General features: G+C 38.2%; 4 pseudogenes; 3 read left to right on the top strand and 1 right to left on the bottom strand.

Moving 5' to 3' along the window:
• The first annotated feature begins 37,084 nt into the window (after window positions 1–37,084).
• LOC149180469 (uncharacterized) lies at window positions 37,085–38,251 on the top strand (annotated as a pseudogene).
• A 33-nt stretch (window positions 38,252–38,284) lies between these two features.
• LOC149180468 (uncharacterized) lies at window positions 38,285–40,118 on the top strand (annotated as a pseudogene).
• A 2-nt stretch (window positions 40,119–40,120) lies between these two features.
• Window positions 40,121–95,560, top strand: LOC149180467 (uncharacterized; annotated as a pseudogene).
• Window positions 95,561–98,394: 2,834 nt separating this feature from the next.
• Window positions 98,395–99,424, bottom strand: LOC149180466 (putative mannitol dehydrogenase pseudogene; annotated as a pseudogene).
• Window positions 99,425–144,179: the final 44,755 nt, after the last annotated feature.

Here is a 144,179-nt window from a genome sequence, read left to right as displayed (position 1 = left end):
GCCATTGGACTCTTAGTACAACATCATCACCACCCATTGGAATGTAAAGCATTGGGCTATTCAATACATATTCTCCCATGGATTGCTTGATATTTTGGCACTTTCTAGAGAAATTTATGGTTCCTCCACTTGCAACCATAGCTTGACACTCTGGTGCTGGATATAGGAAGCAATTCAATTCTTTTGCTATCTTACAATGATTAAAATTGTGGGTACTTCCTGAATCAATCAACTCTATTACCCTTTTCTTCTTGATATGTCCTTCTATCTTGATAGTTTGAGGAGTGGTAATTCCAGCAAATGCATTACAAGATATGGTCAGATTCATTTGTTCTTTATCTAGGGTTTGTTCCTAGAGTATATCCTATTCTTTTGACATTTCTTGTTCCTTTTCTTCCTCCTCTTCACAATCTATGTAGAATAATCTCTTCACAACACACTTATGACCTTTAAGGTATTTGCTATCACAACTGTAACAAAGCCATTTTTCTCTTTTTTCTTCCAATTGTTGTGGTGTCAACCTTATAGGTTGTGGAAGGCTAGGGGCAGCAACACTTCCATCTTTATAGTTGTGAGTGGTAGGCTTCCTGGTTGCCATAATTTTTCTTTCCATTTTTCTTGCTAACCTGAATGCCTTCTCCAATGAATCAGGTTCCCAAAGGCGAACCTCATGTTGGATATTATCCTTTAAAGTCCCCATGAACACATCAATCCTATGCTCCTCTGGAATATCTTTTACCCTTATGTTCAATTTTTGGAAGTCCTCAATGTGCTCCATCATTGAACCCTTTTGTTTGAGACTTATCAATTGGCTAAAAAAGGTGTTGCTTTTTGTATCCTCATAATGTGTTGTCATTTCTTCTGTAAAAATTGCCCAAGTGACAATTTGTTTACGAGAGAAAAGCCATCGATACCATACAAACTAATTTGGCTCCAAATATAAAGCTGCAATATATACCTTTTGTGTGCTTTGCACATTATGGAGATCGAAAAATTGCTTCATCTGTAGTATCCATGTTGCGGGATCCTTGCTATCAAAATTCCTCATACTGATTTTTGGAATATGGTGGGTCTTCAATCCAACATTAGAGTCTATGAAATCATTATTAGCATATCTTTTGTTCTCATCATGAGTTTCCTTTACTACCCTTTCATCATTAGTGACCATTTCTTGTAGCAACTTATTCAAATTTATCTTCAATTCTTCCATCTTATCGTCCATGCCATTCATATTAGCTTCCATATTAGCATCCATTCCATTCATATTAACTTGCATGCCATTCATATTAGCTTCCACGCCATTCATCTTGGCTTCATTTAACTTTAGTGAGAGTGAAATTTGTTGCACTTGGTCTTGTAATTTTGATATATCATGTTGCATTTCTTCCTCTTCTTCACAAGTCATGCTAGAGCTTTCAGGTTGCTTACTAAGTGTTTCCATTTTCTTTATTCAGGAAATTAATTAATGCTAATAATTCTTCACTATTCCCTTTGAATTCCTTCAAACTAATTTTTCCAACCAATCTTATGCAAAATAAAAAAAAATTACACACCTTTTTTTTCACTTTGTAAGAGCTTGATATTGAATCTAGTGTATCTCTGTAGCCACAGATCTCGAATATCTGAAATATCATCCTTCGGTAGCCTTTTTGTCCTCTTTCTAACCCTACAAGCTTGATCAATATTTGATTCTCCAAGGAAGAGTTATGCCAAATATCCCACGATGACTTGATTATAGACTAGTTCAGTAGAGCGAACTTGTATGATGTGTTGCATCTCACTGTTTCAACCTTAGGTTGTGAAAATGATCCTCACAAAAACTACAGTATGTCCTCTTTCTGTAACTTCTTACGAAAATTCAATTTGATATTCAGAGCAAAAGTTATGACGATTTTCCCAAGGTGACCTGTTTGAAATGTAATTCGGGGGTTTGCAAAAATCCTAACTTCATCAGATCATATCTCCAAGAATATAGCGAGACAAGCTTTGAAAATTGGACCCGAGGTTTAGTGCGATTGTTTCTCAAATGGGGTTTTTTTTCGCTTCTGAAATGTCACAAAAAATAATTTATAGTGAAAATGCCATGATGTCCTGTTTGGAGTAGTGAAACCCTAAAATCCAAAGCTCTGATACCAAATGTTAGGAAACTAGCTCACAAAAAGATAGAAAAGATAAATCAACGCCTTAAAAATAAGCCTCTTCGAGGGGAAACCTCATTTACATTACACAAATGAAAAATTCTTAGATGATTCAAATGACAAAACCTCCTTTCTATATATAGGAGTCTAAGGGGTCACAATATAACCAAGCCAACCTAACAATAATAATATAAAGGCACAAAAATAACAATAGAGGGATTCTATGGAGCACAGTAATAACAATATGGGGACAATAGGGGCACAAAAATATTAATAAGGGATACAAATACAATAGTAATGGGGGAATCACTAGTATTATAGGGACCTAACAGTCTTATAGACCTGATTGGGTGTCGACCTGAACTTTGATGGTTCTTTTACCCAACACTTCATGATGTCTCTAATGTTCACATTGTTGTTCGGATTACAGAAGAGTGCATGCATGTGGTTCACCGATTGTGGTAAGTGATACATATGATGATATTTTTCCATCCTAAAGGTAGAAAGTTGTGTTCCACTGGCACTGCTCAATGTCATCATCTTAGGACCCATATGTGAGGCAATCTAGTGAATAACGTCCACACATGGGAAGGTAGGGTGCCTGCATGCAACCATGTACAAGCTTGACTTGTGGATGTTGACATAGACCTGTCTATATTCTAAATCTTCCTTGAAACTACCTATAAATATGTTCTTAATTTCCTGCCATGTTATCTTCATGTCCTTCACTATGAACAATTGTGTTTTTGCATAGATTGGCAAGTTCATTGACACCTATTCAACTACATCTCCAGTGCTGCGCTCTATAGTATCCTTTGATCCAACTCTCTTGGAAACCATGTTTCCTGTACTGTTGACAAGCTACTCAACAATTGTTGTACCAGGAGACAGAGAGGACACTCATGGCATGCAACAAATTAGGCAACTGTTGGGAAAGATTGTGTAATTCTAACTTTCAGAGGTGAGGGATTATCAACTAGATCTTTGCATTGCACAGTCACAGCTACCAATGAGAGGTGGTGATGACTCGAACTATGAAATGCACCGTCCAGTGTGGCTTGCCGGTGACTGGAACTATGCAATGTGCAATTTAGTCTGGGTTTGATGTTGGCTGGGACTGCACATTACGCAATCCAAGTGGGAAAGACTTTGAGGTTGGTTCCTGGAACTACATAATGCGTAGTTGGAGCTAGTCATTGGAAGCCTCTATGCAATTCCTGGAGCCAAGGTCAAGCCTTGAGATCTAGAAATGCACAGTACATGCTGGGAAGAGCTAGATCCGGGATTAGGCAACCTAGATCTGCCCAAGGGTGACTTGTAAACAAGTAGATTTGGAAGTGTGTACGAATGTTGGTGTAGATATGAGTGAATGGTGATGCATGCAATAAAACAAAATGCAGGAATCAATCAAACAGAAGAACAACGAAGCTTATGGAGAGAGTCACAACAATGACAATCATTATTGCAAAAACTTGGTTACACGTGTGACACTTAGAAAGGGAAATGAAAAACTTAAAACAATACTTCTACAAGCTAAAACAAATCAAAACGCCAGTTGTAGTTCAACAAAATGGGTAAAACAACACTCTCACAATCCAAGGAAACAAAAGTGACAAAAAAAGTTGCAAAAGACAAGAAAATCAGGACTTACCCAAAAAAGTTGTGTTGAAGGTTCCTAGATGCCTCGAAAATGCAAGAGCTCGAAGATCGAGTGTGAAAATGAGCTCTGGTGGTACCCATTAAATAGATTTGATTGTTTTAGGGTTTATGATGCGAAGGCCAAAAATCTAGGAAAAAGTGACACATGGTGACATTTTCTAAATATAATTCAAGTGTAACTCCAACTGCTAAAAATAGATCCTTATTTTTTAGGGATGTTTTTTTTTCTTTTTCTTGTTTCCTTTTCGGGAAATGCTGCCATGCATGCATGGAGAAATTGTGCAGTTTTAGGGGGAACTGGACAACACACCATCACATGCATCATCCAAATTCTTAGGGAATGCTTCTGCATAATTCTTAGGTTGAGTGGCTCTGGCTGCCTCTCATGCTCTACACAGTTTCCCAACTAAAGACAAGCTTCCAACTGGGTCTGTGCAATTTTGGAGCCGAAGCTCATTGTTGGGTTGAACTGCAAATTTCCTGAGAGAAAGGCTAGTTGCCCTCTAGGATTGCGCAGATCATCAAGGCAGTGCTAGAACCAGATGAAACTAAGTCACAAGGTCAGCTTGTGGTTAGACAACAATTCAAGTAAACAAACACAAGTTTTAAAGCGAAAGATAAAACTCAAATAAAAGCACATGTACCTGGGCAGTGCAAGACAAGCTGCTGATATTTTAGTAGGGAGGCTCCAAAATGAAGCAAAGGAAAAAATTTTGAGGGTGGTTGTAGCCACTACAACATAACATTATTTTAGTTTATGGATGCTTATTATTTCAGTTTATAAATGTTCATGTGATATTAGTGATTTTTGTATATTTTCATATGGATAGTTTATTTATACATGTTTTCACTATTTCAATTTATGGATTTGTATTAATCTTGTTTATGGATGCTCATTATTTTTTGAAGTTTATGGATCTGTTAAAATTATTTTGCTAATTTAAAATTTTTTCTATATACTATAACTTTTATTAGTAAAATGTAACCATTTTCATTTCCAGTTTCATAGACTAAGAAAATAAGTACAATTTTAAGTTATTATGCAAATATTTAAAATGAACTAAAATATATCATGTATCAATTTAATATTAAACATGGAAAGAATTACAATCATGCTTCATATTGGCTTGTAGAAAGTGTCTTTTGGTGCAATCAACATGTATGCTATTACAATTCAATTTTAAACATAAATTATTTAAATTATAAAGTCATCCATATTATAATAAAATATATACATTTGAAAATTTTTGTGACCCATCCATATACCATTGCATAGACAACTTTTTTAAGTATTTCAATCAATTTATTATCTCAAGGTTCAAATAAAAAACACAAATAACATTGAAATAAATTTTATTCAATTTTAAAATATGTCACGTAAACAACAAATATGTTTTATTCAATATTATCTACAAAAGCTTTGTCATAACATGATATAAGTCAATCGTATTGAAATTTAATATATAGGTCAAAAAACAATATATGACAACATTTCTATAATTTTATATAATGTTATCAACTTTCCTAAATTTACAAGTAGTTATCCAAGTATTTCAATCAATTCCTTATGATTGAAATAAGTTTTATTCAATTAAACAAAACTCAAATATGATTGAAATAAGTTATTTTGAATTTTAGAAGATGTGGAGGTGTAAAAGTCACAAATATAAGTTTTATTCGATTTTATTTGTCTGAGGTTATCTACAAAATATTATTCATAATGCACGTGCAATAATTTTTTTGTATGACACTGAAATCAATGCACAATGTTAAACTAATTACCTTGAAATTAATGTACACCATACATCTAGTTACATCAAATTAGAAATCAACATCTTCAATAAAATCAATGCATCTAATGCAAGCAATCAAATAGGATGATAAATCAACATCTACACTGAAATCAATGCATCTAATGAAAATAATCGAATAGGATTAGAAATCAACATCTACACCAAAATCAATGCATCTAATGTTGCAAGAAATCGAATAGGATTAAAATAAACATCTACACTGAAATTAATGCATATAGTGCTAACAATCGAATAGGATTAGGAATCAACATCTTCCCTCTCTCCCACTTCCATCTATATATCTATTTCCCTTTGTTTATTCTTCTTCATATATCTATATCACCTAGCAAACATACACATTGTTTCTCCATATCTATATAGATATCTCCCTCTCTCTCTCTCTCTCTTTATTCCCCTTCTCTCCATTGTCTCACCTTCTATCTCTCTTACCTCCTACTCTCCTCTCTCTCTCTCTCTCTCTCTCTTACTTTATTCCCCTTCTCTCCCCTTCTATCTCTCTTCCCTCCTACTCTCCTCTCTCCCTCTCTCTCTCCACCTTTCTCTCCATTGAAGAATCTGGGGCAATGTGATGTAGTGTGATTCTTCATTACTTGATAAAAATTTGTGGAGTCTTTTTACTTTTCTTGTTAACTTATTCTTCTTCTTCTTATTATTAGTGCATATGCGTGTACTTCATCAAACTGCTACCAAAACATAAAAACAAGAACACAAGATGTTGGCTCTCTACCAGGGCCAAAAATTCTCTACTCTTGAGAGGAAAACCTGTTAGTGAATTTCTCTTATTGAAGCATCTATTGATCAATGCCAAACCCTAGACACCTGAAAAGGATATCTTATAAGCACAAGTCAAGTCTACACTCCTTTCTGCACCATATGCCCCAACACTTCTTTCGGCACTTTGTTTCCCGACACTTCATCCTCCTAATTCCGACACTTCATTCTTCTTTCAACTTGTTAGTAGACCATGTTTCACTTTCTCTATAGTACGATCCTTTCATGATAAATTTTCCATATGATGATTCACCTTATTAACGAAATGAGTTTCTTCTTCAAAGTGTAGGTGCTGACTGGATGTGATTGTCCAAAAACCGTAAATTATCGCACGTGTGACTTTTTTACTTGTTCTTTTAGCCTCTTCCCTTCTTTGCTGGATTGGCCTTCCTCTTCGCTTGATTGGGAGGCCTTATAGGCCTTGTTTACTAACCCAAAAATAGAGAGTTAAGTCACTTGTAGTTTTTTGCTATAGTAACCGCAGGCATACCCTTCCTTTATCGCATGTGTCACTGTGATAACCCTAGAAGACATTCCCTTAACCCTCGATGTTCTTCCTCCTTTCTTCACTGCCCTCACATACCTTCTTTCCATGGCTTCTTCTATTCTTGAATCTTATTTTTCTTGTGGATTTCAGAGCTTTAGTTCTACATTATAATTGGAGTGGACAACCTCTATAAATAGAGGATTTTCCCTCCATTTAAGACGATTAGTAGGCTGGTTGATATTTTGAGTAGATTTCTCATATTTTCCATGGTGGTGTTGCATGCTTGAAGGAGCTTCTTGGAAGGTTTCATAGGAGTAGACTTGACTTTGCTTGGAGGTTTCCCTTTGACTCTAATATATACATAGTGTAACATGCCCTTAAGGCCTTCAATATTTTCTCTTGACTATTTGACTCATCTATAGTACTTTGACACGTGCTAGACCTACTTCAATGAGCAAGAAACTCATTGTCATATATTATAAAAATAATATTTCTTTTCTTGAATAAGTACAAATATCAAAAGTAAATTTTGAATACCGAACCTAGTTACACTTCCTTCAAAACTCCCTCTTAACTAGGGAGGTATTCATACAACATTACAAGGTGTTTGGCTATTATCAATCTTTGAAGAATTAACATAAGGGAAACTAGATTAACAATCCATTTGTTAGAGCATCATATTCATCAATATTGTCATAGTGCAAGGCCTTGACTAATAGCTCCATCTCTTTATGAGACAATGAGCTACAATGCTGGGGAGACCAATGATTTATAGAAACCTTCATCATTGTCTCTCAAGGTACATACCCACCTGGGTGTTCTCTGAGTATGACCTTCTAGGACTCTTCGTATCTTGGGTTCCCAACCCTCAAAAGAATAACGGTCCTCTTGCCTACTCTTGTCTTGGATGCCCTACACATCCTCAAAGAGTATCAAATGTCAGATGATTACCTAATCCTCCCATTCTTTCTTCCCAAGTGAAGACACGAATGTTGTGTCTATATTGTGTCTACATTTCCATTCATGGCCTTCATCTAGACTTATGGTTGTTAGTCCTGGTCTAGTGCATGACCCATGAAATGGAAAACACAAATGTCACTCTTTTGTAATCAAGGGTGATTCAAAGCTCCCTGTTAATCAGGGACTTGTCAGAGCTCCCTCTCAACTGGGGACTCTTTCCTTCATCAACAACTTTTTCTTTGTGGGTCCTTTAGTTGCTTGATCTCCTTCCTTTCTTGATGTCATGAAGTCTTTGTTCGAAGTTCTTCTAGGTAGGGCACATCCATCGATCACTTTCCTTCTTGGTTTGTCATATCATTGCTTCGTGGAAAGTGACTGTTAGGTTTTCTTGTCATCTTGGCTACTCCTTTTTCATGTTGTCCATGCTTTAGAATACTCTTATCATGGATGCTTCATAGTACTTTCTAGGTTACATGTTTTGACCTAGTAGCCCATCCTGACTTCATCTTGATATTGTTTCAACATTGCCATTTCTTTTGTTGGATGGCTTCTTCATCATGACATCTTTGTAGAATAGAATCAATTATTTGCACCTTTATATCTCTAAGGCCTTCATAGGTGTCAAGGGTCCTTTCTTCCTTTATCAGAGTTGTCTTGCCTTCTTTTGGGAGATATCTTTAAAGGCATTTTGTTAGATAGTTGTTCTTGGTGATCATGGTGTTCTTCACATGCTTGATCTGTTTCTTCATTTGCTTCTCCTCAGATAGATATGTCAACCATCTAATTCTTCTTGTGAGAGCATTCCTTCATTTCTTTCTTTCTAGACTTGTCAGCATTTCTTCTTGCTTCTTAGTCAACAATCTTATGCTCCTTATGTGAGCACATTCTTTTGTTGACCTTGATTTCATTATGGTACTTGCCTTTGAGTATGTTCTTGGTGAAAGAGATTCTTTCATGCTTGATCATGTTATAGAACTATACTCATGACTCAATAATATACAAATGATAACATGACTTAAACTTTGATGCATACATACCTCATCTTTATTCTCCTTTGATCATCCTTTGGTGTAGCCCTTCTTACTTCATCTTAGCTTGCTTGCATATCATTCTTTTCTTGAAACACATGAATGGTATTCCCAATGAGACATCTTCTTTGGTTCATGAAACTTATTTTGAAGATTCCATCATAGGATATTAAAGATCCTTTCCTTGCAAATATTTCCTTTCTTTTGATGATGTAGGTCTTCTAAGATTCTTATCATGATCAATTTTCTTTCATCATGTATGAGGTCTATAATTGGTATTCTTCTTCTACATGAATATTTTGATCTATATTTGTCATGATCCTATATTCTAGAAGATATTTCTACTTATGCATTTTTGTTCTTATCATAAATGCTACATCTACATGAGTATCTAGAACTCTATGTACATCATGTTGCTAGATTCTAGAGAATGCTTCTAGCCATGCAATTTTAATTTATTCCTACATGCTCCTATCCTACTCAAAACTTTGAAAGAAGTCTATAAATAAAGAGTTTGACCTAGTCATAGTAGAGATCTGGAGGATCTTCCTTCTTTTTCTTATTTCCTTCTTCTTTCATCTCTTGGTCAAGTGAGATTCTTCCCTCTTTATTTTTTTGTTGTTGTCCTTCTTAAGATTAGGGAAATTCCTTTTGTAATGTCCATATTATTGGCATCGAAAACATTGAATCTTGGACATGTCTTTGTTGTTTGTTCTTCATGGACGAAACTTGCCAAATTTACCCTTTCTTTTGGCCATGGTAGAAAATGCTTTCTCCTTTGATCCCACATATTCTTTTGCCTTAAGTTTGGTTTCCTCTGTTTTGCATAGAGACCACATTTCACTGAGAGTAGTTGCTTCCTTCTTGGCATATATGCTAGATGTGAAGTTTTCACACTCCTTAGGTAGAGCATTGAGTACTATAGGTATCATCTCTCTGTCAGACATGACTTCCCAAGCCCTTGAAATTGATCTCTCATTTCAGAGATTTTCATGAAGTAGGGAGCTATTCCTTCCTTTATTATCTTCATCTTGTATAATTCATTCCTCAGAGATATTACTTCTCTAGTTGTGGATACCGAGAATAAATTTACTAGCTTATCATAAATTTATTTCGATGTCTCAAAATTGGAGACATAAGGAATGAGAGATTCTTTGATTGATTCTATCAGAATCCTTTGAGCTCTTATCCAATCCTTACTGTACTTGGCTAAGTCTTGAGTCTATTCCTTAGTAGGGATAATGATATTCCCTTTCACATTCTCTAGGAGTTCATTCTCCTTGAGTAGTAGATCAACCCTCTTCTTACATGCAAGAAATTTATTGGTACCTATCAATTTATTGCTTTCCTTGCAAAAAGACATTGATATATATTCAGAAGGGGACATGTACTTACTTGATAGATTTTGAGATGTAATGGATTTGCTTACTCCTTGAAGGATTGTTGGCTTGTCTTCCCTGGTTCTTGATGTTCTTCAAGTTTCCTTCTTCAAGTGGAATTTCTTGGTGATGAGGTTTGCTTGAAGACTTGTAGCTTGATGTAGGTCTTGCTTCAATCTACTCTTCTTTGTGGGTGCCTCTATATAAGGCTCCTCTTCTAGATTTGTAGACCTCCTCAATGAATGATGGATTGTAGACCCTTCTTGACCTTGAAGTGATTGAGACTTCTAGGCTTGATGCTTTAATCTTGTAGATTCTTCTCCTTGATGAGTGTTCCTGATTTTCCCTTTCCTTGATGTGTCACCTTCGCTCTGACACCATGTTGAAGAATCTATGGAATTGTAATGTAGTGTGATTCTTTGTTACTTGATAACAATTTGTGGAGTCTTTTTACTTTTCTTTATAGATTATTATTATTCTTATTCTTATTAGTGCATATGTATGTACTTCATCAAACTGCTACAAAAACATAAAAACAAGAACACAAGATGTTGGCTCTCTGCCAGGGCCAAAACCTCTCTACTCTTTAGAGGAAAACCATTTAGTGAATTTCTCTTATTGAAGCTTCTATTGATCAATGCCAAACCATAGAACCCCTGAAAAAGATATCCTCCAAGCACAAGTCAAGTCTCCACTCCTGCACCATATGCCCCGACACTTCTTCCGACACTTTGTTTCCCGACACTTCGTTCTTTTGTCAACTTGTTAGTAGATCTTGTTGAACTTTTTCTAGTGTAGAAGCCCTTGATGAGAACCTATCCATATGATGATTCACCTTCTTAACCAAATTAGCTTCTTCATATAAGTGTAGGTGCTAACTGGATGTGACTGTCCAACAACCCTAAATTCTTGCACATGTGCCTACTTTACTTGTTGTTGTATCCTCTTCCCTTCTTCGCTTGATTGGCCTTCCTGTTCACTTGATTGGGAGGCTTTATAGGCCTTGTTTACTAACCCAAAAATAGAGAGTTAAGTCACTTCTATTTTTCTGTTGTAGTAACTGCAGGCATACCCTTCCTTTCTTGCACATGTAGCTGTGATAACCCTAGAAGACAGTCCCTTAACTCTCTATGTTTTTCCTCCTTTCTTTTCTGCCTTAACAGACCTTCTTTCCACTACTTCTTTTATTCTTGTCTCCTCTTTTTCTTGCGGATTTCAGAGCTTGAGTTATACATTATAATTGGAGTGGACAACCTCTATAAATAGAGGAATGTCCCTCCATCTAAGCTGACTAGTAGGCCGACTTGACTAGCTCCTTGTAGGCCAAATTTGAGGGATTTTTGTAGATCGTCTTGGAGGGCAGATTGGTGGCTAATTTGTTGCACAGACTTCTCATATTTTCCATGGTGGTGTAGCATGCTTGAAGGAGCTTCTTCGAAGGTTTCATAGGAGTAGACTTGACTTTGCTTGGAGGTTTCTCTTTGACTCTAATATATACATAGTGTAACACACCCTTAAGGCCTTCAATATTTTCTCTTGACTATTTGACTCACCTATAACACTTTGACATGTGCTAGACCTACTTCAATGAGAAAGAAACTCATTGTCATATAATATAAAAATAATATTTCTTTTCTTGAATAAGTACAAATATCAAACATACATTTGTGAAGACCGAACCTAGTTACAGTTGCTTCAACACTCTCTATATTCATTGATTCTTACCTCCATCTTTCCCCCCTCCAACTCCATCTATCTCTCTCCCTTTCTCTACCACCTCGCTCTGCCTCTCCCCCTCGCCTCTCTCTCTGTCTCTCTAGCTTCGTCCTGCAACTTTGTTGACTATCTCCCTCCCTCCTTCATTCTCTCTCTCCCTTCTCTTCATCTCTCCTTCTTTGTCTTTCTATCTCACCCCCAAACATATACACTTTGTCTCCATCTCTCCCATGTCACTCAATCTCTCTCTCGACGTTTCTCTCTCTATATGTCTTAAACTTCTTCCTTCCCTATCTTTTCCTCTAACTCCATCTCTCAAGATCCCTCTCTTTCTCCTCCACTCTCTCTTCCTCTCCGTGTCTCCATATTTATGTCCCCCTCTCTCTCTCTCTTACCCTTCTCTCCCTCTCTCTCTCCCCTCTATATTTCAAAAAATTTAAAATACTTTGACAATTAAAATATTATGTTTACATATTTTTTATTTATTTGTATGCCATACAATAATTTGATTTTTTTTATATAATCCATATTTAAAATGAAATATTTCAAATGTGTGTTGTAAATTCACCTAGAGGGAAAATGATAATTTTCCACGGAAATATTATCTAAAATTTTCCAAAATATTAATGTTCCAACTACCTCCATCAGAGATACATAGAATGCTTTGTATTCCAATTGAAATTGTTTAGGCTTTATTTATTTAGGTATCCTTAGGTTATGATTAATTAAAGATTTTAAAAATATTATATATTTTATTATTTTAGATGTATAAAAAAATAGGTTAAATAAAATTAACATATTGATTCAACTTGTATCACTCTTTTTTTACGCCTACTGCCTATATCAACCACATTTATTAATATGGTTGTGCTAGTATATATTATAATATAACAAATTTTATATTCTATTAAAGTTAATAATAATAATAATAATAACAATAATAATATTTTTTTTAATGTTAATATTAAATTTAATAAGGTTTTACATGACGTGCTAACAAAAATTATAATTAAATTTGGAATTTTAAAATGGTAAAAACTTAAATTTTAGATATTTATTGATTCTAAAATCTAAATTATGGTATTCATAATTTTTTTATAGAGGTTCGAGCAAGCTTAATATCTCGGTTAAGCAATATATCTCGATCAGGCCATATTGATCGATAGAACCCCTATTAACGAGGGTTTACAAAAAACTCTATTGAGATATTTGAATTTGAAATTTAAATGCACTCGATAGAGCCTTTGAAGTCCCAAAATCCACAATTTTAGCACCCTTTTTGCAAAATTTCCCGTAACACAATTTTGCACTCTAGTGGGTTTAGGGAAAAAATTGTCTTTAGCTGGTGGAGTTGATCATGTTGGATTCATGAAGTAATCTGCTTCCAATGGAATATGAGTTTGACATTTTTGAATTCATATGATATTTTTCATCTAATTTCTTTTAAACATAATGCTCGAAATTCTTTTGAAAATTTTTAAAGAAGTTGAATAAAAAAATAATATCTTAAAATATACAAAATGAAAAAATTTCTAAAAATACCACTATATTCATTTACAAGTCCTCTTAAAAAAGGTACAATTGGTTTTTTCAATTCATTTAAATAGTTGAAAAAGAATCTTATTTTGCCAATTTCGAAAAATAATACAAAAATATAATTTTGCATAAAAATAATTTTTCATTATGAAAAACTTATCTCTCTCGTGATATATATATATATATATATATATATATATATATATATATATATATATACGTTTTTAAAATTACACATTTTAGATTAAGATATGCTACGTGAACACACACATACCTCTTAAGATGTGTGGAAATTTGCAAGGGCAATAATTTCATTTAATGGAAAGTGTAACCCATTTTTACGCATTCACCCATATGCATTAAACATATATACATTTTAAGAAATATGTAACAATATTCTTAACCATGGAGATTCACCTTCATTTTACCCTCGAAATTATTATATTATAATAGCCTTGGTTACAATACCACATGCCCACTATAACACATGTTGATATGCCATTTTTTTAATTAGTTAAATTTAGATAAATTAATTAAAATGGAATAACTAACTTGGATATAAATATTAACCCATGATCTATGAATACTATTATGAAAATTCTGGCATATTCCATAGAGGTTAAATCTCTACCATCCACCTAATAACTAATAAGAATTAAATTAAAGTTATGCAAGGTCTATTCAAGAATAGAGATGCCTATTGGCCTAATTAACTTGGTTCTATGTGACACATTTTATTTTATTTTCTTTAATAAATAAATGTGTTATGAACTGTGAAGCCTATATGACCCTCTTAAAAAAATTATTGCACCTAGAGGTGGTCTACAACCTAGTATGGGATAGATCTCAAGCATAAATGTTTAACATTTAACATTTAAAATTTAACATTTAACAAATTTAATCTAATATCAATGTCAGCCCTAATTAAAAATAAATATAATTACTATGTATGACCAAAATATAAATTCAACATTGATTTTATGGAAAGCAAAGTGGAATTGGTTTCATGGGACAATGCAAAGTGGAATTCTGTATATTAGAAATGGTAAAATCATTAAAGTAAAATAGTTAATTTAACATTGGTGGACTCTAGATTTTGAATATTATATTTTAAAATATAATATAATATTTTATTATTATTTTTTTAATAAAATTGCTCATTTTTTATTGGGTTGTTAGGTGCTCTGCCCAGGATGCTAGAGAGGTGTAATTTTAATATAAACATTTTTACTTGGTAAAAATAAAAATAAAATATGGTAGACATGTGTAACTTAAGGTAAAGTAATACAATGTAGACATTTTAACTTGGTAAAAAAAAAAATAAAAATAAATAAAAAAAATCACCCATGGTATTAAGAACACATTTAAGGGGGAAATTAAACTAGCTTGGATCCATCTTAGTTTGATGTTATATTTAGATACATAATTAGTTGTAGAAAATGATGGCATTGAATCCATCTAGTTTGTAAAGGTAAAACACTTTTATGGATATGTTCACACTTGTCATTTGTATGGATAGTGACCCTATGCCTTTGTGTATGTTTTGTTTATATCATTGAATGGATGAATACACAATGTGTATATATGTGTAGGACTTTAGGTAACTCAGGAAGGTGTTTTTAAGAAGTGTAAGGTTAAACAAGATTGCAAAAAGTACATAACAATATTTGCTTCTTCATTCGAATGGCTTCTTTGATAGTCACTTTAATATAATAAATGTAATATAGTCTCTTAATTTATGTCTAATAATGTGTTATAAGAATAGATCTCTAATAGATCTAGGGCGGTAAGTTTAGAATTGAATAAGGTTAACTATGAAAGTGAGTTGGGGTGAGGGGGGATGTGGGAGAAATATTAGGTAAAATGCAATTATTATATTTTTTATAATATTTATGCCAGCATTGATCAACTTTTTACTAGCTTGCCAGTGCGTAAAATATAATACTATAATATTATATTTTGCCCAATATTTCCCCTCAACTTGTCCACTTTTTATTGTGATTTTTCTTTATATTTGAAGTTTAAAAATGAACAACTCAACTATAAGATTAGCATGGTCTAGGGGAAATATTGAGTAAAATTTAATATTTACGTTGGGGGTGTTGGGGAATATTATGTAAAATCTAATAATATTACATTTTAATTAGTAATTCTCCTCACCCCTAGCTATTTTTTACTCGGTGGGTGTAGTTATAAATATTGGGTAAAATATAATACTATAATATTATATTTTATCCAAGATTTTCTCTAACGCGATCCATTTTTTATTAAACAAAAATTGTATTTGAGGTTCATAGGTAAACTTAACTCCCATTTTTTATTAAAAAAAAATATATTTGAGGTTCATAGGTAAACTTAACTCCTATGTAAACATTTGGCCCAAGTATGGTAGAGACGTTGTAATGTTTAACATTTTGACTTAGTCAAAATAAAATAAAATAAAAATAAATAAAATATAAAATATAAAATTAATAATTATATTTATAATTATAATTATAATTAATTATTAAACCAGGCTATATCCATGTTAACTCAGGATTTACCAACAGCTTAGAGGGATCAAATTTCTTGACATGAAAACCTCTTTTAAAGTGAAAAGAGATTTGATCCCTCTCGGCTCTTGATAGATCGGAGTTAAGATGGATCTAGGCTGATATATATAAAAATGAGAGAGGTTTTGCTATATATAGTCTTTAGAGAGTATCATTGGCCTAAAATTGTTGCCATTGTTGGATTATTTTAAATATATATATTTTTTATTTTTATCTTCTTAATTGGTTGTTTTTCCATGAAGCAAGAATGATTGTTAGGGTGAGATGCACCTTATGAAAATTTTCAAAACTCGGATTTTTATAATAAGGTGATCTTATCAATATTTTCACATGGTATTTTGCTTGCTCTAGAAACTTCAACATGACTTGATTGCTTACCTTAAGCACCCCTAGCATCTAGGGATTGTTTTCATATCTTAGATACCCCTAACGTCATGTGATCGATGTCTCGCCCCAACCTTAAGATGAAGTCCCAACATATAAGGCTAAGAAAATTAATTATTTTTTACTACTCAAATCTATCTTGCATAAAAATTTTGTTGGATTATGTACAAGCTAAAGGTTGTATGACAAAAAAAATAGAATATGTTGAAAATAATGAGATATTGCCAAGTATGGAGGGTAACCTTCTGTAGTTTGTTAAGCATAGAGGTTTATGAGTAAGAAATTTTGAATTTGCAATTCTCAATCCTAATGAGATAGGAATTGTAGAAGTATATATGAATGGAGCGTGTATAAATATGATATATAATCATTTGATCTGATGCAATTTTTGAAGGTGTATGTAGCTCAAAATATTTGATTTGATGTGATACTTTTATTCAGATTTTTTTTTGACATGACCAATATAAAAGAATGGTTTGAAAACCTAAGGGTGCAATCTATGTGTTAATCAATTATGTTTAGCCAAGATCATAGTCTTGAGATAAATGATGAGGGGGCGCTCCATTAATAGTAAGTAATATCAACATTAATAGTAAGTAATATCAAAGTATAGGGTACAAGAGGTCTTACATATTCCATGTTTGAAGAACTCTTATTTCCTTTTTGATAAGGATAAATGACCCAACAACTATTACTAAGGGTTCTCTCGAGTATGAGGTCTCAATTAGACCTCACACCATTTCGATAAGAGAGTCATCTAGATTCTTGCCCGATAGTCATTTTTTATTTTAATAATGTTATGAGATCTGGGTGATTGTCATAGCAAGGGGATGCAATTTCTAATCTAAAACTAACTAAATGAAAAAATTTAACTAAAATAAGATTACTAATAATCAAATGAACATAACGATTAAGTAATGATGATTTCATAAGCATATAGATGCACAATCAAGGAAACAATTATATGATATTCAGAACAACAATTGTTAAATTGGAAACTAGGGCCAAACTCCATGTGGGTCAGCTTATTTATGGTATCTGATATTTTTATTGGATCCCTCTCATCGAGAGGTGTAGGATTGATCTAAAGATCATCTGATTCCGATAAGTATTTATGAAGTTATGAATTTATTTATGTTATGGACAAATTGTTAAGTCAGCCAACATCTTACATAGGCTCAGAAGCCCAAAAGACATGTCTATTCATCATCCAAATTTTAGTATAAATTGGTGAGGACTTGAAGTCATTTTACACATGTATTCTTGATGTGATCTCCTCTCCACGTCTTGGGTTTTTGGAGAAGGAGAAGCACTATGCCCTAGCTGTAGATGAAGCCCTAATTACAGTCAACGTGATGCCCTAATTCGTGTCTTTGGAGACACCTATACGCAGACACAAGAGACCTTACACGTAGGCAATGGAAAAATATATACGTTGTTCATTGTTGATCATAGAGGATGTTATAAGCTGGTTATAGTCACTTTAACACAGTCAAGATATGCATATGAGAAGAGTAGATACATTGTCAATGATATATACACGTTGTCAATAATATACACGTTGTAATCGAGAGATATACAACGCAGTTGTAGAGACACTTATACGCTAGCCTAAGGGTGATTCCCTAGCCGCAAGTTGATCTACTCAACACACAGGCCCTAATACATTGTCTAGAATACATAGGCCCTAATCTACGCAGTCAAGTGGGCTCCCATATACGTAGATCTCTATACATGATGCATCTTAGGTCTATACACCTGATATACGCATCATGGTATATGCGTAACATCATGGTAAACGCTGCTCTATACAGGAAAACGCTGTCATAAAGACAATATATGCACAACATCATAGTAAACACTGTCATACACAGATCTCTATACATCATGGCAAATGCAGTCATGAAGACAATATACGCACAATGAATCTATATGCACATCAATGAAGAGATACGCTATCATCTATACACACAGAAATGAATATGCTGTCATGATATAACAGTCTATACACTGTCACCCTTCACACAGTCATGAAGGCATGAAAAACGAAGTCAAGTATTGGAAGAAGCCACAGGTATAAAGAGGAACCATATTCAAGGCATGGAGCCATTGTTCATGAAGCCGCAATCATGCATTGGACTAAGGCATGAAAAATACATTCAAGTATTAGAAGAAGCAGTAGGTATAAAGAGGAACCATAGTCAATGCATGGAGCTGCTGTTCATGAAGCCGCAGTCATGCATTGGACCAAGGCATGAAAAACGTAGTCAAGTATTGGAAGAAGCCGCAGTCATAATTGTTGTAGCTGCAGACCATACATGAAGCTCTACATACCTGTGTATGCTAAGTAAGTATACATGATATGATAAACCCTAGGTATACTTGCAGCTGTCTTGATGTATGATCACAACAGTTGGATGAAGAAGATCTTGGTGTATACACCTTGGACAAAAGTGACGTGAAGTATTAAATATGCAGTCACAATGACAAGGATCATTATTAGTAATGATGGTTACAGTCTCAACATAGTGAGAATGATAAGGATGATCGGTCTCAGATCATGATGGGCATGGGCAACAAAATGATGAATAAGACAACATGATGATGGATGTAGGGCATGTCAGTAAAGGTCTACATGATGATAAGAGTAGATGAGAGCAGCTTAGTCATATGGCTGCATGATGATGGAAGATGCAGAATAATGGGCAACATGATGATGAAAGCAGATGAGATGGTGCTACACAGTAAGGTGTAAATGGATCAAATATATAGGTGAAGCCATCACCTTGGAGAATTAGTTGAAGCAGAATTTCTTCAACTGATCTCATGTATCATCGTTATAGGAGATGGTCTATGCTTAGATCTAGATAAGTCAAAGTGTTGACTTTTGTTGTAAATGTACTATCTCTCTGACTTTCTCTGCTGAAATTTGAAGAACATAAAAGAATAATTGATGAAGGGTTTCCCCACATTGTGGGGTTTGTCCCTAGCTGGCGCCACATCTTGTGTCCTCTTGTATTGGCTTGTCTTCTGCAATTTATATTTATGTTCTATCTGCAGTTTATCTTAATGTTGATGTGATTTCTAACTGTGAAAATTGAAATAAATTTATCTAGCATAGAACATACCTAAAATTAACATGGTATCAGAGCTGAGGTGAAGACAATGCCCAAGAAAGAGTGAAAGAGAAATCACCGAAGACAATTGGGACAGGACAAAAGGATCAATGGGTTCCACATCTCTCTTCTAAGTTCACAAAGGGCGAAGTTAAAGTAGAGCATATTATTAGAATGGTGTAACGGAAGTTTCTGATGGCCCATCTAAAGATCACTTCATTGGAAAGTTCAGATCTAAGGATGGAAGGAAAGGCATATGCCTTGGTTGCAATAAGTTTGGCCATTATGCATAGGAGTGTCTAAATGGTAGAGACACTTCTCTTGATGAAGATAAACAAATCATTCCAGGGTCAAGGGAATGACAGGTAATACAGTTCATCAAGGAGAAATGGTTGGCTCTTCAAAGAAAGCAAGGAACCCTGGGCACCTCATCGGATAAATAATCATGGGATTATACTTGGAGCCGATGCCACCTATCCTGGAAAGGATGTTGGGAATGTTATCCCTCAATTGAATGAGGGTAACTCGATTCATTTACAGAAACACTTTTATGTACCTGATCGCAAGAAGAACCTGGTATCCATTTCAACAATGGAAGTCAAAGGTTCAAGGTGGCACTCATCAATGGAAAGGTACATGTTTGAAAATAGATTTTTTCAAAGATGTTTTTGAGTTCAGGGTTGTATCAAGTTGCAGGAAGTCCACTGGGGACCATGTTCATTGACAAAGCACTGGAGGTCTACGAGTCAGATGTTAATAGGGAAGCCTGAATTCAAAAAGAACATGAAAGTACATGTGTGAAATGTATCGAAGGAAAATCTTACAAGGGAACCATGTAGCAGGTCCACAGGTTTGGAACAACCCATGGAGTTTGAGATTCATGAACGGGAATCTAATGTATACAGGTGGAAGAAATCCCTCTATGGCTTGAAGCAAAACACCTCGGGCATAGTATGAGAGGATTGATAGCTCTTTGATGAAGTTTAGATTCACTAGGAGTGAAACCGATCCAAACCATTACCCGAATTTTGTGGATGATAGACCTCTCATACCGACACCTTATGCAGAAAAACTATTTCTGATAGGTGCAGACCCTCTCATTTGCAGAAGTAAGAGGGAGTTGGATTCCCGACATATGTTTTGCAGTTAGAATGGTGATCTCATATTTGGTTGAGCCTTAGTGGATTGGTGCCAAGAATCTTTTGAGATATCTTTAGGGCACAATCTCTCATGGATTAAGATACACTGCCCGAAATATGAAAAATGCATGATTATTCGAATGCTGAATGGGCAGGCAGTGTGGAGGATCAATAGAGCACTTCTTAGTTCTCGTTCTCTTTGGATTCTGCTTTGATATCATGGATGAGGAGGAGGTAGAAATCGGTTGTTACAAGTACCGCTGAGACCAGATACATAACTACGAGTATGACCTCGTATGAAGTTGCCTGGTTGTGGAAAATCTTCGGTGAGTACACATGATGAATACCACTGTGATTCTCTGTGACAACCAGAGGTGGGATTCGATTATTGAGGAATCCCATATTCAATGATTGCTCCAGCGGATAGACATCAGATATTGCCTTATTTGGGATATGGTAAGTCAATGAGAAAGGAGGCTCCATCGCACTGAGATGATGTATAGGTCGCTACACTTTGTTAGAGCCCTAGGGAAAGATCAAATTGTAATTTTCCCGAACGACTTGGAGTCGACAAGAGACCCTTGTACAAGGGTCCTGCATGTTGCATACATTGAGCTTTGGGAGCTCTGGGGGCTTGCGGTTCTTAATGGAGCAACATACAACCACAGGGTGACTCACCCTCCCCTGGTGGTGTGCACTAGGATAAGATGATTTGCTGTCTTGTGGGAAAGGATGATTTGCTCTCCTATGGACAGGATGATTCGCTCTCCTATGAAACAAGATGATTCGCTCTCTTGTGGGACAAGATGATTTTCTCTCTTGTGGGACAGGATGATTTGCTGTCCTGTGTAGCAGGATGATTAGTTCTCCTGTGAGGTCTGGATGATGTGTTCTCCATGACGATTATGTAGCAGGATGATTAGCTCTCCTGTAAGGTCTAGATGATGTTTTCTCCATGGCGATTGTGTAGCAGGATGATTAGTTCTCCTGTGATTACAAGATTGATTAATTTCTCCAATCGAGGCATCCTACCCATGTGGTCTTGGACTCATGGGAAGTACCTCTCATCTGATTAATGAGAAGGGAAATGAGGATAGGGACCATAGAGGTACCGATGGAAGCATCATTGTATCTACCGTAATCCCTATGCTAGGATGACCTTCATTGATCTGGGATCAATGATACTGGTCTGGGACCAGTTGTAGGAGTTGTACCTACTATGACGCTGACTTTGGGTGGTTGATACTAGTCTGGGACTAGTCGTACATACTCTGAGACTAACTTTGGGTCAGTGGAGGACTGGTCTAGGACCAGTGGTAGGAGTTGTACCTACTATGACACTGACTTCAGGTCGGTTGAGACTGGTCTCTGACTAGTGGTACATACTCTGAGAATGACTTCAGGTTAGTGAAGGACTGGTTTGGGACCAGTGGTAGGAATGGTACCCACTATGACGCTGACTTTGGGTCGGTCGAGACTGGTCTGGGACCAATGGTACATACTCTAAGATTGACTTTAGGTCAGTGGAGAATGGTATGAGACATTCTCGATCAATTCTTCTTCTTCATAGTCCAGCAGAGCTAAGTTGAGTAGAGAAGAGTTGGCAGAGCTAGCAGAGATGAGCAGAGCAGAGTTAGAAGAGCCAATAGATCTAAGCAAAGCTAGCAGAGCAGGCAGAGCCAGCAGAGCTGAGTAAAGCAGAGTAGAGCTAGAAGAGTTGAGAAGAGTAGAGCAGAGCCAGCAGAGCCAACAGAGTTGAGCAGAGTAGAGCAGAGCCAACAGAGCTGAGAAGAGATGGGCAGAGTAGTGTAGGGCACTAATGGCAGAGATAGTACAGTCGGACATATGGATCAGCGAATGGAGTTCTCCCTAGTTGAGAGGGAGTATTAAATTGGAAACTAGGGCCAAACTACATGTGGGTTAGCTTATTTATGGCAACTGATATTTTTATTGGATCCCTCTCATCGAGAGGTGTAGGATTGATCTAAATATCATCCGATTCTGATAAGTATTTATGAAGTTATGAATTTATTTATGTTATGGACAAATTGTTAAGTCAGCCAACATCTTACGTAGGCTCAGAAGCCCAAAAGACGTGTCTATTCATCATCCACGTTTTAGTATAAATTGGTGAGGACTTGAAGTCATTTTACACATGTATTCTTGATGTGATCTCCTCTCCACGTCTTGGGTTTTTGGAGAAGGAGAGACACTATGCCCTAGCTGTAGATGAAGCCCTAATTACAGTCAACGCGATGCCCTAATTCATGTCTCTGGAGACACCTATACGTAGACACAAGAGACCTTACACGCAGGCAATGGAAAGATATATATGTTGTTCATTGCTGATCATAGAGGATGTTATACGCTGGTTATAGACACTTTAACGCAGCCAAGATACACATATGAGAAGAGTAGATACGCTGTCAATGATATATACACGTTGTCAATAATATACACGCTGTAATGGAGAGATATACAACGCAGCTGTAGAGACACTTATACGCTGGCCTAATGGTGATGCCCTAGCCGCAGGTTGATCTACTCAGCACACAGGCCCTAATGCGTTGTCTAGAATACACAAGCCCTAATCTACGTAGTCAAGGGGGCTCCCATATACGCAGATCTCTATACATGATGTATCTGAGATTTATACACCTGATATATGCATCATGGTATATGCATAGCATCATGGTAAATGCTACTCTATAAAGGAAAACGCTATCATAAAGACAATATATGCACAACATCATAGTAAATGCTGTCATACGCAGATCTCTATACATCATGGAAAATGCAGTCATGAAGACAATATACACATAGTGAATCTATATGCACAACAATGAAGAGATACGATGTCATCTATACGCACAGAAATGAATACGTTGTCATGATATAACAGTCTATACGTTGTCACCATTCACGTAGTCATGAAGGCATGAAAAATGCAGTCAAGTATTGGAAGAAGCTGCAGGTATAAAGAGGAACCATAGTCAAGGCATGGAGCCACTGTTCATGAAGCTGCAGTTATGCATTGGACTAAGGCATGAAAAACGCAGTCAATTATTGGAAGAAGCCACAGGTATAAAGAGGAACCATAGTCAAGGCATGGAGCTGCTACTCATGAAGCCGCAGTCATGCATTGGACTAAGGCATGAAAAACGCAGTCAAGTATTGGAAGAAGCCACAGTCATAATTGCTGTAGCCGCAGACCATACATGAAGCTCTACATACCTGTGTATGCTAAGTAAGTCTACATGATATGATAAACCCTAGGTATACTTGCAGTTGTCTTGATGTATGATCATAACAGTTGGATGAAGAAGATCTTGGTGTATACACCTTGGACAACAGTGACGTGAAGTATTAAATATGTAGTCACAATGACAAGGATCATTAGCAGTAATGATGGTTACAGTCTCAACATAATGAGAATGATAAGGATGATCAGTCTTAGATCATGATGGGCATGGGTGGAAAAATGATGAATAAGATAGCATGATGATGAATGTAGGGCATGTCAGTAAAGGTCTACATGATGATAAGAGTAGATGAGAACAACTTAGTCAGATGGCTGCATGATGGTGGAAGATGCAGAATAATGGGCAACATGATGATGAAAGAAGATGATATGGTGCTACATGGTAAGGTGTAAATGGATGAAATAGATAGGTAAAGCCGTCACCTTGGAGAATTAGTTGAAGAAGAATGTCTTCAACTAATCTCATGTATCATCGTTATAAGAGATTATCTATGCTTAGATCTAGATAAGTCAAAGTGTTGACTTCTGTTGTAAATGTACTCTTTCTCACTTTATCTACTGAACTTTGAAGAACATAAAAGAAGAATTGATGAAGGGTTTCCCCACATTGTGGGGTTTGTCCCTAGCTAGCACCACATCTTGTGTCCTCTTGTCTTGGCTTGTCTTATGTGATTTATATTTATGTTCTATCTGCAGTTTATCTTAATGCTGATGTGATTGCTAACTGTGAAAATTTAAATAAATTGCTCTAGCATAGAACATACCTAAAATGAACAACAATGAATGCTTAAATTACAAGAACAAATACAAAATAATAATTCTTTTGATATAATAAGTGCACATTAATAAAATTGAAAAAAAAAAATATTAAACATGTGAGAAGAGACTATCTATCCCATAAATTAGTTTGTGACCTAGCAAGAAAACATCTCAAAAAATACACATGCAAATGAACTCGTTTAATAAGATTCCAAAAAGGAATACATGATGCGTGTGGAAATAAATCTATGACAATGGTCTTCAGGGCTTATTAATATTATAGCAGTTAATTCAGAAATACCATGATGTAAGTTCCATCCTGATCCACAAACTAATCATTGACTAAGGGTGCTACCTATTTGGATCTTTCTAGCGTACATAGGGTGTTATCATCGAATGAAGTATTGTACAAGGTAATCGATCTGAAAATCACTCATGAGTGATCTTAGTTAATTAATTAATGAATGAAGGTATTATAGACACGTGTTGGTGTATGTCTATGTTATCTTAGGCAACGGATCGATCAGATTGCAAAATACACAAACACTTGAAAATGGAAAACAGTAAGAGAAACAAAGTAAGCAAATACAAGAACACAACAAATTAATAAGGAGTTCACCCAATCCTCCTGGGCTATTTCTTCGGTCCAGCTTTCAGTGGTGGCCTTCATTTTATTGTGTCTTTAAAACAAAGTTTTTACAGTGAGGAGCTCAATTTGAGTCTCCTGAAACAGATAGTGCTTAGTAGGGTGGTTCTTGGATTCCCCAATCCACTAGAGTGCACAGAATCTTCCTTACCAAGTCTCGAACTCACTGGTCTTAATGGGATGAGTCCAATTTGGTACTCGGTTCCTCACAGATATCCTCACAAGGATTGCTTGAACCTCTCAAGCCTGGTTCTATCTGCTCAATGTTGCCTTAACTTTGTAGGTCAGCTTGGCTCTCTGTTTTCTTCTTCTTGCTTCACTGTCTCCTTATTCCTTCTTCACTATTTTCTCTCACTCGCTTATTCGCTTGTTCTCTGTCTGTTTGTTCATGGCTTAAAGCCAATCCATCCTCTGATTGCTCGCTTCCTCTTTCGCCCCTTCGGATCATCTGCTACTGTTTTCTTGGAGTTCCCTGCCTCTGCGTCATTACAACTGTGTAACGTCTCATAGGGAAGTGGCCACTTGTCCTCCCACGAACTGCACCAGCTCTTCCTCAATGGTTCGGTATTTCGGTTACGCTGTATAATGATTCATCCGCCAAATTAGCGGTAAAATCAGACTTCAGACTTTTATATGCCGTAGCTTATTTCTCCCTCCAGATTCGGTTTCTCATTGGGCGCAATCTCCACCGTTAGATCTGGAGCCCCCAGATCCTACGGTTTTCACTCTTATCATGCGGTTGACTTGCTCGACCGTTAGCCCGTGATGAGAGGCAGTTTTCTCTCTCATCCGCTGGACACATGTCATGCAATGTGTGGAATCGCTCGTTTTCTACCAAATCCGCTTACCACCCCAAAGTGCCTCTGATATTCCACCAGTTTCGGAGTGCGGAACCTGTCTTTTGCTTTAGCGCTTTCCCTACGGTTTTCCCAACTTCCCATGCGACCGAGCGTTTGGGGCTTTTCCTTCTCGAGGGGTTTTTCCCAGTGATAATTGCGCATTAGAAACGGCCTCTGTTTTCCAATCCGGACTTCCTAACTACCAGTTTGCATCCTGCACGATCTCCATGGGCCTCGGTCAACGTGCTTTGACCGAGGTCCTCGTCATTCCTTGCCGGCTGCAAATTGCCACTATTTAGAGGTCCTTCCTGATAGCTCTTTGTTCACAAGTTTTTGAAGTCTGTCCTAATTTGATACAGTCATAGTATTTTGAAAATTTTTCATGGATCCAATTCGGATCATGGCCTTCCCACTGAAAAATCTTTTGGACCACCAAAAGTTGGTTTTCAAGCATCGACTAAGTGAGGGTACAATTGTCTCACTTGTCCAATCTCTATCCACTTTGCACTGCTTGGATTTGAACCCTTGAGCCCAATTTTGAGGTGCTCAACATCTCCCCTGCGCGTTTTCCTCACCTTCTTGTCCAGAACTGTGTCTCCTGCAATTCATTAAGATATTCAGGTAGCAGGTCATCAATAGAAGGCAATTGAATCTGCTCTTTGGGATCCTCAATTAGTGAAGGTTCAAATAATCTCAAGCAATATGCATTTAAGACTCAATAGATGTGCATGTAAGCTGGTTGATCAAGGTGAAAAGCATTCTCACCAATCTTCTCAAGTATCCTGAAAGGTCCATACCTGATAGGCTTTAGCTTTTTACCTTCACCTTGCATCTTGTCCTTGCTGATATATAGCCAGACTTGGTCACCAACTTGGAAACTATGCTCCATTCGATGCTTGTCATGCCTTGCCTTATATTTGGCATGGCTCTTTTCCAGTTGTTCCTATATTGCCTGGTGGATCTCTTGGATCTGTTCAATGAACCTAGTTGCCCTGTCCACATCATTGTGTCCCTCAACTATGGTGTCTTTACCAAAGACAAAATCCAATGGAGACCTTGGTGTGAAACCGAAACAGGTCTCAAAAGGAGATATTTGTGTAGAAGAATGTTTTTCTCTATTGTAAGCATGTTGTACATACACAAATTTTCATCCCAAAGCTTAGGATGCTTGTTGCAATATCCCTTGAGTAACTGGATCACTGTCTTGGTGTCCATCAGTTCCCACAGACTTGACCAAAACTTCCCCACAAATCGAGTGTCTTGATCAGATATAATGGAAGTGGGTAATCCAAAATGAACCCATACATGTTGAAAGAACAGTTTTGCAGTTTGTTCAGCTGTAATTTGTTTATTACAAAGTATCAAAATACACATTTTGTTGAACCTATCCACAACAACATACAGATAATCATGACCTTTCCTAGATTTAGGTAGTCCTCCAACAAAATCCATGGAAACACTTTCCCAAGGATGAGAAGGTACTGGTAATGGAGTGTACAAGCCTAGTTTTCTGTTGCTGGGCTTGCATTTAGCACACATAGTACACCCTCTTACATGTCTAGAAACTATCTCATTCATTTTTGGCCAGTAACAAAATCTTTGTAGCTATGAAACTGTTTTGCTTACCCCAAAATGACATGATATTAGAGAAGTGTGTGCTTCTCGAATTATATTTACTCTTTCAGTTTGTGGAATGCATAGCTTCCCACAATGATATAGGAGTCAGTCCTTTACATGATAATCCAATTTTTCCACTCGTTTTCCTTGACTTAAAGTTGCATATACATCTTTGAAATCTATATCTTGAGCATATTGTTCAATGTAGCTCTCATGTAACACAGAAGTATGCTTAAGTATAGTAGATGCATTTATAATGGGTCTAGATAACATATCTGCAACTTTATTATGTATGCCCTTTTTATATCTGATGACTAAATGAAACTATTGTAGACAAACCCATCCATCTATAGTGTCTCGATTGCTGAAATTTAGTTTAGGAGTGTAGATATTTAAGTGGTTGATGATCAATATGTATTACTTTCTCTTTGTCCATTAAGTAATGTTTCCACTTTTTCACACTCTGTACTAATGCATACAATTCTTTGTCATATGTAGGGTAGTTAACTAGTGCAGAATTAAATGTCTCAGAATGATAACATATGGGTTTACCGTGCTGTATCAACATTGCTCCCATGGCATAGTCATTGGCATCCTTTTGGATCTCAAATGGTCTTTGAAGATCAGGCAGTGCTAGTACTGGTGCTGTACTAATCTTTTCTTTCAAGATGTCGAAGGATTTCTGTTTTTTTCCTCCCCACTGAAACACCTTGTTCAATCCTGTCAAAACATGTAAGGGAGCTGCAATTAAGGAAAATTTAGAAATTAACTTTCTCCAATATTGTGTTGCTCCTAAGAAGCTTCTAACTTCTGTAGCAGATTTGGGTTTAGGCCAGTTTACAATGACGGCCATCTTAGAGGGATCTATCTTCAATTCACCAACCCCTACTATATGTCCCAAATAATTCAAAGATGTTTTTCCAAATTCACATTTTGAGAGTTTAACATGAAGTTTTTCTCTTTTCAAAACATCTAGTGTCTTCTTAACATGATTTAAATGTTATTCCCATGTTTTACTAAATATCCGAATTTCATCTAGATACACAATAACAAAATCATAAAGAAAAGGTCTGAGTACATCATTCATTATTCTCATGAAAGTAGCAGGAGCATTAGTCAAGCCAAAAGGCATAACCAGCCACTCATACAATCCCTGCTTTGTTTTGAAAGCAATCTTCCATGCATCTTTTTCTGCAACTCTGACCTGATGGTACCCATTATGCAAGTCTAACTTGGAAAAATAAACAACTTCTTTCAATTGATCTAAGAGATCATCTATGCGACGAAGGGGATAACGATTTTTTATTGTTATCTTATTCAGTGCTTGGTAATCAATGGACATTCTCCACGAGCCATCTTTCTTTCTCACCAAAATGATTGGAGATCCACATGATGATGTGCTAGGTCTGATGAACCCCTTCTCGAGCAACTCTTGCACCTGCTTCTTGATTTCAGCATTCTCTAAAGCGGACAACCTATACATTCCAATGTTAGGCAATGGAGCATCTTGCTACAAACTAATATCATGCACTATTTCCCTTTTTGGTGGCAGACCTTTAGGTTCTCGAAATAAGATATCATACTCTAAAACAAACTTTTCTAAATCAGCTTGTTGTTTAGCACTACAGCCCTCAAATACATTGGTTTTATCAAGTTTCTTTTCCTTTACAACCATCAGTAAGAATTGTTTGCATGAAATTATCATTCATTTCATCTGCCCCGAGTTTATGAGAGTATAATCATTCTTGAGCTTATGAGCTCTTACAAAGTATTCGATTCCATCTTTAACAAGTAGATACTTGTTCTCAACTCTATAGAAAATAGCTTTTCTATTATACAAGTAAGGACTTCCTAAAACAATTCCACTTACATCCAAAGTAATTATGTCTAAGTCAACCTCATCTACAAATGTTGATCCAAAAGAAAACTTGAGTTTTCATTGTATAGTCACTTGTAGTTGTGCTTTATCATTAAACCATCCTAATGGGTATGGTTTCTTGTGAGGTGTAGTCACTAATCCCAACTTCTTTACAATTGCTTCAGAAATTAAATTTACTTGTGAGCCAATACCAAACAAAGTATCAATCTTTTGATGTTTGGAAACAACTCAAATATGGAAAAGCTCATGCCTTTTTCTCTCATTTTATTCATCAATAGTAGATTGTGCAGAATTACTAGTAGATGCTTTAGAATTCTTACCTTTTATACCTGTGGCTGCAATAGTTGTTTCATCTCCCGAGTCTGACCCCAAATCTTTTTGAATAGTTGTAGTAGTCTTCTTCTTCTTGCCCTCGAACTTCTTCGGCCTCAACTCCGGATGCAGAATCCAACAGTTCTCATCATCATGCCCATCATTCTTACAGTGAGTGCATGAAGACTTTCTCTTTTGTGCAGTGTTAGCCTTCCTTGCTTTCCATTTTTGTTTTCTTTTCTCCTTATTTTTTCTTGCAGTGGGTTGTGATGATCCCCCAACTTCTGGACTTCCATTCTTTCCTCTAGCTTATAGATGAGTAGCCTGAATAGATACCTCATCTATACTAGTGGGATTAAACATGAGGATAGTGTGCCTCATGTAGTTGTGTAGACCACCGATGTACTTCAACAGAGTCTCAAGTGTGTCTAATGAGATTCCTAGAATCAATGCTCTCTTCCTAAATTCTTAGGTGTATCCTTGTACACTTTGCCCTTTCAACTGTCGAAGAGTTTGCCAGCCCATCATAGCTTGTTGCATGTAGGCCAATGGATAGAATTGATTTTTGATTACAGAAAAAAATTCACTCCAGACAGAGATAGTCTTACCATGTCTCTTCATGTCAACTTGGGTCCTGCCTTCCCACCAAACTAAGGCAGTGCCTCCAAGGCGTAGGCTTGCCAGCTGAATCTTGCTCTTGTCTGAATCGATACTCTGCACTTTGCAATAAACATTAATTTGTCTAATCCAACTGTCCAACTTTTTTTCATTCAACTCTCCATCATATATAGGTAAATCAAATTTAACACCTAGCTTAATCAAAGATGCCTTCTTTTTATGTTCAGGGCTATTAGGAGGTGTGAGAAAGCTTTCTTCTTTCCCTTTGCCTTTTGAGTGGTCATGGAGGAAAGACTCATGTTCTCCTTTGTCTTGTTTGGAGCTTGATGCATCTTCATCCTTGTGTTTTCTAAAATCCTTATACATTTCCTCTCCCATGGACCTTATGGCTAGGAAACTATCTATGAATTGAAGATCTGGCCCCATAGAACTTTCTTATGACATTGTCTTCTGAGGATAGACTCTTCCAATTTCAGGATTAGTTTCGACCAACTCTCCTTCTCCTAATTTGAGCTTTGATCTAGTTAGCATTCAACAACTAAATCCATCACAAGCTTGTCTAACCTTATCAGCCTAAAGATCTGATACCACTTGATCTGAAAATCACTCGTGAGTGATCTTAGTTAATTAATTAATGAATGAATGAAGGTATTACAGACTCATGTTTTGGTGTGTGTCTATGTTATCTTAGGCAATGGATCGATTAGATTTCAAAATACACAGACACTTGAAAATGGAAAACAGTAAGAGAAAAACAGTGAGCAAATACAAGAACACAACAAATTAATAAGGAGTTCACCCAATCCTCTGGACTACGTCTCCGGTCCAGCTTTTAGTGGTGTCCTTCCTTTTATTGTGTCCTTAAAGTGGATTTTTTACATTGAGGAGCTCAATTTGAGTCTCCTAAAATAGATAGTGCTTAGTAGGGTGGTTCTTGGATTCCCCAAGCCACTAGAGTGCATAGACTCTTCCTTACCAAGTCTCGACCTCACTGGTCTTAATGGGATGAGTCCAATTTGGTACTCGGTTCCTGACAGATATCCTCACAGGGATTGCTTGAACCTCTCAAGCCTGGTTCTGTCTACTCGATGTTGCCTTAACTCTACAGATTAGCTTGACTCTCTGTTTTTTGCTTCTTGCTTCACTGTCTCCTTCTTCCTTCTTTGTTGTCTTCTCTCACTCACTTATTCGCTTGTTATATGTCTATTTGTTCATGGCTTAAAGCCAATCCATCCTTTGATTGCTCACTTCCTCTTCCGCTCCTTCGGGTTGCCTGCTGTTGTTTGCTTGGAGTTCCCTGCCTCTGCGTCATCACAACTGTGTAATGTCTCACAGGGAAGTGGCCACTTGTCCTCCCATGAACTGCATCATCTCTTCCTCAATGGTTCAATATTTCTGTTACGCTGTGTAATGATTCATCTGCCAACTCAACAGTCAAATCAAACTTCAGACTTTTATATGCTGCAGCTTATTTCTCCCTCCAGATTTGGTTTCTCATCGGGCGCAATCTCCGCCGTTAGATATGGAGCCCCCAAATCCTACAATGTTCACTCTTATCGCACGGTTGAATTGCTCGACCGTTAGTCCGCGATGAGAGGTATTTTTCTCTCTCATCCGTTGGACACACATCGTGCAATGTGTGGAAACGCTCGTTTTCTGCCAAATCCGCTTACCACCCCAAAGTGCCTCTGATATTCCACTGGTTTCGGAGTGCGGAACCCGTCTTTCACTTTAGCACTTTCCCTATGGTTTTCCCAACTTCCCATGCGACCGAGCGCTCGGGGCCTTTCCTTCTCGAGGGGTTTTTCCCAGCGCTAATCGCGCATCAGAAATGGCCTCTGTTTTCCGATCCGGACTTCCTAACTGCTAGTTTGCGTCCTGTGCGATCTCCATGGGCCTCAGTCAGTGCGCTTTGACCGAGGTCCTCGTCGTTCCTTGCTAGCTGCAAACTGCCACTGTTCAGAGGTCCTTCCTGATAGCTCTTTGTTCACAAGTTTTTGAAGTTTGACATGATTTGATACAGTCATAAAATTTTGATAATTTTTCATGGATCCAATTCAGATCAATAACCATAAAATATTAACAAATATATGCATAAGCTGGTATATAATGATCCTCACATGAGATCTTGTAATAAATATGGACCAAATGCTTGTGAATGGTCCATATCCAGTTCATGGTTGGGAATGATATATTGGCACAAACTATGTCTGTGAAGTAAGAGGCCATGAAAAACTAAGGTTGTTTTCCTTCTTCAATGGTTTGAGCCTATTCAATACTATCCCTCAAAGATCTTGACAAGATGTCTGCCTAGCCGAAAATCCTATATTTGACCGCCATGGTGTACATGAGTGGAAGCAAACCTTCATGGAATGTTGTGGAATTGGGATATACATAAAGTTGACATCCCATAGCAATCACTAATTGAAAAAGGGTCTTAAACATATTCACCTGATACTCTTTGTTTGGAAATTTGATAAAAATAGACTTGTTGATCCACTATGTCTTGAGTAGTTCTCTGGGAAAAATCTTGAAGTATGTTGATAAATATTAATCTAAACAAGCTTCTTCCTTAGGTATCTTATAGTGCATCTTAATGTAATAGGCACTGAAGGAGGAAATAGGGTTATAATTTAGTTAATTATGTCGTAGGGCGTTCCATTTTGTATGAACTCCCCTCTTGTGTTTGTTGTCTTGTTATGAGCCGTCAGATAAAGTGTTACATGATTAAAATGTTTTCATCTATTCATCCCACCACGTAAAATTTAACTGATTGAAACCACCTTTCATTTATTTTTTTGGACACTCTAGGGTTTAAGAATGAGATTTCTATCAATTTTTTCCTTTTATTACTGGATGTATCTCTTGATAAGATTTTTGTATGCGAGAATATGTAAGAATATTCTGCCTTCTTTGAAATATTTGCAGGAATCCCTAGAGAGTTTCCACTAATTTATATTGGTATTAAAACTATGATTTCTTCACTGGTGGAAACCTGGCCCAGTACATTATTAAGATAATCAATGTCATTCTGAATAGAGGGTGAAACTGTGGGTTGAGTTTGGAGGCAAAGCACCCTGTTTCACAATGAATGTTTTGACAGGATTGGGGGGTATGAAACTTTAACTCATTACAAAAGTGCTCAAAATTTCCAAAACTCCAAACCCCCTCTTAGTGGATCTAATGCCCTTAAATATTACAATAACATCAGTTACAAAGTAACTTTCAAAATTTCCATAACTACCTTATTGTCTTTAAAGTAAGGTCTTTTAAACATTACAAAAATAAATAGGTCCATTGACTCATTAAATCTATCAAAGGCCTAATGCCTAATCTCTATGAAGTCAAACATAAATCAAGTATCATGGAAATCAACTTCTCAATCGATTAGGGGAGTATTAGTTGGGAAAGAAGAAAAAACAAGTTTTTATGTGGGTTTCTTCATGATGGGAAATTTTTAAATCTAGGAGAGATCTAGAATTACCTGGAAAATGGAAGGTTGAGTTGATTGGATACTGACAAGGACTAGCATTTTGAAAATTTGATCGACGTAGTAGCTTAGATGCATGGATAAAAAACATAATAATGAAAAAGATTGATTATAACTTGCTTTTAAATTTTAGTGGAAAAGGTGGGAAATAATGAATTAAATGATGTCAGGAGGGTAAAGGAGGATGACATAGAGTACAATAGGTGAGGTGGTGTGATTACGTGGATGCACACTTGATTGGAAAATAATTAACCATAAATAAAAGTTGGTCAAGAATGGCTTCGAAAACCCAATTAACACTTTATGACACACCTTGAAGTTGTTTACAAGTGGAGGGGTATCTCAATTAATAGGAGCCATTGATTTTTCAATCCACTGATATATGAAAACCATTTTGCAATGGGTACCCCTTGTTTAAAACTTGATAAGGTGGGGCTATTGCAATTCATTGCATCAACGCAACCTTATGATCAGACGGTGGGTCTGTTGGGAAGTCATGTTAGCTTTATATTTTAAATTTTAGTTGGTGTGAAAACCACTTCTCCAAATTTTTCACTACGTTCATTTCTTTCCCTACCAGATTAGGCCTCAGCATATAATAAATAAAAACTTTGTAAAATGGATTATTGTTTTTGTATCTTTTTTCTATCCCATACAAAATCTTCATTTCTGCTTTTTGTTTCTCTTTCATTTTTTTTTTTTTGACAAAATAGTAAAAAAGAAAATTATGACTACAATAGGGCAAGTGATCTAGATGATTGAAACAATCATGACTCCTTGCAGTTGGATGCCTTACTCCTTAGCTATTTTCCGTAGTGATAATAACCTACTTAATATTTCCTACATGATATGTAAAAAGGATATATTTGTAGCACTTGATATTTGTAGGACTCTTAGCTAGTTTGGTTCCTAATTTTGTCATGGGTAGGTCACCACATATGATTTCTAGAACTCTTGGTGATACTAGTCCAGTGTCCATTATAGCTAAATTTACTTGATCTTCCAGTTGTAATTCCTTTTGTTGAGTCTAGAGAGCTTCTTCTTTAGCTTTTGATTCTACTTCATCTGGAAACCATTTATATTCTTCCTCTTTCCTTTTCTTTCCTCTTTGGCTCTTCGATTTTCCTTAGCTCTTCTTGTTTTCTCCACTTCTCTCCTAATTTATTCTTCCTCGTTCAAAATTTTAAGCTACTTTGGAAGCTTCTTGTGCTATCTGAGATGTATTTTCATGATTGATGCTTCTATCTTTTCCTGAATTTTTTCCACTTTTGCGTAGGCAAGATTATAGCCTATTCTTGAGATCAATTTTATAAAATTGAATTCATTATTATGTTTATTTTCCTCTACCTAGGTGTCTAACTAATATTCCCATTTATATCACATGATCTATAAAAATCTTTCACTAGGGATCTTGGATCATACCTATTGGACATCATGTCCTAAAAACAAAAAAGTGTCAGAGCCACAATATCTCCCTTATCCCTCTTGATGCCCTCCAATTCATATGCTCTCAGGTGGAAAGGAATATGTGGCCAAGGAGGCTTCTTGTCCTTGAGAGAGCTCCATCGACTCCTTTATAAAACTAATAAACTATTTCTTGGAACACTATCCGTATAGATTACAAATATGGGTAGTATGTGGGGAGCTTTTGTTGCTAAAAAGACTATGATGTAAGTACCACCCTGATCCACAAACTAATCACTGTCTAAGGGTGCTACCTGTTTGGATCTTTCTAACGTACATGGGGTGGTATCATCGAATGGAGTATTGTACAAGGTAACGATAAAATATTAACAAATATATCCATAAGCTGGTATATAATGATCCTCACATGAGATCTTGTAATAAATATGGATCAAATCCTTTTGAATGGTTCATATCCAGTTCAAGGTTGGGAATGTCATATTGACACAAACTATGTCTGTGAGGTAACATGCCATGAAAAAATAAGGTTGTTTTCCTTCTTCAAGGTTTTGATCTTGTTCAATACTATCCCTCAAAGATATTGACAAGATGTTTGGCTAGTTAGAAATCCTATATTTAACTGTCATGGTGTACATGAGTGGAACCCAACCTTCATGGAATATCATGGAATTGTGATAGACATAAATCTGACATCCCATAGAAATCACTAATTGAAAAAGGGTATGCAACATATTCATCAGATACTCTTTGTTTGGAAATTTTATAAAACTAGCCTTATTAATCCACCATGTCTTGAGTAGTTCTCTGGGAAAAATATTAATGTTTGTTAGTCAATATTCATCTAAATAAGCTTCTTCCTTAGGTATCATATATTTAATTTTGATGTAATAGGCATTGAAGGAGAAATAGGGTTATAATTTAGTTAATTATGTTGTAAGGTGTTCCCTTTTGGATGAACTCCCATCTTGTGTTTGTTGTCTTACTATGAACCGTCAGATCAACTGTTAGATGATTAAAATGTTTTCATCGGTTCATCCCACCACATGAAATTTAACTCAATGAAACCACCTTTCATTTATTTATTTGTACACGCTAGGGTTGAACACTGGGATTTTCTATCAGGTTTTTCATTTTATTACATGATGTATCTCCCGCTAGGATTTTTGCATGTGAGAATATGTAAGAATGTTTTGCCTTCTTTGAAATATTTGCAGGAATCCGTGGAGATTTTCCACTAATATATATTGGTATTACAACTATGATTTATTCATTGGTGCAAACTTGGCCTAATACATTATTAAGATAATCAATGTCATTAATAGAGGGTGAAACGGTGGGTTGAGTTTGGAGGCAAAGTGCCCTGTTTCACAATGAATGTTTTGACAGGATTGGGAGATATGAAAATTTAACTGCATGTGTTCACATTTTTAAATCTGGTATAGTTTTCCTCAATTTTTTTTGAAATTGTTTTACTTCTTCTTGGAATTTGAATTGTTAAGACTACTGTTTAATTCATCATTTCCCGTGACAAATATGAACTGTTGGTTAGTGAGTAGTCATGGAATTTTTGGATAACGCAATTTCAGTATGACTTAGAAGCCACCATGACAAATATCTTTGGGCAGATGAGGATGAGGAGATAGTTACTCAGGATAGAGATGGTGCAAAACTAAATGCAAGATGGAAATTTAAATTTATTGAAGGTGATTCTATGATAAGATTTAAAACTTTCTATAATAAATACTTGATAGCAGCAAAGATATCGTTTATTCTAGGGATGAAAGGGAAGGTGGTCTTGTAAACTGTACCACTAAGGTTGGATTCATCTATTGAGTGTGAATCCATCAGGGATGGATTTCATGCTAAACTTAAAACATGATATGGGAATTTTTTGCATGCAAATGGTGACCCTCCCCCATGGAGGAACATAGTAACCCATGACATCCCACATAGAACAACTGCTCAAGATTGGGTACTTTAGGAAGTTGGTGTCATGGAAATATTTGTTCCACCCTCTCCTACTCAACCTACTCCTATTGACCAGGAGTTAATTTCTAACTTGAATTTCGCTTATATTTTTCTACTTTCATGAAGGTATATCATCTCCTCTTCATTTTAATTGTGTGGAAAAAGAAATAGATTACCATTATTACGATATCAAAGCTACAATATGAAGTTGCTTTAGGGTTGTCATGGTTGCAATCTTCTTCGCCTCTGTGAGAATCACTGTGCAAACCTGATGGTTGAATTATCTACAATGCAATTAGTGATAATAATGGTGTTGTTAAGGATGGTTATGAGTAGCCCTCGTTCCTATTTAAGGGAAATAATTTGCAAGAGCTAACCAAAAAATTAGAGGGAGAAATTGGTCTTCCTGAAATCATTGTTTGTGAAAATCATCCTTAGACTGGAAAATTGTACCCATTGCGTTTTCATCTTCCTCCTAACCATTCATTCATCCATATACTTCTGGTTCAAGGAACATCCAAAGGTATGTGCATGCATATCTATCAATGTCCTTGCTTTTTATTTATATGATGATTATATAGTTTTTGAGTAAATAGGAAATATATTGAGTAGCAGCATGAGTTGAATTACCTTATCTAAATTAATTCTACAAAAGTTAATTAGAAACAATTAGGACTTAGATATTTTCCACTAATATATATTGGTATTACAACTTTGATTTCTTCACTGGTGGGAACTTGGCCCAACAGGTTATTAAGATGATCATTTTAATTTTGAAGAGAGGGTGAAAATGTGGGTTGAGTTTGGAGTTAAAATTCCCTATTTCACAATGAATGTTTTGACGAGATTGGAGGGTCTGAAACTCTAACTGCATATGTTCGCATTTTTAAATTTGTTATATTTTTCCTCAATTTTTTTTGAATTTTTTTTACTTCTTTCTAGAATCTGAATTCTTTAGATGTTAGGTTTTTTTTTTTCTATCTATCCATAGTCTCATAAACAAATTTTGTTGTATGCTGATGTTTACACTAGACTAGTAGTGTTAGTTGCCTTCAGACTACTAGTTAATTCATCGTTTCTTGTGACAGAATCTCAACTGTTGGTTGGTGAATAGTCATGGAATTTTTGTGAGGGCAATATCAGTATGACTTAGAAGCCAGCATGACAAATATATTTCGGTGGATGAGGATAAGGAGATAGTTATTGAGGACAGAGATGGTGAAAAACTAAATGCAAGATGGAAAGTTGAGTTTATTGAAGGTGATTTTGTGATAAGATTGAAAAGCTTCTATAACAAATAATTGACAACAACAAAGATACCATTTCTTCTAGGGATGACAAGGAAGAAGGTCTTGCAGACTGTACCACCAAGTTTGGGTTCATCTATTGAGTCGGAACCCATCAAGGATGGCTTTCATGTTAAAATTAAAACCCGATATGGGATTTTTTTTACGTGCAAATGGTGGCCCTCCCCCATGGAGGAAAAAAGTAACCCATGAAATACCACACATAACAATTACTCAAGATTGGGTACTTTGGGAAGTTTATGTGTTGGAAGTATTTCTTCCACCCTCTCCGACTTGACCTACTCCTGTTGACTTGGAGGTAATTTCTAAGTTAAATTTCACACATAGTTTTATAATTTCATGAAGGCACGTCATTTCATCTTAATATTAATAGTGTGGACAAAGAAATAGATTACAACTTTATTATTCTTTAAAAGCTACAATATGAAGTTTCTTTAGGATTGTCGTGGTTGTATGCTTATCCACCTCTACCAAAATCACCGACCAAGTTTGATGGTCGAATTATCTAGTATGCAACCAATGATGATAATGATGATGTTTAGGAGGGTTATGAGTGGTTTTCGTTCATGTTTAAGGGAAATAACTTGCAAGAGACCACAAAAATATTGGAGCATGAAACTGGTCTTCATGACATTATTGTTTATGAAAATCATCCTTTGACTTGAAAATTGTACCCATTATGTTTGCAACTTCATCCTAACCATTCATCCATGCATATAGTTCTGGTATAAGGAATGTCCAAAGGTATGTGCATGAATCTCTATCAATGCGTAATATTTTTATTTAAATGATGATTATATAGTTTTTCAGTAAATAGAAAACATATTGAGTAGCAACATGTGATGAATTACCTTATCTAAATTAATCCTACAAAAGTTAACTATATAACATTAGGCCCTGGATATTTTCCACTAATATGATTGCTTCACCAGTGGAAAATTCGCCCGATACAATATTGAGATAATTAGTGTCATTATGAATAGAGAATGAAATTTTGGGTTGAGTCTGGAGGAAAAGTGCCCCGTTTCACAATGAATGTTTTGACAAGATTCGGGGGTATGAAACTTTAACTGCACGTGTTCACATTTTTAAATTTGGTATAGTTTTCCTCAAATTTTCTTGAAATTGTTTTACTTCTTCCTGTAATTTGAATTGTTCAGGAGTCAGGTTTTTTTGTTTCTATCTATTCATGGTTTCATAAAAAAAATCTTGTTGTGTGTTGATGTTTACACTAGACTGGTGGCATTAGTTGCCTTTAGACTACTATTTAATTCATCATTTCCTGTGACAGAATCTGAATTGTTGGTTAGTGAGTAGTCATGGAATTTTTTGAGAAGGAAATGTCAGTACAACTTAGAATCCACCATGAAAAATATCTTTGAGAGAATGAGGATGAGGAGATAGTTACTTAGGATATAGATGGTGAAAAACTAAATGCAAGCTGGAAAGTTGAATTTATTAAAGGTGATTTTGGCATAAGATTGAAAAGTTGTTGTAAGAAATACTTGAAAGAAACAGAGATACCATTTCTCCCGGGGATGAAAGGGAAGAAGGTCTTGCATACTGTACCACCAAGGTTGGATTCATCTATTGAGTGGGAACCCATAAGGGATGGTTTTCATGTTAAACCTAAAACCTGATATGGGAATCTTTTGCATGCAAATGGTGGCCCTCACCCATGGAGGAATAAACTAACCCATGACATCCCACATAGAACATCTACTCAAGATTGGGTAGTTTGGGAAGTTGATGTGATGGAAATATTTATTCCACACTCTCCTACTCCACCTACTCCTATTGACTTGGAGGTAAATTCTAAGTTGAATTTCACTTATAGTTTTCTACTTTCATTAAGGCATATAATTTCCTCTTCATTTTAATAGTGGAAAAAGAAATCGATTAAAAATTTATTACGATTTCAATGCTATAATTTGAAGTTGCTTCGAGGTTGTCAAGGTTGAAATCTTCTTCACCTCTACGAGAATCACTGCCTAAGCATGATGGTCAAATTATCTACTATGAAATTATTGATGGTAATGGTGATGTTAAGGATGGTTATGTGTGGCCTTCATTCCTATTTAAGGGAAATAACTTTCAAGAGCTAACCAAAAAAATGGAGGAATAAACTGGTCTTCATGACATCATGTAAGTGAAAATCATCCTCTAATTGGAAAATTGTACCCATTGTGTTTTGAGCTTCCTCCTAACCATTCATCCATGCATATAGTTCTGGTCCAAGGAATGTCCAAAGGTATGTGCATGAATCTCTATCAATGTCTTAGATTTTTATTTATATGATGATTATATAGTTTTTGAGTAAATAGGAATGTTATAACATCATTTATCACCCTTGTATACTTGATGCTATAAGTCATGGCCCGTGGTAGCCCTTTCCCTATAGAATTGGTCCTTTTACTAAAAAACATTATTTTAAATTCCATACATGACTGCCTTTCAAAACGCACATGCACACTCAGGTCTAGCTATACACAACCTGCGTATATAATTTTAATTATTAAAAAACATAAAATCCCTATTTTATGGGTGGGGTTTACGGGTTACACCGGAAGCCCACCTACAGGAGCCTGTGGCCTAACTATATCCCAACTAAAACAATTGTTTTGGGGTAATATAAATACACCTCATGGGAAGGCCTAAGGGGGGAGAAGGATAGGATATTGATATTATATCCAATTGGTCCCTCATCAAGTCTGATTTATCCATGTGCCTCCTACACTCCCAGGTATAGGAAAACCTTATTTCCTCATAGAGATGTCCATGTCCTTTATTTGGCATCTATGTGTATGCATTTGAAAGAGGATTGTTGAGTCTTGGGCTGGAAAAATCTGAAGGAGCATTTCGCTTGGAGTCATGGTCGAATCAGGTTGTATTCTTCCATATTTCTTTACAAACATCAATAAATAAGCCTTGTATTGTTCCTATTAGTTATGATCTTTATGATTTAATTCATGTTATGATCTGATTATGTATGATCTCATGTTTTATATTTATATGTTTTTATGATCTAACGTTCATATCTTAAACATGCTTTGAACTAGTACTAGTATATATGCTTTTTTGGAATGAGTTGTAGGTTTTGAAGCATTGGAGGAAGCAGAGGGTTTGGACCCTATGTGAACATCCTCAAACGTAGGACCTACAGTTATTATCTCTTCATACCACTATAGTAGTTTAAGCATTAGGACTGCTTCTTTTCTTGCTACTTGTTGGTGTATGTCCTTCAATCTATTGGGGTTCTAAACCCATACCCTAAGGTTTTTTATTCCGTAACAAGGAAATATATTGAGTAGTATCATGATATGAATTAACTTATCTAAATTAATCCTACGAAACTTAATTAGAAACCATTAAGCCGTGGATATTTTCCACTAATATGTATTGGTATTACAGCTTTGATTTCTTCATTGGTGGGTACTTGACCCAATACATTATTAAGATAATTGATGTAATTATGAATAGAGGGTGAAATTGTGGATTGAGTATGGAGGAAAAGCACAATGTTTCAAAATGAATGTTTTGACAAGATTGGGGTCTTAAACTTTAACTGCATGCATTCACATTTTTAAATCTGGTATAGTTTTCCTCAGATTTTTGTGAAATTATTTTACCTTTTTCTAGAACTTGAATTCTTTAAGAGTTGAGTATATTTGTTTCGATCTATCCATAGTTTCATAAACACATATTGTTGTCTATTGATGTTTACACTAGTTTGGTGGCATTAGTTGCCTTCATACTACTATTTAATTCACTGTTAGCTGTTACCAAATCTGAACTGTTGGTTAGTGAGTACTCATTGAATTTTTTGAGAAGGCAATGTCAATACGAGTTAGAAGCCATCGTGAAAAATATATTTGGAAAGATGAGGATGAGGAGATAGTTACCTAGGATAGAGATGGTGCAAAACTAAATGCAATATGGAAAGTTAAATTTATTGAAGGTGATTATGTAATAAGACTAAAAATATGCTATAAACAATACTTGACAGCAACATAGATACCATTTCTTCTAGGGATGATAATGAAGAAGGTCTTGTAGACTGTACCTCCAAGATTGGATTCATATACTGAGTGGGAACCTGTTGATGGTACTGGACTCGCCAACATTCAGGGGATCACCCTAGTATGAAGTCCCAACTAGACCTCACACCATTTAGTGTGGGAGTCCCATCTGGTATGATGGCTTGATTGCCATTGTCTTAAGGATTTTCCTCAACTCTTTCTTGTCAGCACAAGAGAATAGTTTTCTTTGTCTTCAAGAAGTGAGCTTCGCATGCTTGGTGAGTGTAAGTTTCACTTATGTCAATGTTTCTTTCACTGTCAAGGTAGAGGGTGAGAGTGAGTTCTAGGTCGATTGGCAGTAGTCCCAACACTGTTAGGAACACACAACACAACAGGACATGCACAAATTTTGGCAGAGCAGTCCACACAGATGCGGAAATCACAAAATACAAGGTAAGATAACATGTATAGCACTCATGGATCAGTCCAAACGAGTGCAACGATTGTTACAGAAAGTTTCATGTGAAAGGTCTCTCTGATGTCCGGGAGAGTAGTCTACACGGGCGAGACAACATTAACAACATGTACAACTCATTTCCATTAATAGATTATGCATTACAACAAGTGAAACAGTTTGGATGTATAACACAGGTTAAAGAAACATGCATTACAAGTGTTAAAGATCAGTTTTACAATAGATACAATACATGTGTCAAAACGTGCTGGCCTGTTAGCAGGCTTTTGAATTAAGCGAAAGTTCCAAGACACATCGTTACACCATACATCACTAACCCCAAGTGCATGTCGTTGGAGCCACTACTTACTGCTCAAAGAAAATATTACAGACTGTCTTGGCTATGTGGGAAGAGTTGAGGGGAAAATTATTTTACAGGTATAAATGAGGGGGTATTTATAGCCAAGGGTGAAACTGAGCCTTGTGGCTGTTCAACTACCCTCATGACCGTTTGACTTCCATGACATTTCGACTTACATGACTCTTTATTCAACAAGTGGGTGTCTTGGACTTCCACGTTACATCACATTGATTGAAAACAAGCCCATAGTGGAGATGTGGGTGACATGACTCATGACGTGACTCGACATGACTTAACATGACAATGCTGGTACATTCGTGCTGCTACTGGAGTACATGTCGAGCTATAGTGCTGTTGGGTGATGGATGTCTTCATGGTGTTTTATAGCTTCACCTCCACATGGAAAAGTGCACAGAGTCTTCGATGGTCCTTGGTTCACTTCATGTAGCTTTAGCATGGTGTTCCTTGCTAGATTGTTGGAAGGCTTGACAGGCTCATCTGTTCGCGAAGGTGCAAGTCCATCGTGTTTTTCCACCTCGCATGCTTCGTTCATTCGTCCATTGGTGAACCTGTCATTCTGCATGTGCTACCTTCGTTCATCCCATTCTTTGTATTTCCATGTTTGTTGGTGTACCTGTACTTGTAGTCACTCACGACGAGATGACATTAAATCCAAAACCTTCTCATCTACCATGACAAATGATCATTTAGGATGCAGGTGACCGAGAGAGGCAGCAAGGTTGTGAAGTGGGATGACGACTCTGGGCACTAATGATGAAAACTGCACAAGAGTCATTGAGTGATGGAGATAGGCAATCTGAGATGACAGTGACTACCTGTGAGGTCTGACTCAGTTGGGAGGAAAAATTGTGCAATTTTTGGGAGGGATAGTCTGGGCTGCTGGAAGGCAAGGCAAGAATGCTATATGCATTTTTCAGAACAAATGGGAAGAGGGGCTGGACAGCCAGATTTGTGCAATTCTCTAGAGGAATGGGCCAGGTTGCATGAAGGGTTAGTAGGCAGGGATTGTGCAGGTTTTTTGGGGAACTTCTCGAGAGACTGGCAGCCAAAACTACACAATTCCTAAAGGGAACTATCAGTTGGCTGCTGGGTCAATGGCAGCCAAAACTACGCGATTCCTAGATGAAACTGCCAGTTGGCTGTTGGAGTCACTAGCAGTAGAAATTGCGTAATTCTTGGAGGGAATTGGAAGTCTGCTGCTAGGGGTTGCTGAAAAGGAAAACTTCATTGAGGCCGAGAGGCTGGCCTGCTGATCACCTCTATGCAATTTCTGAGCTGAGCTGACTGATAGGCAATGGGAGGCCTGCTCATGAACATTGCACAATTTCTGAGCTGAGTTGATTGATGGGCAGTGGGAGGCCTGATCATGAACATTGCACAATTTCTGAGATGAACAGTTGGTCGGCTGTCGGGATGAATCACTGGGAATATTGCACAATTTTCTGAGGGAGAAAGGGATGAGCACTTGGTGTCTGTCTAGCTTGTTCTTGCAATTTCCTCAGTCAGTTGAGCAGGTGAGATCAGTGGCCTCTGCGTAATTTTTTAGGGGAGTTAGTCCCGGGGTGACTGTCAGGTCTTATTGTCTGGGTGGCTAGCATGAGAGTTGATTGAATTTCTTGTGGGAAACACAACTTGAAAAGACTAGCTTGGTTATTTTGCATTGTTCTAGTTGATAGTCGATCGAGTCGATGGCAGGGTGATGGTCTGAAATTTAGAGGGGAGTCTGGTCATAAGAAATTTAGAAAAAATGGCTAAGTGTGTGAACAATCGAAATATGCATAGGTGATCATACAAACACACACTTGCATGACTTAACGACGAAACGACCAAACCATCTAGACACACATGTTCAACATGACTGACCAACGGTGTAAGTGACAAGCACGACACTTGTGATTGATTGTTCATTGATCGAGACGACGCTTGCATGATAGTGAATGTGACTCCATGTGTGGGTGCGACGGATGCTTTCATAGCGAACACAACAAGAACATATGAAGCGAAGACTTTTAGCATAACCAGAACATGGTCGCAAGCATGACTTAGACATCAACATGTAGAGACTTGAATGTAATGAAAAAGAAAGACGAATGTAAAGACTCACACGAGCTCACAGAGTGAACCTGATTGTGTATAGTCTTCAAGTGAGACTCTTCAAAGGAGGTGCTAAAATTAGTGTAGGCTAAAATTTTGGAGGGTGGTTGTAGCACTACAACACTTGGTGAGACACTGGTAGAACTCGAGCTTCTTTGTTTTGGTTCATTTTTAGCATAGGACCTTGGTCTTTCGAGGAGTATTGAATCTCTATGTGGGTTACTACTTTGTTTCCCCACTTACCCCATGGACATACATGGTTCACCCTTTGCCACTCAGTCAAACACAATCAAAAGTTCAGCTTAGATCTCAGTGTTTCGAATCCAGGAAGGGTAGTTTAGCTTGCGAGTTGAAGATTTTCAGAGTATAAGTTTTCATCTCTGGTGTTGCTCCGCTACCAACAGGCCTAGACAGTACCCCGACAGAGTCATGTATGAAACATACATTGCTCCACTGCCAGCGAGCCTGGTCTGTACCATGATGGATTTGCACACTTCACCTCTCTACGCGGGAAGCCTTTCTCTTCTTTCGCCTTTGTATTTTTCAAGAGGATTGTGCATAGGAATTTATTTATTTTTGGGGCATAAGAGGGATCCTGACTTTTTGAGAGCAGAAGAGGTCATTCCTTCATAGAAGCATATAATACATTTGACATAGGTGTGATCATTTAGATTTTCCCCTTCTCCATTTCTACTAGTTGGATGAGCTTGAACACACAGAGCAGAAGGCTGAGTACAGGCATGGGGCTTCCAAGTGTGGACACAGGTTCATGGTTGGAATGAAACTTCCCTTGCAGATGGTTTGTATTTTCCATCAGGACTTCATTAGCCAAAAGTTACAACCAAGCATAGAGAAAGCGAACATAAGATTGTCCAAGTGTTGCAGTGTCACAAGTTTCCTCAAATTTAAGCCACATACTCTATTCAAAATCCAGGATGTAGTAGTTGACAACACTTATTTTTGGAAACAAAAACAATGATATATCAAACAAACAAAATGAACGTGAATAAAAATAGTAAGAAAAATCAAACAACGCAAAAGCAAAGATAATAAACAAAACAAACGAAATGAAAGAACAAGCAACAAGCAGACTATGTACATGGCATGGGCATGGTCTGACCTACTAAAAATAATGTTTGAGATCTTGACAATTGGCAGGAAGGTTGTCAATCCTCCTACCTAGTGATTGCAAATGATACGTGTGTGGGCTAAGCCTCCCATAGACCAGTGCAAGTCCACCGAGCTCTGCTACCAGAACCTAGTGGCATTCTAGAAGACCTTCAAGTGAAGACAACACCACTGTTTCAGGTACTATGTGCAACATGGGCTCGGATGATGGCACGGGGTATTTGTTTTTATTCTAGGATGGGTTCAAGTTTTTGAAGTCAATGCGTAAGAGGATTTCCCCAGATTTCTTATGTGAAAGATTTAAGTTAGAAAACCAAGTATGATGAAAAAATTTGCAAGTAATCCAAACACTTAAAATGTTATTCAATCTTTTCGGTGAAAGGAGTGCAAACAACATGTATGTGTTACCTGTTCTTTTCTGCAATGAATTTTCTCCTCCTTTACTCAAAATCTCATGTTGGATTGCTCGTGTGCAATGTGTACTCATGTCATCATCTACTTGTGCAGGCCCATCCCGGTATTGTTCGATCAAGCAGTGAATGATTTGTCGCTTTGTAGTATGTATCTTGTACCAAGATTGGTCGTCTTCAGATCGTGGTAGATTCCTAGGTTGCTTTGTTCGTTCGTAGTGTTGGTATTTTGTATGTTCAACATGAGTGCTTCATACTTAGCGTCGTTGTTTGTGCCTTAGAACTTCAAAAGGCTCGAAATCATGCATTTTTTATTGTTTTGGATAATTGAGATACACTCAGTCCTTGAGCCATCATGTGTTCCCGATCTGTCAAGACTCATGGTCCACAACGTGTCTGTATATGGACGGTTTGGTGTGCTAGTACTACTGCTACTACCGTTGTTGCTACAACTGCTACTATCGGAAAAAAAAAAAATTGTACAAGTATCATTATCATCATTTGGGCAAGGAAGGAGTCCCAACTACTTGTCTGATGAGGTTGGAGCTGGCCATGTAGGATAAAACTCCAATGTCTTTTCCAGGAGGTAGTTGCCAAACATGAGTTTTACGAAGGCCAACGGTTCATTCTTGCTGTTAAGGGGAGTGACATTGTGTTTCATATACCTCTTGGATAAAACCTAGATTTGGTTATGCCTTCCCTTGTATGGAAGCCACATGTGAGACCAGTCTATAGAAAAATATCCATCTAGCTTGCTGGACTAGTCTCTGTTGAGTAGCAAGCCATATGCTTTTGGTATGTCCACAAAAACTATGTTGATGCATTGGTGGAATCGACTGTAATGGGATAGTTGGATGATCACATCTCGAAGTTCACCAATGGCTGGTACTGAGGTTCTATCAAGTTGGATGATTCTCGTAGATGTTTCGCTCCATCATGCATTGATCTTCTTAGCAATGGAGAGCAGCATGGCATTCGCCGTCTTACCAAAATCAACTAAGTAGTTGTGAACATTGTAGTTGAAAAATTCAAATGAAAGCAGAAATGGGGGGCAACCTGAGTTTGCTTCTTCCATCTGGAGTGTATTGAGCACATAGATAGTGATCTGGGAGTTGTGCATGCTCCCTTGTTGGTAGAGGCTACGATGTATGCTGCGATTTTTCCCAACATACGCAGCAGGATATCTCGCTGACTTTGGACTTTGGCTAACTCGAACAAACTGATGTTCGCCCAAGTTTTCTTCATGTCATTGACTATGTTATAGTCTAGAGGTGGTAGACTCACCGAGGTGTCCAGGGTGGAATGGATGTTCGTGCTGTCCAACGGAGTGTTCTGCAACTTGCTTCTCATGGATGTACTCTTATCCACCACTGTCTTCCTAGACTTGCTTTGTGTTTGTTGCTTTGAGATAGCCGGTGGATCGGCCTTCTTTATCAACTAGCTCACTTTATCTTGCATTTCCCCAAGTGTAGGGGGAGCCCATTTACTCCTAAAGATTATAACGATCATTTTTCTTTTGGGGCTGCTTCTTGGTTTTCATCTTCAAGATTACTTGCGAGCACTGATACGAATTCACCACATGCCCAAAACTTGGTGTTTCATTAGGTGCAACCTCTTCATTATCATTAGTGTCTTCCAGCTGCTCCTGCATATCACCTTCCGCATCGAGTGGATGACTGTAGACAAAGGTAACGACTTGCTTCCAATCTGAACAAGATTTCTCGAGGTGGAACTCTTCATGGAAGGAACATAAACTAGGATCAACGCACTGATCGAGTTGGAACATGGGCTTCTACGTAAATTTGGAAGAAAACCGGTTGTTTCTTGATTATCTGGTTGATGAGTTGTTTTCTTGTCTTTGTCTGTGTTATCGGGAAATCTAGTGTCTATGTAGAGCTTCTAGTCCCACTAAGACTGGTAGCTATCTTAGAAACAAACAAACTAAAACTACTTCTGTTTTCCTTTATGAGAAGTAGATAAGAGAGGAACAAAGGAGACCAACCTCTGTCTTGCGCTTGGTTCCTTGCTTGATTCCTCTCCCTTCTGATAGATCTTTTCCACTCGCTTCCTCGTCTACCCAGCTTCAAATAGCACCTGTGGAATCAAAGCAGCATAACACTATCCAAGAACAGAGATCTACTATCATAAACAATATAGGACCAGATATATATTGACCACACAAATGCATATATCATCAATCATACAAGAATGTGGAGGAAAACTTGAATAGCTTTATTAATATCAAGAATAGGAAAGAGGATTACAACCAATTGTTCTGACCCAGCGTCATCCTCTCAGCAAGAAAGCCCTTCTTCACCTCATGAAAAGCTTAGATCACCCAACACTATGATGTTACACCAAGAAACCAACAACACTTCCTTACAAGATACAAAATTCCAGCCTTTGGATCTCTGGGATGAGGGATCCATATATAGATGATTGCAGGGAGGTGAGTCAGCTTTTGAGATTTGATTAGTGTCCTCTCTCTAATAGTTCTTGATTCCACTTGGAGATTGATGATCTCTTACTCATCCCTGGGCGAATTCAGAGAGGCAAGTGTCATAGGAGAAGTTTCTGGAAGATTGCATGTCGAACCACCTTGCAAACTGTCTCTGCCATTTGTCCACTCTCGCTCATCACACCTTGCAAAAGAGCTATCCAATATGCATCGCACCTTTTACTCTGGGTAGGTGGGATGCATTGCACCTTCTGCACTGGGAAGTCTGTATGGTCTAGATTTGACCAGTTCTGAGCAGTTTTCTGTGGAGAACTTCTGGGAGATGATGTAATCAGCTGACCTTATTCCTTTGGGATGTGAAACAACACTTTTAGGGACTTAGGAGCCCTTGGTTTATGGACATATATGATTGGGGTTGTAGTGCCCAAAAATGTCTATAACAATTGCCCCCTAAAGCATGAGGTCATTAATGTTTTGATGTCGGGTGAAATGCTTTATCATGAGGATCCGAAGTTTTTTCAAGCTGGAAGGTGACCTGTAATAAGATACAATACAATACATTATCTTCATAATATTTTCATGATCTAGCTAAGGCGGGCATTCCCATGCTCAGTTTTATAAATTCATTTTCATGTACATAGGATAGACAATCGTCTGTGTGCAGACTGATTATTCTGGTAGAGCCATCATCCCTTAGATTGGATGATTATCTATGCAGCAATGATGTACATTTGATGTCTTTATTTTCTTGAATATATATCATAGCTCGGATGGATGAAACTAGATCTGGGGTCTTCAATCTCGTTCGATCTTCACTCAAAGTACAATTCGATCCATGTGAGATATGTTCTGGAATCGAACATGGAAAGACATCGCCTGATTATCAGCCAGTGATGTAAGCTGTTAACAGGCGCGAGAGGAATCACCGATAATGAGATGAACCTCAAGGTACAACAGTACAATTCACGTGGTGTGAAAAAGGGACTTGGCATCGAACACCACGCAAAATCTTTCGGTCGAAGGCCATTGATGTAAACCTGTTGCCAGAAGTGAGAAACTTGCCATTGAGGCATGCAAGCTTCAAAGTACTAAAAGGGTTGTTCCTAGATCGACTTCCTGGAATATGATCTGATGTCGACAAGAAGCGATATATCATAGGAGGGCCTTAATGAATCCCACATCTATGACATGGAATGGAGCAAATGATTTTAATGGAGGTGAAAAAGATCTAATGATATAAGGTTCAGGGTGGCGGTCATGAAAGAATGGAGCGTAAATGTATTGTAGTGGATGAGACACAGGTGAATTCTCTGAGCGACTTCTCTTGAACATACCGGTGACACTGACATGATGGATTGGTAGCGTTAACCCCAAATGTGGATGGTGTGATGGACCAATGGTGATATGACCAGTGAATGGAACAACCCAACCTGACTCGGATGCGGAGTGAAAGTGTCATGTTCAAGAGCGACTTGCTACCAATAAAGTTTCTTCAAGTTTTCTTCCCAATTTTTCCCCAGTCATTGCTGACCAGTACCTCTTTATTTTTGTCAAGCTTGAGGAGGATAACATATGCTTGTTCTATAATTTTCCCTTCGGGCAAACCCATCACTATGTTTTAACGAGCCTAGCGATAGTGAAACTCGTTCTTGTCTGTATGGACAAGTTTGTCGCTAGTAGGTTTTAACGAGTTTAATGACAAAGATAACTCGGTCCTTTTCCATTTTAGAGAGTCTGAAAGGGACATAAAGAAAACTCCAATAATCCTTTTTCATCATATAATCCCTTAGGTCTAAAAAAGTATAAAATAATACGAAAGGGATGAATTTTCAGTAATTTTAACGAGCCGAACAAAACAAGCGCTCGATCGTTTTGTGTAATAATACCTCAGGTCCAAAAAGATTAAAATCTAGAGGAGGGATAGCACTTCCGGTCACTTTAATGAGCTAGAGAGGCCAATTTCTCGGCCATATTTTCATATTTTACGAGTCAGATGAAAAGAGCTTAAAGGAGACTCGTTTTTCGAGGAACGAGTGATAAATTCGGGTAGCATCTGATTCCAGGTAAGGTTTGGAGTTTTCCAATCACGACAGTGTCACAAATATGGCTAACAGGATCACTCTTCACAGCTGTTCCTAAAAAAGGGTAAACAATCAAATGGAGGTGCATGATCAGCCAAAACAGAGTGGAGGTGATGATGATAACACGACCAAGGCTTCAAAGGCTGATGATAATGCATTCATGATGGTTATTTATCGGAAATTGGTTCATTTTTTAATCAGTGAGCTTAAACTTTGGGGGAAACATTTGCTCATTGCTTTAATATGTTTAATTTTTAACAAGCTTGAACTCTACATAAAAACTACTCGTGGCTAGGTTTATTTTTTAACGAGCTTGAACCCTGCGGTAACACTGCTCATGATAAGTTTGCATGCCCCCATCATAATAACGCAAATTAAGGTGCATGCCCCCCAAGCTTCATTGCATTCAACACGGTGGTTGGAATGAAGGTTTACCTTCGAGATCTTTGAAAGACTCGATTTGGAAAGGGAGTTGTTTCATTTTTTAATGAGGTTGACACAGGAAAAGAACTATCCTCAGAATCCACCATATTTATAGTATTTGATAGAAAATCCAAAACTGAAGGATGATTAAGGTTGCTGGAATAATATTCGTGGTAATCAGGAAGATGGGAACGATGGTGGTAATCTTCCCATGGTGCCCCGTCAATCATCATTGACTGAACAATTCCTTCGTCTGTATAATGTACTTGTGACCAAGGATTTGAAGAGGTGCCATATTCCTTAGACCTATCTATCCAAACACTCGATGAGCGTTGATTTGGGTTTGCCCCCCAGGCCAAGAAAATTGATTGCTACAATATTTCTATTATGGCGATGATCCATGCTGACAAAATGTTCAGGAATCTTCTGAATCTAGAATACATCATGTTGCAGGTTCCCACCGTGGCCACTTCCGCCAGATTGTTTGGAGGCGGTAGGGAAAAATTCCCCATCAATGTAGGGTCTTTTAGTAGGTCTACTTCGATATTTTGAAGCGAATGAGGGCTTCCGTGGATGGAATGCTTCCCGTAACTTGTGAACTATTGGGGAGGAAGGTTTGTTGGTCAACGATTGTAATTCCTCCTTGGAAAGGAAATGAAACCTTTCTGAAGTATGTTGACACAATAGTGGCCATGGCATAAATCCATGGCCTTCCCAGTAGGATGTTGTAATCGAGGTTTCCGTCAATTACTTCAACATCTATTTCTATTATTTTGCCCCCCAGTTTGACTTGAAAGTTACTTAAAATCCCGTATGGGGTGTATGTTCATCCATCAAATGATTTTAATGTTGTCGAAGATCACGACAAGGTTGGAGATCCTAAAGTTTTCCAGCAACTCATCGACATAATACATGTAGATGCCCCCTCATCAATAATTGTTCGATGAACAGTCTTGTTGAGGGCTTTCACTTGAATGAGGAAAGCTAGTTGAGCTAGTAACTGAGGGTCATATCCTTTATGATTAAAGGACACAAGATTGGAATCCGTTGGGTCAATCCCACCTATCGCTGATAATAAAGCCTGCTTTTGGGAGGGGAAATTTAGTAGTACCTCAAGTGTCGACATAGCGAATGGCGATAGGGCCAGATCTTACACTATATTATAATGCTGTGCTGCTCTGGCACGAGGATTAAATGTCGATTTGTGTACTACTCCCTTTGGTGGCTTTATCGTTAGCTCAGGGATGATGGGTGGCACAACTTCTGTCGAAGTTGTTGTCAAACTACTAGGTTGATCATTATCCTTGTTGTTCGACATCTGTGGATTCCCATAATCTTTATTCCTTGTCGATATCAAAGCATCATTTTGTTGCTTTGAAACAGACAACATTAGCACTTGCGATGAGGAAGCGTTATTACTAGCAACCAGATTTGTTCCTGGATTCGGAAACGGATCTGTCAATACCGCCGAGGTTTTTGAACTCTTGGACAATTTCTTAAGCTCGGCTTTATGTGGACAATCGCTCGTCCAATGATCCTCATCACATATAAAGCATGGATGACTCGGTTTCCTATTTCCGGAGGGGTTTGCAGAAGATTTTTCAGGAGACAACTCTTCCCGTTTTTTCTTCTTCCCTTTCTTTTTCTTCTTGCCTCCTAGTTTCTTGGTTTCTTTGCCTTTGTCAGTAGACATGGCATTTAATTCCGAGGCAAGAAGTTCCTCATTTTCATTTTGACTAGAAATCTTATGGGCCTTTTTAGATGTAGCCTTTGTCGATTTTGTGTTTGTCGTACCAATCACGCCATGGCGGCATGAGAGTCATTATTCAATTTAGGAGGAGGAGGAATGGAAAATTCTAGTCTGGGAGCGTCAGGGATTTTATTGTAGAGCGTGCCAGACTGAGTATAAATCAAATCTGAATATTGCGCACGAGCAATAACTTGCTCTTTAGTGATGACCCCTCCCTTTGCCACATGTTCTGTAATGGAAGGTAATAATGACTTAATAAACCATTCAGCTAAAAGCTGATCAGGAACGTACATTTTTACCATTCTACGAAGACGTCGCCACTCATGAATATGATCGGATATGTGAGTGGCCGTTGTTTGCTTGAAATTAGTAAGAAGTTCTGTTCCCATTTCGTACCTTATGGGTAACTGAAAATGGGTTAAAAAGGTTGTGGCTAGGGTACTGAAGTTATCAAACGAAGCTCTAGGTAATTCGATATACCATTTTGCTTCCGGACTAGTTAACGTTCTCTGAAAAAGGTGAAGCCTAATCGAATCATCGTTTAGGGTGTTTGATGAACACCATAGATGAAAGTTCATCACATGATTCGACGGGTCTTCACCTGGATTTCCATTAAATTTAGGAATATCTGACGGAATTTTATGTGGAATCGCTAGCCACCATGGGGTGTAAGCAATTGGATCGTTTGTTAGCCGATTTAGATCTGGTAACTCTAAAGTCACCACGAAGGGCAACTGTTGATTCAGGTTTGGCAAAGCATACCCAGGATAAGATGGTATTGCCTGATCATTTGGTCTTTGCATACCGGCATAATGCATTTGATGTTGGTAACTTTGGTAAGGTTGATGGGCATAACCATTATGGAATGGTTGATATTGACTGTTTTGAATATACAGCTGCCCATTATTTGCAAAGATTTGTTGCTCAGATCATTGGTAAGCTTGCTGGAATTGCGGTTGTTGATATTGCACCAGCCATGGTTGTGAAGCCATGTGTTGTTGTCCAATACTGGCTGTTTGACCAAGATGAGGGGTAATTGTACCTGTTTGGGCCTGTGTCATTCCACTAGTTGGCGATTGTAGTTGAGTCACAGGGATAAGAGGCTATTGCATTACGACCTGAGAAACCTGAGGTTGGCATACAACAGGAAATGCTTGTACTTGTGACACCATCACAATAGCCGGCGTAGTTGGTGTATTTGACATAGGTAAACATTGTTGCATCGAGTATACAACTCTTGGTTGTTGAGGCAGTATTGGCACCCAACCGCTAGCTGTAATTCCAGCATAACCTGAATTCTGTTGTGAACTCTCGTATGGTTGTTCTCCTGGTGGAGACAATGAAAGGGTATATTGCCCCCCATACGGCGGTAATCTGGTACTTAAAGGAATGATTCGCCCTTGAGGACCGGACTGCCCAAATTGACACCGTGAAGGATCAATTTGCTGAGACTCAACATAAGAGCTCCCAGATATTATTCCGGATGAACAAATGGGAATGGACCAGATTGTTGAAATAGCCCCTAAGTGGGCCCCATCTAGCGATTGAGAGCTAGTTGGGGTAGATGGTATGCCACGAACATTGTTGGAGTGACAACAGGAAGTTTTGTCGTCGCTGTGTCAGATGACACAGTCCTAGATGTTGACGGTTATTCAGACATATCTAGTCTATCCAAAATATTTCCTAGCGATTCTACAGGAGCTTCTGATAACGGTAGACTAATTTCTGATGAAGAAGGATATAGGGTGATCCTGACACCAAATTGCGATGGAGTACTAGATGGAGGATCCTCCACAATCTCTTCTATAGCAATCAGATTGGGTGGAAGAGGTAGACCGATAGGTCCGTAAAATATTTCTGGTGTCAAAGAAGGCATAGATTCTGCAGCGCCAGATGTTTGGGGAATAACACCTTCCAAATCAGTTGTAGATACAAGTGTTTACCTTCACACTAGGATCAACTCTACTATCCTTTGGTGGCTGCGAAACTTCTTCTATAAAGGCAGGGATACCAGAAATGTTTGGAGTAACTGGAGTCTCCGATGGTGTCGGAACACTAGTTCCAACTTTACCAGGGGATTTTGAACCAGTTAAACGAGTTCGATTCGTCCGTAACAGTTTTGATTTTGGAGACAAAGATGGTTGACTCGTAAGCCTCCGCGAACGACGGGGTTTCAATTGACTTTCTTCCACGATTGCGGATTACTCGATCAACTAAAAATAAAGGGGAAATATGTTTCCGAATTAAATGAATTTTAGATGCTTTGACACAACTTGTTTTTTCAATTTTTAAGAGTCGAGAAAAAACAAAATATGACTCTAGCCGCCTTCGATTTTTAATGAGCTTGAAGTGACAAGTGCTCAGATGGACCTTTCCTTTAAGGAGTCTGAAAAGGAACAAAAGAGACTACTATGGAAATCTAGACAGAGGGATTACCAAACCAATCACAAAACTGCAAAATACTTTTTACGGTACGGCAGTCAATCTTTCCAAATGCTGTGTTTAGTGCATTACGATCGATAGGGCGGCAGACACAGCTTCCTATGGATAAAGGATATAGCCTATTGTGGTCTCTCAATATATACTTGATGGTACATGGGAGCACAAGTCCGTACTGGCACTTGCCGTCTCAAAGTGGAGGAATCACCCAACCAACAATGAAAACAATAGTTACCAGGCTTTACGATGCCGGAATATGTCTCTAGCCTAGACTTCTAGATGTTGTGCGTTAGGTTCCAAAGAGTTTTTAGATTCATTAAATTTATTTTATATTTGATCTTGCTTAAGAAATTTTCCTTTCAGGTTCACCGCGTGATGTAGATATACAATTCCTAAAATGCAATCTAAGATGATAACAATCATTTAATCTTCTTTTTGCAATGAAAATCCTAGCTACTAAAGAAAGAGAGATGATATTCTTTCAACATAGAGCAGAGAGCACACACTATATGCACTGTCCTAAATCAAACCAACAAACAGTCTAAATGCAAATGCACATGCATGTATTTGTTTTCAGTCTTCTTAATGTGTGAATGATAAAAAGAAAGCTAAGCGCAAATCTGAATTATTTTTCAAAGCGACATTACTAACAAGCTTCTTTTCAAGACAAAATGAAGACAATGGCGACACTTTGCGATTTGGAATTGAAAACTTGCTTTCGACACTTGAAAAACTACTAATTCAAATCAAATACAAGAGTAATAGTGTAATCGACTATCAAGAACAATCGGATTCTATTCTATGACTAAAAACGACACTTGCGACACTTCCAAATCAAGAAACGACAGTTCAATTACGCTACTTCTTTGTAAAAGAGAACTAAAAATGGCTCACAATACATAAAAAAATTATAGTTCTTTGCACAATGGAGGCGGAATAATGGAAAGGAAGGGGGTTTCCACAGAGGTATACTAACTACAGTCAACAAAACTCCTGAATAGAGTTGAAAAGAATGAAGAAAAACCAAAGGCTGGAGGCAAAATTAGCCTTCTTTGACCAACACACCTGTTACACAGGGATTCCAGTATACATCCCACCTACAACACATGGGAAGTGCGATGCATGTTGAAATCCTTGAAGAGAGGGTGCGATGGTACAATGCGAGACTTTTGATCCAGTTCTTGATCATAGTTTGCAGCACAGTTCAGGGATTTAGGCCGAGCAATTGATAATTAGTAAATAAATCATAGGGGTAGATCTAAGGAGGTTACTAGAGCCACCACAAGGAAAATTAGAGAGTTTGTAAATCGATTGTTTAGTTCATAAAAAAAACCCAGAGATAGACTGAAGCAGCATTGATCTACTTTGCACTTGCATAGCAAATGTAGTTCGAAGGCTAGCTGGCTTGACTTCAGGCTCCGTCTGTAAGTTTATAAAGCAAAAAAATATAGACAAACAAACAATCTATTCGCTCCCCAGCGGAGTCGCCATTTTGTTATCTAGAAATCTAGTGTCTATGCAGAGCTTCTAGTCCCACTAACACTGGTAGCTATCTTAGAAACAAACAAACTAAAACTACTTTCATTTTCCTTTATGAGAAGTAGATAAGAGGGGAACAAAGGAGACCAACCTCTATCTTGCGCTTGGTTCCTTGCTTGATTCCTTTCCCTTCTGATAGATCTTTGCCACTCACTTCCTCATCTACCCAGCTTCAAAGAGCGCCTGTGGAATCAAAGCAGCATAACACTATCCAAGAATAGAGATCTACTATCATAAACAATATAGGACCAGATATATATTGACCACACAAATGCATATATCATCAATCATACAAGAATGTGGAGGAAAACTTGAATAGCTTTATTAATATCAAGAATAGAAAAGAGGATTACAACCAATTGTTCTGGCCCAGCATCATCCTCTCAGCAAGAAATCCCTTCTTCACCTCATGAAAAGCTTAGATCACCCAACACTATGATGTTACACCAAGAAACCAACAACACTTCCTTACAAGATACAAAATTCCAACCTTTGGATCTCTGGGATGAGGGATCCATATATAGATGATTGCAGGGAGGTGAGTCAGCTTCTGAGATTTGATTAGTGTCCTCTCTATGGTATTTCTTGATTCCACTTGGAGATTGATGATCTCTTACTCATCTCTGGGCGAATTCAGAGAGGCAAGTGTCATAGAAGAAGTTTCTAGAAGATTCCATGTCGAACCACCTTGCAAAATGTCTCTACCATTTGTCCACTCTTGCTCATCGCACCCTGCAGAAGAGCTATCCAGTATGCATCACACCTTCTGCACTGGGCAGTTTGTATGGTCCAGATTTGACCAATTCTGAGCAGTTTTCTGTGGAGAACTTCTTGGAGATGATGTAATCAGCTAACCTTGTTCCTTTAGGGTAAGAAACAACATTTTTAGGGACTTAGGAGCCCTTGTTTTATGGACATATATGATTGGGGTTGCAGTGCCCAAAAATGTCTATAACAGTCTGGGCGGATGGGTTCTTGCAAATGTGTCCGTTTTTCATTGCTTGAGTTCAGACATTTTGGTGGTTGAGTTCTTGACAAGGCAAGTGAGGGTCTCAATATCAGTTGATTCCTTGTCTCTACCCTTGCTCGCCATTTCTTTGGTCTTTCTGCTTGCATCCTTGTAGTCTTTCGTTGATTCGTCATCCTTGATGACTCCAATTGTGTGCAAGTCCTTTTCAACAACAATAGCCTTTTTGCATCTTTCTAAAAGTGTTGGCTTCATAGCTCACTTGACGAACTACACAATGGTGGTTGGAAGTGCAGACATGTAATAGTTAATAATGATGGAATCATGAGGTTTAGTGTCTGCTGCAAATTTTTTCAAAATACGCATAAACCTCTGATTGAAGTCTTTTACTTTCTCTTTTCCCTCCATCTTGAGGCTTCCCAATTCCTTGAGCAGCATGGCTGGGGTCTTGTCATCAGTAAACTTTTCAAGGAACATACGTTTGAAAGAACCCCAGTTCTATATGAAGTTGGGTGGAAGGTTGTGATACCAAGTAGCTGCATGGTTTTCCAAGGTCCATGGGAACAATATACATGCTACATCATCATAATGTACCTTAAGGGTCTGTAGTTGTAGGTAGACATTTTCCAAGTGGTCTTCTGCCTTCACTGCATTGCCAGGGTTGAACTTGATGTTCATTCTCTCCACTCGCTTCGACATCTTGTGCAGAACAGCTGAGAGAGCCAATGGTCCCTGAGTCATCCATTCAATATTTGGGTCAGCCATCTCTTCATCTTCTTTATCTTCTTCCTCTCCTTTAGAGTCTGATGGTTCTAGATCTGAGTCTGTCGGTTTGTCTCTACCTCCACCTATTCCGCTACCTTCCCCTCCGCCTCCTATACCGGAGTTCGATCCTAATATCACAAGAGTGCCTCGTTCATCTTCAAGGAATATTGGAGGTTCTTATTCGTCTTCAATAGCTTCCTCTAGACCTTCAAGTGTGGCAAGGACTGCTTCTTCCATCGATGATACGAAAACTCCTATGGGAGTGGATTTTGGCTTCTTAGATGTGTTTGGAAGATGTTGTATGACTGGGATTAGTCTGTCTACTTTCACAAACTAGCAAGTGATGGACGGGTGGAGCGAAGGTGTTGATATGAAATCTCTTGTTAAATTATGGGAGGTGAGGAGCAACCAACTGCAGAGTTGCGGGAGAGGGAGTGCGAGTTACTGCCTTGAATAGATGATTGATGAGTGAGTGTGAGGGGAATTTCAGCCATGTACAACTAGCTTCCATCCTTATAGTGCCAGAAATGTTGAGGGTGTTGGACCCACCAACATTCAGGGGATCACCACGGTATGAAGTCCCAACTAGGCCTCACACTGTTTGGTGTGGGAGTCCCATCCATTATGATGGCCCGGGTGCCATTGTCTTAAGGATTTGCCTCAAATCTTGCTTGTCAACACAGGAAAGTGGTTTGCTTTGTCTTTGAGAAGTGAGGTTCACATGCTTGGTGAGTGTAACTATCACTTGTGTCAATGGTTCTTTCACTATCAAGGGAGAGAGTGAGAGTGAGTTCCAGGTCAATTGGAAGCAGTCCCAACACTGTTAGGAACACACAACACAACAGGACATGCACAACTTCTAGCGGAGCAATCCACATGGATGTGGAAGTCACAAAATACAAGGTAAGATAACACGTACAACACTCACAGATCAGTCTGAACAAGTGCAATGGTTGTTACAATAAGCTTCATGTAAAAGTTCTGTCTGATGTCCGGGAGAGCAATCTACATGGGTGAGACAACGTTAACAACATATACAACACATTTCCATTAATAGATTATGCATTAAAACAAATGAAACAATTCAGATGTAGAAAACAAGTTAAAGAAACATGCATTACAAGTGTTCAAGATCAGTCTTACAACAAATACAATACATGTGCGAAAACGTGATGGCTTGTTAGCAGGCTTCTGAATTAAGAAAAATTTCCAAGACACATCATTACAGCATACATAACTAACCACGAGTGTGGGGCTTTGGAGCCACTACTTACTCCTCAAAGAAAATATTACAGAATCTCTTGGCTATGTGGGAGGAGCTGAGGTGAAAAGTCTTTTACATGTACAAACGAGGGGGTATTTATAGCCAAGGGTGAAATCGACCCTTGTGGTTGTTAAACTACCCTCATGACCATTTGACTTCCATGACTTTTCGACTTACATGACTCTTTGTTCAACAAGTGGGTTTCTTGGACTTCCACATTACATCACATTGATTGACAACAAGCCCATAGTGGAGCTGTGGTCGACATGACTCATGACGTGACTCGACATGACTTGACATGAAAATGCTAGTACATTTGTGCTGTTGTTGGAGTGCATGTCGAACTATAGTGTTGCTAGGTGATGGATATCTTCATGGTGTATCATAGCTTCACCTCCACATGGTGAAGTGCACGAAGTCTCCAATGGTCCTTGGTTCGCTTGATGAAGCTTTAGCATGTTGTTCCTTGCTTGCATGTTTGAAGGCTTGACAGGCTCATTTGTTTGCGAAGGTGCATGTTCGTCGTGTTCATCTACTTCACATGCTTCATTCTTTTTTCTGTTGGTGAACCTTTCATTCTGCATGTGTTTCCTTCGTTCATCCCATTCATCATCTTGCCATGTTTGTTGGTGTAGCTGTACCTGCAGTCACTCATGACGAGATGATATCAAATCCAAAACCTCCTTGTCTACAAGGACACATGATCATTTCGAATGCAGGTGATCGAGAGAGGTAGCAAGGTTGCGAAGCAGGATGATGGCTCTAGGCATTGCTAATGAAAACTGCGCAAGAGTCACTGAGTGATTGAAACGGGCAATCTGATACGACAATGACTATCTGCGAGGTCTGGCTCGGCTGGGAGGAAAAATTGTGAAAATTTTGGGAGGGACAGTCCAGGCTGCTGGAAGGCAAGGCGGGCATTCTCTGCATATTTTTCAGAATGAACGGGTAGCGAGGATGGACAGCCAGATTTGTGCAATTTTCTAGAGGAATGGGTCGAGCTGCATGAAGGGTCAACAGACAAGGATTGTGAAGTTTTTTGGGGGAACTTCTTAGGAGACTGGCATCCAAAAATGCACAATTCTGAGAGGGAACTACTAGTTGGCTACTGGGTCACTGGCATCCAAAACTGTGCAATTCCCATAGGGAACTGCTAGTTAGCTGTTGGAGTCACTGGCAGCAGAAACTGCACAATGCTAGGAGGAATTGCTAGTGTGCTGCCAGGGGCTGTTGGTAAGGAAAACTGGACTAAGGCTAGGAGGCCAGTCTGCTAATCATCTTTGTGCAATTTTTGAGCTGAGCTGACTAATGGGTAGTGGAAGGCTTGCTCTTGAACATTGCACAATTTCTGAGATGAATGGTTGGTCGACTGTCGGGATGAATGACTGGGAAAATTTCGCAATTTTCTGAGGGAGATAGGGATGAGCACTTGGTGTCTATCCAGCCTGTCTGCGCAATTTCCTTAGTCAGTTAAGCGGGTGAGGCCAGTGGGATCTGCACAATTTTTGAGGGGAGTCAGTCCTAGGGTGACTTCCAGGTCTAACTGTCTCGGTGGCCAGCGTGAGAGTTGATTGAATTGCTTGCTGGCAAAGTAGCTTGAAAAGAATAGCTCGGTGCTTCTGCACTTTTCTGGTTGATAGTCGATTGAGTCAATAGCAGGGTGATGGTCTAGCTGTCAGAGGGGAGTCTAGTTGTCAGAACTTCAACAAAAATGTCTAAGTGTGTGAATAATCAAAATATGCATATGTGATTATATGAACACACACTCGCATGACTTGATGATGAAACGACCAAACCATCCAGACACACATGTTCAACATGACTGACCAACGGTGTAAGTGACAAGCATGACACTCATGATTGATTGTTCATTGATTGAGATGATGCTTGTGCAATAGTGAATGTGATTTTGTGTGTGAGTGCAGAAGATGCTTTCATATCTTACACAATAAGTACATACGAAGCGAACACTTTGAGCATAACCAAAACATGGTTGCAAGCATGACTTAGACATCAGAATGCAGAGATTTGAATGCAATGAACAAGCAAGGTAGATGTAAAGACTCACATGAGCTCACAGAGTGAACCCGAGTGTGTGGAGTCATCTAGTGGGACTATTCAAGGGAGGCTCCGAAATTGGTGCAGGCCAAAATTTTGGAGGGTGGTTGTAGCCGCTACAATAGAACCCATCAGGGATAACTTTCATGTTAAACTTAGAACCTAATATTGGAATTTTTTGGGTGCAAATGGTGGCCCTACCCCATGGAGGAACATAGTAACCCATGACATCCCACACATAAAAACTACTCAAGATTAGGTACTTTGAGAAGTTGATGTGATGGAAATATTTGTTCCACCTTCTCCTACTCGACCTACTCCTTTTGACTTGAAGGTAATTTCTAAGTTGAATTTCACTTATAGTTACTACTTTCATGAAGGCATATCATTTTCTCTTCATTTTAATAGTGTGGATAAAGAAATATATTACAACTTTATCATGCTTTCAAAGCTACAGTCTGAAGTTTCTTCAGGGTTTTCGTGGTTGGAGTCTTCTCCACCTTTGCTAGAATCACCGCCCAAGCTTGATGGTGGAATTATCTACTATGCAATCAATGATGATAATGGTGATGTTAAGGATGGTTATGAATGTCCTTCATTCTTGTTTAAGTGAAATAAATTACAAGAGCGAACCAAAAAATTGGAGGAAGAAACTGGTCGTCATGACATCACTGTCTATACAAATCATCCTTTGACTGCAAAATTGTACTCATTGCATTTGCAACTTCATCCCAACCATTCATCCATGCATATATTTTTGGTCCAAGGAACATCCAAAGGTAGGTGCATGAATCTATATCAATGTCCTAGCTTTTTATTTATATGATGATTATATAGTTTTTGAGTAAATAGGAAATATATTTAGCAACAACATTAATTATAATTTTTTTTTTTTCGGGCAGTATAAATGCAAGATTTACACCAACATTTAATTTTTCAATCCGGGTAAGTAAACTTAGAGGCGTAGCAAAATATATGCTAGAATACAACCTCAGGGATCTGTTAAATAAAAACCAAGCTCTTGCAAGAAATTCAAAAGGAGAATCATTCAAGAAAAATAAACAAGACTCTTCAAAGCAAAGTAAACACACTCCGGGAATCTACTTCTGGCTCCTCTTCTGGGTTGAGTTAACTCCTGCAGTAAGTCTTCCTCAGTTGTCCAGGGGACAAGGGAACATAGGCCCTGTTCAAAAGAATGTGATTCAAGAAATAAAGAATGTGAAACCTCTTAAAACATTATTTCTATGTTGCAAACATGAAATTAAACTAGAAATCACACAACAACTTCATTCCAACTAATCTAAGGAAATAATTGAATGCTTTAAGAAGAATCAAGATAATAATGCACTGCTTCTCTTAAAGACAATTCAATACTTTAACTGTTAGAGAAATATGCAATAAGAACCAATATATAATTCGTGTTGTTTGGCCTGATCTTATTAAATACTTCCTTATAATATATGCAACATTTAATTATAATGAAGAATTCTGTGAGTGTTTTGTCAACAAGATTCACAATCTTTCCTTATGCTGATCCTGACATCTGCTTGCAAAAGTGCAAGAATAAATGTTTTTCTGCAAAAGTGCAGGAATAAATGTTTTTCTGCAAAAGTACAGGAATCTGTCTCATATAATATTCAAAGGCAATCATGAATACATGTTAAGTTAAGTTAACCAGAATTCTTGATCAACAATTATTTCACCATTACATTATGGAAATAAACTTTGTTATGCAGCAATGAGATCAGGGTAAATCTTTGTAAGAATAAATAAGAGATGCAGTTAAAACATTCACTGTTTACTTTAGTTCAACCTTTATCAAAATACATCCAAAAGCATTGATATTAAACTTGAATAACCAAAGCAGTAAAATAAAGCTTTTGGAATGAAATTGAAAATGAAATGACTGAAAGAAGAGCTATGAAATGAAATTGCGAAATTATCTAAGATCACACTCACACCAAGCAAACTAAAATGTAGCAAAAGAAAGTTAAGAGGTTTGGGGCAACGAACTGGCTGGTCGGCCCAACCATCTAACTCATTGTCCTTTCAATGATTAAGTCACAATATTCAGAACAATATGGAGAAACAAAATTACTTAGAAGTGATTGCCAAATAAACTCATTTCAGAGTAGAAACCAGAATTCAGAATTTAATGCCAAGGAAATTCATTTCAGAAGTCTTGTTACAGATTCATTAAATAATGCAGCGCTGGCTCCAATGGTCCCCTCTAGGGATCATCCCACTGGTGCGCAGCTCCTCCTTCCCTACACAACAAGATCTAATTCCCTGTTCTGCAATTGAAATACAATTTACAAAATACAAACTGCCATCCCCCTCCCACCTACATAGCTCCTCTCTTTTATATTGGTTTTTACATGATAGTTTCTTTAGAAAATAACATGGGGATTGAATCCCAACTAATATTCATCAATAGAATATCATTACAACCATTTACCAAATAAAGGAATGAAGATATGACACGAATTTCCCAAATCTGGCTGTTTTCTACAATTCTAGAAAAATTGGTTTTTTTTTTTAACAAAATGCCTCCAAAGAACTATGTGTATCTCCTTAACCATTATGAATTTCAGAAAAATATTTGGAGGAAATCTAGCTTGTTATATTTTCAACAATAACCTCTCTCAGAATTTTCTAGTTCATATCCATTGCCTCCAAAATCATGCCCAAAAATGACCGTTTGAAATCTAAGATGCTAAAATTATGGAAAAACAACCTATTTTTAGAAAACTACCTCCAAGACCGTTATGTTACTTTTATACCATTACAAATTTTAGAAATCAGTTTCAGGCTTTGTCCATTTTCTATTCTGGGACCAAAACCCATGTTCTAGAATTTCTTCATTCGCCTTCACCTGCACGAAAAAAGACGTAGAAGTTGGCAGTTTGGAAACTGCTGTGAACTTGGGGCTGAGGCATTAATTATTGCCTAAACATAAATTTGTATGACCTGGGTGTATCTTAGCTTATGTGGAAGTGTTCAAACACCATTTTGAACAAAAACCTCTTTCATATTTCCCTAGAGATGTGTCAACGTATGGAAGCCCCAAATTAGTGCGGGCATGTTGGTGGAGGCATGTTGGTGCAGCAGAGCTGGTATAGGAACTGTTAGAGCCTAGATTTACCTCAGGTTGAAAAGGTAATATTCTAGGTCCACATCAAACCACGCTCAGCCTCGTAGCTAGCCCTACGAGGACAGGAGAGGGATCTCTTCGAATCAATCTCAGCAAAAGATAATCAAATGGGGCTTGAGATGACTGAAATACAAACTAATTTTAGGCTAGGTATGAAGTGCAAGGATTTGATTTGATTTTTGGGGGTTTTTGTTGGAATGGAAAGGCAAATTTGGGTCCGGGAATGAGGCCAAATTTTTGCAGAGTTCCGGTTGGGGCAAGGTAGGCAGTAGTTTTGATGCTTTAGATAAAATGTATGGATGGAAAAGACCGTTGAGGAGCTGAAGAGGGAAAGAGGCTACAAGAATCCTCTCCAAACAGATGAAAACATATAAACCTAAACAAATTTTAAGGCAAAGAACAACAAGCCAAATGAATTCTACCTTTGTCACTCGTTTTGTTTAATTTCAGAAGAAAAGAGAAGGGAAATGGCATAGATAAAACATCAATGAACTTACACTTGCATGAATAAAAACACCATCAAAACACAGAGCCACAAGGATCCCAACAAGTGCTGCAAAACCCTGGTCTTTCCTTTGCCAAAAATGCAGAAATCAAATGTACAATAGAGTGCCAAGCAATCCCAAGTGTCCAACCCTGAAAATGACTTAGAAATTACATAATATAGACAAGCCAAACCTATTCCCTTGCCTCTAGGGGTCGAGCTCATCATTCTAGGAGCTATTTCAACCAATTCTAAACAAGGAACTGAAATCTAGGAAATCAAACAACTTGCCCCTATATGCTAGGAAACTGATTCATTCACTCACATTTCACCTTTTGGTGAATGAATCTTTTAGAACAAGTAAATATGTGCCAAAATTACATCATAGTCATCCAATTACATCAAGATAGATCAATAATTACATCAAAAAGTAAAACTAGTCAAAACGGGACGAATTTCTGAGCTGAATAGTGAAAAATAGGCAAAAATCCTCTATGCGCCGTGCCTGATTCTCTATGTGTCGCACCACTTTGGAGCAAAATTTGAGGCACTTCCTGAAGTCCAAATTGTGCCCAAGTGTGCTTGTTGGAAAGTTTTTCCTGTCTAATTTCCAACCCAAGTGGAATTTTTGAATTTGGATGTCATTTTCCCCTCCAAAATTTCAATCTCCCAAGACTGCTTCTTGTGTGTCAAAATAGGGGCAGTGAGGTCATTTTTTGAGTGTTTTTGACCTCCTGAGGACTCAAAACTTGCCCAAATTTCTTGGCCATGCATAAAAAACCATGATTTTTTTTCATGAAAAATCTAGAAATTTAAAATTTTTGTGATTTGGAGCTCCCTAGCAAAAGAGCACGCCACGTGATGCGGCGCATAGGGAGAAAACCCCTATTTTTTGTGCCAAAATTTGTCAAAATGCCAAAAATGCCCCAAATTTCTTGAAATTTGGGCTGGAGCTTCTCCATCAAGTGTCATGCTGGGCTGAAGAGGCTTTGGCCAATATTCGAAGATGATCATGCTCCTTTTTCCTCTTTTGCTTCCTTATTGCCTTCTTTAATTTGCCTTTAGATTCCTTATTCGTGCCTTGCAAACATTATTCCGCGCCATGTAGTGGAAAGCCATGTGTCTTAGCAATGCCTTGTCTCTGTTAGCCTTGTCCAGTAGTCCCTCTAAGTGGATGTTGACTCTCTTGATCGAAATCTCTCGATCAACCTCTATCTCCTGCTAAATGGGTGTCATCTCATTTAGGCTTCTTTGGGCAGCTTGCTGGTCTTCACGGATGTTTTGCCACCTCTATGAGGCCTTCGGGGTGCATGTTCCTCCATGGGTGAGTCATTTTGGGTCTCTACTCCATAATCAGATGAATGACCGGATGGCATAACTGTTGCTATACAAATTTCCTTAGAGAAATAGATGCTGGTGTATGAAACTGTGTTGGACTACTCTTTAATGATGTGCTTGACCTCCGTCACCAAGGGGAAAACAGTGAAACAAGGGAATTCAAAGGGAGGGGAAAAAAATGATGGATAAGGGACTGTTGGGATAAAATTAGTTAGGGAAATATAGGAGAGTTTGGGAATTTATGTATAGGGTTGGGAATTTTTGCATAGGGATAGGGTTTGAGGACATTAGGAAATTTGGGAAAGGGAAATTGGGATAGGGGATGAATGAATTTAAAGGGTAGTGGAACTTAGGGAATAATGAAAAAGGGGAAAAATGAGATGAGGGAGTGAACTTGGTGACAAAACAGTGATTTGAAACCCTAGCAACAAGTTTCCTTGAGATATTTTAAAATATAGGGTTTGATGTTTTTGTTTTAACTATTACCATCCATCAACCACCATACCCTAGCACAAACTTGGATGAAACACAAAAATGGAGGCTCTACCTACTCGTGGAATGAATAATTTGAAATTTGGAGGAATATTTCAATGAATTTTAGGCTTTTTAGCCCAATGCACTGCGCCTTCCCTATGCACCGCGCCACTGTATTTTTGCACTGAGAAATGCATCCTAATGCGCCACACCTTCCCTATGCGTAGCACTTTTTCCAATAGACTTTTGGAGGCCTTCCTGGTGTCAAAATTGGGCTCAGAATAGCGCGTTGGAAAGGTATTTGAGTCTACTTTCCAACCCAATTATAATGTTTCAATTTGGAGTTCATTGTCCCTATCAAAAATCAAATCTCCCAAGACTGTTCAAAATGTGCCAAATGAGGTTGCCTAAAGGTAGAGTGTTGTTGCAGTCAACTTTTGAATGCCTTCCTCAACTCCAAATTGAGCTCATGTTAGCTCGTTGGAAATATCTTTATGTCTAGTTATCATTTGACTCATCAAGAAAGTCATTTGGCCAATAAGGCTAGGATAAAAATTGATTTTCCCAAGGTCACTTCAGAGGTATATCAGTTCTCCCGAGGCAACTGTATTTTTGACATTTCTCTAAAACCATGACACCTGTGTAAAAAATGAAAGAGGTTTTTCTTCCTTGGCATGATTTGGACAAAAAATTCTCTTAGTGTTCCCAAATTCATCTTTTCTTTCTCAGAAACATCATTTTAGTGAAACCTATCCCGATGTGTGGAACAAGAGATTTGTCAAAATGAATCGAAATGAAGGGGATAAGGGGCTTCTAAATTCTTGAGAAAATTTTTGGAAGTGGGGAGGGATGTTAGGAAGTAGGGGAAAGTGGAATCTCAGAAATTGAGTGAGGGGAAGGGGTCCAAAAGGGCTAAAAACAGGCCCAACCTAGGAAATTGCCAAGTTGTAGTAAGAAACTAGGGTTTGTGTGAAAATGAGGAATTTGGGGGATCTCAGTGATGAGAAGTGTTTAATAAGGTACATTAAGGATATGGGAAGGTGTATTAACATCAAGATACAAGTTGCTGATGATTTTACCATCCAAGAGAAATTACCTTCAAAACCCTAGGAGAGGGAAATGAACTTTACCTAGGCGAAACTGAAGCATGAACAAGGTGTAAAATGACCCAGTGGAACTTGACATGATGATGGCAATCCTCTGAATGATGGTACACTCAGCTGAATGGTGACATGGACCATCATTTGGACAACTTTGAAAGGAGTAAAAGCAAACCCTAGACCTAGTACCTAGTGACCAAATTTTACTTGAAGACTCACTGAAATTACAAAATTTGACCTTGACACCTTAAAATCACTTCGTAAGAGCATGTTTGATTGCTGGAGGAAGGCTGCAAATACTGACACTAACATTGGCTCCAATGGGGATGGTAGCTCCTTGGAGGTGCCAAGAACGACAGATCTTTGGGAGAGAAGACCGTGCTTTCATCCATTGGGCAATGGAGTCAAAACTCAAGCTAAAATGCATGACTGAAAACTGACACAAACTAACTTAATAACAACACTGAAAACTGACTCACAAATGACTCATGGCTGACTTAACTAAAACAAGAACTTACAAAGCTTATTGAATGGCAGCAGTCCATCAATATTTCAAATCATGACGACAACCACCTGCATACTAATGAAATATGTACAATCATGTCTAATGAGCTTTCCAATGTAACCAATCCAATAGATGGCTACATACCAAATTTCTGCTCTCACTTTTCTCGAGCAGGCGGAACGATGAACCTGTAGCAAACTCACAATAACCACTAAAACCAAGGGTTATGATAACAAACCAGCCAACATTCATATTCTCAGGTGCTTGCAAAAGAATGCCGAAAGGATCTTGAAAATTCTGAATTACTAGCTTGTCTTGAGATCCAGCAGAAAAAATACAAGTACTCCCTTCATTCTGATCTGAAAGAACAACTGGTTGCTGAGTGATAGGAAGGCACAGAGAGGTATAATTTTCTACCATCTGTGTGTTAGCTATAAATTCCTTGACCATGAGAAATTCTGGCATATTGTCTCACTCAGGCTCATATTCCTCAATTTCATAGTCAAGGTCATTCTTGAACAGAAAAAAGTCTTCAAGATCATCAAACATGATAGCCTTATTATCTTCATGACAGAAAATATTATCTGTTTGTTGATCTATAAAGCTAATTACAAGACTGTCACCATTTTCAAAAGAGGAAGAAGTTCCACCATCACCTTCTTGACCATGTGCACATTGCATATCTGTGTTAACTTGAGTTGTAACATGACCTTTTAGGAGTTGATCTATCTCATCTTCAGACAAAGGAGATAAGACTTTCTGTTTCCTTTTGCTCAAGCAAGTATTGTCTTCTTGAAATAACATTTTGAAACATGAAAAACCTGAATGACAGTCTTGATCTTCTGAAATTTGGAAACATTGTTGATCATCTTCATATGACATGGCAATCAAATTATCATTTACCACTGAGTTATCGAAAGAGGATTTTTCACTTACTTGAACAAAGATCCCATCTTGCTTTTCATGAAATGGTTGGATTACCTCCTCATGAAGGCTTTGGTCAATAACTTTGACTTCTTCATTCCAGATGATCTCAATAGCAGAGCTTTCCTTCATGGGATTCAGAACAAGGTTGTCTTCATCATCACAATCTCAATCTAGATCTGAAATAGTTGACTTGACTTTATCACATTCTGAAATTGAAACTTGATTTCCCTGCATGCTGTCTTCTTCGATGGACAGATCTGAAAAAGAACACTCTCTTTCATCAGTTCCCATTATGCTAAGATCTTGATCCGGCTGCAAAGTTTCTTGCACATCTTGATAAGTATCCTCTTTATGCTGCTGAAATGGATTTTCATACGAGGCTTCCATGATCTCATCATCCATGAAATTATCATCTTCATAATATTTCTCAAGGCTTTCAATAAAACTATAAGCATGTTTGCAACAGTCCTGAACTAAATTTAATGATGGATAAGAGTCTTTATACCTTTCAAAGAACATGGTATGAAAATCCTTCAAACAGTAAATACAAGCAGGCGACAAACTTTCATACCAAGATCGAGCTTCACCTTCCAGAGTGGCCATGAATATTTTCATCAAGAAATCTTCAGGAAAATCAACCTTCAACTTGTGAATATGCATGTGAAATCTAACCAGATGTAAAGTAGCTTCCTTCCTATCATCATATTTAAACATAGGCAAATTCCTTGACCAATCTACCTTTGGAATTTTATTTGGAAAACCTGGAATGTGATCTCGACTCATGGGAGTGTATCTTCTTGCAACCCGTTCCATCTTGAAAATCTTAAAGCTACTTTCCTGCAGTGGAGTCACCATGAAGGATTGATCTCTGGATTTTTCAGTGAATGAAGTTGCCAGGTGAATGATTTTAGCCAATCGAATTCTAAACTCATCACCCAAAGTCTAGAATGATCTAATGTACTGGGGGGTAATTCACAAGTCAAGTGTCACATTCACAAGCTAGACCGGAGATTGACTGAAGCAACATTTATCTACTTTCGCTAATGCAAAGAAAAAGCGTTTCGAAGGCTACCTGGCATAAATTCAGACTTCGTCTGGGTACAAGATAGCTCATTGGAAAGGTCTTTGAGTCTACTTCCCAACCCAACTAGAATTTTTCAATTTGGAGTTCATTTGCCCTGTCAAAAATCAAATCTCGCAAGACTGGTCAAAATGTGCCAAATGAGGTTGCCTAAAGGTAGAGTGTTGTTGCAGTAAACTTTTAAATGCCTTCCTCAACTCCAAATTGAGCTCATGATAGCTCATTGGAAATATATTTGTGTCTAGTTATTATTTGATGCATCAAGAAAGTCATTTGGTCAATAAAGCAAGGAGAAAAATTGATTTTCGCAAGGTCACTTCAGAAGTGCATCAATTCTCCCAAGGAAACTGTATTTTTGACATTTCTCTAAAACCATGACACCTGTGTAAAAATTGAAGGAGGTATTTCTTCCTTGGCCTGGTTTGGACAAAAACCGTTCTCAGTTTTCCAAAATTCATCATTTCTGGCTCAAAAACATCATTTGAGTGAAACCTATCCCGATGTGTGGAACAAGAGATTCATCGAAATGAATCGAAATGAAGGGGATAAGGGGCTTATAAATTCTTGAGAAAATTTTTGGAAGTGGGGAGGGATGTTATGAAGTAGGGGAAAGTGGAATCTTAGAAATTGAGTGAGGGGAAGGGGTCCAAAAGGGCTAAACACAGGCCCAACCTAGGAAAGTGAAAAATTGTAGCAAGAAACTAGGGTTTGTGAGAAAATGAGGAATATGGGGGATATCAGTGATGGGAAGTGTTTAATAAGGTACATTAAGGATAGGGGAAGGTGTATGAATATTAGGATACAAGTTTTGCTGATGATTTTACCATCCAAGAGAAATTACCTTCAAAACCCTAGGAGAGGGAAATGAACTTTACCTAGGTGCAACTGAAGCATGAACAAGGTGTAAAATGACCCAGTGGAACTTGACATGATGATGAAAATGCTCTAAATGATGGTACACTCAGCTGAATGGTGACATGGACCGTCATTTGGACAAATTTGAAAGGAGTAAAAGCAAACCCTAGACCTAATATCTAGTGACCAAATTTTACTTGAAGACTCACTGAAATGACAAAATTTGACCTTAACACCTTAAAATCACTTCGTAAGAGCATGTTTGATCACTGGAGGAAGGCTACAAAGGCTGACACTAACATTGGCTCCAATGGGGATGGTAGCTCCTTGAAGGTGCCAAGAACGGGAGATCTTTGGGAGAGCAGACCATGCTTTCATCCATTGGGCAATGGAGTCAAAACTCAAGCTAAAATGCATGACTGAAAACTGACACAAACTAACTTAACAACAAGACTAAAAAATGACTCACAAATGACTCATGACTGACTTAACTAAAACAAAAACTTACAAAGCTTATTGAATGGCAGCAGTCCATCAAGATTTCAAATGATGATGATAACCACCTGCATACTAATGAAATATGTATAATCATGTGTAATGAACTTTCCAATGTAACCAATCCAGTAGATGGCTACATACCAAATTTATGCTCTCACTTTTCTTGAGCAGGCGGAACGATGAACCTGTAGGCAACTCACAATAACCACTGAAACCAAGGCTTATGATAATGAACCAGCCAACATTCATATTCTCAGGTTCTTGCAAAAGAATGCCGAAAGGATCTTGAAAATTCTGAAGCACTAGCTTGTCTTGAGATCCAGCAGCAAAAATACAAGTACTCCCTTCATTCTGATCTGAAAGAACAACTGGTTGCTGAGTGATAGGAAGGCACAGAGAGGTATAATTTTTTTCCATCTGTGTGTTAGTTCTAAATTCCTTGACCATGAGAAATTCTGGCATATTGTCTCGCTCAGGCTCATATTCCTCAATTTCATGGTCAAGGTCATTCTTGAAGAGAAAACAATCTTCAAGATCATCAAACATGACAGCCTTATTATCTTCATGACAGAAAATATTATCTGTTTGTTGATCTATAAAGCTAATTACAACACTGTCACCATTTTCAAAAGAGGAAGAAGTTCCACCATCACCTTTTTGACCATGTGAACACTGCATATCTGTGTTAACTTGAGCTGTAACATGACCTTTCAGGAGTTGATCTATCTCATCTTCAGATAGAGGAGATAAGACTTTCTATTTCCTTTTGCTCAAGCAAGTATTGTCTTCTTGAAATAAGATTTTGAAACATGAAAAACCTGAATGACAGTCTTGATCTTCTGAAATTTGGAAACATGGTTGATCATCTTCATCTGACATGGCAATCAAATTATCATTTACCACTGAGTTATCGAAAGATGATTTTTCACTTACTTGAACAAAGATCCCATCTTGTTTTTCATGAAATGGTTGGATTACCTCCTCATGAAGGCTTTGGTCAATAACTTTGACTTCTTCATTCCAGATGATCTCAACAACAGAGCTTTCCTTCATGGGATTCAGAACAAGGTTGTCTTCATCATCACGATCTGAATCTAGATCTGAAATAGCTGACTTGACTTTATCACATTCTGAAATTGAAACTTGATTTCCCTGCATGCTGTCTTCTTCGATGGACAGATCTGAAAAAGAACACTCTCTTTCATCAGTTCCCATTATGCTAAGATCTTGATCTGGCTGCAAAGTTTCCTACGCATCTTGATAAGTATCCTCTTTATGCTGCTGAAATGGATTTTCATATAGGGCTTCCATGATCTCATCATCCATGAAATTATCATCTTCATAATACTTCTCAAGGATTTCAATAAAACTATAAGCATGTTTGCAACAGTCCTGAACTAAATTTAATGATGGATAAGAGTCTTTATACCTTTCAAAGAACATGGTATGAAAATCCTTCAAACAGTAAATACAAGCAGGCGACAAAATTTCATACCAAGATCGAGCTTCACCTTTGAGAGTGGCCATGAATATTTTCATCAAGCAATCTTCAAGAAAATCAACCTTCAACTTGCGAATATGCATGTGAAATCTAACCAGATGTAAAGCAACATCCTTCTTATGATGTGTATCTTCTTGCAACCCGTTCCATCTTGAAAATCATAAAGCTACTAATTTTCCTACAGTGGAATCACCATGAAGCATTGATCTCTCGATTTTTCAGTGAATGAAGTTGCTAGGTGAATGATTTCAGCCTATCGAATTCTAGACTCATCACCCAAAGCCTAGAACGATCTGATGTACTGGGGGGTAATTCACAAGTTAAGTGTCACGTTCACAAGCTAGACTGGAGATTGACTGAAGCAATGTTTATCTACTTTCGCTAATGCAAAGCAAAAGTGTTTCGAAGGCTACCTGGCATAACTTTAGACTCCGTCTGTAGCTTATAAAAGAAATAACACTAACAAGCAAACCATTTTTCTATCCCCAGTGGAGTTGCCACTATGTTAGAGCCTAGATTTACCTTAGGCTGAAAAGGTAAGATTCTATGTCCACATCAAACCACGCTTAGCCTCGTAGCTAGCCCTATGAGAACAGGAGAGGGCTCTCTCCGGGTCAATTTCAGCAAAAGATAATCAAATGGGGCTTGAGATGACTGAAACACAAACTAATTTTAGGCTAGGTATGAAGCGCAAGGATTTGATTTGATTTTTGGGGGTTTTTGTTGGAAAAAAGGGAAAGGCAAATTTGGGTCCAGGGATGAGGCCAAATTTTTACAGAGTTCCGGTTGGGGCAAGGTAGGCAGTGGTTTTGATGCTTTAGATAAAATGTATGGATGGAAAAGACGGTTGAGGAGCTGAAGAGGGCAAGAGGATGCAAGAATCCTCTCCAAACATGTGAAAGCATATAAAACTAAACAAATTTTAAGGTAGAGCATAGCAAGCCAAATGAATTCTACCTTTGTCACTCGTTTTGTTTAATTTCAGAAGCAAAGAGAAGGGAAATGGCATACATAAAACATCGGTGAAATTACACTTGCATGAAGAAAAACACCATCAAAACACAGAGCCATAAGGATCCCAACAAGTGCTGCAAAACCCTGGTCTTTCCTTTGCCAAAAATGCAGAAATCAAATGTACAATAGAGTTCCAAGCAATCCCAAGTGTCCAACCCTGAAAATGACTTAGAAATTACATAATATAGACAAGCCAAACCTATTTCATTTCCTCTAGGGGTTGAGCTCATCATTCTAGGAGTTGTTTCAACTAATTCTAAACTAGGAACTGAAATCTAGGCAATCAAACAACTTGCCCCTATATGCTAGGAAAATGATTCATTCACTCACATTTCACCTTTTGGTGAATGAATCTTCTAGAACAAGTAAATATGTGCCAAAATTACATCATAGTCATCAAGTTAAATCAAGATAGATCAATAATTACATCAAAAAGTAAAAATAGTCAAAACGGGGCGAATTTCTGAGCTGAACAGTGAAAAATAGGCAAAAATCCTCTATGCGCCGTGCCTGATTCTCTATGCATCGTGCCACTTTGGAGCCAAATTTGAGGAACTTCCTGAAGTCCAAATTGAGGCCACGTGTGCTTTTTGGAAAGGTATACCTGTCTACTTTCCAACCCAAGTGGAATTTCTGAATTTGGTTGTCATCTTCCTCTCCCAAACTTCAATCTCCCAAGACTGCTTCCTATGTGTCAAAATAGGGGCAGTGAGGTCATTTTTTGAGTGTTTTTGACCTCATGAGGACTCAAAACTTGCTCAAATTTCTTGGCCATCCACCAGCAACCATGATTTTTCATGAAAAATCTAGAAATGTAAACGTTTTGTGATTTGGAGCTCCCTAGCAAAAGCGCACGCCACGTGGTGCAGCGCATAGGGAGAAAAACCCTGTTTTTTGTGCCAAAATTTTTCAAAATGCCAAAAATGCCCCAAATTTCTTGAAATTTGGGTTGGAACTTCTTCATCGAGTGTCATGCTAGGCTAAAGAGGCTTCAACCAATATCCGAAGATGATCATGCTCCTTTTTCCTCTTTTGCTTCCTTATTGCCTTCTTTAATTTTGCCTTTAGATTCCTTATTCGTGCCTTGCAAACTTTATTCCACGCCATGTAGTGGAAAACCATGTGTCTCAGCAATCCCTTGTCTCTGTCAGCCTTGTTCAGTAGTCCCTCTAAGTGGATTTTGACTCTCTCGAGCCAAATATCTCGATCAGCCTCTATCTCCTGTTGAATGGGTGTCATCTCATTTAGGCTTCTTTGAGCAGCCTGTTGGTCTTTACGGATGTTTTGCCACCTCTATGAGGTGTTCAGGGTGCATGTTCCTCCATGGGTGAGTCAATTTGGGTCTCTACTCCATAATCAGATGAATGACCGGATGACATAACTGCTGCTATACAAATTTCCTTAGAGAAATAGATGTTGGTGTATGAAACTGTGTTGGACTACTCTTTAGTGATGTGCTTGACCTCCGTCACCAAGGGGAAAACAGTGAAACAAGGGACTGCAAAGGGAGGGGAGAACAGTGAGGGATTAGGGACTGTTGGGATAAAATCAGTTAGGGAAATATGGGAGAGTTTGGGAATTTATGTATAGGGTTGGGAATTTTTGCATAGGGTTAGGGTTTGAGGACATTAGGAAATTTGGGAAAGGGAACTTGGGATAGGGGATGAATGAATTTAAAGGGTAGTGGAACTTAGGGAATAATGAAAACAAGGGACAAATGAGATGAGGGAGTGAACTTGGTGACAAAACAGTGATTTGAAACCCTAGCAGCAAGTTTCCTTGAGATATTTTAAAAGATAGGGTTTGATGCTTTTGTTAAAACCATTACCATCCATCAACCACCATACCCTAGCACAAACTTGGATGAAACAAAAAATTGGAGGTTCTACCTACTTTTGGAATGAAGAATGTTCAATTTGGAGAAATATTTCAATGAATTTTAGGCTTTTTAGCCCAATGTGCCACGCCTTCCCTATGCGCCGCGCCAGTGTATTTTTGCACTGAGAAATGCGGCCCAATGTGCCGCACCTTCGCTATGCGTAGCGATTTTTCCAAGAGACTTTTGGAGGCATTTCCAATGTCGAAATTGGGTGCAGTATAGCTTGTTGGAAATTTATTTGAGTCTACTTTCCAACCCAACTAGAATATTTTAATTTGGAGTTCATTTTCCCTATCAAAAATCAAATCTCCCAAGACTGGTCAAAATGTGCCAAATGAGGTTGCCTAAAGGCAGAGTGCTGTTGCTGTCAACTTTTGAATGCCTTCCTCAACTCCAAATTGAGATCATGATAGCTCATTGGAAAGCTCTTTGTGTCTAGTTATCATTGGACGCATCAATCAAGTCATTTGGCCACTAAATCTAGGAGAAAACTTGATTTTCCCAAGGTCGCTTCAAAGGTGCATCAATTCTCTCGAGGCAACTGTATTTTTGACATTTCTCTAAAACCATGACACCTGTGTAAAAAGTGAAGGAAATGTTTCTTCCTTGGCCTGTTTTGGACAAAACAATCTCTCATTTTTCCCAAATTCATCTTTTCTTGCTCAGAAACATCATTTGAGTGAAACCTATCCCGATGTGTGGAACAAGAGATTTGTCGAAATGAATCGAAATGAAGGGGATAAGGGGCTTCTAAATTCTTGAGAAAATTTTTGGAAGTGGGGAGGGATGTTAGGAAGTAGGGGAAAGTGGAATCTCAGAAATTGAGTGAGGGGAAGGGGTCCAAAAGGGCTAAACACAAGCCCAACCTAGGAAATTTCCAAGTTGTAGCAAGAAACTAGGGTTTGTGTGAAAATGAGGAATTTGGGGGATCTTAGTGATGGGAAGTGTTTAATAAGGTACATTAAGGATAGGGGAAGGTGTATGAACATCAGGATACAAGTTTTGCTGATGATTTTACCATCCAATAGAAATTACCTTCAAAACTCTAGGAGAGGAAAATGAACTTTACCTAGGCGCAACTGAAGCATGAACAAGGTGTAAAATGACCCAGTGGGACTTGACATGATGATGAAAATCCTCTGAATGATGGTACACTCAGCTGAATGGTAACATGGACTGTCATTTGGACAAATTTGAAAGGAGTAAATGCAAACCCTAGACCTAATACCTAGTGACCAAAATTTTACTTGAAGACTCACTGAAATGACAAAATTTGACCTTGACACCTTAAAATCACTTCGTAAGAGCATGTTTGATCGCTGGAGGAAGTCTGCAAAGACTAACACTAATAGGAACTACTACTATAGGAATGTTAGCACCTGCCACAAAATATCTTGACATTAATGACATTTTCACATTAAATTAACAAAACAAGAAGATGTTGGAAATAATACTGATAGTTGGGGTGAATCAGTATTATCAAATCAATATAAATTTTTCATTTCTATATTTATATTCATATACGCAACTTCAGTTAAGGAAAACTTTGTGTATACACAACTGTGTGTAATGCAACAAACGTATATCTAGTAGACTTATGATTCAATTAGTTGATCCTTAATGAGTGCATCAGAACATTATTAACCATATGAATAGTAAACAGGAGCAGTAAAACAGAATAGATCATCACACATAAGCAACACACATGAACACCAAGATGTAAGGTGGAAACCCAATGTGGGTGAAAACCACCTGCTGCAATTCGTCTCTATCTTCCTTTAATAAGAAACTTCTTTTTACAATGGTTTTGTACTGGTGCAGTCTTATACCAGTACGCAAGCTTCTACCTGTAGAAGGCTACAACCTTCTCTCGTTCTCCAGACTCTCCTGGAAGGGAGCTACAACCTCCTTAGCTCTTGTACTAGCTGAGGTACTAGTACGTAGGTGCTGACCTACAGAAGGATACAACCTTCTGTTTTCTTCCAGGGACCACGTTTCATAAATTTTCAGACTGGATCCATAAATACAAAACAATCACCACTGCAATACAATCATCAACATATACCTGCATCATCAATCTCTGAATCACCCAATACTGAATCACTGAAACCCTGTCATCAAAATACAGTTACCAGAACACAGACCAGAGCCCAAAACTCTGTAGCAACCACTAGAACCAACAACAACCTAAAACATCAAATCTCATAATGTATACGCTACTTGACTATGTCAAACCAGCGTGTATACGCACTTTGACCAGAGATAACCTGCATACAGATCTAAAGATAATTACTTATACCTTCGCTGCAATTTCCAACTTCAGATATACCCAGACGATAAGATATAAAGGATAAAACATGCGTCAGTACTCATATCTACTCATGATCATACCATATAATGATAATAAATTTTAGTCTTCAAGATACAGTCCATCAACCTTTATCAACCGCATAGGAGCCTCCTTGATTCAGATCAAGCCAAGAATCACAAACCCCTAACCAGCATACTAGATCTCATACTTCATCAGACATTCATTACCTACACTTCCACACCTTGGCCTAATGATCTTCTCCTTATATAGGTTTAGGCCTCTTTCAATACCATGGTCCAAAACCACTTAGAACCAATACCTTGGACCCAATACTTGGGGTCAAAACTTTGGACCAAATACCATGGACCAATACCAAAATACCATGGACCAAATACCACAGACCAAAGCTTAGTTTTATGACATGTACACCCCTTTCCTTCTGTGAACCTGCGTGTGTACGTGTGCGCGCCTTTTGTTCTGCTAACCTGCATGTATACGCACTTTCATCAAGGTTATCCTACGTATACCTCTCTCTTGACCTGCTGCACTATGATCTGTCATCTGAGTGAGTTGTCATCAAGGACAACACCTGTATCATACCTCTGAGTGAGTTGCCATCAAGGACAACACCTGTATCATAATTCCAACAGAAGAGTTCATAGATCGACAACTGTCAGCTCTAAATGCCTCTAGATAATAAGTTAATAATGCGCAAAACGAATAATGATGATTATAGACACTTAGTATAGGCATAAAATTATTTAGTTAAATCATGAAAATTTGGACAAAATGGAGGCTCAACAATATTAAGTATACTTTTGTTGTTTCAGAGTTATAGCGAGTACATTATTGGTGTTTTCATATTTAGTATGGAACCATTTATTGGTTAATAGTGTTTATTCTGTATAGGTAGAATCTATATTATGTTTTGATTCTCAATTTGATTTTCCTCCTTTGCAAGGTCCTACTAAGTCATGCTTATATGATTTAGTACATTTATAAGTTAGTACTTCTTTTTTTTAATTTGTACTTTTCTCGCAACAAGATTTTTTTGCAAATTTAATCATCTTGATACAAGGTTCTATGTGGAACAAGGATTGTTCCTAGGTTGTTTTGTACTAGGGACAAAAAGTTGTGTTGGGTGAATAAAATTATGTGCATATCGTAGTCATAATATTAGTGTGTCAGGGTCATCTCATATACTAAGTATTATATCTATGGATTGTTGGAATTGAAGTTCACATTGATCCCTTCATCTCTTGTAAGAGTATGGTCTTCAAGGTTTATGTATCTACATCAAACCAGTGAGTTTATTAGCTATAGTGCCACATTATCATAAATGAATTGGATTAATGATCGAACAATGTCAATGAAATGCTTAAGAAATGGATTTAATAAGACTAATGAACCTTATCCCCTTGCAGCTAACCATAGGTCGCTAATGAGTCTACTTGTGGCCATGCTGTATCTCTTGAAGTATATTGCTAATGCTCGCTAATTCAAATGTTATGAATCTCAAAATATAAGAAACCAGATCAAGCATTTTGGAATCTGAATCGAAAGGTGATGACGTGCAATTGTTAATGAGTGTAGTATTTCAAATTTATCTTTTGTCAAAAGATTCTTTTCAATCTCTCTTGACAGTTCATTCATCTCATTTAATGGTATTTAAAAAAGTAATTGAAAAATAAACTCAAGAAGTAACAAATTTATTGAATTATAATTTTATATCAAGAGGAATACATACCATACAAATTACAATAACAAAAAGTTTCTTCATAGTGGAACTAGCGATAGAAATTACAAGCATGACTGGACAAAATTATTTTCTTACTGCATTGGATTCATCTAGGTCTATTTTGAACACATAAAATAATGGTGCTACAACTTCATTCATCCCTTGCAAATGGTGCTAAAACTTCCTTCATCCCTTCCAGATAGAAGAAATGGAAAAGGTGGTACTTTCATTTGTGCTAGACTCTGTGTTGAACAAGATTTATAAAAGAGTATACAAAACATAATCACTTTCGACTTAGATGGCTACCAATAAACACATTGTAGAGATGCAACGTAATGAAGAGGAGTAGTGGGAGGTTTACGTAGCTGGAATAAGAATGGGTCATGTTCGAATCAATGAAGACAAAGAGTGGGCTCTTCTGGTTCAAGATCAGATACTTTTATTTCTTTGTCAAGGGGGTAAGCTTTACAATGTGCATATGGATGAAATAAAAGTCCACAAATTGTTTAACAACATAATGGAATGGAATAGGATGATCCCATTATCATGCAAGAGAATTCTTATTGAAGTTTGAAGATCCATAAATATACTATTTTGATATCTTCTTTAGCAACTGAAAATTTGTCCCAACCGCGTTTGTCCAAACAATTGCATTTCTCTGTGTACATTCAATCAATAGTGCATATATAACACTGAATTTTTAATGATCTTAGTTTTCATGATATCTATATAATGCTTTGATGTGCGTATTTGTGAAGTATTTTTTTTCACCTTATTGATATCCATAATCAAAACCTTCAAAATATAGGGTAAATGCAAGGAACGCTAACTTGTTTTTACATAAGTCACATTTTTCTAAATTCATTAATAATCCTCGAAATCCATCTTCCTGGTCTTTAGAAAATTTACTCTTTTCTGAATACATTACTAATCCTCCAAAACAATCTTCAAATTGCATACATGTTCCTCCACAAGAATAAACATACTAATATACTCCCTAGTAACCTATTCATCATCGTCAAAGATGTCCCAAGAGAATTTCAGTGTCCAAATGGCATCACAAGCTACTCATGCCATCCCTGTCTAGTTTAAAATGAAGAGGAGCAGTGGGAGGCTTACACAACTGGACTAAAAATGAGTCATGTTTGATTCAAGGAAGACAAAGAGTGGGCTTGTTTGGTTAAAAAACAACAACTGACACCATTCAATTTGGAATCTTGAATTCAATCATTGCTGAAGACAGTGGATGTGGGGTATCTCTTTCTTTAATGACACCCAAGACTTTCACCCAGTCCCATTTAGAATTCTTTAGGTAAGGGGTTGTGTGTTCTTTATCTATTTTTTGAAGATTCTAAGGGTTTGCACCTATCCCCAATTGTTGTTGTGTGTTATGGTGCATCCATGAGCATCAACACACACACGAGTTTGTCATTCGAGACAGTTGAATGTTGGTGGGGGTAATATCACAAAACCCAAATTTCACACACCTTACCCCTAACTAGGATAAAGTGCAACTAACATCATTACTTCTCAATTCTTTGGCTAAGAGGCCACATGTGGGTTACGTATTCCTTCAAAGAATACCTTGATTCTCATATGGCTCCAACTGCTAAACTGTTGTTGCATGTATTGGTGCATCCATGAACATTAAAACATGTCCAAGCTTGTCACTGGAGAGACCTGAATAATATCGGGGGAAACATCAACAATCAGCTTTTGTGTAACTTGCAATAAACTTTGACACAATTTAAATCCAGAAATCCTACTTGAACTATGTTGAACTATGAAAATCTACGTACTCAGAAGTTGTTTTTAACATTAATCTTGATATTTCACTTTGTTGATAAGGTGTTTGTAAACTGCAATCTCTATCACAAGGACTTTGTGTTGAAAAATTTGGTGATTACATGATTTTTTCAATACATCTTATGATTCTAACCATAGTGTTTCTAATGCTCTCCAATTTTTTCTCAAGAAAAGAAACAAAATTACATAAAGTTTTTACTTCTTTCTTCTATGCTTTTATTTCCTATGCTACTGCCTTTACGACATTTCCTTTGCAACATGTGGTGCAATTGCTACTTTTTATATCTTTTTAATGTGGGAAAAGTGAGATGTAGTTTGAAGTTAGTATTTTGATGCTTATCATGAATTGATGCCTATCCATCTTTGTCAATCACTTAATTTATATGGTTGCACTCGTTGTTAATAGTTAAATTAAAATTCGAGAAGCACACACATATCGACATAGCTAAAAATATCTAAAAATATATGAAAAATTACAATTAAAGGATTTAATTAAAAAAAATAATTAAAATAACTCAGAAAAAACGTGTGATATTAAAAGAAGAAAAAATAACTTGTGTTACTTATAAATATAAATAACTAATTGGTATATAATTTAAATATAAATAACTAATTGGAAAAAGTGAGATGTATTTTGAAGTAAGTATTTTGATGCTTATCATGAATTGAGGCCTATCCATCTTTGTCAATCACTTAATTTATATGTTTGCACTAGTTATTAATAGTTAAATTAAAATTCGAGAAGCACACATATCAACATAGCTAAAAATATCTAAAAATATATGAAAAATTATAATTAAAGGATTTAATTAAAAAAATAATTAAAATGACTTAGAAAAACGTGTGATTTCAAAAGAAGAAAAAAAACTTGTGTTACTTATAAATATAAATAACTAATTGGTATATAATTTAATTTCTATTAAATTTTAAGTTTAGATTATATATTTATATTTTATGAAAATTAGCTATAAAAATTAATTATGAAAATGAAACTATGTGAAAATGTTTGATCTAAATATAATTACTAAAATAAAATTACATGTTAAAATAAATTGTAAAAGACAAAATTTCTCAAAAATATTTAAATATAACTAATTAAAAAATTAAAAATAAATAAATATAATTTGAATATAATGAAAAAAATAAATTTTGTATAACTTAAATATAATTAATGCTAAATAAAATAAAATAAAATTGGAAAAAAATATTCAAATAAGCATTTTGTAATAATGGTCAATATTTGTATGAAGAAACTTTGGACCTCTCAAGTGTGCATACATGTCGTGGTCATGAAATCATGAGTCATACAGAATGTGAATACAAGGAAAGCAACACTAAAAATATATTTAGAACCCAAAAATGTATTTATACATAAACGTCGACATGAAACAAGGAAGTCAAGTTGAAAATGAAAAACTTGAAGAACACTCTTGCTTTTGAGGTCAAAACACATAGGAATCGAAGTTCTTTGAGGTAATGACATATTGGAAGGTTTTGGATGAGACCAGGAAGTTTCTCATCTTGATTAACATTCTTAGTAATTCTTCCAATTAAAAAATAAATAAAACATTCTTCTTAAAACCTTTCTTCCTCTAAATTTGTTATTTTTATTTATTTATTTTAGAAGAAAAAAACAATTTTTTTATTGGATAAAGATGTTACATAGTCACGCTTATCACATATGTGCCAAAATAACCCTAAAATACATTGCACATGCCCGAAGGAATTACAATCTAGACTGACAGCCATAGCCGAAGACATTAGGCGAACCAACCAATATGCCAAAAACCCTCACCAGAAAAGTTGTCGAAATAAAATAAGGGCACTCAATCCCACCACGAAAAAACCCAACATGAAGCATAATCATAAGTCCAAAATGTGCCACGAAAATCAAAAGGGGTTTGAAAAAAACCCCACAATATATCATACCTATGCATAGACTGTCGAGGTACCCATCAAGCCTAGAAACAAGGCCGCATAGAAACCCATCATGCCAAAAAATAGGGCTACATAAAAACTGGGGCAGAAAACCTCCAAGGAAGCCCCAAATACAGGGGAGATTGTTGGGTCCCTATAATACTAGTGATTACCACATTATTATTGTAGTTATACCCCTTATTTATATTGTTGTGCCCCTATTACCCCCATATTGTTATTTCTGTGCCCCATAGAATCCCTCTATTGTTATTTTTGTGGCTTTATATTATTATTGTTAGGTCAGCTGGATTATATTGTGACTCCTTAGACTCCTATATATAGAAAGGAGGTTTTGTCATTTGAATCATCCAAGAATTGTTCATTTATGTAATGTAAAGGAGGTTGCCCCCTCGAAGAGGCTGAATTGTAAGGCGTTGATCTATCTTTTCTATCTTCTCTTGAGCTGGTTCATAACATTTGGTATCAGAGCTTTGGATTCTAGGGTTTCGCTGCTCCAAACAGGTCATCGTGGAATTTTCGCCATAACTTCTTTTCTGTGATTTTTCAGAAGTCGCAAAAAGAACCCATTTGACAAGAAATCGCACTGAACCTTGGGTCCAAATTTCATAGCTTTTCGCGCGATATTTGCGGAGATATGATCTGAGGAAGTTTGTCTTTTTTGAGACTCCTGAATTACATTCAAAACAGGTGACCTGGGGAAAATCGTCATAACTTTCTCTCTGGGAATCATATTGAAATTTCTTAAGAAGGTACAGAAAGAGGACGGACTGTAGTTTCTTGTATATCTTTTTCAGAACCAAATATCGAAAATTGTACACGTGGCACTTCATACAACTTCGCTCTTCTGGAAAGGTCTATAATCAGGTCATCTTGGGAGATTGTGCATAACTCTTCCTTGGAGAATCCAATTTGGATCCGACTGGTGGCATTGGAAAGAGGACATAGAGAGCTACTACAGGTCATAAATTCAGAACTAGATGATTAGAAAGTACAGAGATACATCAGAGGCAATATCGAGCTCCTACAAAGTGAAAAAAGGTGTGTAGATTTTTTTTAAATTTTTGCTTAAGCTTGGTTTGAAAATTTATTTTGAAGGAATTCAAAGGGCATAGTAGAGCATATTATCGGTAACTGATGCCCCGAGGAAAGAAAATGCAAACACCTAGTAAGGAACCTGAAAGCTCTAGCATGACTCATGAAGAAGAGGAAGAAATGCTACATGATATATCAAAATTACAAGAACAAGTGCAACAAATGTCACGCTCACAAAAGTTAACAGAAGCTAAGATAAATGGCGTGGAAGCTAAGATGAATGGCATGGAAGCTAAGATGGACAATTTTAAGATAGATTTGAACACAAATTTGAAGATAGGCATGGCAGATTTGAAGACAAATTTGACAAATTTTCTACAAGAAATACTTACTAATGGTGAAAAGGTAGTAAAGGAAACTCATGATGAGAACAAAAGAAATGTTAATCATGATTCCATAGACGCTAATGTTGGATTGAAGAATCACCATATTCCAAAAATCGATATGAGGAAGTTTGATGGCAAGGATCCCGCCACATGGATATTATAGATGGAGCAATTCTTTGATCTCAATAATGTGCAAAACACACAAAAGGTACGTATGGAAACTGTATATTTGGAACCAAATCAGTTTGTATGGTATCAATGGCTTTGTTCTCGTAAAAAATTTATCACTTGGGCAATTTTTACGGAAGAATTGATAGCACATTATGAGGATACAAAAAGCAACACTTTTTTTAGCCAATTGATAAGTCTCAAACAAAAGGGTTTAATAATGGAGCACATTGAGGAGTTCCAAAAATTGAACATAAGGGTAAAAGATATTCCAGAGGAGCATAGGATTGATGTGTTCATAGGGTCTTTAAAGGATAATATCCAACATGATGTTCACCTTTGGGAACTTGATTCATTAGAGAAGGCATTCAGGTTAGCAAGAAAAATGGAAAGCAAAATTATGGCAACTAGGAAGCATACCACTCACAACTATAAAGACGGAAGTGTTGTTGCCCCTAGTCTTCCACAACCTACAAGGTTGACACCACAACAAGGAAGAAAAAAGAGCAAAAGGGCTTTGTTACAGTTGTGATAGCAAATACACAAAAGGTCATAAGTGTGCTGAGAGAAATTATTCTACATAGATTGTGAAGAGGAAGAAGAAAAGGAGCAAGAAAGGTCAAAAGAAGAGGATATACTCCAGGAACAAAGCCTAGATGAAGAACAAATAAATCCGACCATATCTTGTAATGCATTGGCAGGAATTACCACTCCTCAAACCATCAAGATAGAAGGACAAATCAAGAAGAAAAAGGTAATAGTGTTGATTGATTCAGGAAGCACCCACAATTTTATTCATTGTAGGGTAGCAAAAGAATTGAATTGCTTCCTATATCCAACACCAGAGTGTCAAGTGATGATTGCAAATGGAGGAACAATAAATTGCTCTGGAAAGTGCCATAATATCAAGCTATCCATGGGAGAATATGTATTGACTAGCCCAATGCTTTCCATTCCAATGGGAGGTGCTGATGTTGTACTAGGAGTCCAATGGCTACAATCCTTGGGTACAATAGCTTTTAATTTTCAAGAACTTTTCATCAAATTTTCTACGGAAGGAAAGGAAGTTGAATTAAGGGGTATTGCAGGGAAACCAGGAAAGATAATCAGCTCTAATGGCATGACTAAGCTTCTAAAAAAGGAGCAAAGAGGTGTAATTGCACAATTATGTTCGCTAGATGTTTCCACATTGGAATCATCTATTTCTCCAGATCTCCAAAAAGTCCTGGACAATCATTCCAAGGTATTTGAGACTCCCAAAGGTCTCCCACCTATGCGTGATCATGATCATGCTATTCATCTGATTCCAGGAAGTGTTCCTCCAAACATCAGGCCGTACAGATATCCCTATGTCCAAAAAAGTGAAATTGAACGTATGGTTGCAGAAATGCTAGAGGCTGGTATAATTCAACCGAGTCAAAGTTCTTTCTCAGCTCCAGTAGTATTGGTGCACAAGAAGGATGGATCATGGCGCATGTGTCCAGATTATAGGGAGCTCAACAAGCTCACTATTAAAGATAAGTTCCCCATTCCTGTCATTGATGAATTACTGGATGAATTGCATGGATCAATTTACTTCACCAAGTTGGATCTTCGTTCGGGATATCATCAAATCAGAATGAAGATTGAAGACATTCCGAAAACGGCATTTAGAACTCATGAGGGTCATTATGAATTTTTGGTCATGCCTTTTGGCCTTACCAATGCACCTTCAACATTTCAAGGTTTGATGAATTCAATTTTCAAACCATTCCTTAGAAAATTTGTGTTAGTATTTTTTGATGATATACTAATCTACAGCAAGTCTTGGAAGGATCATGTTGAACATGTTGACAGGGTGCTACAACTATTGGAGGAGAAACAATTATATGCAAAAAGATCCAAATGTTTCTTTGGAGTCCAGGAGGTGGAATATTTGGGTCATATTGTATCTCATGAAGGAGTTAAGGTAGACCCTAGCAAAATTAAAGCCATTAAGGAATGGAAAATCCCCACATCCATAAATCATCTGCGAGGATTTCTTGGGTTGACAGGGTATTATCGCAAGTTTGTTAAGAATTATGGGGAAATAGCAGCACCTCTAACAACATTATTGAAGAAAGATTCATTTTCATGGACTCCGGAAGCAACAAAGGCCTTTGAACATCTTAAAGAGGCAATGTGCCAAGCACCGGTCTTAGCTACACCGGACTTCACAAAAACCTTTATTGTGGAATGTGATGCTTCAGGAAATGGAATTGGTGTTGTTCTAATGCAAGATGAAAGACCCATTGCTTTTGAAAGTCGTCCAATCAAGGGAAAGTTTTTAAGCAAAGCTATTTATGAGAAGGAAATGTTGGCAATACTCCATGCACTTAAGAAATGGCGACCCTACCTAATGGGAAGACACTTCAAGGTAAAAACGGATCATGATAGCCTTAAATACTTTTTAGAACAAAGATTATCCTCTGAAGAGCAACAAAAGTGGGTCACAAAGATGTTGGGTTATGACTTTGAAATCATCTACAAAAAAGGGAAGCAAAATGTGGTGGCAGATGCACTCTCAAGAAAGGATGAGGATGTGGAAGCATTGTTGTGTGCCATTTCTATTATCCAACCAGATTGGATAAACGAAGCAAGGGAGGAATGGAAGAATGAAGAAGAAGTGTGGGCACTTATTCGAAAGCTACAACAAGATTCCAGTACTTCTGATACATTTAGCTGGAAAAATGATTCGTTATGGTACAAAGATCGCTTATACCTCTGTAAGAATTCCCAGCTAAAACAAAAGATTCTTATGGAATTGCACACTTCTCCCTTAGGAGGGCACTCAGGATTTTTAAAAACTTACCACAGGGTTAAGAAGGAATTTTTTTGGGATGGCCTTAAACCAGATATTCAAAAGTTTGTGGCGGAATGTTTGGTTTGCCAACAAAATAAAGTTGAAACAATTAAGACACCAGGTCTATTACAACCTTTATCCATTCCAAGCCAACGTTGGGAGGAGGTTTCAATGGATTTTATCACAGGTTTACCCAAGTCTGAGGGAAAGAGTGTCATCATGGTGGTAGTTGACAGACTTACCAAGTATGCACACTTTTGTGCATTATCACATCCATTTAAAGCCAGTACAGTTTCTACTACATTTATGGAAACAGTTCAAAAGCTACATGGAAACCCAAAGATTATTGTAAGTGACAGAGATCCCATTTTCACTGGAAATTTTTGGACAAAATTATTTTCTTGTCTTGGTACTCAATTAGCTCATAGCTCATCTTATCATCCTCAATCTGATGGGCAAACTGAGATAGTAAACAAATGTTTGGAAGGATATCTTCGTTGCTTTGTATCTGATAAACATACACAATGGGTCAAATGGTTGCCTCTGGCTGAATGGTGGTATAACACTTCCTTCCATACAGCAACAAAAATGACCCCATTTATGGCACTTTATGGGTATCAACCACCATCCATCACATCATATTTAAGAGAAAATTCTAAGGTTCAGGCAGTGGAACATCACATCGAACATCAACAACAAGTCCTCCAACTCTTAAAGGATAACCTCGTGTTGGCACAAAATAGAATGAAACAACAGGCAGATCAACATCGCAGTGAAAAAAGTTTTGATGTAGGTGATTGGGTATTCCTACGACTACAACCATATAAGCAAATGTCCCTAAAGCAAGCTAAGAAGGATAATAAATTATCACCAAAGTATTATGGTCCGTACAAGGTGTTGCAAAGATTGGTACTATGGCATACAAATTGGAGCTTCCTGCAGCTTCTCGATTGCACCCAGTTTTCCATGTTTCATGTTTAAAGAAGGTGATGTAGGAGCATCAAGGCCATTTTTCATTTGTAAATATGTGATAAAGGGGGGTGTGACATTTTTATTATTTTATTAATTAATTTGTTATTTTTAATAAAATAGGAGATAATTTGGAAAAGTGAGGATTTTGTAAATATTCTTTTATTGATTAAAAGGATATGAGAGAAATAATTTAGGAGCAAAATTAGAGATTAGGAATTCTATGTATAGGACTTTTTTGAGTCCACACCTAAAATATAGATTAGTTGAGGATTAGGTGGAGAGATATTTTGAGTGAATTAAATGCATTATCTATGTATAAATATGAGGGGTTTTTGAGAGGATAAGGAGACATTGAGATTGTGAGTGAGTGTGAGATTGAGAGTAGGCTTGAACAGCAAGGCTGTAAGCCTTCAGCAATTGTAAAGGCCCACAGAAATGAAAGATCTGGCCAAAGCGAGAGGAAGTTTGTAAGTAAATTTGTTTTGTTCAGATTATATATATATATTGGGTGTTAAATTCTGAAACTGGGAATGAATTATGCACATTTAAATTGGAGGTGTTATGAATTCAGAGGCAACTGGATGAATTATATTTTGTATGGATTTGATAGTTCAATCTGCATAGTCAATTTCAATTGCACTGGATTGGGTATGAATAAATGGTGAATTATTATTGTTAATGTGTTGGTTTGCGGTCCAATGATAAAAGTCGACATATTACGTGAATCAAGTTATTGAAGTTGTATACAGGAGAAACTGAAATCAATATATTTGAAATTGTATGAATTTACAATATAGAATGGTTGTCTGCGCAGTGGTATGGAGTGGCATCGTTTATATGAGTCGACATTGATAGAACTGTGCTTCGGCCTATTTTAAATTAAATGGATTTGATTTATGCCTGACATTAAAATTAATGAATTTGGTGGTGATTTAATCTATATTGAAAGCACAGGTTTTGAATTCATTTACTCCGTAATGTTGGATTGATTGAAAACAAGTGGAATTGTGTTATATATAGCGTGGAATCCAATTGAGAGTATGGAAATCGACTTTTATGAATCTGTTGGTACTGTTGAGGAAACAAAACGGAACGCAGAGACCGAGTGGGAATGATTTGTTTGTTAAAATTAACATTGATTTGTGAAAGAGTATGTTTGCAGGAGAGACTGTCAGCGCTGAAGAATTGTTTGCAGAAGCGACCGTATTGAATTGAGGAACAATCAGTGCTGAACATAAGTCTGGAAAAACTTGTTGAAATCTAGCGTTGAGGAAATGGTGACGTTGTAATAACCATTAAGAATTTATTCAGGAATTGCAGAACAAAAATCGTGGAGCAGAACGTTAAAAACCGGATGCATAAGTAGTGAAGGTTGCGTAGACCAAATTATTCATTGTGGAGGTAAGTCAAATGATCAGATTGTTGGTTTAGTACAGACTTTGGATTGAAAGCACTGACATTAAAAACCGTATGAGCCAGCATCATTTCTAATTCATGAATAAATTGAAGATGTGGGAGATAGCGTTGAAATCAGTTCATTGTAGTGGAAGCGCTGTGGAAGGTATGTAATTGAAGCGCAGAACTAAACTTTGTGTATTAGTTGATTGTAATTGCAGGAAAGGGTTGTTGGTCTTGGAATAAAACAAAGAAATTGGAGTCTATGAAGTTAATTCGGAGCAGAGAGAGAGTTATGATTAACTCTTGAGTGAAATCGATTTTAAACATCGATTTGTTATGTCCGAATGTACTACCTTAGCGCCGGAAGATTTGAGATTATAGTTCCACAGCAACCATAGAGGGTGAATTGGTATTACAAAGAACCTGTGTTATTGGTGGATAAACAGGTATGAAATTTGGATTCTATTTTTTAGATGTGAGCTTGGTAAAGGGCGCATCATGGATTTGTGTAAAGCACTCCTGGAGTTAATCCAGTGATTTGTGCGAATTGGCTGGTTAACCAATTGTTAAAGATTGAAGGGCGCAATAAAGTTATGGATCGAATCTTGAATGAAGTGATTGTATGGATCAGCGTTGAGGTTGATGGCAGTGTTAAAAGTAGAGTTTGAGTTGGAGGATGGACAACGTTTGATAACACAGGTATGTTTAAATCGAATGGAATTAGGTTGAATAGCGCTGGCAAGATAAGTTGTTACTAAGGTTTGTATTGAGTTCAAAGGTGGAACTTTGTTATGATGCTTGTTTTGTAGAATCAAGCATGGGAAGACCATGAGCGCATGGTCTAATTGGTTTTTATGGAATATTGAACTCACACTATTATTGGATCCTAGATACTCATATTGCTGAATAGAAAGGAATGAAATAGGAAGTGATGGGTGAGTTTATGGGATTTATGTTGAAGGGCTTCCGCATAATAATGGTATTGTGTGAATTTGCCAACTATTGAAGTTTTGATTTGAAAAAAAAGCTGAGATGCATTCTTATATGCACGGAATGTTGCAGATCCTGGGTATTGCAGGCCCTGCCTGCATCAATTTTTGGTATCAGAGCTTGGCTCTATTGAAATAGAAGATATTTTTTTTTCCAAATGAGGACAGAAGGTTTGTTGAACTGAAATGTATTTTTGAATGTGTGATGAATGATGAAGATCAGATTTCTAAATCTGATATGCAAACTACACAAGTGAACAGGATTGCAGGGAGGAAAAGATCATGCAAGATCTTAAGAGGTGAGATGATTTTTCTGATTTGAAATTTGTAAATGCAGTTTATGGTTGCAGAGAAGATGATGGCAGTGAACTTGACATTCAGCTAAAGGCTAAATAAGGAGGACAATTGTAGTGTCCTGAAGAAGAAGGTGAGTTGAAGAGATAGCCTGGAGAGAGCAGAGAGAGTGCTCGGAGGGTTCCAGAGGCAGTGAACCAAGTACTTACCAAAAGACTGAGTGAGGAGAGCTTGGTGAGGTAAGGGGCAGCAAAGGAGATTACTGTCGTAAAGGCTATTGCAACTCATGGTGAGTGAGAAACTCATGAAGGAAATGATCATGGAGGATCAGAGAAGAGGTTCAGAGGAATGCCACAACGGTAGGATGAGTGATGAGGTCAGAGAAAGAGAGATTGCAGTAATGAAAGTACAATTGCAGGTACTAGAGGAATGGCTACAAGAGCAGGAAAATCAGAATAGAGGTTGGATCTTTCCACTGAAGGGAAAGAGAATGATTTGGCGACAATTGCAGAGGAGGTTGAGGCAAATTGTGATTTCCTTATTGAAAAAGGAACTTAGAGTTCTTGAACCAGAGATGGAATTTGAAGATTCCACACACAACTTTGTTCAGAAGGATGTGTTGGAGGGAGCAGTCAAGACTGAAAAATCTTGCGGTTTTAAAATTGACAAGTTGTGTATGTTTGCAGGTACAGTACAAGGAGATGAGCAAGCTTTAGAGTTTGTTCAAGAAGAATTGAATCTGAAGGCCGTTCAGATCGATGCTGAGATAGCAAGATCTCAGAAGGAGATGAAGACGAAGGAGTCTAATCAGGATGTTGATGCAGAAAGAGAAGGACCAGCTGATGATTGGTCAAGCACTGGTGAAGGTATGGAAAATCGTGTGAAGTTTCCAAGTTCTACTCCTAATGAAGTTGTTGATTTGTATAGGAAACTAGATCTCCAGAGAAGAGAGTTGGAGAGACAAAGGACTTATGTGCAGGATAATTTGCTGAGGAAGAAGGGCAGGAAAGTTCTCATGAATGGCAGTTATGGAGCAGATGATGGTAAGAAGGAGAGACTAGCTGACAGTCTCATGGTGAATACAAATCAACATACTGATGTGCTGACAAAAGAGTTGGAAAGGAACTTAGAGCAACATACTGAAGTGTTGCCAGGGAAAGCTGAGGAGAAAGCCAGTATAGATTTTCTGAGTCTTGAAGAAGACTTAGAGCTGCAGATGACTGAATCTACAAGTGAGACCGTTGGGTCTTGTGATTTTGATGCTGACAATTTGATTGTGTTTACAGGTGAGAAAGAAGACAGTCCATCATTTGGAATTATCTTGGATGGAGGAGAACAATTGCAGAAAGAAGATGAGACAATCATGTCTCATAAGCAGAGGCTTGTTACTGTGGGTGACAAGACAGAGTTGGCTTGTTTGTATAGCCAAGAGAAGACTGGTGGACAAAGTTTTGGAGCTGCTACAGTGTTGGAGGATGAAGCTACAGTGGTGAAAGAACTTGATTTGATTGCAAAAATCAATCAAGATGATGTTGGACAATTTCTGAAGATTGTCGAAGGGGAAGATGGAAGTTATGCTGGAGTTAATTTGCAGCATGTTGATGAAATGCTAAAATGTTTGCTGGAACCAGAGAGAAATTGCAGATGAAATTACAGGTGATGAGCAAAGGAATGTTGCAGAGGGACAGGAAGTTTGGGAGGCCGCAACATTTATGGTGATAGCTGAGGTAACACTGACAGCAGTAACATCTATGGGGGCGCTAAATCCTTATGGTTTTTATTCTAACAATTGTTTTGTGAATTCAAGTTTTATTGAAGATGCTGGAGAAAGTCTGTTAGACAGAGAAATTGAACTAATGAGGTAGATGATGATGAAAGAATCCCAGAAGAGGCCAGCAGCAATAAAACAAAGGAGAAGCAGCAAAAGAAAGACAGCAAAAGATTGTGAGAGCACAGCCAGTGGAGCAATGCAACATAAAGTGTGGAAACCTGGAGAAGAACATCAAAAAGAAGCAGTGGCAAGTGGAAAGTTGCAGCACAAGATATGGGATCTAGGCATACACAGATCCGAACACAGGATCAGGAGATCATGATTAATTTTAACGTTGGGTGTCTGATGCAAGAGCATCAAGGCCATTTTTCATTTGTAAATATGTGATAAAAGGGGGGTGTGACATTTTTATTATTTTATTAATTAATTTGTTATTTTTAATAAAATAGGAGATAATTTGGAAAAGTGAGGATTTTGTAAATATTCTTTTATTTATTAAAAGGATATGAGAGAAATAGTTTAGGAGCAAAATTAGAGATTAGGAATTCTATGTATAGGACTTTGTTGAGTCCACACCTAAAATATAGATTAGTTGAGGATTAGGTGGAGAGATATTTTGAGTGAATTAAATGCATTATCTATGTATAAATATGAGGGGTTTTTGAGAGGATAAGGAGACATTGAGATTGTGAGTGAGTGTGAGATCAAGAGTAGGCTTGAACAGCAAGGCTGTAAGCCTTCAGCAATTGTAAAGGGCCACAGAAATAAAAGATCTGGCCAATGCGAGAGGAAGTTTGTAAGTAAATTTGTTTTGTTCAGATTATATATATATTGGCTGTTAAATTCTGAAACTGGGAATGAATTATGCACATTTAAATTGGAGGTGTTATGAATTCAGAGACAACTGGATGAATTATATTTTGTATGGATTTGATAGTTCGATCTGCATAGTCAATGTCAATTGCACTGGATTGGGTATGAATAAATGGTGAATTATTATTGTTAATGTGTTGGTCTGCAGTCCAATGATAAAAGTCGACATATTACGTGAATCAAGTTATTGAAGCTGTATACAGGTGAAACTGAAATCAATATATTTGAAATTGTATGAATTTACAATACATAATGGTTGTCTGTGTAGTGGTATGGAGTGGCATTGTTTATATGAGTCGACGTTGATAGAACTGTGCTTCGACTTGTTTTAAATTAAATGGATCTGATTTATGCCTGACATTAAAATTAATGAATAGATAAAATTACAGACACTAAATAATAAATTCTATTAATTTAAATGAGGAAATTACACACATATTTATACAATCAATAGTCTCAAGATAGGAATGCTATCTTAGACGTACAATAGTGTGGTTGAGAGATTCTCTCAACTGCACACTAAAATAGGAGAAACTAAATTCCTATTATGTAGGAACAAACTCCTCAAATAGAAAATTACAACCATAGACAAGTAGGAATTAATTATTTCTAACTCCCCCCCTTAATGACTACTTGTCATGATAGTGATTCACAAAATCTGGTTGTGGTCAAACATAACAAAAAATATGTCGACGTCCGTAAAAGAGAAACCATCCACCGGAATGTATGGGTACCAACCGCTGCAACCGCTAGTCCTTGTGCAACATGATTTTGTCAACCATTATCACTGCATATGTACCTACAAATCCACCACCATCGAGCGAATTGCATGTGCAGAACTTCCAAAAAGAAAGAGAGATCAGTGCCTTTCTAAGCCAAATATTCATGTCCAAATAACAATCGCAAACAGTTGCGCTGATTGCGCCTTTCGACGCAACTGTCAGATAGAAAAGTGCACCAACCCTCTTATGCTCAAACACACCAATATCTGAGACCATGAGCCAGGTGTTACTGTAGTCCACCTGCTCCTACGAGCACAAAGCTCCCGTGTACACGTTAGCCACTCAGGCAATATGCCACCACCGGGCAAGTCCGATCTGCCACCACCGGACAAATCCTGTAGCCACTAAGGCTCTGCCACCACCGGGCAAGTCTGATCTGCCACCACCAGGCAAATCCTGTAGCCACTAAGGCTCTGCCACCACTGGGCAAGTCCGATATGCCACCACCGAGCAAATCCGGAACTTAAATGTGCCACCTCCGGGCAAGTCCGAACTACCACCACCAGGAAAATCCGGAACTTAAATGTGCCACCTTTGGGAAAATTCTGTAGCCACTAAGGCTCTATGGATGGTTTCTAGCTCACCACCAACCAGCCACACAGGCAATCCATTACAAAGTGGTTTTAAGATCACCACGAACTTTCAAATACCTTTAAAAGGCTTACATTTCATTCAACATTTTGGAGTTTCTGGGTACATACAATGACCATTACAACAACTGGACTTGTTTATAACATGCTAGGGAGTCTATTCCACAAACCACACTAATTCAAATAAACATCTACTTTATTGTCCACCATAAACGTTGTCGCTGGTCCTTTACCTCATCTGTTCATTGTTCACATTTTGGGCATCTTTGTCAAATAAATTCTTGGAACTCCTTGCTTATCCTGTCATTTGTTAGAGTCATGAATTCTAGCGAAACAACTTTACCTACATTGAGTTAGCTAGGCTCAATAAGGCTCAATAATATTTAAACATGATTCCAAGAAACTAAATAAAACATGAACTCTTCACATTAATTTCTTTTTCTGCCCAACAAATTCTCCACAGGAAGAACTGCCCCTTAGGCTGTCCAGAGCTCCACAGGGTGAAAAGCCACCTCGAACTTGTCGCAGGGAGCATGATCATTTCCAGAGTGAATCAGATCTCTCCCTCAACGCGTAGATTGAGCATACTCAGATCGTTCCCATACAAAATAAAAGCTCTCTAGGGCTTTCGTGTTCCTTCACAATCTTCTATGAAACCCTGTGTGTGAATTGTTTGATGACTGTCAACAAAGGATTATCACACAGCTTGACGCAGCTGCAAGATGAAAAGAGACAGGATTTTCTGGCAGACCAACCAAAACCAGTTTCCCATTCACTTTCAATAAATTGAGGAGAGGCTGCAAAGGATGGTCAGCAGAGACTGTGTCAATTATGTAATCCAGGGACTTGGCCGCATTCTCCATCTGTTTCAGATCTTTGCTGATGATGAAGTGGTCTGCCCCCAAATCCTCTCTGGCTTCTTTTTCCTTCCTAGCCGATGTACTGATTACCGTTACTTTCAGTCCTAAAGCTTTTCCAATTTTCACAGCCATGTGTCCCAAACCGCCAAGCCCCACAACGCCAAGGCTTTTACCAGGCTGAGACATCTGGAGGTATTTCATGGGGCTGTATACAGTTATTCCCGCACAGAGCAATGGGGCTGCTGCATCAAACGGCAGAGTCTCTGGAATCTTCACTACAAAACTTTGGTCACAGACCATCAAGGATGAATAACCTCCATAAGTGGGAGACCCGTCCTCATTAATGGCGTTATATGTCAAAACCATCTTCTCACAATACTGTTCTTGCCCTTCGCTACAGGAATCACATTGGTGGCAGCTCCAAACCATGCAGCCCACCCCCACGCGATCTCCAACAGTGAAATTCTTCACTTCTGACGCCACTTCAGTTACACGCCCTACAATTTCGTGCCCTGGAACCATTGGGTATATCGAATTTTTCCATTCGTTCCGAATTTGGTGCAAATCAGAGTGACAGATTCCACAGTATTCGACCTTGAAAGTTACGTCATTGGATCCAGTTTTCCTGCGAGAGAATGCCAGAGTCATCCCTGGCCGCCCATCCCTCAACCTCGACCTCAAACTGACCAATAGCTCCTTCCTTCACCATCTTCTCTATACAGAACGAAAAACTCAGATTGTGTTTCCACAGAACCCTGCTAATTTCCCACACAAAACCCTTGACGACAGGCAGTTGTAGTCCACCAAACGATGGTATGGCAGCCAGTAACAGTGGAAACGAGGTTATGGCAACCGATAATCTGCCACGCCAGCCACGACAGCCAGGAAGGGGTTAATCAGCAGATCTTTGATGTTCGACCTGGAGCGTAATTTTCGACCCACCGTTACCAGATCTGCTGACTGCTCGGCATCAAGTCAGCATCACCGCCGGCTCAACCGATCTACTGGCTCTTTGATCGGATCTCTCTCTCGACTAGCAGACGCACCAGGGCTGCAGATCACCAGATCCACGACATCTTTCCACAGCTCCTCTCCAGTCTCTGCAACTCCTCCACAGATCCGGCAACAGATCCCGCATTCAACTTAATCATCATAACGACTTCCGTCATAATCAATTTTTCAACCACTGAATCTGGAACGATCACCAACAGCTCATCCAACTTTTGCAAATGCTCGTTGCTGAAGCGAGGAACACCAATCTGCCCAACAGTAGTAGGCCCAAAATAATTTCCAACGTGAATGACATCCTCCACCGACCATCCACGCATTAGCTCGACAGAGAATCTCGTCAGAAGGCTATCTCTGATGCCCGTATGGTTGACTTGCATCAAACGCGGAAACATTTCTCAATTCCACGTCCATCTCTGACTTAAACTTCTTGTTTGCAGGAAAAATATTGTATGGGTGTGGTAAGGAAGAGCAATGATTGCCCAGAAGCCGAGGAAGGGAACGATATTCTGGTGTTGTGCGCGGGATAAAGATCGGACTGCCGCCGAGAAATGGCCCGACGTGTGACGCAGGACCAGCGATGTTTTCCACGCAGGGCCACCACTCCAAAAACACAGCAACAACGTTCACAGATCTTCTCAATTATTTCCCTCAACCCAGGAAGGGCCAAGCCCAGGAGGGGCCAGGCCCTCACGGGCTCTGATACCAAGATAAAATTACAGACACTCAATAATAAATTCTATTAATTTAAATGAGGAAATTACTCACATATTTATACAATCAATAGTCTCAAGATAGGAATGCTATCTTAGACATACAATAGTGTGGTTGAGAGATTCTCTCAACCACACACTAAACTAGGAGAAACTAAATTCCTATTATGTAGGAACAAACTCCTCAAATAGAAAATTACAACCATAGACAAGTAGGAATTAATTATTTCTAACTTGAATTTGGTGGTGATTTAATCTATATTGAAAGCACAGGTTTTGAATTCATTTACTCTGTAATGTTGGATTGATTGAAAACAAGTGGAATTGTGTTATATATAGCGTGGAATCCAATTGAGAGTATGGAAATCAACTTTTATGAATCTACTGGTATTGATGAGGGAACAAAATGGAAGGTAGAGACCGAGTGGGAATGATTTGTTTGTTAAAATTGACATTGTTTTGTGAAAGAGTATGTTTGCAGGAGAGACCGTCACCGCTGAAGAATTGTTTGCAGAAGCGACTGTATTGAATTGAGGAACAATCAGCGCTGAACATAAGTCTGGAAAAACTCGTTGAAATCCAGTGTTGAGGAAATGGTGACGTTGTAATAACCATTAAGAATTTATTCAGGAATTGCAGAACAGAAATCGTGGAGCGGAACGTTAAAAACTGGATGCATAAGTAGTGAAGGTTGCGTAGACCAAATTATTCATTGTGGAGGTAAGTTAAATGATCAGATTGTTGGTTTAGTACAGACTTTGGATTGAAAGCACTGACATTAAAAACCGTATGAGCCAGCATCATTTCTAATTCAAATGAATAAATTGAAGATGTGGGAGACTACGTTGAAATCAGTTCATTGCAGTGGAAGCGATGTGGAAGGTATGTAATTGAAGCGCAGAACTAAACTCTGTGTATTAGTTGATTGTAATTGCAGGAAAGGGCTGTTGGTCTTGGAATACAGCAAAGAAATTGGAGTCTATGAAGTTAATTCGGAGCAGAGAGAGAGTTATGATTAACTCTTGAGTGAAATCGATTTTAAACATCGATTTCTTATGTTCGAATGTACTACCTTAGCGCCGGAAGATTTGAGATTATAGTTCCATAGCAACCATAGAGGGTGAATTGGTATTACAAAGAACCTGTGTTATTGGTGGATAAACAGGTATGAAATTTGGATTCTATTGTTTAGATTTGAGCTTGGTAAAGGGCGCATCATGGATTTGTGTAAAGCGCTCCTGGAGTTAATCCAGTGATTTGTGTGAATTGGCTGGTTAACCAATTGTTAAAGATTGAAGGGCGCAGTAAAGTTATGGATCGAATCCTGAATGAAGTGATTGTATGGATCAGCGTTGAGGTTGATGACAGTTTTAAAAGCAGAGTTTGAGCTGGAGGATGGATAGCGTTTGATAACACAGGTATGTTTAAATCGAATGGAATTAGGTTGAATAGCGTTGGCAAGATAAGTTGTTACTAAGGTTTGTATTGAGTTCAAAGGTGGAACTTTGTTATGATGCTTGTTTTGTAGAATCAAGTATGGGAAGACCATGAGCGCATGGTCTAATTGGTTTTTATGGAATATTGAACTCACACTATTATTGGATCCTAGATACTCATATTGCTGAATAGAAAGGAATGAAATAGGAAGTGATGGGTGTGTTTATGGGATTTATGTTGAAGGGCTTCCGCATAATAATGGTATTGTGTGAATTTGCCAACTTTTGAAGTTTTGATTTGAAGAAAAAGCTGAGATGCATTCTTATATGCACGAAATGTTGCAGATCCTGGGTATTGCAGGCCCTGCCTACATCAGAAGGTTATAGGCAACAAGCTCCCAATTCAAACAATATTGCCAGAACTTGACAAGGAAGGAAAAATTATATTGGAACCGGAAGCAGTCACAGAAACAAGAACTCGACAGCTACGAAATCGATCAATTTCAGAGTATCTTATCAAGTGGAAGAACTTATCCGCTGAAGATTCCACATGGGATGATGAGAATTTTATGCAGAAGTATCCAGAACTACTCAAGCATTGAGGACAACACTTTTTTGAAGGAGAGGGGCATGTTGGGTCCCTATAATACTAGTGATTACCCCATTACTATTGTAGTTATACCCCTTATTTATATTGTTGTGCCCCTATTACCCCCATATTGTTATTTCTGTGCCCCATAGAATCCCTCTATTGTTATTTTTGTGGCTTTATATTACTATTGTTAGGTCGGTTGGATTATATTGTGACTCCTTAGACTCTTATATATAGAAAGGAGGTTTTGTCATTTGAATGATCCAAGAATTGTTCATTTATGTAATGTAAAGGAGGTTGCCCCCTCGAAGAGGCTGAATTCTAAGGCGTTGATCTATCTTTTCTATCTTCTCTTGAGCTGGTTCATAACAGAGATGCTTGAGATAGGTAAAAAATAATCTGAGTTAAAGGGGTCACCACACTCCACGACAACTTTGGAGGAGGTGACCATAGGAGCAATAGGAAGCTCGAATCTACAAGAACCAAGGAAACGAATAGAAGAAAACCCACGAGGGTGTAGCAATGTCCATCACATATTGACTGCAAGGAGAAATACATGTTGTGTGTAGCTCTCGCTAGAGAAGAGGGGTGTGTACAACTACTCCTTAGTGAAGGACCGTAGCAGTGGCAACCTCCACCTTTACACACTCTTTTATTAGGAGGCCATTTTTTCATGTGCCTTCGTGTTGGGCATGGAATCCCCCCCAAGGTATTTTTTGGGGCTTAAAGTCCAAGTTTTGACCTAATATTGTTGTAAAAGCTCCGCAAATTGGGGGCATGGGGCGTGAAAGTATGATAGAGTCACAGCGTTGTCTGCCCTAGTTTTGTAATGTAATGTCGGCTGGATAGACCTACCCATGGTTCGTGGACCATGGGATTGTATAAATAAAGCGAGGCTCTAAGTGTAAAATATAACTAACTAATAATGAAGGAAGAAGGAAGTCTAAATGGTTGAGTAAAAGTGTAAGTGTGTTTGTGGGTCATAGATTAGTAGAAGGCTCTGCAGCTGAGTGTGCAGAGGCCTAGAAGTCCATAGTTGAGTGCGCAGACCCCTGTAGCTAAGTGCGCAGGATGAGTCGAGTCTGTAACTATGGAAAGAATCAATAAAGAGAAGTTTTTCTATAATTTTGTGTATTTGTTCTTGGGTTAATGCATGATTGATATAATTTGCAAATATATTGTTTATTTACTATGCACACCTGTATGAAGGTTCTATGTTGTTAAGTATAACTTAAAGCACTCAAGTAGGAAAAGATAATTCACTAATATTGGAATATAAGCATGGTTTTGGGTAATAACGCAGAGCGTGGCGTTTAGCCCCTGGGTAGGGCTAAGTGAAGGCAGTATATCATGCTACGAGGCATGGGAAAGTGCACAAAGCAACCTGCGCGTAGGGTCAAACCGCGGACCAATTGAACTCATCAAACATCTCCAGGGTACAAAAACCTGGTTCTAACACCCTCCCATACTACTTTGGGTGAGACCTCTGTTCGCACTCTGCGGACTATTGCCGAAAGGGCTAGTAGTACTAGGATTTGTTTGGGTAATTAACTCCAAACCTAGGTCAGGCCCCAATAATCCAACAAATGGTTTTGTTGCCGGGATCGGGATCTGCATAGAGATTTTTGATGTCATATCATTGAAATTTGACAAAGAAAGGAATTGAAGAGTGGTTGGACAGAAATATTCACGAGTTCGCAGCACAGGAAAACATGAATCCGTGATTATCAAAGGAAGAGTGGTTAGATTGCTACTTATATACAGAAATCCATGAAGTTTTATTTGCATCCTTCCCCTTTGAGTTTTACGAGTGGATCGCGAACCTAGCAGACAATCAAGGAAGTTGTAGGCTCGACAAACCTATTGTGTGGACTCTAGAGTTGGTGCGCATACTGGAAGCATCGGAAGATAATATTGTGCGCGCTATGGATCACTGGCTCGATCAAATTATAGGAGGATTTATCACCGAGTTCATGGTAGATACTTCAGTCAATTATAGCGAGGCGGAACGAAGCTTCCTCAAAGGACCGTGAGGTAAGTACATTAAATATTTGAACACTTGGATTAAAATGCTACTGTGTGAAAAGCGGGTTATGCGAATAAATTGATGTTTGGGGCTACGCGAAGTGGGAGGATCTATAGAAATGAAGGTAGTGCAGAACTAGAAACTAGCCCCTTGATTTCACCTTCACAAGAAAGCGAGAAAGGGCTCGCGAAGTTTTCACCAAGAAGTGCGATTAGTTTGATAAGCAATGAATTTTGCGCATACCAATCCCACCTACACCACCACCAGTTTCACCATCTTCATCCCCGTCTTCGCCCACACCACCTCTGCCACCACCACAGTTCAATATGGAAAGCGCGATAAAGTTGTCGGTGTTCAAAGGAGTAGGGAATGAAGATCTAGACCAGTTTTGGTTTGTGGTAAGGGCTGTATGGGAAGCGCAGGGAGTCACGGATGACAATATAAAGAAAGCAACACTAGTTAGTGCCTCGCAGGATCATGCACTGACTTGGTACATTAAGCATTCCAATAACAATCCAAACGTAGAGATCGCAGATATCCAAGCTGCGTTAAACAAGGAATTTAACAGGCCAAAATCAGAGACACAGTCGATCATTGGATTTAAGGAAATTGTGATGCTTCCAGGCAAGACCCCCTAGGAGCTAGATTAGAGACTGAAGTGTACAATTCATGAAGCCAATATGACATTGACGGATGGGCAACACCGAGCATGGTTTGTAGCATTGCTAACGCCGCATCTAAGGAATGGGTTGTCACAGTAGAAGCTAACCACTCAGGACGAGGCCTTGGAGATCGCGATGAGACGACATGAGACCCCGATACAAGATCCTAACCTCAGAGTTCAATAGATCCATGCGCAGTTGAAAAACTTGTGCCTTGAGATGTAAAATTTGAAACAAGACAGGCTAGCTTGCCTAGAAGCAGGCGAGGAGGTATGGTACGTAAAGTGCAAGGGCCAGGGACATGAAAAAGACCATTGTCTAGTCTTCTTGAACTACCTGGTGGGAGGAGGACTAATGCCATTGAGACTGGAGGCACAAGTGTTTCAGGGAAAACTAGTGTTGATTTAAACTGCTAGTCCCACTAAGAAGGGTAGCTATCTTAGAAACAAATGATGAAATCTTTTCAAGATTTCCTTCAAGTGTGATAGATGGAAGACAAGAAAAGAGGACCAACCTGGATCTTCCGCTTTGATCCTAGCTTGATTTCTCCTTTCCTTGATAGAATTTGCCACTTCTCTCCTACTTGTCCCACTTCAAGAGTACCTGTAGAGTCAAAGTAATAGCAAACTATCAAAGCATCTCTATCTAAAACATCATAAACAATGCGGAATCAGAAACACATTGACCATACAGTTGCATTCATAAATAATAAGATTCACAAATACACGATTATATGGAGGAAAACTCAAAGAACTTTATTAATAGTAATGTAAGAGAGGATTACAACCCAGCTGTCTGATCCAGCATCATCCTCCCAGTTGTAGAAGTCATCTTCACCTCATGAACAAGAAAATCACCCAACAATGCAATGTCTCTTCTCACCAATAAACCAACAGCACTTCCTTACAAAATACAAAATTCCAGCCTTCAGATCTCTCAGATGAGGGATCCATTTATAGATGTCTTGCAAGGGAGTGATTCAGCTCTGGGTTTTTGATTAGTGTCATTCCACTAATAGTTCTTGGTTCCACTTGGAGATTTCTTTGATCTCTTACTCATCCCTGGGTGAATTCAGAGGGGCAAGTGTCAGAGGAGAAGTTTTCGGAAGATTCCATGATCATCCACCTTGCAAACTATCTCTTCCATTTTTCTATTCTCACTCATCACACCCCATAGAAGGCCATTTGAGTATGCATCACACCTGGCCAGTTTGACAGTCAGTATGCATCGCACCTTGCCCATGGAGCAGTCTGTATGGTCCAGTTTTGGCCAGTTCTGAGTAGTTTTTTAGGTGGAACTTCTGGGAAATGATGTAATCAGTTGACCATGATCCTTTAGGGTATGAAACAACACTTTTAGGGACATAAGGAGCCCTTAGTTTATGGACATATGAGTTTGGGGTTGCAGTGCCAAAATATTTCTATAACAGTTGCCCCTTAAAGCATGAGGTCATAAATCTTTTGATGTCTGGTGAAATGCTTTATTCATGAGGATCTGAGGTATTCGTACTGGAAGGTGACCTATATAAGATACAATACAATACATCATCATCATATTATTTTCATGATCTAGCTGAGGTGCTCAGCTTTATAAAATTCATTTTCATGTACATAGGATAGACAATCGTCTGTTGTTGCAGACTGGTGATTATTCGCATGAAGAGTCATCTTCCCTGGCTTAGATGTGACTATCTGTGCAGCTTCTGTGTACAATTGATGTCTTTATTTTCCTAAATATATCACAGCCTAGATGGACAAAACTAGATCCGGGGTCTTCAAAACTCATCCAATCTTCACCTGATGTACAAGTCGATCCATGTGAAAAGATGTTCTAAGTCGAACATGGAAAGACATAGTCTGATTACCAGCCAATGATGTAAGTTGTTAACAAACACGAGAGGAATCACCAATAATGATGATGACCCTCAAGGTACTATAGTACAATTAACATGGTGTGAATATATGAGCCGATGTCGAACACCATGCAAAGTCTTTTGGTCGAAGGTCATTGATGTAAACCTGTTGTCGGAAGTGAGAAACTTTCCATTGACGCCAGAAAGCTTCAAAGTACTGAAAGGGTTGTTCCTAAATCAAATTCTTGGATAATGAGTTGATGTCGACAAGAAGTGACCTGTTGCAGGAGGGCCTTGATGTATCCCACATCTACGATTTTTGTGGAGGTGAAAATGATCTGATGATATAAGGTTCAGGAATGGCGGCCATGAAAAATGAAGAGTGGATGTAATGCAGTGGATGAGGCATTTGCTGGATGGTGAATTCTTTGAATGACTTCTCTTGAACATATTGGCGACACTGATATGGACTGGTAGCATTAACCCCATGGATGGCATAGCGGACCAATGGTGATGGTGAACGGAAAAACCCAACCCAACTCAATCACGGTGATGGAGTGAAAGTGTCATGTTCAAGAGTGACCTGCTACCAATAGAGTTCTTCAAGTTTTCTTCCCATTTTTCCGTAGTCATTGATGACTAGTGCCTCTTTATTTTGACAAGATTGAGGAGGATAACATATGCTTGGTCTATAATTTTCCCTTCAGGCAAACTTATCGCTTTGTGTTTAGCGAGCCTAGTGTCAGTCGTTATTGTCTGGGTGGACAAGTTTGTAGCTATTGTTTTAATGAGTTTAACGACAAAGATAACTCGGTCCTTTTCATGTTTAGAGAGCTTTAAAAGGGACGAAAAGGAGACTCCAACAGTCCTTTTTCGTGGCATAATCCCTTAAGTTTGAAAAAGTGTAAAATAATACGAAAGGGATGACTGTTTGATAGTTTTACTGAGCCGACAAAGACAAGCACTCGATATTTTTGTTTAATAATCCCTCAAGTCCAGAAAGATTAAAATATATGAGAGGTATGGCGTTCCCCTTACTTTAACGAGCTGGGAAGGCCAATAGCTCGACAATCTTTTTATATTTAACGAGTCTAAAAAGAGTTTAAAAGAGACTCGTTTTTTAGGAACGAGTGGTATTTCTAGGTAGCAGCTGGTTCCAGGTAAGTTTGGAACTTCTCAAAACATGGCAGTGTGAAGAGGGTGGCAATCAGAATCACTCGTCACAGATGTTCCTCAAAAGGGTAAACAATCAAGTGGAAGCATATGGTCGGCCAAATGAAATGGAGGTGATGGAAGGAACACAACCAAAGTTCAAAAAGGGCAGATAGCAAAGCGATCACAAAGGTTATTTACCAAAGGCGGGTTTATTTTTTAATGAGCTTGAACCTTGTGCCAACATGTGCTCAGTGCAGGTTGATTTTTTAATGAGCTTGAACCTTGCGGGAACATTGCTCTTTTTCCTTTTTATGTAAGCTAGGAACGACCAAACTATAAAGCTAAAAAGCTAAAAACGCTAAAAAGCTAAAAAATGAAATTGGTCATTTTTGCTTGTATAAAAAGGTTTGCATGCCCCCAGCATAAAAAAAAAAGTCTTTAGTAACCATATGGAAACTTACTGTGGTTAAGCAGGATGATTTTATATCAATACTTAGACAAAACACTTCCTGCATTTTGTCTGCCAAATAGACAAAGGTGAAAGGTCACTCGGACCGCTCACATAACTTACAGGGAAACTTATCTCTACAGCTAGGTTTGTCCACAAAATAGGCAAGGGTGCATGCCCCCTAAGGTTCGTTACGTTCACCAGAATACTCACGGTAATTAGGTGGATGGAATGAAGGTTCCTTTACAAGATCAAGTGAAAGAATCGACTTGGAACTTTGCTCAGCCTTGTTTCATTTTTTAACGAGCTTGACACAAGACAAGGAATTCTGCTCAGATCCTTGGTTTCATTTTTTAACGAGGTTGACACTAGTCAACGAACTATCCTCTGGAAACCTTTGATCACAACTCATAAGCGGTCATGAAGGAAAGATTTGGTTCTAATGCCCCCAGTACATAATGTACAACATCGCTTAATTGAGTCATGTCAGTCGGACTTTCAACTATGAAAACCTCATTGTGATCGACACTATCAAAATGGTCAGAGTCCTTATTAATCTTTGATGATGTAGAAGATATCATATGACAGGTTTCCACTGTGGCCACTTCTGCCGGATTACTTGGACGCGGGAGGGAAAAAGTACCCATTAATGATGAGTCTTTTAGGAGACCTACTCCGACATGTTGAAGCGATTGAGAACTTCCATGGATCAATGGAATGCTTCCAGTAAGTTGCGAACTGTTGGGGAAAAAGGTTAGTTGGTCAACGATTGTAATTCCACCTTGGAAGGGAAATGCAATCTTTCTAAAATATATTGACACAATGGTGGCCATAGCATAAATCTAGGGCCTTCCTAGCAAGATATTGTAGTCAAGGTTTCCATCAATGACCTCAACTTCAATTTATACTGTCTTGCCCCCCAGTTCAACTTCCAAGTTACTTAATATCCCATACAGTGTGTATGTTATTCCATCGAATGCTTTTAATGTCATTGATGATCATCAAAAGGGTGGTGAGCCTAAAGTTTTCCAGCAACTCATTGACATAATACAGGTAGATGTCCCCTCATCAATGATTGTTCGATGAACAGTTTTGTTGAGGGGTTTTACCTGTATGAGGAAAGCGAGTTGGGCTGGTAACTGAGGTTTGTATCCTTTATGATTAAAGGCCACTAGATTGGAATCCGCTGGATCAATACCACCTATCACTGATAACAAAGCCTATTTTTGGGAGGGGCAATTCTGTAGTACTTCAAGTGTCGACATAGCGGATGGCAATTGGGCCAGATCCTCCACTATATTATAATTCTGTGTTGCTCAAGCACGAGGATTAAACGTCGATTTATGTACTACTCCCTTAGGCGGTTTTATTGTTAATTCAGGAATGATTGGTGGAACAACTTCTGGCGAAGTTGTTGTCGAACTACCAGGTTGATCTGTAGCCTTGCTGTTTGACGACTGTAGATTCCCATAATATTTATTCCTTGTCGATATCAAAGCATCATTTTGTTGTTTTGAGATGGATAGCATAAGCACTTGGGATGGGGAAGCATGATCGATAGCAACCAGGTTTGTTTTTGGGCTCGGAAATGGATTAGTCAACACGACTGGGGTATTTGAAGTTTTTAAAAATTTCATAACCTTAGCTTTATGTGGGCAATATTTTGTGAAATGCTCGTCATCGCATATGTAACATGGATAATGAGGTTTCTTTTGCCCAGTAGGGTTTTCAGAAGATTTTTTTAGGAGGTGAATTCTCCTGTTTCTTCTTATTATTTTTCCCTTTCTTCTTGCCCCCTAGTTGCTTAGGATTTTTTCCCTTGTTTGTTGACATGACATTAATCTCTGAGGCAAGAGGTTCTTCATCTACTTTTTTACTAGAAACTACACGGGCTTTTTTAAATGTAGCCTTTGTGGTTTTCATGCTTGTGGTATCGATCACGCCATCGCCGGCATGAGAGTCCTTATTTGATTTAGGAAGGGGAGGAATGGAAAATTCTGGTCTATGAGTGTCAGTAATTTTGTCTTAGAGCGTGCCAGACTGAGTATAGATCAAGTCTAAATATTGTGCATGAGCAATGACTTGCTCTTCAGTGACAACTCCTCCCTTAGCCACATCCTCTGTAATAGAGGGTAACAATGACTTTATAAACCATTCAGCCAAAAGCTAATCAAGAACATACGTATTCACCATTCTTTGACGACACCGCTACTCATGAATATGATAAGATATGTGAGTGGCTGTTTTCTGGTTAAAGTTGGTGAGGAGTTCTATCCTTGTTTCGTACCTTATGGGTAACTGAAAATGGGTTAAAAAGGTAGTGGCAAGGGTGCTGAAGTTATCAAACGAAGCTCTAGGCAATTCTATATACCATTTAGCTGCCAGACCAGTTAATGTTCACTGAAAAAGGTGAAGCCTAATCAAATCATCATTCAAGGTGTTGGATGAACACCACAAATGGAATGTCATCACATGATTCAATGGATCTTCACCTGGATTTCCATTGAATTTAGGAATATCATAGGGAAGTTTATGAGGAATCACAAGCCACCAAGGGGCGTAAGAAATTGGATCATTCATCAGCCGGTTCAGATCTGGTAATTCTAGAGTTGCTACAAAGGGAAACAGTTGATTCAGGTTAGGCGAAGCATACCCAGGATAAGATGGAATCATCTGAGCAGTAGGTCTTTGCATACTAGAATAATGTATTTGATGTTGGTAACTTTGATAAGGTTGATGGGCATAACCATTATACTATGTTTGTTGATAACCGCTTTGGAAATGTGGTTGCCCATTACTTACAAAGCCTTGTTGCTCAGGTCCTTGGTATGACTGCTGGAATTGCGGTTGTTGATATTGCACTAGCCATGGTTGTTGGACCATTTTCTATTGTCCAATACTGGATGATTGACCAAGATGCGGAGTGATAGTACCTGTTTGATCCTGAGTCGCTCCAGATAAGGAGGCACTAACCTGAGGTTGTGATTGAATTGCTGAGACGAGAGGCTGTTGTATTGCAACTTGAGATACTTGAGGTTGGCATGCAACAGGTAGTGCTTGTACTTGCGATACAGTCACAATAGCAGGTGTAGTGGGAATGTTTGACATAGGATGGATTGGTTGCATTGAATATACAACCCTTGTTTTTTGAGGCAGTATTGGTACCCAACCGCTGGATGTAATTCCAGTTTGACCTGAATTTTGTTGTAAACTCTCATATGGTTGTTCTCCAGGAGGGAATAATGAAAAGGCATACTGCCCCCCATATGGTGGCAATCCAATACTCAAAGGGTAGATTGGCCTTTGAAGACACATTGAATCGACTTGTTGAGTTTCAACATAAGAAATAGGAACAGACCATGTCGTCGAAACAGTCCCTAATTGGACTCCGGCTTGTTGTTGATAACTAGCCGGGACAGATGGTATACCAGCAATCATTGTAGGAACGGGAGTAGGAAGCTCCGCCGTAGATATGTCAGTTGACATAGTCCTAGATGTTGATGGTTGCTCAGACATATTTAGTCTATACAAAATATTTTCTAGCGATTCGACAGGAACTCGCGATGAAAAAGAACTAACTTCTGTAGTTGAAGGATGTAAGTGGATTCCAGTTCCAAAATGCGTTGGAGTACTAGGTGGAAGACCCTCTACTATCTCTTCTATAGCAATCAATCTAGGTGGAAGAGGTAGATCGTCAGGTCTGTAAAATATTTCTGGAGCCGAACAAAGTGTAGCTTCTACAGTAACAGATACTGGAGGGGTGATACCTTCTGAATTCTGGAACTCAACTTCCAGATGTTCAGGCAAGTGAACTTCAGTTTCTGGACCAGTCCTAGGTGGAGCTGCTTCAGGAATAGAGGTGTCTACCGTTACACTAGGATCAGTTCTAATGTCCTCTTGTAACTGCGGAACTTCTTTTATAAAGGCAGATGTACCAGAGATAATTGGAGTAATTGTAGTCTCTGATGATGTTGAACACAAGTTTCAAATAAATCAGGAAAATTTGACTCAGTTAAACGAGAACGCTTTGCCTAGGATGGTTTCATTTCTGGGGTCAAAGATGGTTGACTCGCTAGTCTCTGCGAACGACGGGGTTTTGATTGACTTTCTTCCACAATTTCGGATTACTTGATCAACTCAAAAATTAAAGGGGAAAAATGTTATTCTATTTTAAATGAATTTTAAGACACTTTGACGCAACTTTCTTTTTCAATTTTTAAGAGTCGAGAAAAAGCTAAAGGTGACTCTAGTCGCCTTCAATTTTTAATGAGCCTAAAGTGACAAGTGCTCAGATGGACCTTTTCTTTTAAGGAGTCGAAAAGGAACAAAAGTGACTGCTCTGGAAGTCTAGACAGAGGGTTTACCAAACCGATCATAAAACTACAAAATACACCTTGGTGATAAATGATAGAGAAATTACCAAGGACTTATGTACGACAGTCAATCTTCCCGAATGTTGTGTTCAGTGCATTACGATTGATAGTGCGGCATACATGGCTTCCTAAGGATAAAGGATATCAGCCTATTGTGGTCTCCCAATATATACTCGACGGTATGGGGAGCACAAGTCCGTACTGGCACTTGTCGTATCAAAGAGGAGGAATCACCCAACCTTCGATGAAAATGATAGTTACCAGGTTTTATGACGCCAGAACACGTCTCTAGCCTAGACTTCTAGATGTGTTGTGTTAGATTCCAAAGCGTTTTTATGTTCATTGAGGTTTATTTTAGAGTTGATCTTGCTTAGAAGTTTGTCTTTCAAGGTTCACCGCGTGATGTAGATGTGAAATTCCTAAATACGCAATCTAAAATGATAAGCAGTCATTTATGTTCTTTTAGCAATGAAAATCCTAGCTACAAAGGAAAGAAGATAATGATTTTCTTTCAGCGGAGAGCATAGAGCACACACTAAATGCACTTTCCTAAATCAAATTTTGCATGTAGTCAAAATGTAGATGCATATGCATGTATTTGTTTTCCGCTTTCTTAATGTGTGAATGCCAAAAAGAAAGCTAAGTACAGATCTGAACTATTTTCTTTCAAAGCGACAGTACTAACAATTTTCTTTTCAAAATGAAAGGAAGACTAAGACGAAACTTTTCGATTTCAAATTGAAAACTTTTTTCGACACTTCAAATACTAATAACTCAAATCAAGTACAATGACAAAAGTACAATCAACTATCTAGAAGAGGAAGACTTTACGACACTCTTCTTTTGATTCAAAATGATAATTACGACACTTGCATCAAAAAGGACAGTTTGATTAGGCTACTTTCGACAAAGGAAGACTGTAAATGATTGATAAATACAAAAAAAATGTTTAAAATTCCTAACTGATGAAGGTTGAAATATGTGAAGGAAGAAGGTTTCAGCAGGAAGATACTGATCATGTACAACAAAACTACTGAATACAGCTGAAAACAAAGAGGAAAAAACCAACTTTCAGAGAAGAAAGCAGTATCACTCAATCATCGCAACTGCAACACAAGGAAACAGGGATGCATCTCACCTGCAACACACAGGAGGTGTGATGCATCCAGGTTACTTAGTTACAGATAGTGCGATGGGCCAGGAAGTGAAACTGAGCTTGGTTTTTGCTCAAAATTTGCAGCTAAGTTTAGTGATTTAGGCTAAGTAATGATGGACAGTCAAAAGAAATCATAAGGGTAAGATCTTATGAGGTTCCGAGCTACCAAAAGGGCACTTAGGACGCTTTTAAAGTCAGATGTTCAATTCATAAACCAACCCGAAGATTGACTGAAGTAGCATTTATCTACTTTGCAATTGCATGGCAAAGGCGTTTCGAAGGCTAGCTGGCTAACTTCAGGCTCCGTCTGTAGTTTATAAAGCAAACAATAAACAAATAAAACAAACTATTTGTTCCCCAGCGGAGTCGCCATTTTGTTTCAGGGAAAACTAGTGTCGATTCGAACTGCTAGTCCCACTAAGACGTGTAGCTATCTTAGAAACAAACAATGAAAGCTTTTCAAGATTTCCTTTAAGTGTGATAGATGGAAGAGAAGAAAAGAGGACCAACCTGGATCTTCTGCTTTGATCCTAGCTTGATTTCTCCTTTCCTTGATAGAATTTTCCACTCCTCTCCTACTTGTCCCGCTTCAAAGAGTACCTGTAGAGTCAAAGTAATAGCAAACTATCAAAGCATCTCTATCTAAAACATCATAAACAATGCGGAATCAGAAACACATTGACCATACAATTGCATTCATAAACAATAAGATTCACAAATACACGATTATATGGAGGAAAACTCAAAGAACTTTATTAATAGTAATGTAAGAGAGGATTACAACCTAGCTGTCTAATCCAACATCATCCTCCCAGTTGTAGAAGCCCTCTTCACCTCATGAACAAGCAAATCACCCAACAATGCAATGTCTCTTCTCACCAACAAACCAACAGCACTTCCTTACAAAATACAAAATTCCAGCCTTCAAATATCTCAAATGAGGAATCCATTTATAGATGTCTTGCAAGGGTGTGATTCAGCTCTGCATTTTTTATTAGTGTCATTCCACTAATAGTTCTTGGTTCCACTTGGAGATTTCTGTTGGCATTATGTTTCTGGTATGGCTATATGTTACAGATGTTGTACTTGATGGCAACTCCCATGACAAGGCTCTCCATTTATTGAAAAATTAAGAAGGACGCAGGAAATCAGTTCAGAAGGTGCGTACCCGCAGGTACACCATGCAGGGACCGCGTCCAAAGACGCAGGCCAGCCGTTCAGGAGGTGCGTCCACCCAGTGCACACATTTCAAGGCAGAGAAAAGCACACATGGGGTTTCTTATGTTTTACTCTTGGTATTTAGCCGACGGTATTGGGTTATTATGGTGTCGGCTCGTGGTATTGTTCCATGATTTTAGGAGGAGCTTGCCTATATAAAGAAAAGGAGATCATTTGGTTTGAGCATGGTTTTTGGTTGAATATCTTATGAGGGCGAGATCTGGTCTAGATCTAAACAAGGCGAATCTACTGATGGACCGAGATCTCTTCGGCGCATGTTCAGATCTGTAGATCTGACTGTCTGGGTTACTTCTGAAGTCTTGAAATCATCTATGCCCGGAGGGACGCAGGTGCAGTAAGGGTTCAGGTGCGCCGGGACGCAGGCGCAGAAGGGTTCAGGTGCGCCGGGACGCAGGCGCAGAAGGGTTCAGGTGCGTCGGGACGCAGGCGCAGAAGGGTTCAGGTGCGCCGGGACGCAGGCAGCTCAATAGACTCAGAGCGAGGGACGCAGGTTAGCAGTTGAGCAGGGTGCGTCCGGGACTCAGGCGAGCAGTTGAGCAGGGTGCGTCCGGGACTCAGGCTAGCAGTTGAGCAGGGTGAGTCCGGGACTCAGGCTAGCAGTTGAGCAGGGTGAGTCCGGGACTCAGGCTAGCAGTTGAGCAGGGTGAGTCCGGGACTCAGGCTAGCAGTTGAGCAGGGTGCTTACTTCTCTTAAAATCTTTGTTTATCATTGTTGTGTTCTGGGTTTGGTCCTATTATTGTTGATCTGGTTACTACAGTTGATTGGGTAATTCTCTTACACTTGATGATCAATTGATGCTTATGGATCCAGTTTGAAAATTTATGAAAAGTGGTCCTTGTATGAAAAGAAGTAGGGGGTTGTAGCTCCCTTCCAGGAGAGACTGGAAAACGAGAGAGAGTTGTAGCTCTTTGCAGGTTGCAGCCTGCGTACTGGTAAAGGACTGCACCAGTACAAAACCATTGTAAAAGGAGTTTCTAATTTGAAAGAAGATAGAGACATATTGCAGCAGGTGGTTTTCACCCACATTGGGTTTCCACCTTACATCTTGTGTTCTTTGGTGTGACTATCTGTTTTCTTTTGTTCATACTCATTATTTTATGGTACTGACATGCAAAAATAATTCAAAGAACAAATAAAGAAGATTTATTAAAAGAATTATATAATACTGATTCACCCCCCCTCTCAGTATTATTTCCAACAATTTCTTTTATCTCTTACTCATCCCTGGGCGAAGTGAGAGAGGCAAGTGTCACAGGAGAAGTTTCTGGAAGATTCCATGATCATCCACCTTGCAAACTGTCTCTACCATTTGTCTATTCTCACTCATCACACCCCACAGAAGGCCATTTTACTATGCATCACACCTGGCCAGTTTGGCAGTCAGTATGCATCACACCTTGCCCATGGAGTAGTCTGTATGGTCCAGTTTTGGCCAGTTCTGAGTAGTTTTTCAGGTGGAACTTCTGGGAAATGATGTAATCAATTGACCATGATCCTTTAGGGTATGAAACAACACTTTTAGGGACTTAAGGAGCCCTTCGTTTATGGACCGAGTGTGACACCTGCATTATGGTGCACAATTTTTCAGATAGGAGGGAAGCATGCTACAAATAACTACCATCTATTACAAAAGTATACAAAAAATTTCCAGCAATTATTCTATAATTTTTGCAGGTCAGTAGGCCATGATGAGTGCACTTGTAGAAGTTATGAACTGATGATGGATCAGACTCCTACCTACAGAGTTCAGACCGAAACACGGGCCCTCGATCAAAATGCAGGGATGGCGTGCACTAGATTTCAGGGGCGTAGATGAGGTCGAGGTGGAATGGGACCAAGAAGAGGTCGAAGACAACTGATATGTTACAATTGCAGAGGGTCAGGGCATTATGCCCGCGATTGTACAAATCCAATGAGACCATCATGCTTATATTATACCTAGTTTGATCATGAGACGGAGGACTGTCCCACACTGATAGAGAGGTTGCTTGATAAAGGAGCACTCCAACCTCCCTCGACTCAGAACCTGAAAATGATGAGGTCTGAGGTGCGTGAAGAAGACCCGAATGTAAATATCATGCTCCGAAGTGGTACCATGCTAGGAGATGACAAAAGAAAGTAGCCCGAAGAGAGTGCCTGGGTTCACAAGGCTCCAACAAAGGAACCAGAATTTGATTTATAGCACGCTAAGGAGACATTCATGGAAGCTAAGAAGAGCTTCGTGGATGCCTCCACTTCGGGAAGTAAAGACAAACTGGAACCAGAAATGGACCCATCAATGATCACTACATTTGGAGACATGCATGAAGTTACTGCGCGACAACAAAGCTGTGAAGTGGTTGTAAGAACTCATCATTAGATGTGTTGGAACCATGCCAGGAGAACCATGTGTAGTCCGGAAGCTCGGGAAGCACACAACGCGAACAGGAAGAGAGATGAAATTGACCATGCAGATCAGGGAATATGAAATGGATCAAGTGATTTTGTATCTAGGATCAGATGCGAACATCCTACCAAAGCAGACGTGGGAGTGCATGGGCAGGCCTACACTGTAATGGTCTCCTATTCAATTGCGAATGGAAAACCAACAAAAGATCCTACCTATGGGAAGATTGCAGGGAATAACGGTAGATATCGAAGGGGCGAGCGTGCTTACAGATTTTGAAGTGATAGATTGTTGATGACAACAATCCCTATCCTGGGCTACTGGGAATATATTGGGCCACTTGTTTTACCTTTGAGATAATAATGGTCAGCTATTATGCCATAGCATCTAAGATAAATGTTTTGGGAGTTTTGTCTTAATTTGGGAGACCAATGGATGAAATAGTTATAGAATTGATGTGCCTAACCTCTTGAATAATATCAATATCTTAGCAGAGGGCTACTATAAATATTTACACAGTGAAATAGATTTTATGACGATGAGCAGAAATAGAAAAGTAATATGATTGCCACAGTTTTTAGATTGAAAGCTAGATAATCATAAGTATGAAAACCTTTAAACTATGTTTACAAGTTTGAGAAAATACACATGAGCTTACAAAAGATGCTGATGATTTATTAATTTTGAGAGAATTAATTAAAAAAACAGTCCATTAATTCATTCTCTTTATAGATTATCACTTCAGAAGGCTTATAGGAACAGATTAAAATACAATTACTCTTACCTAGTTATCTCTGCAAGACACAAATATATGAAGAAAAACATAATGAATGACATTGGAAACACATACAGGAAACATAAACTGTGCAAAACAGAATTTAGAATCCTTTGCTTCGTATTAATGATCCAGAAAGATTATTTACATAAGATGTCTAGAAATGCTTCTTCAAGGGTGAAACCCTTAATAACTCGTGAAGAGAGTTATTTATACAATAGATTATTTACATAATCAAAAGTAAAACTATCTAATGATCTGGCATAGCTTTGGTGCTACACTATTTGATGATTATCATTGAAAAAGTTGAAAAGTGGTTGAAGCTAGCTGACTGTTCCCTCAAAAACTGAATGATGTTCAATAATCCTTAATCAAGTAAATTTGTTAATTCTTCCTAGCATTTCTTATCTAGGATATAAATCTTTGTTACCCTCCTGTAGATTTCATCCATCTTGGTATATTTAGTAAACGTGGGTTTTACCAAAAATATATGCTTGATTTAATCTAGGATGAAGAAAGAATCCCTAAGTGTTCTTACTATGAGAGCTGGTGTTGCTGATCCTTTGATATTGGCTATTGAAGCTGCATGGGTGCCCACCTTAGTGAACGTTTTGACATAATCCTCAATTGGCATCAATTTATCATTAATAATCGTCATAGAAGGTAAACCTTTGTTGATCAAAGGTTCAATTTTGTTGAAGAATCTCTGAACCATGTTGTTAACATTGTTGCACTTTTCTTGTAGTTGAAGGTTGATATTGCTCTTAGTGATAATATTCTTTACTTCTAATATTGTTGCAGTTTTGTCATTTATCCTTAACTCCTCAAGCTCATAGTCATCCTTGGAATTCAGAAATTTGATTATATGAGAGGCAGTCTCTGGTGTATCCTCCAGCTTCCTAGTTATGGATTCCACTGCTTCCTGAGCTTTCTCCAAGGTATATATTTTATTGAATATTATCTTAATGGAGGGCCAAATCTCGTTGATTTCCTTTGTGATTTCTTCCCATAGAATTTCTTTTGCTAAACCCAACTTGTTTCTTATGAAAGAATCTGAGTTCTTTCTTCAAAATTTCCACTTGGCCTTTGAGTGTATTTGTTTTAGTTGTGTGTGAACTATCTAATATAGACTTCATAAGCCGTAACTCTTTGAGTTCATCCTTTAGTTTATTCATTTCTCCTGTCTGGATAGAAAGGTTCTAAACAACTTCAGTAAGCTGTTCAGCTCCTTCTGTTGTACCTGTTGTTGATGTAGTGGCTGTAGTAGAAACTATTGTGATGGGAACTGCTGCAAGAGAGACTACATCCAATGAAGTTTGAATGTTCTTGATAGCTTCCTCCTTCTCCTTAACCAATTTCTCCATCTGCTACTCCATTTTTTTTATTTGCAAATTCTGTTCTATGATGAGTTTCATCATATCTGACTTTTGAGTCTCTGTCTCCTCGATTTGTTTGGCCATTGGATCCTCAGATGCTGGTAGTTTGATGCAGGAGCATCCGACACTCTTCATTAAAGAAGGAATCCAAAGTGGAGCAAGGAGGATGACGTGGACCATTGGAGCAAAACTAGGGAACTTCTGTTTAAAACAGAGCTTAAATGATGGAATGGATAATGTCTCTTGCATACTTAATTAAATGTAATTTGCCATATGTATGCATATAGCGAGATTTATGGCTTTTGTTAGAGGAAATCATGGAGAGATCTAGTCAGATCCTTTTAGTGATCTGATCCAATATTCTTGTAACGATGAACCTACGTGTTCTATATATATATATATATATATATATATATATATATATATATATATATATAGATATATCATGAGATAGATAGGGGAGAGATAGAGAGACATATAGCAATAGACGGAAAACTGTGAAAACAAAGATAGATACAATGTAGTCGAGAGGGAGTTTGTTCTAAGGCTAAAATGCCTTAGCTTGTAATCATACCATATATAATAGAAAAGTGTGCTTTGTGTTGAATTTGTATGCCTGTGTGTTGTATTTCTTGAACAGTTTGAGTATGTGTGTTGTAGTATTGATCGACCATCGATCACTACAAGGATTGATGGCTATCTTAAGATAAATGAATTAATTGTATGTCATGTGTGAAATGGTATATGGCAAAGGAACTGGATATAAGCACAAAATCCATCAAATGGTGAACGAATGAGAGAATGCATAGGATCTGTTGGATCTCAGAGATCAATGGTCCAGATCAAAATACACAGGAACCAAAAGGAACCATCAAAATCATCCAATGGAAGAAATCGATGGTTATTGCATGGTGAAAAAGCGCAGAGGATAATTAGCAAAGAGCAGGTTTTAAATAGTGGAAGTGGTATTTCAGGCGGCCTCAGACCCATAAGTGGTATTCAAGGGTGACCACCCGATTCCACTCATCAAGCAACACGTAGCACGAGAGTGGAGAGAGAACACCGCTTATCGGGTGTGTATTCTCCATGCTTGTGTCTCACTCGAAATCACTGTTGACCGTTAGATCCACTAATTACAGATCAACGACAGAGGACTATCGAGCAAGTTGTGTTTGTTCAGAGAAGACATCAGCCATTGATCTGATGGCAGAAGATCAACGATGAAGATTAATTCGCATCGCAAATGTTATATGGAGTTGGATCGGAGAATGAATGTGACATGCGATGAAGGCGGAACCGATAAGGGTATAGGCACGGTTATATAGTGTTTGAAATCCAGAATATGATCGCATATCGGAGGCAGAAGGTAGAGTGTGTAGTGTGACCGCGGAGAACCCGATATTGCGATAGCAATAAAGGTAATCTCGAGAACTATGCAGAGGCTTTGAAAAGTGCGGAAAAGGTATGTTACATATGTTTATTAGTGTATTTCTATTATAAAGCATTATAATAGAAATAAGGTGCGATAAGAAGGTTTTATGAGTTAATCATATATAACCAATGTTAAAGAGTGGGAAGAGTTACATATGTGGCTAAGGGAAATGAAGGTTTAGAAGGGTGAATGAGTCCCGATAATAAGGTTAATGAAGGTTTATAAAGGAGAATGAATTTCGATAGAAAAGGAAAGGGATGGATTAAAGGTTAGACTTTGTTAGTCTATAAATAATTCCGCAGAGTTTAAGAAAGGGGCCTTAAACCTTAAAGATTGAAGATTTGACTCCTTAGAGAGTTAAAATTCCTAGGACAGACAGGATTTATGCATTTGACATGCATACTGTGGGTAAAGTAGGGGTAACCCTGCATCATTTGGTATTAGAGCAGGGAAAGAAGATTTCCTGTGAGAAGGAAGAAAGAGTACACGCAGAAGGAGAAGGAGGTACAATTGATAACGCTGGAGAGTTATGGCCTTACTGTCGTGCAAAGAATGGAAACGAAAGGTGATAAGACTTGTAGCAACCTAGAGAAAGGAGTGCTAAATTGGTTCCAGAGGAGAGAACCAGAAGGATGCCAAAAGACTAAAGCTCAGAGGAGAAAGCTTGGTGAGGTATCATGTAGCAGAGGAAGACTGTTACTGCAGAGGTTAGTTGCAGCTCACAGAAGATCATGAAGGCATTTGCACTGAGAAGTGGGTAGAATTGCTAAGGATAAGGAGAAGCATATGACCAAGAGGTCATAAATATTTGTGCCTCGGGAGTTTGATGCAAGAGCATCCGACACTCTTCATTAAAGAAGGAATCCAAAGCGTAGCAAGGAGGACAACGTGGACCATTGGAGCAAAACTAGGGAAATTCTGTTTAAAACAGAGTTTAAATGATGGAATGGATAAAGTCTCTCGAAGACTTAATTAAATGTAATCTGCCATATGTATGCATATAGTGAGCTTTAGGGCTTTTGTTAGAGGAAATCGTGGAGAGATCTGATCGGATCCTTTCAGTGATCTGATCTAATATTCTATAACAATGAACTTGTGTTTTCTATATATATATATATATATATATATATATATATATATATATATCATGAGATAGATAGGGGAGAGATAGAGTGACATAGAGCAATAGACAGAAAACTGTGAAAACAAAGATAGATACAATGTAGTCGAGAGGTAGTTTTTTCTAAGGCTGAAATGCCTTAGCTTGTAATCATACCATATATAATAGAAAAGTGTGCTTTGTGTTGAATTTGTATGCCTGTGTGTTGTATTTCTTGAACATTCTGAGTATGCATGTTGTAGTATTGATCGACCATCGATCACTACGAGGATCGATGGCGATCTAAAGATAAACGAATTAATTGTTATGTCATGTGTGAAATGGTATATGGCAGAGGAACTAGATTTAAGCATAGAATCCATCAAATGGCGAATGAATGAGAGAATGCATATGATCCGTTGGATCTCAGAGATCAACGGTCCAAATCAAAATACAAAGGAACCAAAAGGAACCATCAGAATCGTTTGATGGAAGAAATCGATGGTCATCGCATGGTGAAAGAGCGTGGAGGATAATTAGTGAAGAGTAGGTTTTAAACAGTGGAAGTGGTATTTCGGGCAGCCTCAAACCCATAAGTGGTATTGAAGGGTGAGCACCCAATTCCACTCATCAAGCAACACATAGCACGAGAGTGGAGAGAGAAAATTGCTTATCTAGCGGGTATTCTTCGTGCTTGTGTCTCACCCAAAATAGTTGTGGACTGTTGGATCCACTAATTGTAGATCAACGACGAAGGACTATCGAGCAAGTTGTGTTGGTTCAGAGAAGACATCAGCTATTGATTTTATGGCGGAAGATCAACGGCGGAGATTAATTTGCATTGCAAATGTTATATGGAGTTGGATCGGAGAATGAATGTGACATGCAATGAAGGTAGAACCGATAAGGACATAGGCATGGTTATATAGTGTTTGAAATCCAAAATATGATCACATATCAGAGGCAGAAGGTAGAGTCTGTAGTGTGACAGCAGAGAACCTGATATTGTGATAGCAATAAAGGTAATCTTAAGAATTGTGCAAAGGCTTTGAAAAGTGCGGAAAAGGTATGTTACTTATGTTTATTAGTGTATTTCTATTATAAAGCATTATAATAGAAATAAGGTGCGATAAGAAGGTTTTATGAGTTAATCATATATAACCAATGTTAAAGAGTGGGAAGAGTTACATATGCAGCTAAGGGAAATGAAGGTTTAGAAGGGTGAGTAAGTCCCGATAATAAGGTTAACAAAGGTTTATAAAGGATAATGAATTCTGATAGAAAAGGAAAGGGATGGATTAAAGGTTAGACTTTGTTAGTCTATAAATAATTCTGTAGAGTTTAAGAAAGGGGCCTTAAACCTTAAAGATTGAAGATTTGACTCCTTAGAGAGTTAAAATTCCTGGTACAGACAGGATTTATGCATTTGACATGCACACTATGGGTAAAGCAAGGGTAACCCTGCGTCATAGTTTCAGTTGTTTCTTTAGCGCTGCAACCCCAATGTTCTTTTTCTTAATGAGATCCTCTGCAACATTTATGTTTGAGGGATCATATCCCATCCTTAGCACTAGATTTTCCAAGGACTGCATCTTGGTATCTTTTGCTAATGAGGAGACCTTCTCCAACTTTAATTGTTACTGAATGTTGGCCAATGTAACTTGCATCTTTGACAAACTCATAGCAGTGTTTTTCAAGGTTGAAGAAATCATCTGTCCAGTTTGTTTTTGCATCTCAATTTGATCAATTGGATGCACATCCTTAACATTAAACTCAAAATAAGTGTGTTTCTAGTATTATGCTGCAGTCCTGGGCTGAGGAACTTGGGCCTGCAAGAAAGCCATTTGCATCTTCCCCTTCTCAAAGTCAAAGACTGAAAGAAGCCTTGCCTGAGAGCTAGGAGAATGCTTCTAGAACTGGGTGTAGGTATTCAACTTCAATTCTTCATTCTTTCTTTTGATTTCACTAAAGACATGGAAGATGTCTTCTTCTTTATTCTCTGGAATGACTCTAGAAATTTGAACTATCTGTTGTTCATGAGAAGTGGTAGACTGAGTTTGATCCAGATTTAAACAGGAACGCAACAAATTACAGACACAACCATAAACACGGAAATGTAGTGGAAATAATACTTCATTTCATTAATGTAAAATACTAAAATATGCTTACAAACAGAAATGGAAATCAACCAGCAAGGGTGATGGTAGCTTATCTCTGAGAAGAGATGTGGAAGCTACATGCCTCTAAATTTCCTTACAATGAGGCTCAAGGGCCTTTTTATTATTGATCAATACGAGCAAACCCTAAACAACCAAAACCCTAACCCGAGGAGATGTAACACCAAGATTTTATGGGTCCCGTTGGGGTGAGTTGAACAACCAACTTCCCGGGGTCGTGACTTGGTCATATTATCTCTGTTTGACGTGCATGATAGCCCGTTGGAAAGATCTCTCCTAGGACTATGACGGAAAACATGATTTTAGACAAAAAATCGTTGGCGGTAGATTTCCAAAAAAACGTTGTTTAGATTTTCAAAAAAACATTGTTTAGGGCCTCAAAACGGCTCCGGAAGTTTAGGACCCGAAAACTGCTAAAAATAGTAAACTGTGCTACAATTAAGGAAACTGAAAAACAGAAAGAAGCAATGGTGGGGGTCCAAGTGGAATTGGTGGGTGGCCACCAATATCGACCTGGATCATTCCTCCCCCCTTAGGAAGCAATGGTCCCCATTGCATTGAGTTCCTCCATGAGATGAGGGAACTTCTGCTGAACTTGGTCCCTAGTGAGCCACTTTCCCTGGTGAAGGAGTTGGCCTGCTTTGACAACTCGATACAGTTTGATATTCTGCTGGCAAGTGTGCTTGATCTATGTGTCCATGATTCGATCAATTGAATCTTGTTCCATGCAATCTGGATTTGACTCTGTGGGTGTGAGCTGTTCTGCAATGTTGGATGTGTCTAGTAATGGTGGAAAGTATGGCCGAAGGCAGTCCCCATTGAACACTGGGTGCAGGCTAAGGAATGGGGGAATGCTGAACTCAAATGCATTGTCTCCCATAGCCTTGGTAATGGTGTAAGGAACATATCGTAGTTCTCTGAGTTTTCGATAAGATCCCGTAAGGTGTTCCTTTTGCAAATGCAACCAGACTTTGTTGCCCACCTGAAACTTGTGTGGCACCTGCTGTTGATCATGTCGCTGCTTATACTTGGCACTAATTTCTCCAGAATTTCATGGACCTATTGGTGAATATGTTGGATGTGCTCAATGAAGTTGTTTGCCTTATCTGTTTCAGATTGGACATGAGCCAAATCTGCGTGAGTAGATGCAAATGGCATGGCCACATCAATGGGACATAGTGGCTAGAATCCCAAGCCCAACTAAAAAGGGTTGTGGCCAGTTGAGCTATGGAGAGCCTGGTTGTAGCTGTGCTTAACATAGGGTAGGCTCTCGTCCCATGTGCGTGGATTCTTTGAGTTGTACATGCACAGAATGTGTACGATCATCCTGTTGATAACCTCTATCTGGCCATTAGTTTGAGGATGGAAGGCTGTGGACTTAGTGAGTTTGGTGTCCAGCATCGACTAGAGATAGGACCAAAATGTACTGAGGAATCTACTGTCTCGATTTGAGATGATAGAATGTGGGATCCCAAAGTGTACCCACACTCATTCAAAGAAGAGTTTAGCATTGGCTTCTGCTATGATATTCTTCTTGCAGGCCGCCATAATGGCCATCTTCGAGAACCTGTCGACGACCACCAAAGCACAAACATTTCCATGCTTAGTGGAAGGAAGGACTAACATGTACTCCATGGAGATGGATTCCCAAGGTCGACTAGGGGTAGGCAGCGGGGTATAGAGGCCTTGCTTCTTAATGGTCGGTTTGGCAATGGTGCAGGCAGTGCATGATCTAATGTACTTATCGACATCCTATTGAATATTCGGCCAATAGAAATACTTCTACAGTACTGCCACCATTTTCTCAACCCCGAAATGCCTAGCAGCTTGACTGTAGTGTGCTTCACAAATAATCTTGGCACGCTCGCTTGAAGGAACACAAAGGTGACCCAGGTGGCATAACAGGGCATCCTGGAGGTGAAAATCTGGAACATGCTGAACCTCCAAACGTGTCTAGTATGTGTGGTCGAATTCTAGGTCACTTTTGTAGAGAAGTGGCCAATCAGAAGTCTCGTGCCCACAAGAGTTGAGAATAGTGGTTAAGCTATGATTGGTGGTTGATTGAGGCAATCTGCAACATTATTGGTGCTTCTCTTCTTATACTTGATATTCAAATGGAATTGTTGCAGGTATGTGGACCACTTCTGATGGTGATAATTTTGCAATTTCCCTTGGGTTTGTATGAACTGCAAGGGTCGGTGGTCTGTGTGGATGATCATTTCCTTCCCCAAAATGTAATGCTTCCATTTTCGGTAGGCCTGCAAAATGGAATGCATCTCTTTGTCATAAGTGGGATACTTCCGAACTATGTCTGAAAGTGTCTCACTATGATATGCCATTGGATGCCTGTGTTGAGTAAGGACTGCCCCAATAGCATAGACAAAGGCATCTGTCTCGACCTCAAATGGTTGTTGCAAGTCTGGTAATGCGAGCACTGGTGTCAAGTAGAGACGATCTTTCAACTCTGTGAATGCCCTATGTTGAGATTTAGACCAAAATAATTTTACTTTTGCTCCTCCCTTGGTGACTTGACTCAAGGGCCAAGTGATATGAGAAAATCCCAACATGAACCTGTGGTAGAAGTTGGCAAGACCTAGAAAGCTGTGAAGCTCTGTCAGAGTGGTTGGAGATGGCCAATCCTGAATGATTTGGATCTTGGCTGGATCCACATGCACCCCCTTTTCATCAATAATGTATCCCAAATACTGAACTTGGGTCATGCCAAAAGTGCATTTCTCCAAATTGGCACATAACTTGTGTTGCCATAGTGTTTGGAGAACCTGTTGGATGTGGTGGAGGTGCTCTTCCCAACTCTAGCTGAAGATCAAGATGTCATCCAAGTATACCACTACAAATGAGTTGGTGAATGGCTATAAGATATCATCCATTAGCCTCATGAAGGTTGCAGGAGCATTCGTCAATCCGAAAGGCATAACCAACCATTCGAAAAGGCCCTCCTTGGCTTTGAAGGCAGTATTCCACACATCAGAGGTTTTGATTGGTACCTGGTGATATCTTGTCTTCAAATTGATTTTGTTGAAATATTTTTCCCCCTTTAGTTGGTCCAAGAGGTCATCAATCCATGGGATCGGGTAACTATTATGGACAATGATATTTTTTAGCACCCAATAGTCAATACAAAGTCTCCAAGTCCCATCCTTCTTTTGTACCAACACGATTGGGCTCCCACAGGGCGATGAACTCGGACATATGTGACCTTTCTGCAGCAGCTCCTGAATCTACCTCTTGATTTCATCTTTCTCTAGAACGGAGCACTCATAGATTGGTCCATTGGGCAGCGGCGCACCTGGGGTCAGATCGATGGAGTGCTTGACCTGATAGTGCAGAGGAACCCCTGTGGGGGAGGTGAAGATGTCCTCGTACTCTTCCATGACCTTGTCCATCTGTAGTTGTCGTGCGGAGGGGCCCTATCTGGAGGTCGTGGCCACCATCTTCTTCTTTCCTTGAGGGCATATCATTAGGAATTTTTTTTCCCGGTTTTGGAAATGAGCTTATTGCATTATTTTGTAATAACCAAAGAGATGGTGATAGGTGGTGCTACCTCTAATATCATGTACAACTTATTTCCCAAAGTAAAAATAACATCACGGGGCCTTGATTCATACACAACATGTCGCTTCCACAAGTATGGTTGTCCTAATAATACATCACAAACTTCAAGGGGAGTAGTGTCACACAATACCTCATCTGTGAAGGGCTTAATGTTGTATGGAAGGTGACACTGTTGGCTCACGCAAAGATCCCGTCCTTGGTGAAGCCACCCGATGGTGTATGGTTGTGGATGTGCTGTGGTTGGTAAGCCCCACCGCTTCACGACTTCTACTGAAATAAGATTCTTTTGGCTCCTACTGTCGACAATGAAATATAGCAGGGAGCCATTTACCCACATCTGGGAGTGGAAGAGGCACTCCTCCTCTTCTGGATCTTTGTGGTGGCAATGGTGGCGTTGGGCTCCACATCGATAATCTTCTTCCCTTTGTCATTCCTTTTGTCAGGTTCTAACTTAGATTCAGAACATGCATCTGATTTTGAAACCTTTAGCTTGGCCACTAGTGACCACTTGGCTCGACACTTACTTGTGTTGTGAGTGGAGCTCTTATAGAACTCACACCACTTTTCCGTGTCCTTTTTCGGCTTTGCGGCGCTGTTCTTTGCTTGCAGCTTTGGCAGGTTGTCTTGGGCTGCCCCACCTTGGCTTTGTCCTTTGTTCTCTAGTTTAGGGGCACCTTTCCCTTGCTTCGGATTTGTAGATCCAAAGTCTCGCTTCTTTTGTTTAAAATTTTGCTCGACCTTGACGTCATATCGGTATGCCATGCCGAGCGAGGAGATGTTTAGGAATTCTATTTCTTCCTGGATGTACTTTTGTAGGTAGCCATGGTATTTGAGTACCAAATGTTGCTTTGTATCCTTGATACCAAACTTTGTGCAAAGGGTATGAAAAATATTGGTAAACTCCGGCACGTCTTGGTCCCTCCCCTACCATAGTGTAGTCCACTTTATGTATTGATCCTAATAGCTTCCGACAGGGTAGTACTGCTCCTTGATGGCATCCCAGAATGAATTCCAAGTGGGTGCGAATGAAAATAGTGAGCCTGTACTTTCATCCTTCTGCTCATAGTAGGTATCCCACTAGTCTTTGACGTGGGGGGCTGCTTTGAGAAGAGCAAAAATAATCTTTTCCTGGCTGGAAAAATCATGAACAGAAAAATAACCCTCTAGAAGATTTAACCATTTATCGATGACATCTGTGTCTATCTGACCCTCGAATATGGGGATTTCAAAATTAACTTGTACCTTAAATGGTGTGGCGTTTCCAGAGTAGTTGTTGGAAGTCGATGCATTGCCCTTGGGTAGCCGCTGAAGGATTTGGGTAAAGTTGTCCATCATCGCGTTCCTTTGTCGCTTGAGGGATTCTTCGAGCAAGATTTTGATAGGATCTCCTTCCCCCTTGTCTTTCTTTTCATCAGCCATGGGAGGCCGTCGGGATTTGCGAGGTTGGCCTTGCAAAGGTTCGACCAGTTCAAGCCCTAACTCCTTATATCCCGATCTCGTTGGGGACATGCAAAGAAAAACAAAGAAAAAAACAGACCCCTCTGATACCACTGATCTAGATTTAAATAGGAACACGACAAATTACAGATACAACCATAAACATTGAGATGCAATGGCAATAATACTTCATTTCATTAAAGTAAAATACTGAAATATGCTTACAAACAGAAATGGAAATAAACCAGTTAGGGCGTTGGTAGCTTCTCTCTGAGAAGAGATGTGGTGGCTACATGCCTCTGAACTGCCTTACAATGAGACTCAAGGGCCTTTTATTATTGAAAAATAAGAGAAAACCCTAAACAACCAAAACCCTAACCCGAGGAGATGTAACACCAAGAGTTTATGGGCCCTGTTGGGGTGAGTTGGACAGCCAACTTCTCTGGGTCGTGACTTGGTCATATTATCTCTGTTTGATGTACATGATAGCCCGTTGGAAAGATCTCTCCGAGGAATACGACAAAAAATATTTAGACAAAAAATCATTGGCGTTAGATTTAAAAAAAATGTCGTTTAGGGCCTTAAAACGGCTCCAGAAGTTTAGGACTTGAAAAACTGCTAAAAATAGTAAATTGTGCTACAATTAAGGAAATTGAAAAACAGAAAGAAGCAATGGTGGGGGTCCAAGTGGAATTGGAGGGTGGCCACCAATATCCACTTGGATCAGAGTTGGAGATTGTATAGACTGTTGACTAGACTGTGAATCAACATTCATATAGACTCTTTGTTTCCTTTTCCTGTGAAAAACCTTGAAGCATTAGCTTGTTGCATCCGTTGCAGGTGAATATTGTTCTTCCCTCCCTCTCTTGGCTGTCTTTTCCTGTGCAATTGGATTTTTCATATTAGATGTAGAGACTACCTGCTCCTCAGCCTCCTGGAGGGTATTCTTTGTCCATTCCAACTTATTCTTGAACTGTTCTATCTCAGGCCTAGCTGTATGATGATATGGTGTGAACTTATTTTCCACCGTGAGTTTGGAGATAACTCCCAATGGGTCATATGACCAAGAGAAACTGAGAGAAAATTTAATTTCCTTTAGCAGCTTATCAACTTCTTCCCCTGCTGCCTTGGTATTACAAATGAAGGGGCCAACTTGAGCTTTGAGCTTAAATTGCAATTTCTTTTTGGCAGCTACAAAACGTACTTCATCTACATTCAATCTTTGTCTCAAGTACTCCATTGCAAAGATTCTAAAAGGGAGGTACATTAGCAGTTTGTAGTTTGGAAGCTCACATTAAAAAACCTTGATTTCTGTGTAGTTTTGGTAGCAATACCAATCTCTTGTTGCAACTTGATCTATGAACTGAATTTCATTGACAATCTCTTCACTGGTCCTTGGTAATGGAGTGCTACTCATAAGGCTGAGGGTTGGATGAATAAACAGTTCTATGAACTACTTATATGTGAATTCTTCTTTGTCCTTCATCACCATTGAAGTCCAGAAAATCACTGACTATGGTGATCCTTCTTCATCAAGTTTCTAAAAAGAAAATGGGAATTTGTCCCCCTGAAAATATATAAATAGATACACAAGCACTGAAGCATACTTGAATACTTCTTCAATGTTAAATTTGACAAACTGCTCATATATGGTTTCAGCTATGAAATGATTGAAATCATAAATAATAGTAGACTTAGAATCAGAAGAAAACATGGATAAGAAACCAAGGATGGCTTCATTGATAGACTGATCAGAGTGATAACCCAGCAAATAGGACAGGATATTATTAATATGCTTGGTTCTATAGGAAACGTAGATGAATCATAAGGGGGATTTCTCTTTCATAGAGGACTACCAATTGCTAAAAATATTTTGAGGGTCTGGGATCTCTTGGTAAATTCCAATTTGTTATAAGCTTCTATTAGGTTTTCATGAGAAAAATGATGAGTTGGTGTAGTGGCAGGGGCCTACAACATTTTCTCAATTGAATCAACGTTAATAGGACAGAGGATTTCTCCAGTAGGTGAGATAATGTCTCTTTGGCTGGGATCATAAGATTCATGACATTTTCTCATGCACTCTGGAGCTCTGTGTATTTGTGGAAAAATATAGTGGGGTAATTGGGATTCCTAGAGCCTAATTTCATCACTCTGGTCAATTAGATGCTCTTCCCACCAACAATAAATTTCAAATAAATCAAATTGAGAAGAAGTCTCAATGATTTTGCAATCCTTGTCAACTAATGGAGTATGGTGGGAATCAATCTGTGGTTGAATTAGAGGATTTGAGACTTCTGCAATTGCTTTTCCCTTAGGAGGCATTTTGTCAAACAAAACTGTGGATTGTAAATGAAAAAATGGTAAAAGGAGTTAATAGAGTAGATACAGGTAAAGACAAATGGATCTGGAAGGTGTGCTTGCGAACATGACAAGTGGTTGCTAGAATGTCAGACAGTGGTTGAGTTGTTGAGTAGGCAGGCTTGAAGAATACTCTTGGTTGCATAAGTTAACTGTGTAACCTTTGAAATGCATACACAATGTTTATAAAGAGAAAAATGGAGTGGGAAGGTGGCGCCAAACATTTGAAAGTTCATTAATTATCCCACAAGTTAATTAACATACATTTGGTTATAAATGTGTGGGAGTGGAAATGAATGAGCAACGGATAGGCGGCATATGATTGGACGGGCAATATGAAGTGAACATGACGTGGGGTGGCGGTAACAGCTATGAAGGATATCGAGTTTGGGGGTAAGACAGAGCGGTTTGTCATTTTGGGATTTTTAGTCCTGAAAGACTAAAAGGTACTTTTGTGGTTTATATAGGCAGTATAAAAGATTTCCCATTTCCCCACGTCGCCGATAAACTTCGGACGACGAATGAGGGCCGAAAGGGAGTGTGGGCCATATGATTGCAGAGGAGTGTGTGGGATGAGAGGTGAGGTGGAGGTAGTTTAACGTGTGAGCGGGGAATGAATGGTGGGGTCACGATATGATAGGAAGACGCAGTGGCTGTGGGTTTGGGTGTCTTAATGAATGAAGTGATAGAATATGAATGAAATAACATAAAGTCCGAACTTTGGTTATTCGAAGAATGACACAGGAGGTCAATTGAACAACAACTGAACAACAATTGAACAACAATTGAACATCAATTAAACAACAATTGAACATCAATTAAACAGCAACTGAAGAACAATTGAATAGAAACTAAACAACAATTGAACATCAAATGATCAACAACTAAACATCAATTGAACAGAAATTGACTCTACGATGTTGATCTCCTCTCTCCAGATCTAATGGTCAGCAGTGACATCACAAATCGCACTTTCTTCCACCCAAGGTTCATTCACTCATGAATGATGTGGTGTGATATTGATTCCTAACATTTTTACTTATCCTTCCAAAGTGCATTTGAACTAGTAACCCAATATTTTCTTTTTATAAACAATCTATCTCTATACCTTATTTCTTCCATTGGCTCAGATTAAACTGTTGAGCCAATTTATTTTCTACTTGTGAGAATTAATTTAAAACAAATCCAATTATTATGCAACTGTATAATTGGATAAAATAACCTAGTGTGGCATCTAAACAAACTGCACACAACTATTATTTTTCAAATGAATTTAGAACAAGGTAGTGGCATTTAGATTTGCAACACTTTTAGAGTTGATTTCTTTTTCTTTTCTGTCTAACCTAACATTTTATTCTTGCCTTCATTTTTTAGGGCATCTACCCTAACATTTTATTTGATATGGACATATTTATCAAAATATTTTCCTAAAATTTTTTATTCAATAGTCTTTCTGTCCATATCCTATCTTAACATTTTGTAAATACATTTTCATTTTTTGTCTAATTTATTCTAACTTATCAAAACCAAAAAATGCTACAACATTGGATCCAACAGGGGACTGCTTTCTCCTATAGAATATAGAGAACCTATAGATCCATGTGCCTTCTCCTCAGGCTATGGAGTCCTTTGTTGTAAAAAATATCACTGACAACTTAAAAAGTGAAAGAAACTGGAGTATTTACAATGAAATGTATTCCAACTTCTCAGTATTGAATGAAATGTTTGAGAAACCTTCCATTTACAAGATAAGTGGAATATAGTCCCTCAAGATTTTGTAGCACAAAGGTGTTGTTACCTTTTACTTTAGAAATTGCTAAAGGACCAAACCATAGGTTATCAAACTTACCATGCTTTCCCTTTTCCTCCCTCCTGGAGTCCCATCTTAGAACTAGGTCACCTTCCCTGAAGTCCCTTTCCCTGGCTCTTTTGTCAAACAGGCTTTTCATCTTATTTTGATATTTCTTCAATTTGTATTGAACTTCATCTTTGTTTTCATTTAGTTCAATATTCTTATTTATCCTTCTTGAAAAATCATCAGGTTCATCTATTGAGTCCTGCAAGAATTTTAAAACTGGGAAAGACAAACTGGTGGGAAAAATTGCATCTTTCCCATAGACTAACTGAAAAGGAGATTTCCCAGTAGATATTTTTTGGAGCTATTCTATTTTCCCATACTGCATAAATTAAATGAGAGTCCCAAATCTTTTTATGATCTTCTAGGGATTTTTTGATTACCTTTACCAGACTTTTATTTGAGGATTCTGCGAGGCCATTACCGTGAGGGTAGTATGGAGTTGAATGATGTAACATAATTTGATATTTCTGGAAAAAATCAATCATTTTATCACTAGATAATGCTGCTGCATTATCTGTGACAATCTGAGTTGGGCAACCAAACCTAGATAAGATATTTTCTTCAATGAATTTAATTACTTCTGAATCGGTAGCATTTCTTACCAGAATTGATTCTACCCATTTAGTGAAGTAGTCTATTGCTGTGAGGATCCATCTGTGTTGATTACTTGAAGTGGGATGGATTTCTCCAACAAAATCTAATCCCCATTGAAGGAAAGGTGCTGAGATTATTGATGGTACTAGTGGAAGAGCTGCTAGTTTATACTTACCAGCAAACATCTAATAAGGAACACAACCTATAACCTTTGCCCCTACTTGCAAGACCAATGCTGGCCAATAAAATCCTCCCCTTAAAATCTTGTATGATGTTGCTCTCCAAGCATAATGTCCTCCACAAAATCCTGTATGAAACTAATCAATGATTCCTTTAGTTTTTGATTTTGTTTAACATAATAACAAAATATTCAGTGGATCTTTCCAGTACAAACTTGCATTTATGATGCATTACTTCACTGCTTTCAATTTAAGATTTTTACACTGGGCTTTGGAAAATGATGCTAGGCATTCAAAATGGAGTAGAAAATTTACAATGTCTTGATACCAATCTAACAATAGAAATTTGTCATCAATATGTAAAGGGCTAATATGATCTGAAGGTAAAGGTTCTTGTGCATTCTTTTCTTTAGGTTGAAGAGAAGGTTCTTGTGGATTCTCCCCTTGTAAAATTAGGAAAGGTTCTTGTGGATTCTTCCTTTATGCAAGGAAAGAAGGTTCTTGTGGATTTTTCCCTTGTGCAAGGACAGAAAGTTCTTCTGGATTCTTCCCTTATACTAGGACAAAAGGTTCTTATGGATTCTTCCCTTGTACTTCTAAAATAGAATTGATTCCAAGCACTTTGCAATTGGATTCTGCTAGAAGCTTGGCTAATATCTGGCCTTTTACTAGCTTTGTAATTTTGATAGTTAGATCAAACTCAAGTATTTGAGTGATCCACCTACCTCTTTTCCCATCAGTGCCAGGTTGAGTTAAAACGATTTTTACAACACCATTAGGAACATAAGCAGTAATAGGTGAATGTAGGACATACATCCTGAAAGATTTTAGGGCTTGAATGAGGGCATAGGCTTGCTTCTCGACTATGTCATACTTAAGCTCGACATCTCTCATAACCTTACTGAAAAAGGCTATGGTCTGGTCATGGGAAGCTTCATTCTTTTGTAATAGAACAACAACAAGGGTTGTTTCTGAGGAAAAAGAAAAGATACTGAATGGTTTAGTATAATCAAGGTTGGCCAAGGTGGGAGCTTCAAAGATATCTTTCTTGATCTGATCAAATGCATGCCTGGAAGAGACAATCCATTTAACTTCATGATCCTTTTGGAGCATTTCATTTATATCTTTTACAATCTCTGCATAATTTGGGATGAATCTCCTTAAAAAATTAATCTTACCCAGAAAAGCTTGAATTTCTTTCTTGTTTCTAGGTAAGGTCAATGTTTTAATGGCAGACACACGCTTGGGATCAATTACCACTCTTCCTTTAAGATTATATGGCCCAATAGTTTTCCTTCTTTGATAGAAAACAAAAACATTTTAGGGTTCAATGATATCCCAAACTTCCTACACCTGTCAAAAAACTTGATCAAGTGCTTTAGATGTTTCTGATTAGATTTAGAAAAAACAATAATGTCATCAAGATAAATAAACACGAACTTGTTTACCTGACCCATGAAAGATACATCCATAGCTCTCTGAAATGTTGTTCCAGCATTTGATAAGCCAAATGGAATTCTAGTGTACATAAATGTACCCCAGGGTGTAGTGAAGGTTGTCTTTTCCCTGTCTGTTGGATCAACATTCACCTGATTATAACCTGAAAAACCATCAAGCATAGAAAGTCTTTGTGCTTCTAAAACCATTTGAAGTAACTGATCCATTTTGGGCAAAGGGTAATTATCCTTTAATGATGCTTTGTTCAAATTTCTAAAGTCCACACAAAGTCTGATTTCTCCATTCTTTTTCCTGACAGGAACTAAATTTACAACCCAATTAGAATATCTAAGAGGGAGAATGATCTGGGCATCTAGCATTTTCTTAATTTCCCTTTCGACAGTTGGTAGAAGGGTTGGATTAATCCTCCTAAGTTTTTGTTGATAAGGTACTGCTTCTAGCTTCAAAGGGATCTTATGTTGTATTAATGAAGTATCATAAGTTTTTAGATCAGCATAGGTCCAAGCAAAAACATCCTTATAATTTTGAAGTAAATTAAGATATTGAGTTTTAATCTTAGGGTCTAGAGATGCATAGGTTTTGATGCTTTTGACATCATCATTTGTTCCAATGTTAATTTCTTCTATGTCCTCTTCTGAAGAAATGGACTGAGGATTTCAAAGGACATCATTTTGATCAAACAATTTTTCTAAAGGTATCAAGCCTTTGGGAATAAAATTGTTATACAATTGAATAATATCATGATCAACAATTTTTGAACTGAAATCTAAAGTATCATTCTCACTTGTATTTTCATTTATTTTGGATCTATCTTCATCAATTCGTAGAACATAAAATTGATCTACAATCTGTAGAAAAGATTTCAAGCGTTCATCATCTTCAAATATCTACCAGTGTTTTAGATTGTCTGGGATAGATGGTCTATAGTTGACTTGTATTTGGTAGAGTAAATTAGTTTGATCAGGAATTTTAAATGAACTAGAAGAAACAGCTAAGGCATCTGTATGAATATTCTGATCTCTTGGAATATAAGTCAAATTGAAAGCATTAAAGAAGTTTTCAACTGAATCCCATACTTCATTTCAGTAATACTTAAGTCTAGGGTGTTTAGTTTGGCAAATATTTCTCACTTGCTTGACAATAAGTTTAGAATTAGTAAAAACACTTTAGTTTTGAACCTTTAAGATTTTGGCTAATTGCAATCCCAAAAGGAAAGCTTCATATTCAGCCACATTATTTTTAACTTTGAAGTCGAGCTTACATGACTCGGTAATGTTTTCTTTTTCTGGTGATATTAAAACTACTCCAGCTCCTAATCCATATTTTGTACAGGAGCCATCAAGGAATAGTTTCCATCCATCAGTTTGATTTGGTACTGGACTTTCAATTACATCTTCAATTTTAACTTGAGTTTCATACACATGGTTTGAAGAGAGTTGAAAGCAACCAAAATCTTGGTCAATTTCATAAATGGGATGGTTCCTTGGCTAGTCTGTTTTGCAAACAATGTGCACAAATCTCACCTCCCTATATAATCTTAGTTGTTCTCCCCCATAAATTGGAATAGTAGCATAAGACATATCCATCTAAAGAGTTCCCCATAATTTGGCACAACAAGACCTTGAAAGGAGCATTCCAAATTTTTGAGGGATATATGTGACAACTATATCAAGTACTACACTTTTCACTGGAATTTGGGCAAGGGTGACTACTAAATCCTTAATCAATCCTAAGCAAGGAACCCTTTTACAATCAAAGGTGTACAAGTCATGATAGGATCTAGTTATGTCAAGTTTCAAATGATCCATAGTAGTTTTTGGCATGAGGTTATGTGATGCTCCAGAATCAAGCATACAATTATACAACATGGAATCATTTGTCTTAAGAGTTACATAGAAATGAGGCACTATTTCATCTATTATATCTGAGCTTGGGCCAAAAAAACCATTGCTGGTTTTTCATCTTGCAGACTGATGATATCACCTTCAGCATCAATCGAGGTATTTTGTATCCATTTGGAGACCTGATTTTTATACCTAGGGTTTTTAGAAAGTTCTGAAAGAGGAATTGGGATTTTAATTCTTTCTAACTCCTTTTCAACATTAAATGTAGTCAATGCATTTTTGTCATTTTGAGGAGTATCAATTGACTGATCTAATGGTCGAATAAAAGTTGTTTGAGTTTGAGCAGTTTTGGCACGAGGTTCAATCACTGGAGTTTCCTTAGGAGATCTTCTAGGGCCAAGCCTAGGCTTAAGGTCATATCTTTTGTTCAACTCTGCAATTAAAAATTCAGAGAAGGCATGGTATTTAGAAACCTGGGAAGATTCTTGTTCTTCTTGAACCTGATTTTGTTGTGTAAGAGGAATAATAAATGTTTGATTAGAGGAAGTATCCATATTATTTATATCTTCAGTGATGGTCATAGTATTACCATCAGGTTGTTGATCATCTATCAACAAAGGAGTGGGAATCTCCTGATCATTACTAGGTCTCTGAAGAATTTGTAATTGTGGATTTCTTTTATATTGACCTTGGTTTTGATTTTGGGGTCTGGAGACTGTTTGTTAAATTATCCTAGGTTGAGTCTCAATCTTGGAAATTCTATTAGATAGATTTCTAAAAAGAGAAGTTATTTCATCTATTTTAGAATCTTCATTTTTAGTCTTAGAGGAACTAGAAGCCTTTGGTGTCGATTTGAGTTTTATTTGGGCCTTTTCCTCTTTAGCTTTCAAAGAATTTGAAGCAACCCTATTTGCTTCTACCTCAATAGCATTTGTTTTCATATCTTCAAGAGTTCTTGAAGTTCTCTCTCTCAGCATAACAACAAAATCATCATCAAAGGCTTTAGAAAATCTAGACTTTGCTGCTGCTACAGGGGGTTTACAATCAGGGGGCATTTTATGATAAATCTTATTGAATCTTTTGATAAAGTATGATACAAGTTCACCAAAATTTATTTTAAGTTCATCAAATTCAGTGAGAAAGTAAAGAAGACCTTTTTTCACACCCCACTAGTTTTTAAATATATTTGTAAGTTCTTCCCAATTTCTAATGGAATTTGCAGGTAACTTCCTAAACCAAATTCTACATTTCCTTCAAGTGGTTGTACCAAAAACCTCATGTAAACATTTTCTTGTTCAATATTCATATTATCTGCAAAGTCTAAAAAGGCTTGAAGATGGTCTCTAGCAGAAGGACCGGTTTCTCCATTATACCTGGGAAGGTATTTCAAGTATCCAGCTGGGAATGCATCGAGATTAGGAGGTAAGACTTGTTGGAAATAATACTGAGAGGGGGGGGGGGTGAATCAGTATTATCAGATCATTAAAACTTTTTCAATGCTCAAAAACATATATGCTACTTCAGTTAAGTGAACCCGCGTGTACACGCTACTGTGTCTAATGAAACTCGCGTATATCCAGAGATCTTATAATTCAGTTAGCTTAATCTTCAGTAAATGCATCAGATCATTATTAAGCATATTAACAGTAAAGTGGTGCAGAATAATAGAACAGAACATCACACAAGAGCCACACACATGAACACCATGATATAAGGTGGAAACCCAATGTGGGTGAAAACCACCTGCTGCAATTCGTCTCTTTCTTCTTTAATAAGAACTTCTTTTACAATGTACTGGTGCAGTCCTTTACCAGTACACAGGCTACAACCTGCAGAGGGCTACAACCCTCTCTCGTTTTCCAACTACTTTTGGAAGGGAGCTACAACCCCCTCAGCTCTTGTACTAGCCGATCCATTTACTAGTACGTAGGTGCTGACCCTACAACCTTCTTTCCTTCAGGGACCACGTTTCATCAATTTTCAGACTGGATCCAAGAGTACAAAACAAACATTACTGCAATACAATCATCAACTTATACTTGCATCATAATTCATTAAACAACGCAATACTGAATCACTGAAACCCTGTCATCAAGAACACAGAACCCAAACCAGAGCCCAGAACTCTGCAACAACCACCAGAATCAACAGCAACCTGAAATATCAAATCTTATTATGCATACGCTACTTCACTGTACCAAAACCGCGTGTATACGCGCTTTCACCAAAGGCAACCCGCGTGCAGATCTAGAAATAGTTTCTTATGCCTTCGCTGTCAGATCCGACCCTTGCCAAGCGTCCCGAACAGATAAACAGTAATACCATATCTTCTCACTTCGTCAGACACCCATTGCTTGCATTCACTTGCCTAATGATCTTCTCCTTATATAGCCTTAGGCCCTTTACAATACCATGGTCCAAAACCATAGTAACCCAATACCATCAGCTTCAAAACTAGGGATCAACACGTTCGTCGAGACATCAAGGTCCAAAACCATAGGCACAACTTCCAAGGAATAATCGCCGTGGACCAAAGATAAGTTTTCCACATACACGCGCTTTTACTGAAGCCAACCAGCATGTACACGCGACTTGATATATAGAGAACCTGCGTATACGCGACTTGGTATATAGTGATCCTGCTTGTATACGCGACTTGGGCTTAACAAACCTGCGTGTATGAACTTTCTTGGCATGCTGTACTAAGATCTGTCCTCTGATTAAGTTGCCATCACCTGTACCAGCCTCTGAGCACCTGTACCAACCTCTGAGTGAGTTGCCATCAAGGACAACACTTGAATCATAATGCCAACAATCTCCCCCTTTGGACTTGATGGCAACCACCACACCAAGTCACTCTCCCCCTTTGACATCAAGGGCAAAGGGCGGACCAAGATGTTCTCTTCTTTGGTATACCTCCTGTTGTCCATACTGTTGTCCATACTCCCCCTGAGTACATGCTGAAGTTTCTGATTTGTCTCCCCCTTTGTATATGCCAAGTTGTATCAATCCATCCATGCTCCCCCTGAGCAGATGCAGGTTCTAAGACCAGCAGTAACTATTTATCATAAGCCTGCAAAACCATTCCTTAAACAATAAGATGTATCATTTAGTTTCATCATCGACTTCTAACCATAATGCCAACAATGAATTATTTGAAGTATATGCTCCCCCTGAGTGTGAGCCAACCATGACTGAACAATTTCCTGAGTCTGTTCTGCTGCCCTTTCTTCATATACGCGACTTGTCTTTGTTATATCAGCGTATGCAAGATGGAATACTGAATTTCATCACTTTCAGATTCCCCTGTGTCTGTTATGTCTGTTGTCTGAATTATGCCACACCTTTCTGTCTCTGTCTTCTTCAATTCCTGCAACTGTGATGATGTATGGTCCTCTTGTCTTGAATTTTGAAATCTGCTCCTGCATTCCCTTGCTTTATGCCCATAGTTGTTGCATGTATAACACCTTACATTTTTCATGTTCCTTCTATCACAATCAATTGCTTTTTGTCCATATGCATTGCAGGCAAAGCAATATCCTCTGAAATACCTGGGATGCGATGATCTTTCTTGAACCATTCTACTTCTACATCTGGCTGCAACATGTCCAAGATTATGACATACATAACATTCAACATTATTCAGTGGAGGAAATAATCGTCTATCACGTCCATAGTTAGGAGTAAAGGATCTTCCTTGAGGAATTTCTTTCCTTGGTTGTTCCTTGTTGAGCATTTCAGATTTCTCATTAGAGTTTCTTGCCTCACCTTGTGAACTAGATTCACCTTCAACATATTCATGAAAACCAAGACCAGTCTTGATAGCAGGAGACCTTTGACTATTAAGAATATCATCCAAGACTTTAGTACTATCTTGAAATCGTAAAAGCTTATCCTTTTCTTCTATTTTACTTTTCAAGATATTTACCTCAACTTGATGTTGTTCTTCCTTTTTCAGATATTGATTCCTTAGGTCTTCTTCAGCTTTTCTTCCTTCTTCCATTTGTCGCTTTAGTTTGGTCACTTCATGTTCTTGATCTTCAAGATCTTCTCTGTTCTGTTCTCTTGATTTTTTAAGATCTTCTTTTAGAGAGAGGATCTTTGATTCAAGTCTCTGAATAGTTGTACTCTGATCCTTTACTATATCCTGCAATTGCTCCCTTACCCTGATTTCTGTCTCCAATTGTTCTTTTAATTTGGCAACTTCTTCAGTTTCTGCATTCTTCTCTTCATGTGCCATGAGACTTTTAATATCTTCGCTATTATTGGATGAAGCATTCTTCTTCTTATGTGCCATGAGACTTCTAATATCTTCACTATCATTGAATGAACTTTTAATATGGGTATAATAGCTTCTACCATCTTCTTCGGATATCTTTCCTTTGTTATGAGGACATCTAGCAGCATAGTGACCAACTCTACCACATAGAAAACATTTGAAAGGTAGCTTACCTTTGAACCGTCCAGTTCCCCGTTCAAGATTCTTGACAAAATTTACCTCATCTTCTTCCTTTGACACTTCAAATGCGGCCTCTGGTGGTACCTCTTGTCGCATTTCAAAAGTAGTTAAGATCCCGTGAAGCTGTGACATGGTGATTTTCTGCACATTCTCCTTTTCTTCTATGGCAGATACTTTAGAATCAAATTTAGTAGACAGAGATCTCAAAACCTTTTCAACTAAGACAACTTCCTCAAATTCTTCACCTAGATCCCTCATACAATTCACAATCTCATCCATACGCAGGAAATAATTATCTATGCTTTCATTACTACGCATCTTAAGAGTTTCATACCGGATTCTGAGAGTTTGAAGCTTTGCTCTTTTTACCTGATCATCTCCTTCGTAGCTTGTAACGATTTTGTCCCATATTTCCTTAGCTGATTTGAAATGCATGATCTTCATAAATTCTGATTGAGTCAAACTACTCAATAGGACAGTAACAGCTTTGGCATTGAGCTCATATTGCTTTTCTCTGCTGGATCTGTAGGAGTTGCTGATGGGAATTTGTATCCTCCTTCTACGATTCCCCAAACTTCTGCTCCAAGTGATTGTAGATATGCAGTGGTTCTTATCTTCCAGTGAGTAAAATTGTTCCCGTCAAAGACTGGTGGCCTGATGTGTGCCTCTCTTTCTGGATTAGCCATTCTGATGGATCTTTTCCTTCAAGCGATCAAGCTTCCTCTGAAGGACCTGCTCTGATACCAATTGTTGGAAATAATACTGAGGGGGGGGGTGAATCAGTATTATCAGATCATTAAAACTTTTTCAATGCTCAAAAACATATACACTACTTCAGTTAAGTGAACCCACGTGTACACGCTACTGTGTCTAATGAAACTCGCGTATATCCAGAGATCTTATAATTCAGTTAGCTTAATCTTCAGTAAATGCATCAGAACATTATTAAGCATATTAACAGTAAAGTGGTGCAGAATAACAGAACAGAACATCACACAAGAGCCACACACATGAACACCATGATATAAGGTGGAAACCCAATGTGGGTGAAAACCACCTGCTGCAATTCGTCTCTTTCTTCTTTAATAAGAACTTCTTTTACAATGTACTGGTGCAGTCCTTTACCAGTACACAGGCTACAACCTGCAGAGGGCTACAACCCTCTCTCGTTTTCCAACTACTTTTGGAAGGGAGCTACAACCCCCTCAGCTCTTGTACTAGCCGATCCATTTACTAGTATGTAGGTGCTGACCCTACAACCTTCTTTCCTTCAGGGACCACGTTTCATCAATTTTCAGACTGGATCCAAGAGTACAAAACAAACATTACTGCAATACAATCATCAACTTATACTTGCATCATAATTCATTAAACAACCCAATACTGAATCACTGAAACCCTGTCATCAAGAACACAGAACCCAAACCAGAGCCCAGAACTCTGCAACAACCACCAGAATCAACAACAACCTGAAATATCAAATCTTATTATGCATACGCTACTTCACTGTACCAAAACCGCATGTATACGCGCTTTCACCAAAGGCAACCCGCGTGCAGATCTAGAAATAGTTTCTTATGCCTTCGCTGTCAGATCCGACCCTTGCCAAGCATCCCAAACAAATAAACAGTAATACCAGATCTTCTCACTTCGTCAGACACCCATTGCTTGCATTCACTTGCCTAATGATCTTCTCCTTATATAGCCTTAGGCCCTTTACAATACCACGGTCCAAAACCATAGTAACCCAATACCATCAGCTTCAAAACTAGGGATCAACACGTTCGTCGAGACATCAAGGTCCAAAACCATAGGCACAACTTCCAAGGAATAACCGCCGTGGACCAAAGATAAGTTTTCCACATACACGTGCTTTTACTGAAGCCAACCAGCGTGTACACGCGACTTGATATATAGAGAACCTGCGTATACGCGACTTGGT

Source organism: Pinus tabuliformis, chromosome 3_2 (genome assembly GCF_031772625.1).
Source record: "Pinus tabuliformis cultivar Carrire ecotype Pingquan chromosome 3_2, CPIR1, whole genome shotgun sequence".
Classification (NCBI taxonomy): domain Eukaryota; kingdom Viridiplantae; phylum Streptophyta; class Pinopsida; order Pinales; family Pinaceae; genus Pinus; species Pinus tabuliformis.
The sequence above is the reverse complement of the archived record's forward strand: the minus strand, read 5'-3'. Positions and strand labels throughout refer to the sequence as shown.